The 144179-nt window shown below is 37.8% G+C and overlaps 4 protein-coding genes across 6 annotated transcripts in view; 2 read left to right on the forward strand and 2 right to left on the reverse strand.

The window, feature by feature from the left end:
• Positions 1 to 32838, reverse strand: part of SCAR (wiskott-Aldrich syndrome protein family member 3 SCAR) — a 106309-nt gene extending 73471 nt beyond the window's left edge. For both annotated transcript variants that reach the window (XM_071599103.1, XM_071599102.1), the window contains exon 1: positions 32636 to 32838. The gene's annotated coding sequence lies outside the window, so the exon portion shown is untranslated. The remainder of the gene's footprint in view (positions 1 to 32635) is intronic.
• Positions 32839 to 43735: 10897 nt separating this feature from the next.
• LOC139700563 (U6 snRNA-associated Sm-like protein LSm3) lies at positions 43736 to 45889 on the forward strand. Of its 2 annotated transcripts, none has more exons than XM_071599092.1 (3): positions 43736 to 43847; positions 43971 to 44078; positions 44770 to 45889. In XM_071599092.1, exons 1-3 carry the CDS (start codon positions 43827 to 43829, stop codon positions 45013 to 45015), a joined length of 375 nt encoding a protein of 124 aa, XP_071455193.1. In that variant the 5' UTR covers positions 43736 to 43826; the 3' UTR covers positions 45016 to 45889. The 2 variants fall into 2 exon arrangements, 1 of the variants encoding a protein (XP_071455193.1); XR_011703751.1 differs by lacking the exon at positions 43736 to 43847 and adding an exon at positions 44391 to 44467 and having other exon boundaries at positions 44003 to 44078; positions 44770 to 44851.
• Positions 45890 to 51791: 5902 nt separating this feature from the next.
• LOC139700564 (tudor and KH domain-containing protein homolog) lies at positions 51792 to 74846 on the forward strand. The gene is made up of 11 exons (XM_071599093.1): positions 51792 to 51929; positions 52162 to 52259; positions 52337 to 52484; positions 52560 to 52693; positions 53844 to 53949; positions 54061 to 54254; positions 66834 to 66929; positions 67042 to 67134; positions 67567 to 67799; positions 69959 to 70163; positions 73730 to 74846. The coding sequence occupies exons 2-11, from the start codon at positions 52167 to 52169 to the stop codon at positions 73868 to 73870; spliced, it is 1443 nt and encodes a 480-aa protein (XP_071455194.1). The 5' UTR covers positions 51792 to 51929; positions 52162 to 52166; the 3' UTR covers positions 73871 to 74846.
• A 6953-nt stretch (positions 74847 to 81799) lies between these two features.
• LOC139700574 (TD and POZ domain-containing protein 1-like) lies at positions 81800 to 100558 on the reverse strand. The gene is made up of 4 exons (XM_071599104.1): positions 100218 to 100558; positions 86779 to 86934; positions 85087 to 85183; positions 81800 to 84940 (listed from the first exon to the last, which is right to left on the reverse strand). Exons 3-4 carry the CDS (start codon positions 85159 to 85161, stop codon positions 83780 to 83782), a joined length of 1236 nt encoding a protein of 411 aa, XP_071455205.1. The 5' UTR covers positions 85162 to 85183; positions 86779 to 86934; positions 100218 to 100558; the 3' UTR covers positions 81800 to 83779.
• Between the last annotated feature and the right edge of the window lie 43621 nt (positions 100559 to 144179).

Raw genomic sequence — 144179 nt, forward strand, 5'->3', positions numbered from 1 at the left:
GCATCCATCAGTCCCAAATACGGTATGAAACCTATTCTTTCCATTCCCATGCACAATTGTTCCTTATACTACATTCGAGAAAATAAATCGCAGGGCCAGTATTATTTTTCCTCGATTTATTTTTACCCCCTGGAAGTAGTAACATTGATTAAATCCTCAAATAAAAACCCACACAAAGACCCGGCCAAGTAAAACTAATAGGAACAATTTTCCCAAAAACCTTTAGCCGAATAAAACCCGGGACTAAGTGCTAAAAACCGAAATTAATCGGATAAGTATAGAGGTATAGTATGATCAACCAAACGTCGTTAGGGATACTTCATTATTTTCAAATAAGGAAGAAATGAGAACTAGGAAAAATATAGCTGCGTAAATTCCTCTCGGGTCCTCCACCGGGTCATATCGTCCATCTACGGCATAGGCCGTCCACCTCGGACGAGATGGACGATATAACCCGGTGGAGGACCCGAGAGGAATTTACGCAGCTGATACGCCGGGAAAATACCAAATCAGGAAAAATATAGTTTATTACCGTAGAACTACGATTTTCAATATTTTATGTCTCATAGAACACGTAAACTAATTACTACAATTCGACCGCACATCCAAATGTATATTTTCTCTATGTCCATTTTGCTTTACGTTTCATTCTAAAATAAATATTATCATTTGCATCGTAATTCCTTTTTACCGTGGACTTCATAGTCAAGTTAAATTTCTATTCAATGAGCTTTATTAAATATCTTTCGGAATATCGGTTGAAATTCAATGTCATTGAGTTTTTAAACTTACAAGAGACAGCGCTGTTTCAGAGATAGATGAACTGAGTTGTTTCGGGAGAAGTAGAATGATAGACATAAGTATCGATAAAAATACTTCAATATGTCCCTAGTCCTTCAATACGTCCTTATAAAATCCAAGAGTTGGCGCTCGCAGTACCGGGAAAGGCCAGCTTTTATTTTTTTAAATGGGGACGTCCAGGGGAAGTGACTTCCTCCGAAATGATCGACAAAAACCATGATGAGGTTTACAGTTATCGGCGAATCAAGGCCCGCGAGGCCACACGCATGTCACAAGATACACTGTTTTCATTATTGCACGAAATATTGGGCATGAAAAAATCTCTGAAATATAATCTCTCTCTAATGTAGGGGTGCCGCGATTGCTCAGTGGAGAATAAACACAATCGTGTTGTTGATTCGGAGGCTGGTTTGGCGCTTTTCCGTCCCATTACCGACGAATTTCTTCATCGATACACGATTGTGGACGAGACACGGACACACTGCTACACTCCTGACACAAAGAAATAGTCGAAACATTGGGTTTCTAAAGGTGATTCGGCTTCAAAGGAGGCAATTATGGTGAATTCGACCGACAATGTAATGACCACCGTTTTTTTGGATTGACATGAAATCATCTACATCGATTACTTTCAAAAAGGTCAAACAATAACTGGAGAGTATTGTGCTTCGTTATTGCACAGGTTGAGCAATCAAATCACGTAGAAACGTCCTTATTTGGTAAAGAAAAAAACTCTTCCATTAAGAAAATGCACAGATGCACACCTCCGACAATTATGGAGTAAGAGTTCGACTTATTACTAAATCCTCCGCATTCACCAGATTTGGCCCCTAGTGACCTTATTTTATTTCCGAACTTGAAAAAATTACTCAGCAGATAATGATTCACGTTGAACGAGGAGGTCATCGGCAACACACGCTTTTTGAGGACCTTCAGAATTCCTCCTATTTGGATGGCTCACAAAAAAAAAGAAAACGCTGGGAAAAGTGTATCGAGCTAAACGGAGATAAGGTTAAAAGATTAAAAAATTCACCCAAAATCGTTTTTCCCTTAGGACTTATTGAACAACCCAAGTGCATTAAAATATTTGCGAGTCAGGATAGGGTTGTACGCATGTAGCGCCATGTATTGAGTGTTTCTGAAGCCAATGACATTGTTTTGAAGGAGTAGTTGTTTGTCATCGGTGAATTCAGATAATAACGTCCGCGAAAATCGTTGCCCCCGCCAGTGGTGAAGTGTGTGATGCTTCGATTTTTGTGAGCAAAAGGATCATTAGCTACCCGCATTCATCGGAAGTGGTACCTTGTTTTTGGCGCTACAGTAACGAGTTCAGGAATGGTTAGGACAATGGTGTCGAAACTTATAAATGGCCGCATGATAAAGGGCCGATTGGCAGGCCCAGGATCCAGACCGATGAAATCGTTCAACCAGCGGACCAATAACTGCGATCTGATTGACCTTGACGCTTAGTGCTCCGGCTGATAAGTTTCCTCTTGTTGCACTCACCACTACTTACACGACTATCACGGAAAAGCTCGAGTATCAATAATTGAGTGCAAAGGGGTTACCGAAAATGCTTACCGACCAACACAAAGAGTAAAGCATGTTGAATAGATGAGCGTTTGTGGACCGCTATCGACAACACGGAGATAACTTGACCTCGCACCAAGCGAATTTCCTCTTCTTACACATGAAACAATGTCGAGGTGGAGAACGGTTTGAAGACAACGATGAACACCTGATGTTGAAGGGTTAAAGAAGCTGGTGCAGCACCATGAAAAGTTGTTAGAAGTGAACGGCGATTATGTAAAAAAAAGAAGCAAGTTTGAAGGAAACTAAAACCGTGGATAAAATGTTTTCCTGACAAACATTATTAAAACCAAATGACCCTTACTTTTCCAATACGCATTGTATTTTCTACAAATAAGAATTGCTGAATGTAACGAAATTCTTATTTTATAAGCTCCATACTAAGGCTTTTTAGATCTAGAACACTTCCAAAATAGGTAAAGTAGTCAAATTGCTAACCTTTATGGCCTCCAAATTTCGCTTAAACGAACCATACTTACTTCTTAAGAACCTTTATCTCAGTTTTCTTAAGAATGTGTGTGAAGTGGGTGATTGAGTCATACCTATTACACTGATCCAGCAATGAACTCAGCAATGACCTCTTAGATTAATTGTTACGTATATTATTAGCAGTCAAATATGCAAATTTAGCTCCATGGATTACTTCCCTAATGGCTTTAATTCCTACCTCTAGTCCTTAACATACCTCATACTTGAAATTTCCCCCGCCGAGGTGTTCAAAAGCACGGGTGATAACGGAAAACGCTGTCTTAACTACCCTCCCTACAACAGACATTCTTGATTGATAATCTAACACCCGAACTTGTACAGTCTTGAGGCATTGTCAGGTTTTGGCACAATCTCTCTATTCGTCTAAATTAAAAGGCAAAACGTCTTTGGCATATAATTATTCCACGTGTTATGCCATCTTGCCTGACATTCCTTCACCTCTAACTAATAATTCTCCTCTCTCATGTCTCTCATATGTGTACAGATCTTTATTATTAAATATGTAGGATCAAATTATTTTTTTATTACCTATTTAAATTCTTCCCCGTTCCTATCGAATTTTACTTAAAAACTCAAATCGATATAGAGCTTTAACCACGGCTACTACTTCAGCGATATTCCATACTATGAAACATATTTTCAATTAGTAAATCAAACACCTAAAATCAAAATTAGATCATATAAACAGTGCTAGACAGACTCATGGTGCCACAGAGCACGCGGTAAGCTGCTGTGCAGAAAACACAGGTTTTAATGAACAGAAAGGGCGTTCCCGCTTTTTTGAGTGCCTAACACGAATTAAGCAAAGAGCAGGGCCCGAATAATTCCTAGGCAGTCCTGCGATTCGGAACTTGCACGGAGGAAACCGGAGGCGCAGGCGGCCGACGGTGAAGGCGGGGGGTGGGATTCTGGCGTAAACTTAGATGGAATTCTCACCCTTCGAGCAAACAACTGCAATTTATTATTCCACGCGTGACGCAACGCCACCCAACCAAAACATTTTCAACCCACCAACCAACCCCCTCCGCGGCGTCGTGCCCTGTAAACCTTACTGGGACCCCACCGACACTGCCCTCGAGAGCTGCCTGCCACGTCCGAACGGGAATGATGGGCCGCGCGCGCGGTTGGGGTCGGCGGGAAGCAGGATGCGGCGGCAGTTGGGGAGACCGACAACGGGGCGGGGAGGGTGGGCGGGTGAGAGGAGGAGAGCGCGTCCGCGCCATCCCTCCTTTTCCTCTCTCGCCCTCTTTCCAACAGGGCTCGCTCGCTCACTCACCACGGCCCCCTGCCGCGGGACACGCGGAGGAGGGATAGGGCCTTAACCGTCCACATCCCGTCGTCGTCGACACCCTCCTGGGAACGCCTCCCCCACTGAGAAATCTATGATAACAAATACCTGACCAAAATAAAAGCATGGAAAGGAAAGGGCAGGGGGGGAAGAAGAAGGAACGACGCAGAAGGATAGGGGAAAGTGCGAAGTGTTCTGGCGATGCCCGAGCGGCATATTCAGGCGAGCACCACAAAGGTACAGGAGCCAGAACCCTAGCGTTCGGGGCCACAGCTGTCCCCTGCGCCGCACCACCCTTTTCCGCCCCCACCCCCTCCGTCCCAACGCAGATGCCTGGGGCCGACCGAAAACTTGCCAAGGCTCACTCTGTTCCACTGGCACGAAACTCGAACGAGTGTATGGCGGCCTTGAGGAGCATTTTTATAGGTTGTGGGATTTTTACATTGGTTATGAGGTACTTGGGTGCCAGAGATCGTCACCGTCAGCAGCAACGGAGACGACCCAATGACCAGTACGAAACGGGGATTCGATCTCGCGGACTTCCGCGTGTAGTTCGGTGAGCGCGTGCACGCGGAATTGATGGGAGAGTGCGATCTTCGCCCGAAGTTCCTAACTTCAGCAGTCGCCACGCCGGCCTTTGTCCTCACCAATCAATCACGCGAGAGGCGGGGATGGACCTAAGATTCACACTTTCGCGATGAATCATATTGGCCTCATCGATCCGCCGACATTATGAAATCTCCCAAATCGCTTATGTGGACTCTAGGCTCGTCTACGAAAAGGAGATGGGAGAAGGTCTCAAATCTTGAAATTGTACACTGGACCAGAAGAACGAAGCCTGAACACTACTGACTCAAATATAACGGCGCATTGTAACAAAAAATTCCCTTTCCGGAAAGGAAATGAGGAGTCACCTTATCGTCTCCCATGGTCACGCACGGTCATGACCAATGTTCGATTTTGACGGCTCAACGGCTGCCGACTATCGGGGATCTGAGGGGCCACAGGGTCTGGCTTTGAGTCATACAGGCTGTAGACATGTGAATTACCTTCGGAGTGAAGGATATTCTTTCTGGTAAGCAAACAAGACCGACCGACCGGTTGGTATGTTGACGAACTTTTGTTAAACCCGACAATGAAATTTACTGAAAAAAGAATACCACCCACAAATGCAAATCCTAGCATAGACAAGAGAAAGAAAATAAGGCAATAACAGCATGCACTCCCCAAAATCAAGTTCGAAATTCAATAAATAGAAGTTTCCATTTCGCTCATATGCGGCGGGAAGCCTATGCGCACGGGAATAGTTCCTTACGTAAGCTAAAACGAAAAGTGCACGATGTCCAACCATATCTGCCATCAAGAACAGAAAGAAATATGGGACACCGCGTGATATTGACATAAAGTGACATTGATATCCATATTCTTTTTGTCTTCATATCCTTACGTCTTCGGCTCTAAATAAATTAAATTAGCAACACATCACCATGTACCACAATTACTCATACTTTTTATGAAAGTTGGCTCGACAAAAATGAAAAGAGAAACTTAAACCACGATCTCTTTATTAATTACATTACTACACTAAACACCGAACTAATCAAGAATTCATACGAGTCGAAAATCTTAAAGTTAAGCAAAAAATTACATTTAAATTCTAATGTAATGTTTATTTAACGTAGTCTCTGCGAACCGAGATTTAGCGTAAGGAGTGCGTAGCTTCAGGAAAAAGTAATTATTATAACCTAATAAGACGTTCTGACGTACACGTTGAAACATTGTTTTCATAATTCCCTTGAAAAAAATAACGCCCACATTTGTCATAAGAAATAGTTAAAAAAAGATAACGAACATTACTCGAAATATTATCATTACCCAACGTAATTATTTTTTAACAGTAATGGCAGCATGTATTGTCCAGCTCCTGGAAAAATTACAGCCACCACTAATCTACAGAGGGAGAGTTCAACTAAGATTTGAGAAGCGTTCATATGTTGTACACCAAACCAAAACCATTAAATCTTTCTGAATAGCAAAGATAAGTTGAATGGCCGATCGCCTGTCATCTGTAAGCTGATGAGTAAGAGTCTGCAACTTTTGGAGAGCAAGATTTAATCAAGCATTCCCATTTTCAATTCGATTATTTAAAATTCTAGCGAAATCTTATCGGCGACAGAGAGAAAGAGAACAATTATCACGAAAGTAATGACGTTAACCATTATAAATATTAACTCAACGGCATCCCATGGATACAAATCACGACTGATATTCCTGCGATTGAATGTAAGATTAAATAAAGAACCGAATATATATTTCCATCTTCCGACCAACGAGAGTGGTATGTCTTAGCAATAGTGTCAACAAAAGATGACTCCAACGTGACCGCAAACGGATTCAATGTCCAAAGTACGCGTCCTTTGTCTCATTGACTTCTAGATACATTTTTCCCCTCCTCACTATACGCCACCAGCGTTTTATAGTATTATTAGCTCTTCCGAGATTAAAATCCACAAAATGTAGCCGCATCGCATCCACTATGAAAGTCGAGGGGAGACGAAATTTTCAGTAACACTAACGTTTAAATTTACAATCGTTTTTAATTGTTTGGAAACAAATATGAGGATTACGATCGATGAGAGTTGGGGCAATATCTTTAGAGCTTAGACCAATGGGTATAAGGTTTTTGACATTTCTTTACAAATATGGAAGCGTTCAACACCAACTTGCTGTAGCTTGACATTTATGCAATTTGTTTGAGGTATCTTACAAATTCAGGGCAACGAATATATTTTTTTAGCTAATATACGCCTTTTTCAATGCCATTTTAGGAAATACAAACTTAATTTAAGCTTAACTCGCGGCTTTTCTCGAAATGTAAACGACAGTAAAATTGCGTCAACGTTAATAATGAATGAGTCAACGGAAGGAAAAAATTCACTCGCGGGTTCTAGGCCGAAGTAGCGTCACTAATTCATCACATAGAAAGAAGTTTAACCAGTTCACCCTAGCACGCAGGCAGTATACAGATGATCTTTGTGATGAGCACAAACTTCATCGTAATATGCCAGACAAAAGTTGAACCACGAGATCAAAAATGTAAACGGCAAGTCCATATTCAAAGCAAGTTATATAGCGCGACGCCCTGAATTACTCACCCTCATTAAGAATGGAAGTCTCTTTAAGAAAGCCACTGAATCAAAATTGAAAACTTTACATTTGAAGAAATCTTAGTAGATAATTTAAATTAGTTCACCGAAGTTCACTCTCGTCACAAACCCAACATTAATTTTACTGTTTCAAGACCAATTGCTCATGAAACTTTTATTAGGGTTTATCTGTTCGTTAAAAAAGACGACACAACAACCCTAATATGAATATGTTCGCGGATGCGCAAGTATAATAGCCATTACATAGTTTTTTCGTGGGACACTTAACTTTCCAACGTTGGGGATAAAATAAACGAGTGGCATCGTCAACCCGTACGAAGGATAACAGCTATCCAAAAGAGCCCAGAAATACCACTCCCGAATTGTTGTAGTTATCTTTGCTTTGAAATGAAATTTATTGAATCATTAGAAAATGGGTGTGCGCAACATACGTCAACAAGTTTTGCGCACCTAATTCTCTCACAAAAGGGTAGTTTTTTTCGGGCTTGCTTACCAAACTTTGATTGAGGTTTCGAGTTCAACTGATATTAACGGTTTAAAAACGAATAAATATCGTTTCTATTATAAGAGGAGCAAATGAATGACAGCAATATACACTGGCATACTTAAGATTGCAACTACGACTGCAAATATTTCCAAAATGCGGTTAAGCCTTTCAGGCGTCCACCAATTGCAATTAGTGAGCCACCTGATGCGGAGGAACGCCCGCAAGCCCCAACCATTGTGGATAAACGCCGCGGAAACCTCAGATTTCGTCACAGGATGTTTTCATAAATCTTATTCCAAGAATAATATCCAAAATAAATCCTTTATTTTGAATGAGCACTCAATATTCAATTAAATACATTTTAATTTTTTTTCAAATAAGCATACGATGCATCGAAAAGCGGACTTATTTTAATAACTCAATTCTTGGCCAAAATATATCTAACACAAATTGGATACGCAACAGAAATAATAATGTACACATCAAATACATCTATGATCCTTTTTGTTTTAGTATGCCTAGGAAGTGGAATGCAAACGAGAGCGAGATATTCTAGCATTAAGAAATTCTAAAATGAGAAGAAGGGAATTTGTCGAGTTATCCCGTCACTGCATGAGCACTCTCTTAGTACTTGCACGCAGGCTTTTTAGAAAACCATTTCTAACTTCACTAACCGAGAATAGATGTAAACCTGATACCCAGAACACAATCACAAAACTTGGGTGAAAGCTGATATACACAGTGTTACCAAGGAACGAACTCAGCTCCTCCAACCAGTAGACGGGTTCTCGATCCACTAGGCTACCACGCCCCTATGAATAGAGCTACGACTACGACCATCTGACCCGACAACTTCTTTAAAAAGCACAAGCTGACCATCGACAATGTGCAAGAAATAGTCTGAGTTTGAAATACTTGTAACAATCGATTTCAATTCAAATGTATTAAGTCCACAAAACGGCCAAGCGTTCGCCTGGTACGTTGAATATAAAACGGAGATTACCCGCTGCTGGTAACACGACCACAACTTCAACGGATGTAAACTAAATTTTAGCTCCACCCCAACGAGCGTTAAATGGAATCAATAACAAGTCCCCGTAGAGTGCATGAAGGCGAAGACCCGAGCTCTTTTCGCACATTCATCCCTCCGGTTCTTTCATTCGATCTCACGTATTATTATATCCAAGTCAGCGGCTACAATTAGACAATTTTACTCCACTCTAGTTATCGAGCTCCCGGAATGGAGTGTCGAGGACCAGGCACTATGAAGTAGTCAGCAAAAGAGAACGCAGTGTGTCTCCCGAGCAACCAGAAAAACTGTGGGGATATTGGGGGAGTGAGGGATGTAAGCCCTTGCCGCCATGCATCTTCCTCACTAGCGAGATGTTTTAAAAAACATTTTCAAATTATCAAGACGAATGAAATAAATGTTCCTTCACTTGGTTTCCAGCAAAACATTGAATCTGTAGAAAATAATGTCTGATGCGAGTTCATTTATTATATGAGTTTCCCCGAACGTTATTGACACAGTTTAGAGCAATGAAAGACCACCGAGAATAGGTTAAGGCGAAATATGGACTTTCTACCTGATAGTGCATTGTAACTTCATAGGAAAACGTTTAGGTACAATAATGCGGCGTCACGTAAAACACAGGTGAAGACGAACACGGGTAGCGTCAGTACGCACTGTTCATTATTACTCCACCCATCAAGTCTCGTCTCGGATAAAACTATAAAAAATTACAAAAAATGGCAATGGGAAGTGGGTGTGGCTTTCAATTCCCAAAGAGGCAGGTTTTAACCCAAATAAATATCCAAAGAGTCATTAAATATCACACCATTCATTTATTTACTGTGGGCCACCATTATGTAGCTATTCTCTTTCTTTCCGTTACCTTGACCTCTTGTATGCCATTCTGTACGCTTATATCATCCTTAGATAGAACCTGCGTCATTTTTTAACAGGGCCTGTGATGACGCTCGCAATCTTTTAGAAGTCATCTGAATGGAGACAAACAGGAGAATATAAAATCGATATCTTAGTAGCAAATATTACGTGCACATAATCATTCCTGCGTATAAAATATCTTCGCATTTCAGCTTGCAAATCGTGTACTCTGCCGATTGTACGCCACGCCGTTTGCAACCCTCTTCAGTTACAATATGGGAGCTTGGGCTGGGAGCTTCAGACAAGTTGTGAGCTTTGTGTAGGTGAAGTTGATTTTATTCGAAATAAGGAATAAAACTAGAACTTCACCGGACAAAACAAATCCAAGTTATTGGGGGGCATCTTCGTTAACGATATCTTACACTGATAACCATCCACATTCCCGCACTTATGATCCCCTTAAAAAAAAAAGATGAACAAACAACGAGAGAAAGCTTTTTAAGATACCTTTGCATCCTCAATGCATTTATTAATAGGATAATGCCGAGTAGTATAAAAAACCAACTGATAAACACAAATAATCTCACCCACCGAGTGTTAGTAACCATTTATTAATAAAAATTTACAGCGGGGAATACTCAGAAGATTTAGTTTTCAAACAGGTGGGGATGGCGCTTTTCATTAATCCTCGGTAACACCGCTACCAAGAGGCGTAATTTATCAGGAAACAAGTTTCTAATGCCATTCGCAGTGAGCACTCAATATTTTAATAAAACTAAAATAATTAAGCGCCGCCGTGTTCAGAAAGCCAATTAGATTTTGGCCTCCACACAAAAATCAAAGTTATATCTTTGAGACCAAGGGAAGGGATGTGAGTGACGGTGGCGGTACCACACGAAGTTTTGTGGTCCTGCCAAATAAAAATATCCGCTAGCGTGAAACGCAAATCAAGAAAAGTAGAAGGCGGTCGCCCGTCAATTTAATCTAGATTCTGGCAAGTGCTTCAACGATCTGAAATGAAGGATAAAGGAATGGCGAGTGAAATCAAAATGTCTCATGACAAACCAACGACCCCAAAACCTTCCACCCGAACCACCATTTGTGAGTGATGACCCACACGTTATTATCCACTCGCGTCGAACAACTACCAAAGGCGGTCGTTAAGTGAAAGGAGGCGGCTATACGCGTCTAGAACTGTCATTAGATGGGAGTATCTGATTCTAAGCGTTCTATTTGCAAAAATCGATGACGGAGATAATGTATTTACGTAGACAACACGAGAGGAAACGGAAGTTTCCGTAAAAACATTTTCCCTGTGAATGTATTCCTCAGCCATAAAAATTTTCTGGGATCCTTATATTTTGCGATTCTTCCCTGAGCTCATTCCTAAAATGGGAATAATTGAAGTATTTTCTTCCGCGGTCTACTGCCGAGTAAAGTAGGTACGTCCAATTTCTTGGGTAATGTGACGCTATTCACAATGCAACACAATCAATGCAGGCCCATACGCATAAATTAGAACAAAAAAAATTCCTATAAATCAAATTATACCAAAAATTAAGTATCCTTTGGCTGAAAGCATCTCTAATAACCTTCATTAATGTCGTAATGCCAATTTAGAAAAGATTTTAAGCATGCTCTTAGGTCACGGGATTCACAAATTAGTCCTCTACAATTACATGTCACTTGGTTTTCCTACTAAAAAGGTGGTTAGAGTAACACACTCCAAATGAACATCTGACTGCATTGACTGCAGCACAAGTTCACGCGACTCGCCTGATTTTGTGCGAAGTTCCCATGCAAGAGAAGTAGAGAAATTAGGGCTACCATACTATCAACCATAACAATGATTTTTATCCTTTCACTGTAGGGGGCCTGAAACTTAGCAGCTGCTTAAGACACAGAAGTACCCGATTTTAAAACACCCATTGAAATCAAATGGGCAGCATAATAGCCGGGTGGGTTCGGCCAAAGCATGATATAGCATCATGGGGGTTCCCTTCGGAAATTCCCCGGCACAATACCAAACGTGGATAGTATAGGCTGTCTCGGAACTTCGCAGGATAGCCCAGAGTCAAAGGAGAAGCAAAGTCTCCCTGCCCTGAATGAGGGAATTTTATATCCCAAGGACTTGAGGTTGGGTTATAAAGTGTGCTCTACTCATGCTTATCAAAATGACCTCCAATAATGTAGTTTATTTCAATAAAACAACGCTTGAATCAAATTGGCTGCATAGTCCAATTCTATAACCCTTTACGCCGGCGATCTAAGTACGAAAGAATATGCTATCAAAACATTTTCATTGCCCCTTGGGTTACCACCCGAGGCGACAAGAACACGGGCGACGATATGCCTGCTAAGCGAAAAATAAAAAGACTGCTTTCAAAGGCACAGAAACTACATAAGAAAATGTAGAAGAAAGCTGACCCTCGAAATCATTAGCATCCGCATCGGGAAATAAAACTTCGACCTCCCGCTGAAGTACGAAAAAATTGAGGGTCCATCCCAGGAGCACCAATCCGTATAGAAATATATTTCCAAACTGTCCTGAGCACGTGAAATATTCCAGTTCCTTTCCCTAGTTTCGAGCCGACGCATTTTCATTGTTCAGAGAAGAGAAAAATTTGCCAAGAAAAGCTGAATCAATTTGATTACCAAATTTCAAACCGGAAAATACTGCACAGTAAGAGATTTACTAAACACCATGGAAACGGAATAAAGTCATCACGAACTATTAATTGATGCTATCGTTTTGAAGACAACCAAAGACCGTTCACTACCTCAACGGCCAAAAAAAGGAAGGTTCATAACCCCATGTTTCTCGAGAGGGTCTTTCAATCCCTCCATTCACTGCGACTTCCTCCCCACGAGCAGTCATACAGGAACTCACTCACGCCATAAGCAACACTGAGCGCCTTAGGGAGAGCGGATATAAAAGACGAACGTGACAAAGCCTCCCCCTTACCCATTGAGAAACGCAAAAAACGAGTGAAAAACTTCACTAGGGTTGACCGAAAACTAGCCTTGGGTGCCAACCGACCAGTATAATCACTTAACTGTTATATATAGACAACAAAAAATAGTATATTTTTCGATGGTTAGGATTAGCGTTTTCTAGTTTAAAAAATTAAAAAAACGACATTCGAACCTTAAAGTGATTATTATTAGAGATATATCAAAAATGGCAAGAAATTAGCAAAATATATTTGAGCACACCACATTGCTTACAGCAACAAGCACTTCATGACAAACGTACGTAATTGCCAACCAAACGACTGCAACTCTTCATAGCTCGGTCACGCCAGCGACCACTCATGTTGCGCCATTATGATTCGATGACTCATCGGGGAATTCTCGTGCGTATGACAAAGGTGCCACCAAATTTTTCGAACTTTCCGAATATACAAGGCAACAGTCAAAATTGCAGGTGTAATTTAACTAATAAGAACAGAAAGACAAGGTCATTTCCTCAATCTTTCGTTCCGTTCACCAAGTGAATGTAATTCTCAACACGAAAAGTACACTTTGTAAACCGACTGTACGCTGAAAATGTTTCCTTGAATGAAAAGGAATTTTTCAAAATGTTTGCCCGACATAGCTATCGTAATGCTAATTAATATAACGCCAGTTTTATATTATTTCAGTTAACGTCGTAATTTGCATTCCGTTGCCAAAAACATAGATGGATTCAACTACAAAAATGTGACCATAAGCATCGTCCTCGGTTAAAAATAACTCATTTGTTCATTCCTTGGACCAAAAATCTTCAAAATTAGTCAAAATTAAAACAAATTAACCCTCGCAACCCTTGGAATGAGTGGTGGAAACTTTGAAGCGGGAGGATCAAAGGCTATCTACAAACTAAAGATAAATTTCCGCTCACTTTCTCTGATTACAATCATCGCTACATTTCCTCTGAATAAGAAGTTGACCTCGTTGAAATCGAGGTTCAAGTTACGCCTACAACAGATTGCGAGTCAGTAGACATTCAAGGTAATTCTTAAAGGGTCTTTTGTTTTAGTTCTCAAAAGGAAGCGTCCATTTCCCCGCTACTTTGAAATGACACATACTGAAGCCACATTCCAGTATCGCGGGACGTGAGGCAAAACCAACGGCGAATTCAGTGACAGCGGCCTGTACGTTACGGAATGCGGGGGCGGAAAAACAGAAGAGCGAAAGTTTTGCTTTGGTAATCGAAGCTGCCCACTTTCACCAGCACCCATCTTGGCTCAGGTGCTCCACCTGGACTCACGTTCTTAAGGAGCGAGAACGTGAAGAGCAACTGAAACAGACAACCCTTGATCGAATGGCGGCCACTGTGCGCGGCGCACCGAGAAGCTGGGAAAGCAGAATGACATTTTTTTCTACCTCTACTTAGTGAAACTCCTCCATTATTATAATTACGCTTACACTTCAGCATTATCACAAAAATCTATTGCTTAAAAAATATACATGTACATACATTAATAACCATAATATCTTCGACAAACAACGCTTTTCAGCGACGACATAAATTCATAAACTTTGATTAAAACATTTATACACAGAAACACAGAGAAAGGACACTCGCATATCTAGTTTGGACGTTTCGACGGCACGGCCTAAATATCTTCTTTGGGGGTATGATTTATATATAAAACTATAAACACAGTAACCAACCCGAAGGTCGGTTTGGTGGGTGATGGTTGAGTTCACCCAGCACTAAGCCCGACGGCGTGTGAAATTCACACTTCAGGGGGGCCAGTTCCTTTCCCTGCGCCGGTTATGGTTTCACAAGAAGATCTGATACCCGAAAAATCACATCGCTTGGGTAAAGCTGAGACATTCTTTTAATTTATGAAAGAGATTTAACCTTCGCTCCGTGAGCGAATCCCAACCTAGCTGCTCTAATATTTTGGATACGCTACTAATTTCCCCAAAACGTTTTACAAATTTAGCTCCTTACGCTGCATAGGATTCAAAGTGGCAATCAATGTAACTTAGTCAGGATCCCATATACCAGCAGCAATTTCTCTTATAAAGGATCAATTGTCCATGTCAGTTCACCGAAAAGGCAGAAGTGTGCACGATACAGATCAATAAATAGATGGCGTCCTCATGGGCCCCGCAATGCGGAATAACCCGCAATTCGAAAGGGCCATTACCCGGGGAGGAACCATAAGGGGGCTTATGCACATCTGGCCATAAACCACCTCAAATATTTTGAAGTCACGAAATGCATTCTGAAGACTAACGGTCAGAAGCGGAAATTAAGCCAAGGCGAAAGAGGAAATGCTACCCGCTCAAGAAGAGCAAAAAGACACTAGAGTGAACCATTCCCACTAGATCTTGTTTCTCTTAGCGTGCCAAAATTTTTCATGGGATCTTAGACTTACTAATCGTTTATAGTTTTCAATATGATGCCAATGAAGTCATTCTGACCACCTTGAACCGAGAGTTAATTGATAGCAGGAAGGGCATGGACAAGTGGAGTAATGAAAGCAAGCGTTGGGACATGTCTACCGTAGTTAAACTTCAAAGCACCACGAGTTCCTTGTCGCGCCCTACCAATGGAGATCTCTACTTATATCCATGCGACACACGCACATTAGTGCTTCAACATCCACCGAAATATGAACACCCTAATCCCAAGCGACAGCTCGGCCTGAGGAAAGAGTGAACTGTTAAACGCGACAATACGATCCCAATTAAATATCACATACACGATCAACTATCCAATGCATTTCCCTCGGTAACAACTGTTGGTAATCACTGCCGGATGATAACGCTATAAATCTGAAATTCCGATATTCATTTTTGGTGTTATTCACAATCTATTTCGTTGAATTTTTTTATTACATCTTCCATTGTGCATCTACACTGATTCATTAAATTGTTCATTTATTCCGACGGTATGTGAAGATTTTGGGGACTAGCCCTCACCTCGGGCAAATGCCAGGCGGAAGCTGCTGCCAACGAAAAGATAAAAACTTAAGTCCCCAACCACTCGCACTACATTATCAACTACGGATGGTGATGAGCAAGACACCAAGGGCAATAGCAGAGGAATCATATCTACAGCAGGGCTCCGCACGACACTCCATATAAAATAAACCAAATCAGCTTAGCCTGTGCTGAATGCGGTGCCGTCAAACTTGAGGGTCACGAGTGTAAACCCTAATTCAGGCGGATGTTTTTCCCGCCGAGTTAATACTCTTCAAATGCATTCACGATTAGAAATAACCTCAGCCGTCAGAGGGACACATTCTACTTCAATTGCTGAGATAAAACTAACTATTATGTCCTTGGCCTATACCCCGCCCTGCCCCGCCTGACTTACCTGGACAAAACAGAACGTCACCTCTAAACACCGACTATCTAAACCTCGTATTGCTAGAATTATCGACAAAGTAAAAATAATTAGAAAACAGGGAGAGACTAAGAATTACTATAACGCATATGCTGCAGATGAATTACAAGCAAAGACATCACTTTGTTCAGATGTCAGCTAACGCGTGCGCAACGGCCACGGGAAGTCTTAAAAATTAAAAATAAACATTTCATACCTCGATTAATTTTTAGTAATAATTAAAAGTTTATGATACCCCCTCGTATTACATTCTATATACTCATCATTACCATATCTTACGAAGTGTCAAAATTCAAAACGTACATAGCAGTCGATACACCATACAGCCCCAGTCCGAGTATCCACTTTATGTAATGCCCACGCTTGACTTCGCCATAGATCGTAAATCCGTTTTACCTAGACCTATATGCCTCGGATGCTCGAAATAACACCGAGTTAAGGTTAGACCGCAACCATAGACAGCTTCAAAGAAATTTCAACCGTGGTGACAGACTGTGAATGCCCACATAACTGAAAAAATGTGTCTTCCAAACAACTCGGAACATCCTCTTCAGATACACTCGAGGGTTGTCATCACTCCGGGTTTTGGTAAATTATCTCCAGCCTACAGGTTTACAGTCAGAACGTTCGAGTGAAACTCAACATTCTGAACATAACCTTTATGTTAATCTCCACCACTCGGCCCGAACAATATAAGTACGAGTAATCAACTTGAACCCACCCTCAAGACCCGGTCGGAAAAATAAGCTTATTTGCTCACTCATTCACGCTTCATTTCATAATAATTATTAATAATTCCACGGTGAGACCCATGGCATTATAAATAACTATGCACAGCTTATTTTTTTCTATAAATAACTATGCACAGCTTATTTTTTCTGATTCCTCATAGATTAGAAAAAGGAATAGAAATTGGTTTGAATGACAAAACGCCGACTTAAAAGATAAAGAAAATTTTACCATTCTAAATTAAATTTATTTTTTTACTTGTTCCTTCACACCATTTTCCTCACTAAAAAGTTGCCTAAAAACGCACGAGTACTTTACGTCTTGGTAGAATTGGTTTCACGTTGGTGCTAAAAGAGCTTGAGAATGGTATTACCTTTTGAGAAGTCGCCGATAAAAAGAAAAATTCTCTTTTACAGTCCGTCATTTTGCCACTAAAAAAAATCATTCCTCCACGATCCCATATCATTCTACCCGATCCAAGGTTTTCTCTCATATTGCCAAGGACTTTACTGTCACCAGTTTTCAACAATTCTAGAACTGCGAGCAAACTTTATGGTCGATTTACATCGAGACCCTTGAGTCCATCACCTTAACTTGGAGACCATCGTCTCTAAGTTAAAATCATCAATCGATGTTAGGTTGGAGATTTAATCCTATGAACTAATATTTAAGGAAACAGGGACGGCAAAGTCTCACAGCAAGAACAAATTGGGATCACCACCTCACGACGCACGATCAACCCCATGAACCTTTGATAAGCACGGCTGCTGCTGTCCCCGGCTTTTAATCCGAGCGGACAGATTCTGCGAAGAGCGCATCAGATACATGACTCAAAAGGAAAGACGGGGGATGCGAGGGGGACTGGGGAGGTGAAAAGGACGATTTCCCGCGCAGACGGGTGGGTGGCTTGCTAAGAAGTGCCTTTTCATCGCTCTTATCTCAGATAAGCTCGAGGTCTACGCCAATCTGTTGCGAATAAGAGGGCGGGGAGTTATAACGTATTATTATCAGACGCGCACGTCGACGCATCGCTGCAACATTCACCCTCCTTTCATATCCACCTCCGAATTCGACAAAACGAAGACCCGTTTCTCCACACCCCCAGACAACACATCATTTTCCTCTATGTGACCACCATTTCAGGGGTTACTACAGGTCCGTCCTTATAATTAACACGATATACTGGGCATGAATCAGAATTATTTATTTTACCCACACTTGAGCGAATGAATTCGTCGACTGACTCAACTATGAACTGACAAACTAAAACGCGGGAAAATATACAAGATCTCTAATTAACTCTCTTCGGGATAAATACTCGAAAACACATTCTGTGATCTGTGTGCATCATTGAGCGTAGGAACAGATTCATCCTAATTAAAAAAGCATTGCGTAAAATAATACAAACCATTTAAGCTTAATTAACGTCGAGAAGATATTCCCTTGCAGACGGTGACCCTAACCGCGGGCATCAGCTTGCCGATCCAATGGGAATAGCAGTCCACCTACTCCGTAGGATTTCTAATTTTCAAAAACTATCATTCCTGGATAAAAGCTGGGCGCACAATGAATTGACTAGAAACGTTTGTGTCATGAATTGAAAACGTTTCGTTTCATTGTGTGTCATGGTACATTGAAAGCATGCCTGAGAATGAATTTGGCGCGCACGGGCTCGAACAATCAACAATTACTCGATCGATCTACGAAATAAAGATACACGATCACAAAGAATGATAACTTCAAATGTAAGTGCTCTCCCCAAGGACAATATTCACGAAGAATTAGCCACAGCGTATTCTCGTCAAGGGTTGTATGGCATTCCGTTTCCAGCCTCGACCGATGACATAAAACTAATATCGAGGCGGTGACGATACATTGATACGGATAATGTTCAGATATATGGAATTACAGGTACTATATCGTGCTCGTCTCTAAAGAGGGTTCTAATTTATAACCCCGAGTAGCTAACTGAAGTAACAATATCGTCCATCATAGCATGCCGAAAATATCTTCATTTCGAATATATATTTAATCCCCTATCATGCATCGTTCGTATCATCAAATCGCCGATAATTAACGATTCACAATACAGCTGTTCCTTTAAATTATGGTCGATAAGAAATAAAACGACAGTGTGTCTAAATATCGTCATTAGGCAGAGCCGGGTAAGCTTAGGCTACCGACTGCGAAGCTTGGAGATAAGAATGTGTGAGAAGGCTTTGTCCTATCTTTCAACAGCGAGTTGGCTGAGGGCATTTATATGTTCCATTACACACAGAAGTTTTTGTATTATAAAACGAGAAGAATTTGTTCGATCCAGTGGGCGCCAGGATTTATGTGAACCAAGCAGGGTGCAATGTGATCTAAAATCCATTACAAAAGGATAGCAGACGGCGCGGCGTCGAACATACAGACATTTGTTCAAAACACACTCCCAAACAACCTAATAAGCTTGGAGATAAGAATATGCGCACTTTTTTCTGCCACGGTGGATGTGATACGAGTATAAAGCATTGCACAAAACCAACCACGTGATCTCGATCCAATGGGATTGAATGAACCTATATTGAATAGATATTTTCGCGGAGAATGTTTAACTCACTTCACTCTATGTAGCTAAAAGTATTTTAAACGCACTGACACCACCTAAGAAGAAACAGGTCGGTCACGGAACCAGTGTGAACACACCAAGAGCCCCACAGTTTCACTCACAATTTGTGCAATCGACAGGATCGTTTGATTTGAATGTCGAGGGGAATCCTTAAGATTATCTGAATGCTTTCGAGAATATGTCGCGTCAATCTGAATCTCTTCGAGTTAAATGAAAATTATACCTGATCAGATAAGGACAGAATGCGCAACTCCATAATCTAGAACGAAGCTGGCACATTGCGCCAGTCTCTTTCTCTCCCATAAAATTGACGACCTTCATTCAGTGTAGGCATTTAAATCGCCCTCCTTCACAGCTCAAGTAACTAACGTACAAGGTAGAGCTACTGTATACTGCGCAGTTTTGTAGTTTTAAATCGGGCTAAGAAGTAATGAATTCAAGCGTGAAGGAGAATGAGGGACGGCTACAACTCCTGCATTCCTCCACATAGAGATGTCCGGCTGCTAGGATAGGATAATTTGTTAGGATATCCACACTAAATGGTTTCACGACGCAAAGATGTGAATTGAGCTTATAATGTAGCTTAGGGGAGGTTTTAGCAAGTGACAAGAAAAAAACATGCTACAGAGCCACGCCAGAATTTTCTAACGCCATGTTTCCCATGCTGTTTATCGTGGCTTTTACTCCCGACTTGCCGAGAACTTCAGACATGCTTACATTAGGTGGTAGTTGTATGGAAAAATAAACCTTCCAAAGATTCAGAACCGGATGTGGGACTGGGAAAAAAACAGTAAAAGCATAGGGCCTCACTCAATTCACAAAAATAAATCGTCTCTAAAATTAACAATGTCCATAAAGGACTTGAATTTCTTTTATCCACATAACTCAGGAACCCTGTTTTTAACTGTGCTGACCATTGCATTTACTATTTACAAGCTTTCACTTTTATATCCCCATAATGTTAACTATTTATTTCAAGAGAGAAAGAAATCTTTTATTTTCAACCTTAGAACTAAAGGGAAAAGAAGCCTCAGCCTGCCGCGACCTTTTGGAACTTCTCGAAAGTTGTGTCACAGCCCGAGGATGGGGACCACATAATTTCAAATCCTCACAAAAATACAAACAGGAGTATGCTCAATACTGATTTGAATATTACTGTTGATTCGGTTCAGTTATACGTGTAGTCAACCGAGATAATTTTTCTGTGGTTGAAAATACACATTACACGGCCAAAAAGATCGCCTAAATAACTTAATGACAATGAACAGTATTTATGAGGATTGAACTTTTTCTCGCGTATTACCGTGTTTAGTCGAGGTCGTACGAAGAACACGGAGCATATTCGTAGAGTACTCTAAAAAATGAAGAGAAAGGTTAATTAAGGCGCCCGCCCAGCAACGACTCGCAACCAATCCCCCTAAAAGCATTCGCAAATGCTGGGGTGGATCCATACGCCCATGTGCAGGGGAAGAAACTGAATACAGAAATGACAACACGCGCAAAAAGAAATAACTAACGGTCCGTGAAATAGGGGGACGATTTATAATTTTTACTAACGACACAAAATTGCGATGGCACGGAAATCAAGTAAGAATTTTAAATAATATCCAGAGAATAAGAATAATTCCACGGAATATTTAACGGCACAACACCTTTCGACTATTTACGGTGAATCGCGTGGAACTAATTAATATCTTGTGTACGTTTATGCCCTATTGCAACAGATATTTAAAATTTCCATGGGATTTTCATGGAATGAAGTCTAGTAAAAAACTAAAGGATGGCTGCTCGTCATTTTTGCATTAACTATAGGTGCGTAAAATTTCGATAAACATTTAAACTACGACTTTGGAAACCTTAGGTTGCTTAATAAGTAAACTAAGTATTGGTACGGAAAATTTTCACCGAAAGTACCACGTAGCAGACGACGTTTGCGCCCTTAGAGGATACGTAATTCATTTCTTGGGATCTAACGCGCTTTTTAAAGTGGCTTCTTGAGCCACCATCATCTTCTTGAGCCAATTTTGACGGTGGGTTCTTGAGCCACCGTCAAAATTGAGGAGAGGGAGCCACGGCATATAACGTCTTCTGAAACAGCAAAACTGTTGGAGTGATATCGCTCCGTCAGGAACTGGAGAATATCTTTTAATTAAGTCGCAAAACCTATTTACTTTGGAGAGTCGATAGAAATTTGAGAGGAATATAACAGGTGCGCTTAAGAAACTTCCATTCGGGGATGAACAGGTTTATATTTTTTATAAATGTCAAACAATTTAAGAACGATGTAATGAAACTATTGAACTTCATTGAATTCATGGTAAATTTGTTTTTGTTAAACATGTGTTATTTGGTTTTGCCGATACCTCGGCTGGCAGATGTCATCCTGAGACCCCGAAAAGGCGAATCTAAGGCTAAGGATGCAAGTATGTAACTAAGTACAACCTTTTACTGAATGAATGTTGTGTCTTTGTCACGAAGGGGAGTGTGTAAATTAGGTCCACGGCAGACAGGGACGGTCTTCAGCTCGGGCCTTGTCTGGCCCCTTTGGATCCCGCCACAGTGCCCAGTGAACCTTCTAGCTTCACCATAAGAAGGGATGCTGCATTGGAGGGAAAACGTTCAACAAATTTCTCGAACAAATTCCTGTGCATAAGGAGAATGCCCACAGATCAAGTTCTTTGATGTCCAGACATTAATCGGAAAGCATTAGAGAATTATAAAAACCGGAAAAGTAAACATTTTTTAGTTTAAACCCAATTTTTAGATTAAAATCAGCAGTTTTGTTTATTTTCCGTACAGATTGAACAAATATTCTTTAGCACAAGCATCTAAGTCCTGTCATATTAAATACGGCTTTTAAATTTACTCTAATAGTTAATAAAAGTCTGTTATAAACTTTCACCAATTAAGTTCCAAATTCTCCTTCAAGAGGCAACAGTTTTAAGTATGCTACCAAGTCTCCTTTTTGGCGAAAATAATGAGGGTTGATGCAAGTGATTTTTCATTTATCCATTAATACGTTTTGGTGCAATTTGAGATCTTCACTGGTAATAATGTCACCGGGTGTTGTTTGAGTAGCTTCTGTGACTATTAAATAAACTGCTCCCACTTTACTCACACATTTGTATAGCATTCATGAAAACAATTGTCACCTATGAGATTCGACGATCATTCCAAGAATCACTATCTTCCTGGCACGAGAATATTGAGCAAATTTAACTTCAAAAGAGAATATATCCATCCACTCGCCTAGGTTATTCTCGAGCCCAAGCTTCTCTTTATCCTCCGATTCAGTGCAGACATCTCCGCCAGCCTGGGATGCTTCCTTCATCCGGTTGGTCTTAACGATTAGCCTACCAGGCTTCCCAAACCCGAGGAAACGAGAAAACAGCACTCGTACCGAAAGTGACATTCGAACTAACTAACTTTGATCTACCATGCATTTTATAACACTAAAACTTAACTTAAAATAGTCTCATGGGAGAGATAAAATAACTGTAGATGATAATCGTGTTGAATAAACAAAATAAACCCAAATTACATGGACCTTTCATGAAGAATAAACACATTATGTGGATGACTAAAATTCTATATTAAACACACAGCCACTTACAAAGCCAATAACTAAGGGAGGTTTTTCTTGACAGTTGCTGTGATGCTGCTCTCAGAAGAAGCCACAACATCAGGTCATCTTTCTCAATTTGCACGCTTAAGTCTGCGAATTATAACGTGGGCAAATACAGTACGATAGCTATCATTGATTTAGTAAATAAAGCATGCTCGCATAAGGCTGGAGGTCAACAGTGACTCGTACCATAGGTTACATCACTAAATCATTGTAAGCAACCAGAAGTATACACGAATTTTACGTTACCTATTTGATAATTTTTAGCAGAAAGGTGTGATACAAACAATTTTTACACTTAGCGCAACATGCATGCATATGATTAGTTTGTACGGAAAGATTGTTATTTCATATTAAAATGGATGTTCATTGGCTGAAGGAGCTCAATTTCATAAAAAATAAGTAGCTCTATTTTCACTGCGAACCTTTGCCAAATTTCCACAAAACCGACGATATTTTCCACACAACACACAAGTAGAAAGGATACGACGGCTACAACCAACCTATCTTCTCATTGAAATATGGATTATAGAGAGAAATTTAATTTCAATAGCAAGCCCTTTCTAACATAATACAGGGTACAAATATCTTCATTCGGGCTGCTTAACGCGAACTTTTACCGAAGAAGCAACAAGAAAGAAAAACACGAGGATGAATAGACATAGAAAAACCGGGGTATGGACTCGTAGAAAACCAGACGTTAAAATTTATAAGAGAAAATAATGCAAAACGAGTATATGCAATATTACCCCGAGTTCACATTCAAAACCAATCGATGTAAATAACAACTAGATATTATTTTTTCAAATACTTGAATCAGAGCAAGTATTGGCAGCAGTTCATAACGGCTTTTTGGAATGGGTTTTAAAAGTGTAAATGTGGTAACTTGGATAATAAAAAAAGTTCAATACTTGATTGAGTAAACAATCTGGTCCTAAAGTGTACTGGAAAACATTTCTAACTGAGAATCAGTAGTTCTACTTTTGAAATTTTTAAATAAAAACACGCCCAATAAGTGCATTCTTGATTTCGTACTCCCAATTTGCTGCAGGGAACTATAAATGTTTCATGGGTTTCATTTTCAGGAAATATGTATATGCACAAGATCATGAAATTGATCGTTTTGTAATTCCCGGAAGAAATGACAAGACGTCTGACCCCAGTGGGACGGTCATTAAAAGTGATCATGACTCCTTGTTATAAAACACTATTAAGGAGAGCAACGGGAGTTCACCTAATTGGTCGCTACCTAAGTTTAAATGGCGATACTAATAAGGGAAAAGCTACGAGGGAAGAATTGAGTGAGGATAAGGAGAACTTACAACAGAGTCAGGGTGAATGAGTGCTCTGTACAGGAAGGTGAAAGCTCAGTCCAGAATTTCGAAAGAAACTTCAGTGCGAACTATCAAGGATACAACAAGAAAATGATTAAGGAATCATAACAAATTCAGGCAAGGTGGAAATAATAAACGTAAGAAATGTAAACAGTACAGATAAAAGACGAGTAAATTACGACACAAAGATGAACAGGGTGGGGATGACTTATGTCCAAGCTCACTTGATTGGAAGATAGAAAGTGTATTAAAGGAATTAAGTACAAACAAGAGCGTGTGATTAATCCAGAAACAATTCTGACAATTGTACGCAATTCTTATATTCTCAAATAATTTAACCTCGTGAGAAATTGCGATCCATTTTTGGCAAATTCACACACACACAATTTCACTTGTCGGAGATGATTTGGGGGGGAGGATTAATTTGATCATGTGAGCATCCCAAGTTTTTATAAGAAAATTGAATGTTGTTTATCATTATGTGCAATTTACTTCGAATATACTCGTACTTATGCACTGTAATTACAAGTGAATGATGGCAGTCGTGGTCTTAACTTAAATTGACATGGGTATTTGCAAGCTCACATGTTCAATGAATCAATGGGAATTTATGAAATACAAATTGTCTCGTCAATTTTTTTTAAACGGGATGACGACTAGTTTGCAAAAACTCCCCTCCCCCTAGTGGATTCTTAGCCTAATTCCCAATAACGTGAGAAAGCCAGTGGCGCCAAGCATCCTTGCCCTTCACTCCGTTCGGCCACAAATGCCCATTCCAACCTCCCTCATTTTTTAGGAACTGGCAAACACCCAATCCTTCCAGTCATCACCACACTATGGAGTAACTAACGAGACTGAGCGAACAATTCAACGAGTAACTGCAGAGATCAGTGCGTCATTCGGGAGAGAGATACTAAGGCACCTGATCCAGCAACTGACGGCAATCAGTCCAGCAATGATGGACATGGCACCATTGAAACTAACAACATTGGCAAAACCAAGATGAAAACATAGACCCAGTATTTTTTTCCCCTTTTTCCGTCGGATAAAAAACTCATAAACTGCATAATTTTATACTAACACCACTCTTTCACGCGGCTTTCTTCTGGGGGTAACCGAAGTCAAAAAGCCGGATTAAAAATAATTTCAGGAAACTGACTCCCTTTTACTGAGGCCTTTCACAATGCTCTGTTCTCGCATAGGTACTTCTTTCGTCTGTCACATCCATAGATTCTTTACTGCATGTTTCTCAGGCTTTAAGACATCTAATAGTCCTGCTCGAGGTTATTTTTATACACCAGTTTGATACAAATACACCCATGTTTTATATTTTCGAGCCATCCTTTTCTCTCGACCCATTCATTCTTTTCCCATATATCTTGTCTAATAATTCGATTTTCAATCACCATGACCAATCAGACTTAACACACTCTTCCACTCTTCCCGTTTGTGGCATATCCAAACTACATTCATGACTCACTCATTCCTCACCCTTTCCTTCCTTCCCATTTCACCACAATACATTCCCCAAGGGTCACAAACCCACTGCATTCAGTTAACACGCTCATCCTGACATACCAATGCTCTGCTTCAATAACATAAGGAGGGGAGGAGTACACTTATGCACCGCCATTTTTCCATCATTAGAGAAACATTCATTTTTTTATTTACACCTCATTCTATCGACAAACTTTACCCCGACACTCGAACGATTCTTACTTCTAAATATATCATCATAAAAAAATAATCAATGTTTCTTCTTAACTTATCTTCATATATTTGGCCAACAGATCATTCTGACAATACAATAAAAAAATATACCACTTATTCATACAAGGTTGACTTTACACTACAAATGCAATCATTCTCTTCATCAAACACAACTACCGTTATTTTGGACGCACTTATCAATTTCGTTCTCCCTTATATATCATTAAAGCACTCCGTGACTCACTGCAGAGCAGTTGGACTCTCGTCCCACAATTTTCGTATATATATCATACACGTTTTATGACTCAAATGTTAACTTTAACTTAAATTAACACTGATTGGAAAATGTAATATTTTCAATGTCATTAATTGTTAATATAAATGATACTGGGAGTGGCAATATAAATACATTTTTCTACTAGACACAGTGCGAACATGCATTAAAGATCCGAGTTCAAGTGATTCAAGTAATAATTAATGACTTCGGTATCATACTTGAAATATGCATGCACAATAACTATATTCTGGAATACTCGAATATAAGACAATATCCTGGTTTAAACCAATAGTTATTATAGGTCGGGAAGGAAGGAGCACGATTTTTGACAGCCTTGTTGTAAGCAATAATTTTAAACGATATGTGAGAAACATGAAAAGGCCATTTATTTTTTTCGCAATTTCACGAGGTGCGAATAACCGAATTTCCACGGTCAACAAAGTGGACCGAATAAATTAAAGAACCATTCTTTATACTGAAAATACTGAATACTGAAAATACGCTAATTAATTTACCCACAGCAATTGTGTCTTACACGCGAATTTCGTTCAAAGTGAATTGTACTTAAGCAACATTGTTCAACAAACTTCAATTACGCAATACAATGAAGTAATATTCAAATTAGAAACCTTCATGCATAAGTATCCCATCAACCACTGGCGGAGAATTTTCATGATTGTAAAAAATGTACTGAATTGTTTTGAAGAGAGATATATTAATCTATGAATTTCGAGGATTATTAATTTTTCCGCGAAGATTCGACAAAAAATTCAAACACACTAAATCTCAAGAGTCGAAACAAAGCCTTTTTTTAAAAGTGTGGATTCAACGATAACTTTGATACAAATAGGAAGAAGGGTATAAACTATGGGTGTTCTGTCTATTCAAAAATAATATCAAGACCTAAGGTACACATGTTTAGCACGACGAGAAAAGGTTACAGCAACCAACAAAATATCATGAACCTTTTCGGTTCAGTCATCAGTAACAATATATAATTATAAATGATAAGTTCGCTGAACCAGATAAATTCATAATATTGCGTCAAAGTAAACAGACTTAAAAGCTCTTTTCTTGCAAGATACTCGTGAACTTGGCTAGTAATTTGGACAAATGGAACGAATATACAAATATTAATGAAGATTTGTAGAGACATTTTGATGTAAAGATAATTGGGTAATTCTGGAGGATCCATTTCAAAAATTTGAATACCTCGGCAAATTCAAAATAAATCATGGTAATAGTTCCGCAAAAAAACCAGCTTTACGTCTTCGAGCAGAACCACCGTGTTCCCGGACTCAGCCAACGGTATTTCTAACACACTAATGTTACTTAGGGGTTAGGAACCCGGAAGGGAAAATTCATTTAAATGCTGGAATTAATAGAACGCAAACATTTGGTATATTCTTCGGAATAACGAAAATAAATATTCCAAGGGCACAAATTTCTCAGAAATAACAAACTCACCAACGGCATGCAGCCGAGACCATCACCAGGTCACCGTTCTTCGCCCTCTTTAAATCACAACCTTTATAACGGGAACTGGTTTCAAGACGGTTCCACGATTAAATGACGTAGCGGTTTCAGCATGGATTACCGGTTTTGCTATTCTTAGGGCACTTGTACATTCATCACCTTGGTGTTTCTCCTGTTTATCAATTTATCAGTTGGCGAAGCCCTCTCAGACCATTTTCCCGACTGTTCACGGTCACATTGAAACGAAAAGTATGAAGTATTTTGGCTCCGGATAGATTGATTGAAAGGATATACAGTGAGAGTCGGTAAATTGAAATCAGAACACCACATCTCTATAATCTTTTACTCATATTATTTCAGCATATCCTAAGGTTAGTTCATTTAGTGGAAAGCCCATTGCAATCTTCGTCCATCTGGAAGCAAAACGAGAAATACCAACATTTAAAGACGGTGAAGAGCAAAAAGGTAGACACTTTTGGCAACAGAAGCGTCAACATTACTTTTGCTGTCCATACGTGATTTGAATTGGAGTGTCATCTACTTTATTCTTACAGGATACTAAACCAATCATTATTATTAGCATTGCCCGAAATAAACTTCTAAAACTTAAAAATAGTCCTACATATGTTATTAAAAAGCCGTATCCAAAAGTTACTTCCAAAACTGAGGAAATGTAAAATTCCACCGACAGCCACTCGGAACACACGATCACTAACTTCATAAAAGAGTGCTGTGTTTTCCCAAAATGGGAGCATGCACATCCATAGGCTACCATTACAGAAGATGTAGGAGGAAAAACCTCACTAAACGACCACCACAGATTTGACTTGCGCGATGTCTCCTACTAGTCCGGCAGCTAATTGAGATCTATTAAGCGACATATGCGACCAACCAAAGATGAAACACCCTCCACAACCACCGGAAGCCAGCTTAGTCGCTATCCGTATCTGATAGTGCGTTTTCACAGTAAAAATAAGTGGACTACGGCAATGCCGCAAACTATCGATCAACGCTACAATTCTGGGGGATTGAATTTTCCCTTGCACCCGCGCGGCGACGATGGGTCGAACATTTATCGCGAGTTTTAATCAAAAAAATCACTTCGTAATAATATAGGAAAAAATTAATACGTGCAATATTATAGGCAGATAACATCCATCCACTGATGATTTTATCAGTTGACTTTAAAATAAAATAGTATGGACTCGTAAAAGTCACAACGGTGTTAGCAGTGTCTTACGACGTCACTGACACGCTTGAAGAAATTTAAATATCCGGGGTTAAAATTTAACCTTTGAAAACCATATCCATTCCCAAGTAACTGCAATTCAGCAGCGAATCCAAGAGGAAACGTCTTCTAGGTCAAAATGATCCTTTGGGCACGGTGCTATATTTAATGATGGCCACTATTAAAATCTCATTCATTACAAATAAATTTACGCTGACATTTAAGCAATAAACACCTACATAGGTAAACTGTCCACATTCGCCACCCGCCTCATTAAGAAGTGCTCTAATCCGCCACTGGTTCAACAAAAAACCTACAAACTCTTAACAGAACCCAAGACTCCTTGCGCTTAGTCTTGCTACAGCTAAAGGGCAATTGTGATAAAGTAACACATCCTAAATCAAACCTCCTCTCTACTCTCACTGCTGCAACGCCACTCTCTGGCCGTAACGGCCTATCAGCAACAAACCACGAGGCCACGCATAAAGCCGTCTCTTCAACTCGTGAAGTCCAAGATAAGCAAATAAACACACGCAGAGCCCACGATGAAAGCTCACTCCTCTCACGAACCATCCAGAGCTTTCATAACTTCGATACGAGGGGGGCCATTCTGGCTAAAGAAACAACCCAGTTGTAACTATGTAATACATTTCAATCAGCACTTCGCTAAGACTATGCAAGAGTGCTAGAGTGACCGCAGGCAAGATGACCCGGAATGCGAGCGCATCATAAGGGTTCGTTATCTATTACGACTGTAACATTAAAACAAAATATTAACGAGGGAGATACACTTACTTTCCTTATCATTTTTTATCAGTCATATGAAATGAAGAATTAACTGCGAGGGAATATTTGCAGTGCAAATTATTGCAATTTCTTTAGTCGTTTCACGACACTAATCAGCCATACCCGATACGGCTGGAGAGCGCAAACATTCAAAGGTTCGTGAAGGCTCAATACTAAGAGACGATGGAATTGACGGTGACCTGTCAACAAGACCTGGATACGCTGAAAACGATTCGTTCTTGATCAAACGCAATTTTTTGCACACCAATCAATTAGACATTTTTGCACTATCTGATACTCATCACCCATCTAATATTGCCTTCCTTCGAAATCCTCAACCTCCTCTCGCCAACGGCCTATTGATAGATCTATTTAATAAAAGAGAACGATTAAATATGAAACGGGTTACTGCCGAGAAAGAGTAGGTATACGCGCACCGCCAAGTAAAGCGTCAGCAGGGCGTCCCACGATGGAAGAAAAGATGCTTACAACATCTTGCAGCAACACATAATACAAATCCTTAAATATGAAAATATACGCTCTACATTAGTACAAAGATCATGGTACAATAACCGGCATTTCGTGTTGACACGAGAGTAGACACTTGTTCAGTTAAAAACTTTTATCCGAATCAACGCCATAAAATCGCAAATGCAACAAATGTTTTAACTTTAAAACCAAAGCAGTAAATAGATATAAATTTGATTTATGAACCTTACATTTTTATCTAACTTGCTTCTATGATTGACTATGATGTGCCTTGGTGGATTTTTCAAGGCCCTTAATTTTCACTTAAGTTCATTCCTTGGACAAAATGTTTTCCTCTAAAATGATAATTCAAGGAGGGGCATGAAAACATTTTACGGTTAAGGAAAAAACAAGAACCGGATCGGTAATCATTAAGAAGGGGTAGGTAGCACTAATATCAAGTTAAGCCTTTTCGTCTTTTGACTATATATTCAGAGTAGGTTGATAAATTCCTTTCCCCGTGTCATATTGAGAGGAAGTGAGGAGAATATTGAGAACCCTAGACACAAAGAAAAATACGTGAATTCAGCCCCTATCGACTTCATTTTTTCGAAAATATAAGCGCTTTTGCCCATGTGTGCTCGGCTATTACTCATTAATACTTCTCAGAAAGCAGAATCAATGAATAAGAGGAAAAACACGTTTGACTTTAAACACATCGCAAAAAGCAGGAAAGATAAGGATATAGAATATTAATTTAATTTAGTAATATTTATAATTCACCTATATTTCTTACTCCACGACCGCCCAAAATACCAAGTGATTCGGTGCGTAGAGTTTTTCCGGGTGAAAAAATGTACAAAAAACTAACTTGGCGCAAGTGTAAATGCGCAAGTAAGAATTAAACTATCGGGTGGATGACAAAAAACACACAGGGCGACGACTGATTCTCTATCTCTGTGTGCAAAACCCACCAGAAAACCATTAGTATCATCCCCCTATAATTTACACATCTTTTAACACGGGACAATAGTCGGCTAAGGGAGGGACCAGAAAAAAACCGTTTAATCCCTTATTCATCCCATCCCTTAATCCCCGTAAATTCATGTGGTACTACGCATTACCCGATCTTGGATCTTAAACAATTATTATTAAAATTGTTTTCAGTTCAAGAGTGAAATTATTGACAATTTAGAACCAATAAGAAATTTGCTAAGGTATGAAAACGAAAAAAGGAGCTGAGTTATGGCGTTCTTTAAGGCAAATTATTAATTGACACCGAAAGCGTAAATCTATCTGCCCTCCATAAGAGCGGATCGGGAAATGCTCCAATTTAACTATAAGGGGCTTGGACGTTAGTATCACGCAGATATCAGGATATGACGTCACAACCGCCCACTTCGAACAATTACCGCCTCAGTATCTCGCACAGGAAGTACCACTAAATAGAGAACTTCACCTATTTGTTTACAAAAAACAATCACTCTTCATTTATTGAAAGCAAAAACTGCGAGTACTTACAAAAACGCGAAGATATTTGTCGCCGGCACCAACAATAAAATTTCAATTAATCGATATTAAAATTTGGCATTTCACGTAGAATATTCCTAAATTTCGCTGGAGAAATTTAGGCATCGATTAATACGATAGAGCATCTGATAAGTTAAAATTGGAATATATCAATTAAATTATAAATATACATAGTTCATTCCGCAACGTGAAGATAATCTCGAAATGTGACTACAGTATGTTTTTCTCACACTCCAATACTATTTTCTGAAATGGATTGTATTAACTCTATAAATAACGCACATTTCCGTCGTTATATCTTAATGGCCACCGCCCCCTAAAAATTGTACATAATTAATCACTTAGCCGGGGCAGTAGAGTGACAAATTTGCAGATTAAACGTTTTCGCAGTTTCAGAACATTTTCCTCTAAATTTGACTAACCATTAAACATCGGGATTATAAGGGCGTAAATGTGTCGTCTAGCTGAGGAGAAAAAACGGTATTGAAAGGCGAACGCCTAAAAATGCTAAAAGGAAAATACATTACGTGCTTAGCCAAATAATGAAATCATTAAGACGCTACAACGCTGGAGTCCACGAAATATTACTAAATGGTCATGTATTATATTCCTCTACAAGTATTATATACATAAATTATAATGAATTTAGTGAACCAAATCCAGGTGCTCCAAGCACGTAAAAGGAAATTATTAAATTTCATTTGCGGCATTAGTTATCGCTCCGTAATACGCGCTAGAAAATATATCTAGCAGCATTAAGTGTCACAGCATTGTTTTACGTCACCGCAGATTTGAAACTCACCACTCATTCGAAGATTGCGTCCAGTTTACAGGGCACATCGAAACTTCACTTCCTACCACAGAAAGCTCAACACGTATTAATTGTCACAGTAGCACAGCCAGCTACCTTGAAAAATGGCGTAATCCAAAATTGCACCGGATAGTTCTTCGGCCAACAAACAAAACGCGACAGGGGCAGGGTGTGCGAGGAGACAAAGATCTGAGACTCCGATCCAAGATGACTGACAATCTAGTAACACCCTCTGGTATTAGGTATAAGAAACACATGCATGAGAGCATACCAGCCAAACAGAAGACACTGGAAATATGAGGTTTCAATATAAATACGCTGTTTCAGGTGGCCTTTTTTAAAAATAGGATTAAATCATTTATATTTAAAATTCCGAACCTAATTCACATTTCTTGAACGGAAAAAATAAAATACGGACTGTTTTCCAGTGTCTTCAAAATGTTTTCATGCATTATCAATAGTGAACAAAATGCCTGGTTTTTAGAGAAACCAATTGAGATGAGGGATTATATATACTTATTCACATATTATTTTCTTTATACTAGATACACCGGAATATAAGTGACGTCACACTAGGTTCTCTTCCCGATTCGCTAGCTCTTCTGGAGCTCGTTTTCGTTTTTTTTTTTGCCTTAGGAAAATAAATGAAAAACCAATAGCGATGCATGGACACGTTCGCTTTCCATAAACGTTAATGTCAATTTTCTCAACAATAATGTCTCTCCGTCAAAATATATTCGACCAATGGAATAATTATTGCTTTCCATTTTCCGGCTGTTATATGTAATCAATGAAATTATTGAAAATTCCTTCATCACTAGGGTGTACTGATAACTTCGGAAAGTATAATTACATGGTTAATGAATAGTCCATAATAATGAAATATAGCTAGCAGGTAAAACTTACGGTTGTGTTACTTCGAATTTTTAAATTTAGTGTGGGTGGTGGTTGAAATGAAAGTTTTTGTCCTTTTACTTGGAACAATCCCACGAAATTATCATGATGGTGCTACTTCTATTTAATTTGTCTCTTGCGTGTGGATATCTATCTTTCCTTGAATATTTTAAGACAGTACAGATGTGGTAAATAATTATAATATCCGTGTGATTTTTCTAACCATACCATTCTGTCATGAAGTATTGAGATGTTTTATTTATTTATTATTTCATCTCACTATTTTACAAAGGTAATATAATATATGTGATGAAATACCGACAAATGTGTACATACATGGTTATAATAAAAAATAAATGCCTGATGCTTGTCTTGTCTAGACAGAAATTTCTCAGTCAGTTCATAAAGACAATTCTCGATTAAAAAGATTTCAATCTTGATTTAAACATTTGGTATGAGTAGCTATCATTAATGCCTGCTGGTAAATGATTAAAAATGTTGGTGCTAGGATAAAACCTTTTTGAAACAGAGAAGTGGAATGCTGTATTGCATGCACCTTCTTTCTTCGTCTTGTGGCACAGCAATTGATACTCTCATTTTATAAAAAAAGTCGCATGTTTTCTCGAACAAACACATGCATGATATGTACAAGCATTTTACAGGGAAGATTTCAAGATTGATAAAATGTGGTCTACATCATTCTCTCTTTGGAATTTTGGCTATTTATCTAATAACGTTTTAGCCGTGATGAACACTTGGTTCACGCCTGTAGCAGAGCCCCAAGATACAATTTCATGACACATTCGAGATTGGAAATTACCAATGTAGGCTGTTTTGAAAACTGCTAGATCTGCAATATTTTCTAGGTTTCTTAGGGCATTGGAAAGTGTACTGCATAAGTCCCTAGTATGTTTATTCCAGTTCAAGCTCATAGTTTGTTAAATCATTTATATTAATTGAGAACACCCTGCATCTAGTATATTTCCTCGTGAAACACCAAAGTTAACTGATCCTGTAGCGGATAAATAACTGCTTTGTTTATTGTTGGAGTAGATACCTATAACCTCCACTACCTACTTTCTATTTTTGAGGTAGGATTTAAACCATCTGTTAGCTATTCCCCTTATTCCACAATATTCTAATTTTTCCAGGTGGTCTACAAACTCAAAGGCTTGAGAGAGAACATTCAAGATTCACACAGTGAATTCATTACTATCTAAGTCTGTCACAATTTTTAAGATTTAACAAGCTGAATCTCACCTGGTGCTCCTTCCCTCTTTGAATCCATGTTAGGCTAAATTAAAAACTAAACTTTTTCAAAAAGAGACCAGTTTTTCTGTCGTTAAATGTTAAATATTTTTTTAGAAATTAGGCAGCAGCGATATTGGCCGATACTTCCCAACATTCTCCCTGCCTCCCTTTTTAAACTGAAGCCTAATTTTAGATATTTTTAACAGATCTATAAACTCTCTCTTTGTAAAAAGACTCATTTTTTATATGAAAAAATGGTTTACTAATTACTCTTACACATTTTTTACTAACATGGCTGGAATATCATCAACTCCAGTAGATTGCCTGTTTTTTAGATTATATGCAACATTAAGTAATTCCTTTTCTGTGACTGTGAGAATAGACATAGAGGTGGATGCATGATTTTTACATGGAAAAACAGTATGATTCACAAAAGGCTCAGCCTGTTTGAAGATTTTGGGTGTGCTTATGAAGTAAGCAGTTATAAAGTTAGCTAAACATTCTGGATTGGAAAGTTGGTCACCATTGTAATTTTTAGCAATAAGTTTTCTAAACTTTCCCCCTGTTTCCTTTAGTTTCCCAGTTTATAATATCCCACACAGCTTTTGTTTTATTTTGGAATTTGCAAGAAAATAATTGTAACTAACTTTTATGGAATTCTTAAGAAGATTGCATACTTTTTATTGGCCTTCTTGTAGTCATCATGAAGGATGTGTACCCCCCTCAATCCCTTTATCCTACCTAATTCTTGGAGTTTTTGGCCAGCTACTTTAACTTCATTTGTTACCCAAAATGTTCTAATAGCTCTTTTTGGGAAACAGCGCTCCAATAAAAGTCAAATATTTTCAAGCAAGAATTAGTACTTTTGAAGTACACATATTAAGTTACAAATCAACCCAAGACACGTTTGACAGTAAATCACAAAAATTTTCAATTTTGTTTTTTGTAAAACCTTTTATAAGCATTTAGGTTTGCCATAGTTTGAGCAGTTACTAACACCGATTGAGCATAGTGACCTGAGAGATTTAGATTAATTACAGTAAAATGAATTTGATAGGCCCATTTCTTGTTAGCAATTATATAATAAATATTGGTAGCCGTGGTTTGGGTTTATCATGTAGGCAAGTTTATCAAAGATAATATACCATAAAATTCTAATTGGAAGCTCAGTTTATTTATTATTTTGATTCTGTTTATGTACAGGGACAGTACTCACTCATGAAAAAATCCCATTGCATTAATGCTATTTGTGTGGAGTAGTTTGTAACTATATAATATAAATGTTAAAAGCTCTATGTTTCTGAGACCTACTGAGTGAAATGATATTACAATTACATGTATTCCAATTCGATGTTCCTCAGTTTTTGATAAATTATAAACCAAACATGGGTATCACGCCCATAATTTTTATGGTACTAATAAACTGTTCTTTAATTCCAAATACTTTCTACCTCCCTTCATTTAGTTTAGCATGCCAATTCTTTTCCTCTAGTTATATTGCCTGCCTAAGGCTCTACCCTAAGTCTTTAACAATGTATCCAAATTTAAATGTTTTGCGTCCACTTTTCTGCCTCCTTTGTATTTCTCCTGATAATCCTCGCTCCTTACCCAATAGCATTGGTACTTCTAAGTTTGTTTTCATTTCTGTCCATTTACCAGGAGCAAATTTTAATATCCTTCAATACACCCACTTCTTAAAAGCCTTCAATTCAATTCTATCATCGTGCTTCAATGATCAAGTTTCTGCATCATACCAAATCAAGCTCCATATCAAAGTTTCAGTGAGTCTTTTCCTAACATCCTTACTCAACATTCCTGTCATTAACTCCCTCCTCCTTGTGAAACCCTATTTTATTAATGCATTCTTCTGATGTCCTGACTACTTTGACCATCTTTGTCCAAAGCACTGCTTTCACAGGTAAACTGCTCTAGTATTTTTTGCTCAAATTATTAAAATCACCTTCCTCCTTGAAAACCTTACCTTTTGTTTTGTTTATAAGAATCCTCATCCAATATCTATCACAGTAATTTTCCAATGCACTCAGCAATTATTGTAACATGGCTAACTAGAGCTTGATCATCCCCAAACTGGATTTTATGAATTCCCCTCCAACTGTCATTCATATCTCCAGTTCATCCCATGCCTCTTTTGCCATCTCTTCCATGGTAAAGTGGCATGCGTTTTAATGCACTATCCTGTATTACTCTTCTTATATGAATATCTCTGTCCCTGTCCCTCTTCTTATCTGAATTATCTGCATTACTCTTCTTAGCCGATCCCAATTCTCCAAATGACAAATGCACCTGAACAGTTGGAGTCAAGTACAGGATTTAGATAAGTCACCTGTCTCTGCGATCTACCCCTATCTTCTAGAATGCATGAATTAACTCTAACAATTCATTCTGCTTCTCAAAAGCTTTAAAACAAAGAAATATATTCTTATTGCACTATTATGCTGCTTCCTTTCAATGGCATTATATATATATATATATATATATATATATATATATATATATATATATATATATATATATATATATATATATATATATATATTTATTTATTTTTTTTCTTTTCGGTCTTTCCCTTTTTGGAATAGGAACTATTGCTGATATGAAATCTTCTGCATTTATTTCTCCTTCATAAAAGCTACAAATTAGCCCTTAGAAACTCTTTGTTTTTGCTAAATCTTTAGGAAGTTTAGCAGGGATGTTATGTACACTTATGGACTTATTTGATTTCATTCCCTTTATGCTCTATCTCACAATTAAGTAAGCTTGGACCTATACCGTTCCTATCTCCACTATAGTATTTTTCTTTGTCTAAACTTGCTGGTGTAATATCTTAATTATATAGATCCTATGTATGTAACAAAATTTTATATCATAAAAGGAGGAATATTTCATTAAACAGGGTGAATATCATATTATATAGAAGATAATCAATCCAAGAAATATATCCATTGTCCAGAACTTTTTTAACATAACTGGATTGTTGTTTTCTGTGTCTCTTCTGAAAAAACTATTTTGAGTTAAAACGTAATGTGCAAGTTAAGAAATATAATTGTAGCCTAGAGGAATAACATTTCTTAGATAAAATACATTCCTGCATGAGACTAAAACAAATTTTAGCAGAGCAAGCATAATTGAGGAACATTTCAAGGAATTAATGTGAGAGAATGGGGATTGAAAGATTTTGGATTTAGAAAATCATTTTTGGAATGAATGGACAACATAGAATTGGTGAAAATCTTAATGGAGATGGCATAGTTAAAGTGCAAAACCTATTTAAGCCTTTTAGAGAGTCAGTGAAACTTGATGATAACCTGGTATCTTGCCAAGATAATTCCAGCAATGGAAACTTGAGGTCTTACCCAGCTTGAAAGGGAATTTATATTCTATGAAACAAAAAGAAACTACAAGCTGGCATTATTGCAGGGAATGATTATATCCCTCTTCAGATGAGCATCTAGCTGGCCTAACAAAAGAGTTGGGATGAAGGACTGGATATGGGAAATGTAAAGTCATAGTTATGTACATAAAAGGTTCTCCTAGAATAGTAACTTTTAATCACTCAGTAATGACTGAGGTATGGTCACTTTAATAACTCTTCCACAGTTTAAATGGTGTTGATACTTGTGACAGGAAAGATGACACAGGAAATAAACAACCATACCACATGAAATTAGTACTCCTTGTGGCAGCATTTATTCTGCATATTCCCAAACTTTATGGCTCTCCTTGATGAATTCAAGTATTTTATATATGAATGGAAACCTGTCTTTAACAATAACTGAAGCACATTTAGCAGAATCCATTGATAACTTTGAGGTAGATTTTGCTTCCTATAAACTACCAATAAAGGAAATGAGGAGTGTATGATTATCAATGATTCAATAACAATAACAAGGGAAATAAACATGAAAACTATATCATAAAATGATTGGATTACATTTTTTAAACAAAAGAATGTATGTAAATATTTATGGAATGTTCTCAATGGTCTATCTAATAAGTCTAGTCCAGATGAGATGATTATGTGCATGATGAAGGACAACTACAATGACCTGAGTAATCATCTTGATATATTCCTCACTTGAATCAGGGGTTGTATCTGGCAAATAGAAAGAGACAGCAGCTGTACCACTTAGCAAAGTGCCATGAACTTGCAAAACAGAGAAATTCAGACCCATAAACATGTTAAGTGCTGCAAGTTAAATTATGGAGAAAGTTGTACATTAAAAAATGTTCTAATTTTTTACTAACATAATATTTTAGTTCAATGCCTATCTAGTTTCAGAAATGTTTATGCCTGTGGATCCAGCATTTCAGTTTATAATGTTGTCACAGAAAGGATGGATAGATTGTGCAAAATATTTTCTTTTTTATGAAGTAATTTTCAATAATTGATAAAATATTGAAGTTAATTAGATCTGAAGTATAAGAATGAATAAAGAATACTGGTATCTCTTACCATAAAGTAAAATGCAAGAAGATTTTGTCAGTAAAATTAGAGTTGGAAATGTGGTAGTGAGTTAAATATCCTTTCGGGTCTTCCACTGGGTGTGAGTCTCCATTCTGGCCTACATTTTGATTCTCCACCCTGGCATCATCTTCACTCTTGTTCTGAAGATGATGCCAGAGTGGAACATCAAAACGAAGCCAGAATGTGCTCACACCTGGTGGAAATCTGAGAGGAAATTCTGCACTTGATATGCACTCGATCTTATTTTGCTGTTGTTGTAAATTTCCTACCCTGGAACCTTGAATATTGACGTAAATATGTTTGAAAGTAGGTAATTCTCCTGATTCTCGGATATTCAAAAGGGTCAAAGCAATTGTAATTTAATCCAGATCATCGCTGATGGGCAGTTCGATTATTTTCCATATTTCCTGTAATTATTCAACTCTGCTGCAGTACTCTACTGAAGTGAATATTTAACACAAATGAAGATACAAGCCCAAAACAGAAATGAAGATGGTAAAAAATTAGGTGTGTGATCCAGTCCTCTCAAAAGAAAACAATATATATGTATTTACTTGAGGATTAATAATATTGACATCATTATTGGTGTTGTAATTGAGAGTTAAAGAAAATGAGGGTTTAGTCTGCTTTTGTATGTGTACTTGATAATTTTCTGCACATCATCAATGTGTAAAGAATATTTGTGAGCCATGATAGTGGCATTGTGTTATATTTAATCTGAGCAGTAGTTTTTATGGGAGGCGACTGACAGCTAAGGTAATTTGAGCCATTAGGGATGGTTGGGAAAGGAAGGGTGGAGAGAAACCCGGCATCGGCATGAGCCTACTCCTGCCAAAAGGCACCAAGGGGTCTGCAGTTTAACGTCCCATTCGACAGGCGTCTTACTCACTCAAAGTGCTCTCCACAAAGCACCTTAAGTAGGGATGGGGATACCACTGAAAAATATTTGTTGCCTCCAGCATTTGAACCCGGGCCCTCTCGGTGGGAATATTTAATCTTGTTATGAGTTTAGTGTCCATATTATCTGCTCAATCATCATTCAATTGCTTGAGTATTATTGCTGTGATTTTCCTTTGGAAACACCAGTAAGTTATACTATTTTATGCTGATATTATCAATAAGGTATTTTCTCATAGTAGGCACCTGTAAAATTGAATTCCCCGTCCATGAATATTTCACAATGGGTTTGGTCAGAATTCCATTTTCCCTATGATCATTTCACAATCCTTTTTAGTTAAGTGCTGAATATAAATAACATCATTGATTTAACACACATGGTTAGTATAAAAAGTATTGGGAAAAGTTTCTTAAAACTAGTTATATTTCAGATATTGTTATAATGCCTCAAAATTCTTCAAGGTACATCCCTTGAGCATTAATACACTTTTGCCAGCAACTTTTCAATGGCGGGAATGCTCCCTGATAGGCAGATTCCAGAAAGTCCTTAAAGGTAAGCGTGCAAGCTTCTTCAATGGCACTAAGGGGCCCATGGTGGTGTCATTTGAGACAGTATTTCACTTTTGGTAATAGGAAATAGTCTCCTAGTGCCGAGTTAGGACTGTAAGAGGGTTGGGGAATCATCGTGATACCATTGCAGAAGGTCTTTGCAAACAACACTCGACTGCTTTTGGTCGCCCGTCAAGATCTTCGGGATGTATTTAGCGCAGGTCATTCGCATCACCAAATTTTCAGCAATAATGGTGTGCACCATCATCTTATCAATGCCAATACGATCTGCGATAATAAGCACACTTAAGAGACTGTCTGAATTCAGCACTTCACGGACACGTCAAAGTAGTCCAGGGTTAGATCATTGGACTACTGACCGCAGGACCCAGATTTGATTCCCGGGCAAGCCTCTCTGGGCACCTGCAGCTCCACCCCAGCTTTGTGATTTTTCAGGCACCAGGTCATCCTGGGAAACCATAACCGGCACAGAGAAAGGAACTCGCCACCCTATCCTGATAGACATATATATATATATACATATATATATGTATATATATATATATATATATATATATATATATATATATATATATATATATATATATATATATATATATATATATATATATATATATATATAAACACAGATGTAGATTTTTAAACCATAGAGACAAAATTAATTTATATACATATTGTCTTTCTATGCATATATATACCATAAACACAGTAATCAACCCAAAGGTTGGTTTGGTAGGAGATTGCTGACCGCAGGGGTCCAGGTTCGATTCCATGGGGCAAGGCACTCCGGGCACCTGTAGCTCCACCCAAGCTAAGTGATTTTTCGGGTACCAGATCTTCCTGGGAAACCATAACCGGCACAGGGAAAGAAACTGCCCCCCCTACCCTGATGAGTGAATTTCACACGCCCTCGGGCTTAGTACAGGGTGAACTCTACCATCACCTACCAAACCGACCTTAGGGTTGATTACTCTGTTTATGGTATATATATATGCATTTAAACAATAAATTGAGGCGGGCAACAAATAAAGCAAAAGAAGCATGGTGGAAGACGCAGTGCAAGGATATGGAAAGTCTGCAGAGGAAGGGTGAAATTGGTGCGCTGTACAGCAAAGTTAAATCTTTATCAAGAAGTAAGAAAGGGAGATCTATGCTAACAGTTAGAGATAAGGCGGATAAGATAATAGTTGACGCAGGAAAGATCCAAGAGAGATGGAAGGAATATATAGAAGAACTGTATAGTAAAGAACTTAGACCAACAAAGTTAGACATAGAAAAGGAACATGATGTAGAGGAAGATAGCTTATGTCCAGGCATACTCGACGATGAGATAGAAAGGGCATTAAGGGAGATGAAACTAAATAAGGCCGTGGGGGTGGATAACATTCCCGTGGTACTATTGAAAGGTTTAGGAAAATGTGGGAGGAAGAGGCTATATGGGCTGATTCGTAGTATTTATGAGGAGGGAATCTGGCCGGAAGACTTTGTGAGATCAGTTTTAGTTCCTATTCCGAAAAAGGTAAAGGCTACATTATGTGAGGACTACAGGACAATAAGTTTGATATCCCACGCAGCTAAAGTTGTTCTCAGGATCATAAACAAAAGGATAGAGAGTAGGATAAATGATTACTTACGGGATGATCAGTTTGGGTTTAGGAAGGGGAGAGGTACGCGTGATGCCATTGCAGAAATGAGATTATTAATCCAGAGGAATATAGAACACAACCAGGAGGTATTTGCCTGTTTCGTAGATTTTGAAAAAGCGATTGATAGAGTGAATTGGGAAAAACTTATGAGTACATTGCAGAAAATAGGAATAGATTGGAGGGAAAGGAGGCTAATATGCAACCTGTACATGTCTCAGACTGCTCAGGTGCGGGTGGAGAACGGGGAGTCTGGATGGGCAGTGTTAGGAAGAGGTGTAAGGCAGGGTTTCCATTATCACCATTGCTTTTCTACCTTTATGTAGAGGAAATGTTTAAAGAGGCATGGGAAGAACTTGAGGTAGGAATGAAGGTAGGCAGGGAATTCATAAAATCAGTTAGGTTTGCTGATGACCAAGCTTTAGTTTGTCAGTCAGCCAAGGGGCTGCAAGCATTGCTTAGTGAATTGGAAATTCAGTGCGACAGGTATGGGATGAGAATCAATATTATTAAAACAGAGGTTATGCGATTTTCTAGAAAGAAAAAGGCTAAGCTAAACATTAAAATAGGAGGGAAAAAACTGGAGAGGGTAGAACAGTTTACATATCTCGGTTGTGTTTTGGACCAGCACGGTCAAAGTAGTAGGGACGTATGGAGAAGAATTGCGCTGGGCAAAGAGGCTTTTACAAGGAGGAGTGAGTTGATGAGAGACACGTTGAGTAAGGATATTAAGAAAAGACTCGTAAAAACTTTGATATGGAGCGTAGCTATGTACGGCGCGGAAACGTGGTCATTGAAGCAGGAGGATAGACGTAGACTGGAGGCTTTTGAAATGTCGCTGTGGAGAAGAATGGAGAAGGTGAAATGGACCGCGAAGAAAACAAATGAGGAAGTACTTGGTATGCTGGGCGAAGAGAGAGGTTTGTTGGGAGAAATCCTATGGAGGCAGGAAAACTGGATGAAGGGGGTATGGACCGGCAGTGGGATGTTGAAGACTGTAATATAGGGGAGAATAATAGGCAAACGAGGAAAGGGAAGGAACAGGATAGGGATGTTGGACGGGATGAAGGGAGGAAGAAAGTACTCAGAGCTGAAGAGGGACCTGATGTAGAGTAGGATGTTGTGTTTTTCTAGGGGTCACAAATTATTTAATTAGTAATTATGTCCATCCAATAACCTACTTTAACCGGTAGATTACCTAATAATAATAATAATAATATATACATTTAAAATACGCGCAGTATTTGTTTGTGCTGCTTCCTAACAGCGTTTTTGAGAAACAGAATGTTTGGAGGGAACCCAGATGTCGCAAGTAGTATCGACGTCGCCATTTTTAAATTTTGAATTCAAATTGAATTGTGTATGAGTGGTGCTGTGCCGGGGAATACTCATTGCTGCCATAGTGTTGTTGTTTTGATACTGAAAACATTTATTGAAGAGTATGGCAGACGATTCTGAACAGGTATTTCTTTATTATGTCGCAGACATGCGTGATTTATTCCGCATTGTGCGGTTGGGAACGTAGAAGAAAAATGTCACAGCCAAGTTCTCCGAAAGATTTCTGAAAGTTCCTATTTAAATCTAGGTCACGGCCGTAAGTGTCAAGGAGCCGTTGGACTTAGTTCGGCTGAGTCTAGATGAAAGAATTTTAGTTAAAATGAGGAATGGGAGGCGGTTAAGAGGGCGGTTACATGTGAGTTGTTTACTGTTTACAATGTTACTCCGAATGGAAATTTTTAGATGCTCGTTGCTAATTGTTTATTTGTATAAGGTTTCTCTGGAAAAGCTTTATATTTTAATCCTCTTAACGAAACTTTACTCTGTTAAAACTTATTCACAACATCTCCGACATGTTTAAGTTTATTAGAAAATTCTTTTAGCATATCGTCTACCATCATAGCACATTACTTTTTACTTAAGCGTGGTGCAGATGCTAATGTTGTGTATTGTGTTCATGCTATTCTTGGCATTGGTAATTTTTATATGTATTTTCTACAACAATCAGGCATGATGATCAAAAGTTATCATTGAAGTGGATTTTATGCATCAATTGGGTGATTAATCCTTTAGTACTGTTGCACTGTAAGTAATTTTATGCAAAAAGTATTTCTAACTGGGATTTAATGCACTTTAGTTGAAGTTTAAAGCTTATTTTAAATTCCCATTGCTAATTTATATTTTCTTTAACACCAGTATAAATAAAAGCCCAAACCAGCTAGAAAGTGTGATAGGGGCTGATAGATGGCTATTCAATAATGCAGTTGTTTGAGAATTACTTATATAGATGAGTACTGACATACTAAGTGCTGTACACTTTGGGAGATGGTACATTATAATCTATTTTTGAACATTTTTCAGTTTGATTTCTCTTTTCCAAATTTAAGGCCTTTGACCAGCACTTGAATATGATCATTGGGGATGTAGAAGAAACTGTTACAATAGTTGAAATTGATGAAGAAACATATGAAGAGATTTATAAAGAGAAGAAGCGACATGTACCAATGCTCTTTGTTCGTGGTGATGGTGTGATATTAGTGTCACCCCCCGGGAAGAGTTGGAATCTAAGTATTTCTAAGTCTGATGCTGCTATGATTTTATATCTTTGCACATTTTATTTAAGATTGTCATGAATGGCATTCCTTTCCCTGTCCTGCTGGTGGTTTCCGAGGAAGATCTGGTTCCTGTTAAATCACATCTTGGGTATAGCTGAGGGTGCTCAGAGGCATAAAGCATAATATAATCCCATAATCGAATTCGGAACCTCTGGTCAATAGCTCAGTGCTCTATTTGCTAAACTGTCGCATCCTCTTTTTACTGAGTCTATGGATGTATAACAGTTTATTTGTAAATATTGTTTAAGCTGCTTGTTATTGTCTAATGATCAGATTTTAACTGGAATTTTTTTAAATCAAATGGGTATGCATTTTGCCATTGCCGGCAGTAGTTTTGTTGCCGAGCGCAATTTGACTATATTACGAGAAGTATATATTTGGGGATTCCCTGTATTATTTGTCAAATAATGGGAAACATCCCAATTTCTTGTAATTGTACCTCATGGTTTGTGACTTGACAGAATATTTATTCTGGGATGAAATTCATATGCTTTCATGTTAAGAGGGATCGAGATGGTGCGGTCGCTAGCATACTGGCTTCCCACCCAGTGGGTCCAGGTTCGAATCCCGGCAGCATCAAATATTTTACAGTGGTATCTCGATCGCTACTTGAGGTGATTTCGGGAGGGCACTTTGAGAGTGAGTATGCTGTCCTTCGGATGGGACGTTAAGCTGTGGACCCCTTGGCGCCTTCCAATAAGAGTAGGCTAATGTCGACCACAGGTTTCTCTCTGCCCTTCATCCTTTCCTGTCCCTCCCTAATGGAGCAAATGACCTTAGCCGTCGGTTGCCCCCCTAAATACTACTACTTTAATGCAAAGGGTATTGTGCACAAATTTTATGATGTATCCATTCTTCTTGAATCTTAGTATATTATGTTAATAAAGTTATTGACTTCAACATGTCTTTCAATGATTTTTCTCAATTATTATTATTGTAGAAAATCCACCAGTTAAGGTAGATGTTGGATGAACACAACCACCAAATAACCTTCATGTCTCTCCTTACAAAACACAACCCAACATCCTACTAGTGTTCCTATCCTATTCCTGCATCTTCCTTGTTTGCATAACATTCTCCCCTCTATTACAGTCTTCAGCATACCACTGCCGATCGGTACGCCCTTCATCCATTTTTCCTGCCTCTTTATGATTTCTCCCAACAATCCCCTCTCCTCACCCACATACCTAACACTTCATTTGTTTTCATTTCTCTCTACTTACCCTTCTCCGTCCATTCTCCACACCAACATTTCAAAAACCTCCAATCTATGGCTATCATCCTGCTTCAATTACCATTTTCCGTGCCATACATATCTATGCTCAATATCAAATTTTTGATGAGTCTTTTCTTAACATTCCTATTCAAATTCCCTGTCAAATTCTCTCCTCCTTGTGAAAGCTTCTCTGTCTAATGCAATTAATCTCTGTCTCTCCCTGCTACTTTGAACATTTTGAGCAAATACACTTCAATGCTGTTCATCATAAAAAATCTTAGGATTAATAATTGGGGTGGTCTCTTGTTGCCTTCCTCAATGGTGTTTTTAACATGACTTCATCACTCAATGGCTGCCCCAATGGGGTCAGATGCCTTAGAAGCCACATTTTTAAGGAACAAATGCTTGCGGACTACCTTTCGTGTTGCATGGATGACCCTACCTGGAGTAATTATTGCTCCCGCCAGCACAGTTCAAAGGGTCATTGGATCGCACTAACCCTTCCACCACATCAAGGCTGTAATCCATGGGACTTCTTTGATTGCCATTGAGTGCTTCACTGTTTACAATTGCTTTAGTCTTTGCTAAGGGGGATCGAGATGGTGCGGGGGCTAACGTACTGGCTTCCCACCCAGAGGGCCCGGGTTCAAATCCCGGCGGTGTTGAATATTTTTCAGAGGTATCTCGATCCCTACTTGAGGTGCTTTGTGGAGGGCACTTTGAGTGAGTACGCCGTCCGTCAGATGGGACGTTAAGCTGCGGACCCCTTGGCGCCTTTCGTAAAGAGTAGGCTAATGCCGACGCCGGGTTTCTCTCCACCCTTCATCCTTTCCTATCCATCCCCTATGGCGCAAATGACCTCAGCTGTCGGTCGCCTCCCCTCAAAACTACAGCTACAGTCTTTGCTAAGTTTGTAGCCAGGCACAAACTTCGGCTGTGAACTTGGGCTGTCAATGCATATCAGGGTGAAAACATATCCATATTAGGGTGAAAAAAATATAGTTGTGTAAAATTCGAAAATGCCTTATTATTGTGGTGAAAAATTAAAATATGCAGGAGATGAATTATTGAATGATTGAAAACTGGAGTGTAAGTTACTAAATATAAGAATTTGTGCATCATCAGCTAAAAAGATTGTGGCATTTTAAGTTTCACACAATGGTATTTCAGCTCTTATTTTTGAAGCTTCAGGTGTTAATGAAGTGCCCTTGTCACCAGTCAAAAAACTATTAGTTTTAATTTAACATGTATGGAATGATAAATTAATGCCATGATCGGCCAAGTCAAAATAGGCCTATAATATTATTCACCAAAGCTAGGATACCTCTCTGCTTGTGTGACAAGAAGTCTCAGCAACTTGTTACCTTGTTAGTTTTAACAGAAGGGAAAGGAACTGTGTTCATTAAAGCAATAGGAGGTGAATGTGTCTCCAAGTTATTTTTTTGGTAAAATATATGTTTTTAAAGTTTCTCTTTATTGCATGAATTGCCTTGTGCAATCTCTTATCTGGTGGAGTGAACAATTCTTCTTTTGTATTGGGAAGCAGTTTTATTGCCATATATTTTTAATTCAGGTGCGATGATGCTATTAATAATCAAATACTAATTAAGGCTGCCACAATTGGAGACAAATTTAAGTGTTCAAATTAATGAATTATCAGTTTGAATGTTTTTAAACAAAAAGAGCTACTTTATTATTTAACCAAGAAGGGAAAGCTACTTTCTCCTGTTACGATTATGCACTGATCTCAACCTCAGACTCCTTTAATTAATAAATGCAGATTTCAAATATGTAAAAAATATACTATTTATAAGTACATCCTTTTGGTGAAGTGCTAAATTGTAATGTTTTAAATCAATTTAAAACTATAATATTAAGGTGATTATTATTATGATAGCCCACCGTTTTGGATGAAGGCACAAGATTGACAATCACTTTATTTTTAAGTCTCATTTAACATGGCACTCCACTTAACTATCAACTCTTCTTCAATTTGACATACTTTTTACCCTCTGTCATTCCATGCAATATGCCTATCCTATTTCTGCCTCTTCCTTACTTGCCTTCTGTGCTCTCAATCAAACACAATCTTCAACAAACCCAATGCCAATCAAAATGCACTGCATCCATCTTTCCTGCCTCCTTTGGATTTTCCCCAACAATCCTCTCTCTTCCCCCACCATACCTAGCCCTTCCTTGTTTTCCTTCCTGTCCATTATACCTTTTCCATCCTTCTCCAAACCATAATTTCAAAAATCACCAATCTCCACCCATCATCTTGCTACATCTTCAAGTTTCCATGCCGTACAAAATCACACACCATATCAAAGTTTTAATGAGCCTTTTCTTAACATCAGTACTCAAATGTCCTCAGCAGCAATTCTATTCTACTTGTGGAACCATCTTTGCCTATTGCAATTCTTCTTACGTCCCTACCACTAAAAGCAAACTATTCCACCAGCTCTATTTTGTGGCCTCAAATTTTCATGTTTAACTCAGCCTTCCTATTTCTTGAAAACATTTTAACATTTTTAATGCTTATTCTCATCCCATACCTATCAGACATTTCTAATTATCAGACATTTTCTAATTCATTCAGCAATGCTTATGATTGCTTATGACCCTTAGGCTGTCTGGTTAATTAAAACTTGATCATCCACAACTCTAACTGATTTTATGAATTCACCACTTAATTTCACCCCTGCCGTCAGCTCTTCTCATGACTCTTTTACCATTTCATCCATAATGCACTAAAAATCAAGGGCAATAATGGATAACCATGCCTAAAACTACCCATCGTGACTCCAATGTCCACAGGACATTCTTTAGAAACTTTAAACATGTACAGGTGTTTGTCACCTGTCTAGTTCTATCTACTGAAATACATTCATTTATTCTTTCCAATTTATGTTATTAATTGCCATATCTAAGTCTAAGAGGCAAAAAATACCCTATATCCTTGAATTTAGCCTCCCCTTTTTGCTCATGGTATCGGTAACAGTAGTAAAGAGTTTGTTATACTTGTGCTTAAAATGTAAGCAATCAATGAGTGATAAGATAATTCCTTGGCATGTACATACAATAACTCTATAACTTCTATTCTCCCTGGAGCTATGCTTATATATATTGCAAGGATTTGCAATTTTTTAATGGAACCAACTAACATAGTTTTATTTTTTACTGTGACAGCGTTTTTATAATTTAATGTGAACATGTAACTGAGCATCCAATTGATTTAGGTGATTGTAATTAATGTTACATTTTTATAATTCAATATATATTTATATCATTATATTAGTGTGTTAAATTGGGTATCTCTGAGACATTAATGAAAATGTCAAGTTTTTTTGAAGTTATTTGATATTTCAAGATTATTTTCTGCTGCCATGTTTTTCTCATAGGAAGTTCATTTAAGTATTTCACCCTCTACATTTGTAGATATTCCAAATGTGGTGATTTGTTATGGTGAATAGTTATTTAGGCACTCATATACATCAGATGATTTAGGAACTATTTTTTTCTATACATAAATATCTAGTTACTTTGTTTTAAATCAAATCATTAGAATTTAGTGGTTAATTATTTTCCGTGAACATTACATCTCAAAGGAAATAGTTGTGATTTAAGTCTTAAGGGAGATAATTTTATAAAATGACTAACCCGTTATAATATTAAAATTGTGGTCTGTTGTGAATTTGAAGCGTTTCCCAAAACTGAAGTTTCAGATATAGGAGAGAGGTAACTTTTTCAATAAATATGTTAGATCCTGATGGTATTCTATTTTTCCTTCTTTCAGTGACATTATGGCAGCTTTGGCATTGAACCTACCTCTCACCTTTCGTAAACCAAATTTCATTCTTAAGTAATCATTTAACCCTATTCTCTTTTGCCCTTTTCTTAATCCTGAACTCCATGAAAAATCAAACAAAAATAAACTTACAAAATCAAATAATGAAGCTTTTTCTAATTATACTGGATATGTATCACAGCCTAGGTTTTGACGCTCAAGTGTCATCTTCAGGTCAGACCTGAAGATGACCCTAAGAATGACTAATCACTTGCAAGAACTAGGATGATATAAAAAGCCATTGGAATGAGCCAGAATTATTATCTCTTCTGAGATGGATAATTTCCACTCAGTAAAGCCTGAAACAGCTTCCTCCATTACAAAATCAAACCCATAATCCTTAGATATTTTTGTTGTTTCAAAATGGAAACTAATACTGATCTGAAAAAGTATGATTGCCAATTTCCTCCCTCCTTAATGCTCTGAATTAGCTCAGTAAATATCTACTGGCCATGTTTACCTAAGCAAAGTAATTCCATGGGGAAGTTGTAATCCTCATAGCTTTGTTTTCATTTTCTTTAATGAATTGTATGCATGAATCTCCCCTCCATACTTTCTGACCGTTTGCTCCATTTCCTGTACTGTGCAACATATCAGTACATAGTGATGTTTCTGATTGAGTGGAAAATTAAATAAAGTCAGGATGTACTTGACTGATTTGTAGATTTTGAGAGGGTGAATTTGGTAAATTTAAGAATTTATCACAGAAGGTTGTGGTAGACTGAATGGATAGGTGGCTTATTTAATACATGTTCACCTCAAAATTCTCAGGTTAAAGCAGAGAATGGTGAATCAGGATAGGAAGTCTTAGGTAGGAGGTAAAAGCGGCAGAAAGGAATGAAAGTTAGGAGGGGAGCTTGCAAAGCCAGTAAGATCTAGCTTCAGTTAGCCAGTCATTCAAGGGATTGCAGTTTTTGCTGAGGGCATGACAGAAGCAGTGTGAAATGTTCGAGATAAGCATCAATGAGGGAAAAGCAGGTTTTTTAATAAATATCAAGGCTACGATATACATTAGAATTGGTGAAACTAGATTAGTTACATTTCACCCATTTATGAATTGTTTTAGAAAAAAGGATCAATGTAGTAAGAACTTTAAATTAACAATTGCGCATTTAAAGAAGCTTATGTAAGTAGAAGGGAGAAGTTCTAATGATACTCTGATGGATTCTTGATATCCATGTTTTAGCAGCCTTTTAATATACATCGTGAATCACTCCGTCGTTTAGTTATTAAACGCAAAGAGATACAATATATATGGACCTTTATCAAAAACGTTTCGTTAATACACATTATACTTTTCATCAATAATTACATATTTTGCCATGGAAAAAAACAATCTTTGCTACACGTTTTAATGTGTATTATATTTTTGGTAAAATTGAGTGTCATTCCACCGCTAATCCTGAAGGAATTTACTTTTAATAGGCCAAACCGGGAACTTTCTTGTGAAAGTATCGTATTACATTTTTATATTGTCTCTAATTATCCTTGATATATGATAACGAAAATCTTATGAATGTTTAAGAGAATGTTTATCCTGCCTTACAAAAACTACTTTTTTGTACGTCAGAATTACAGAAGTAGTGCATGATTTAGGGGAAATTCAAACTGTAAGTCGATGGGTATGTGCGATTCAAACAGAGTTGCACGCTTGAAAGATACAGTTCAGAGACACCAGTGGTAAAAACGTCAGTTAATAAATTTGAAGCACGTAAAGCTCATGTGGTTTAATTTAGAATGGAGCTAATTTGGTTGTTGTGATAAATTGCATTGTAAATTTATTTATTAATGAAGATTGAATGTGATTATTTCAATTTTGTTTAAATTATCTTCCCAACTTCCGTTTTCTGGTGTATGGATTCATCGATTGTAAGTATTAAATTGTCATTTTCGAAATGGAAGAATATTTTGTACTCTTAGTGATAAATACAAACTCATGTTATTCTTGATACGGTGAATATGCCCTGAGAGTTAGTTTATGAATAGTTTTTCCCTTCCGGCGCATATGCCAAATGAAGAAGATACTGACACGAGTACAGTGCATTAACATATGCATTAGTTAGAATCTGTACATGACAATATAAAAATTTTCTACATGCAGGTAGAATGGTTTCCAAGGCAGCCCTTGCCATTCCGATTGCGTTAGGCGCAGCAGGTGTATCTTTGTATGCCTATCTCGCGTATCAACAGCGAAACAAAGTAAGAGAGGGTTATTTACTATACGGGAAATGAAATACCAGTGTTATTATTTTTGTTATGTAGTTGCTACTTTTCAGAAGAAAAAAGAGGATGATTTTGATGAGATGAGAGTCAAGGATTGGACTGAGCATAGAATGGTCTTGAATAAAGCGTATGCCCACCTGGTTCTTGGCCAGTTAGACTTTATTAAGCGGACGAGTAACACGTTGATTACTGTTTTACGCAGTGAGTATGATCATGTTTTAATAAATTGTATTTATTCGAGTATTTATGACATTTAAAGAAAATATTTCATTTCAGTTGCCGATGAAGATAACACTTTTTCAATTGTGATGAAGGGGACTCAGGAAAGCGTCCAAGAAGCAGAAAGTATGGTCAACAGACTGATAGAAGCCTCTCCAGAAATTGTAACAAGTATAATGGAAGTTCCTAAGGTGCTTACATCCTAGTTTTCTTCAATTCTTTTTATGCACTAGAGGCTTTTTGGCGGTTCGTTAAAGAATCTCTTTGATTTTTGGCCATTCATGCATTCTCCTTATTGATAAAAAATAGTGCCTTTTAAGCCAAATGTGCTCTGCGCATATGACTTAATTTTTAACAAAAATATAAAAAATATCATCAAAATGCTATTCATGCTCATCATGGCATTCATATGAGTGTCAAGTATTAATATGACAAATTCAAAGTATTGTTATTCTTTGCTTAATGGAAATAATCCAGATATAAGTTTAAAGTTTTGTGATTTGAATTTTGGAAAAATATCACCCCTTTTACCGGCATTTGATTTATATCCCCAAGAACTTTTGCTCTTATATTAATTATCTGGCTGTACACTTGGTTGTTACCATTATGAAAGGAAAGGCATTGCAAAATTGCAGGAGTACATGTATGCTAAAAATCTGTGTACTCAAGCAAAATATGATCGTAAATGTGACTGAGAAGGCTTGGACCCTAGTGAAATTTGACATAGCTCACTGAAAAGGGTGGATCAAGTCCAATTCTTATAAAATAATGATACAGTTGTCAAGCAAACATACAAGTATTATTACTTGTATGCAGAATTATTATATTCTGATACTTCCTAAACTACCAGTTCCTGGTCACTTGTATTGGGTTCAACTCTTTTGTCTCTTTTGCACCTCTTCCTAATGTTGTCATGGTATGTCATTCCCAATAATTTCTCAGTTAGCTTCTTATATTGATTCTTTATCATGGGTTAAGGAATCTTTATCATATAACCAATGCTTTCCCAATAATAAACATGTTTTGGGATATGGAATGCTTTGGTACGCAGAAAATATTATTGGAAAAGTGGAAACCTAAGGTAATATTTTGACAGTTGTAATCCTATTTATATTTGCTATTTTTTGTATTAAGGATTTCAATAATTCTATTTCAATGTATTGGAGGAAGTCAACTCCACCTCTAGGAAACACCAATCAAATAACAATGTAAAAGGAGACATAAATTTCTAAATTTTATAAATTTGTAGTGTATAAACACATTTTGCTTAGTGCTCAAACTAACTCAAACAAAGAAACTCAAGCATTCTACAAATAGTTAATTATATATTTTTTCTTATAGGAGAAAATAAAGCAAGTAGTTGGTGATTTTGGAAATAGTCTCTTAAAAATCAGTAAAGAAACAGGCTCAAAGTTACTCTTGAAGTGTGATCCTGATATTTATGAAGGTAATCATTTTACTCTTGATGTTATTAGTGAAGTGCCACCTTAGATATAAGCAATAGTTGTTTTGTTTTGTGGAAGGTAAAATTAGAGTGTACTTTCTCTACTCCCCACAGCCTCTGTCCTTAATGATCCTGATGTCGTTAGTAAATTATCTAATGACCATTTTGCAGTCTCACCCTTCTATATTGAAATCCAGGGCCCAAGAGAGAAAAATGCTCTTGCGTATGAGTTGGTCATGCAGACATTGGGTAATGACCCATCTGCTGTTCCTTCTCCTTCCACAAATAGGTGGGATGATTTTCCTAAGGTAAGACAGGATATTGGTAGGGGAAGAAGCTCCTATCAGTTCAGGGACATTTTTGGCCTGGGAAAAGCTGGCATCCTGGAATTTTCTAACATGCAATGACATTGTAATAAGTGCAAACATTCTCTGTCTCTGTGGTGGTCACTTTGAATCACTGAATTATTTTATGCTTCATTTATTTTTTGGTTTATCAATGTATTTCTTCATGACATGGGGAATTGTAACTGCTTGACCTCTTTCTGGATTAGTTGGCCATTTGTGACTTGTGAGTGTTGTGAATTATTCAAAGAAATAGTTCTAACACTGCTAATGTATTTACCTTGCTAATCACTCCAACTCATGTACATCATTTGCTTAAGAAATGAGGTTCTTTTATTACTTGTGTAGGGGCATGCTCATCCATTTACTGCATGTTTCACTGTTATGTAGAAGTTTGTGTTCTATGTTCCACTCATGCCCATTCACATAAACTTACCTAAGCCTTTTTCTAGGTGACAGATTTATGCATCTTTGCTGAGGGTGAGGGCTCCTACTCTTTGGAACATGATATGATTGTATGCATGCTGTACTTGTCACTCTCACCATTGAGAAAAAGATGTAGCTCTCAAGGAAAATTGGGGCAGGAAATAATGTGCGAAAAGGTGTAGTGTGTGGAGATAGGTAGTTGGTGAGGGAACAATTGATAATGAACTTTTTTCACTGCCAGTGGTGTTATTGTTTTGAAAATTTGGTTTGGATGATTTTCGAAGGGGAGAGATTTTTCCTATGTGGCATATGATTAGTTTTTCCTATCATGTGAATAGGTTAATTTTGCTTGGATGGAAGAGTACTTAAAGGTCCCAATTGCAAAAAAAGCATCACTTTTCATTGTTTTTATGGCTTCAGGGATGCCAGCAACTTGGAAATATAGGATAAATAAGGAATTATATTTTAAAAGAGCTACCTAAAAATTATATTGAAGTAAATTTTAAATATTTTCCCATTGAAAACAACTAAAACTTTAAAAACGATACTATTTTAGAGAAAATTGCCTTGCTTAGCCTCTAAACATAAATGTACAATCCCCATGAAAGTGAGATGGTATATTTTCACCTTTGGAACACTTTTTATGAGGTACAAGGTGAGAAATCAAAAGTTTTGTTTCTTTAATCAACAAAGTGTTATACTGTATTTAGGAATACCATACTAATAGGTTGTTTCTGTAAGAACTTCAAGTGGTACAGATACAGCAAAAAGAAATACATGCGCTTACTGATTTAAGCAGTTGAATGTTGGAATTGATTTTGTCCTTGCTAGCCACCTGTGGTGTGAGGGCAAAATGGCTTAGTTGAAAGCAGTTGCAATAGACTTGTTAACTCGCATTATTGATCTTTGAGGGATTGTGATATTCCCAAGTTGACTAATTTCCTATTTTCTCAGCATCAAATAAGTGGATATCTGGTCATTTGACTGCTCAAAACAAAAACATAAATTTTGTTAATTATTTTAAGGCAGAAGGTGAAGTGGTAAATTAACCGTTCTTTTATCACCGCAATAGTTAGGTTAGGTATCAGGAATTAGAATTGACCCCATATTTTCCTTTGTGTGTTGGTGTGCAAAAAACTTCACTGGAATGCAATGTTGTATGGTATAGTCAGGTAAAACTGCCTAGGCAAAATAGGTAGAAATAAAATTTTGTATAAAAACTCTATTTAGGTGCCGACTTCATTTCCATACCCTGAATATGGCAGTAGATTTCTACTACTATTCATTAAAACATTTTTGAAAACTGTGGTGATAGTAATTTATATACATGATAAATCATTTTTGAATTCAATATTATAGGGACTTTTCATATAGCCTAATCTGTAATGTCTAACTTTTTAAGTCATTAAGTTTGCCTGAAAGGGTTCTTTTATTATTTCTGTCCTAATTAGTTGTCCCTTGCCTTCCATTCTACCCTGTTCAATACAGTCTTGTTGGAACTTTTCCCTTCTATTATGTTCTTAACTAATCCTTGTAATTGTCTCATCCATTTGCCTTTTCTTTTCCATATAATGCCCCATAATGTCCTTTCCTTTTCTATTCTTTTGTATCATACTTCATCACTTCATCTGTCCATTATATCTTAAATGTATGCCTGTGGCACTAGGCTTCAAAGGCTGCTGTTTGTCTCCAGTTTGCTTTTCTATAATTCCACATCTCTGTTGTCATTGGGTACATCAGTGCCCAATAATGCAATTGAAAATTGTAAACTCTTGTCTCAAAATATTTTTTTTAGCTGCATGAGTAGATGATCCTTAAGCCACATGAACTCTGTTCAAGTTATTTTCAATTTGAGGTCTAAACTATGCCTTGTCCCAGGGAGTGAATAACTTAGGTGACATAAGGAGGAAAACGGAGCCCTGTTGCCACCAGTAATTCACTTTAGTATGGGTTCGTTGGAACATATTCTAGTGTGGAATCTTTTTTCATTAAAAAATTTTATTGCTCTGGGAACAAGATGCCATAAAACTATTTGGAAAAACTTGGACCCTTCCTTGCTTTTCTTTGTTTCCTTTTGTTAACTGGCGCATTATGTAAGCATGCATACATTTTTAATGCTCTGAGTCTATTTGATTTTCTTACAAGTTAATTTAAGTTTTTGCCATTTCGATGCATGGGAACTAGCCAATATATTTCATTATTTCCTTCCATCGCATGCATTCAGGTATGGATTTTTCTTCTCTTACTGCCAGTGTTTTGGCTGGAAGCATTATATTGCTTATACCTATTTCATGACGGTGGTAAATCTGATAGAGACTCAAATCTACTTCATATCTAAATTCCTACCCTACTGGTAAACCTCTTTTTTCCTTTGTACATGCCAACTGGTTATCTCCAGTAATCTTTACTCTCAAACTCAAAATATTTTTTCCAACCTGTCCAACCAACCAGCATCCTTTTCCCAGCAATCAACCAGATTATGTGATTTAAAAAAATCAACATCATTGAATGATTATGCCAGCTGTACTAAGAATTCCAAGAGGGTATGGATGATGGCATTCCTTATTGAAAAGGGCCTGGCCATCACTTTTTGATGCTGTAGAGTGGAAAATATAGTGCAGTGAATGTCTGTGAAATACATGTACAATGATTGAATCCATGGCTGAAGTCTGATGTTTGATTGCTTAAAGTTAACTACTTTACTGCAGCCACAAAAAAGTAATTTATATACAGGTAACTGTGTGGGTGCATATGTGAATAGTTTAGTTGATACCTTAGATTGTATGGAACATTGGCTAATCAGGATTTAAATAATTGAAACTTTATGGATGTTCAATTTAATGATGAGATCATTATTGGAAATGAGTTAAAGTGAAGTTCATCAAAAGTGCCGAGTTGGACAAAAGAGGACCTCTTATGAGTTGGACCTTTTATGGAGGGCTCCTCTGATTAATTGCAGATTTCCCAAAGTACTTTTCATAAGTTAATGTGGGTAAAAGTTACATAATTTACCCACAAATAAATGTAATGGTGTATTGAAATATTCAATATTATCATTGCTGTGTAAATCAGGGGTAAATCCTTAAACACTCTTAGAATAATAATAAGATGAATGAAATATCCTTTCTTGCAGGAGTTCACATTCTTGTTTGGCTCTCGTCTTATTTTCTCTAAAGTCTCTCAGCTTTCTGCATGGTGGAATTATTGAATGCTCTTTTCTTCTACATTTCAATTCTCTTGGCTTCTCTCCTAGTCTCTTTTTGTATTTTAATTTCTTGAATAAATATGTTCAGTTGTTCTTGGTAGTTTCTTCTGTCAGTTATTCTAATTTGTCTTCCCACATTTGTGGTCAAACCATTCAATTTCATGCCTTGTATCCAGCAAGATTGCATTCTTAAGGGATTGCCAATTCATCTTCTGTCATGTTGCTAATATCTTGGTTTTTGTGGATTGTTGCTCAATGCTTGCTGAAAGAAAAATGCTTGACAAAATTATCACCAAGCATGTGGAACTTGCAAATTCAATAGCTTGTGTTGCATTGTACTTACTGTATGCATGAAGACTAGTGTTCATACACTATCCTGATTTATTTGCTCCCATCCAATTTTTGCAGTGAGATCTTCGATCACTAATTTGATGGTATAGTGTCATATACTCTTGTTCTAGCTTGTGGTAAAAGGTTTCTGTGATGAATTCATTTTTGCTCTCGCAACATTTATAATGGAAAGAGTGAAGAATTTTGTTTTTGACTTCAGAAGGAGATTCATTCATTTATTAGTTTAATCTTCAAGATATTTTCCTTCATTCTTTTTTCCACTGCAAAAGTAACTCCTTATTCACATCTTGTATCATCTTTGTCACTGCAGAATATGGTGTGAGTTTTTGTTTGAAATATATCCTTTCCTTTTTGACACTCTTCCAATGACTTAGAATGATATAAGTGTAAACAAAACATGCAACAAATGAATGCCTAATCCAATCAAGACATTAGCAGTTACAGTATACAGCTGATAAGAACCACATTCCTCCCCTGGATAACTCGGGAGTGAGAAACTTCTGCATAAAGTTGACCCCTACAAATGTTTGAGGGGTCTAATCCACCCTCTATGGTATGCAGGACTTCAAAGTCTTCATTCCAACTCCATAAATCCCTGGATGAATTTTGATTGTTATTACACAGTCCAGTATTATTTGGTTTGGTAATTTTGATATTTAATTGATAGCACTCCTGCTTCGGATTTATTTTTTTCATCTGCTTAGCTTTTATAATGTAAGTAAATCTTCCTTGATTAGTAATTATATTAATAATGCATTCATTTAAAGAAACTCAATCTACTCTTTTCTAACCTCTTTTTCTTGCTTTAATCTCTTTTGTTATTCAGTTGTACATGTATCATATGTATAGTGAAGCAGTTTGCAGAGTATTTGGAATTTTCTTTTCAAATGCCAGATAAAATATTGTGCTTCGTACAAAATTCTTATTCGTTTCATTTAGTCCGGCTACCTGCCCACCTTCGTATTATAGCATAAAATTATTTTATAGCCCTCCAGTTGAACCTTCTACTGAAGTGTAGAATATTTGGAATCTCGAAAGTCGTGTACTGGAAAATCTAAAGACTAGGAAATGATGTAAGGTTTACCTTTAGCAAATTGACACGAGGGGATGATCAAACCAATTGCACCCATTTATAATCCTAATATTAACAAACTAATGCAGTTAAGGTTAATAAAATGCAATGCCTTTCATTGAAGTGCTCCCCCAATTTCTCATCATACTCTTTTTCTGTTGGATATCAGGGGTGGATGTTGATAGAATTGGCTTGAGGTCTTGGCAGTAAGATGGAGGTGAATTGCATAGAGAAATATTGACAACAATATATTTTCAAATCGATTGTATTCCTTTTTAAAATTTTACTTTAGAAATGGTTGCTCTTGCATGTTCATTTGTAGCTTAGCAGCATGGTGAACTGCTTACCTATAAAGACATTCCTAATGATAGTAATACATATTTTAACCTTAGTTTATAGTATCAAGGCATAAATGTGGGTGTCATTGGAATACATATACAATATGTTTACTTGCATGAAATTTTGGGAAAAGGTGAATAAAATGAGAGTAAAATTTTTATGGATGTGCACAATCGTAGTGTTTTCAATCCGAGAGCATCTTCACTGAGAACATGGTAAAGTGACTGCGAACCCAGTCGTAAAGTGGGGACCCACTTTTTAGCAACTTACCTCACACGGCCAAGAAAGTACCATAAATATCACAGCAACTTTGTTTTAGTATAATATTTTCACTAATTGGTAACAAATGATTGGGCCAAATATAATTGATTTAACATTTTATTTGGAAAGAGTCAACTTGAATGGAAATCCCTTAGAAAATTGAGTGGTAACAATTAAAAGCAAGATGAGGTGTCAATTACTTATTAATGACTAGCATGCATGATGCACAAATTATTTTTTAAATACCTACAAGTTACTCTCTTCAATCCAATTACTTTTTGAAACCCATGAAATAATGCCAATGTTTAACATGCTATCCCAAAGTAAGGTTGTGAACCATTCTTTAAAATGCCTGCAGCGATTGCATCAAATTATAGTTTTGAGTATGAAGACTCCATAAACAAAGTATAAAATGCATATAGTATTTTCTGGGTTAAATGAAACAAACAATTTAAAATTAGGATGATCTACAAAAATGGTTAGTTGTGTGGGACAGTTCATGACTATTTACTGACAAAACATCTTTTTAGGCCTAATCTTTTGATTGCACAAATAATGGTACCCTACCCTATCATAATTAAAGGTCCCCATAGACTATTCCTTCACTTTTTAAGTGAAAGCTTTCCTAGGTGAAGTCTTAAATGTGTACAGATTTAGTAATTAACCCAAACAGAAGTTTAAAGAGTTCAGGAATCTGAGTCTAGTAAATTTAAAAAGTATATTTTGCTTGATCTAAAACTTTCACACCAGCAGGTAGGGAAAATGAAATATGTGATTTTATTCTGGTGGCAAATTCAATGTTAATGTGGTAGTCTCAGGTGAAATAAACCAAACAATTTTAAAATCAGTTCAATAGCTTCAATAACCTCCATCCAATTCATAATGAACAATCTTAGTCTTTCACTTATGAATGATTTGATCCATACACTTGGGAATCTTAAAAACCCTGTGAGCTAAACTTGAGTGAACTAGTAATGCATAAGGGAATTATGCTTGCTTTGGGTGACATTACCTTCCCAGCATTTGGTTGTTTGGTAAGTGGACACATATGTGCTAGGTTTTGCATGTTTGTGGCAGTTTTGTTCCTGTTGGAGCATTTTCTGGTGATTATGTCAAGATTTAACTGTGGTAACTGGTGCAGTTTTAATCAAGGAAATTTCGAGGTAAGAAAATTCCTTAGATGGCATAGAATTTCACTAAAAAGAGAAGTGGTATTGTATTACTCAAGAGGTATTATTTGATTGTTAAAAGTGAAAAGATAACAGATAAGGGAAAACAGGATCACTCTGCTCTTTCCTTTTTATAACAGTAGCATCTCAGGTAAGCAATTAAATATGCTTTTAATGTTTGTGAATTGATTCACGGAATAAATTGGGAAGACCATGGGAAAAATAATGTAGGTTTGAGGAGTTTTTGATCTTCCAATGACAGGTCATACAGACTGAAATGAAACACATTTTTTTCCCTGAGAGGCACATTTACCCTGCGGGTTTAATATTTAACTAGTGTCCCTGAGGGCCTGTGTGCCTGTGGGTATCATTAGCTTCTTCCAGATTTTGTGGGTTATTTGGGCCCTAGATCTTCTTGGGAAACTACAGGTGGGATAATGAAAGAACCTGGACCCATTACTCTGATGTGCAAATTTCACATATTGTGCAGGGCTTAGTTCTAGGTTTTACCCTTACCTATTAAATCAATTTCCAGTTTGGTTACTGTGGTGGTATATACTGGAAGAAAAATTGCAACTTTGTTAGTTCCACTAAATATTTTAATCTTACGGCATGGGTTTCAATACATATTATCATCTTCAGGTACATTCTCGAGCTTTACATTCAAATACAGGTATATATATTTTTGTCATGGGGCAAAGGTATGAGATATGGGAAAGCATCCCCTGGGTAGCAAGCATCAAAAGGTCTCAGTGGATATCCTCACTTGAAAGACAATGGAAGAAGACTCAATGCAGTAGAGACACCAAAGATCGGCCGGCATTCCTGGAACAACGTTCAATTGGCTAATGAACAACTGCTTCTCTCCCATTCCCATTTTTTCTCCATTCCACTACAACACCTTCATCATTAAATGAATAGTATTCCAAGAAATAGTGATACGAGGATTTCACTGTTGTTTCCTTCCCCCCACTTCCTTGAGCCTCCTTTACTCGGTCCATTCTTAATTTCCTCCTACCACCTTAAGCTTCTCTTCTTAGGATAGCTGTGAATATGCTTTTCTAATTTTACGTGATGTGCAAAACCTATTTCCTCTGGAAACCTCTTCCCCTCACCTGACTCCTGTTCTATCTCAAAATGGCTCTTTTTGTTCCCATATCCTTGCCCCATGACCACAATAAATATATTTGAAGGTAATGCTTGAAAATGTACCCAAAGGTGGTATTAAGTATTAAAACCAGGTTCATGAAACTACGAGGGTCATCCGGAAAGTAGTACCCGTTCGTGAAATAAAGACACAAAAGTAAATATTAACAAACATAAAAAATTTTATTTGAAAGAGGATACTTTAAACTACTTCTCAACATAATCTCCAAGCAAATTAAGGCATTTGTCATAACGTGTGACAAGTTTCTGTATTCCTGCTGCATAGTCCTTCGCCGCCAGCTCATTGAGATACGCGAGGGACCCATCTTGCACAAATTTTTGCATAATGCAGATGGTGTTTAACAATTTCATGAACAATTGTTCGAGAAACATTGGGAAAATGCTCACAGATGTCATCAATTGTGACGCGCCGATCGTTCCTCACGAATTCGTCAACTGAGCTCACCAGTTGGTCTGTAATGACAGACGGTCTCCCCGAACGCTCATCGTCGTGTGTGTTCCCCCTCCCCATGTTGAAGTTGCGACACCACCGCCGAAAAGACGACTCGTCCATTACATTGTCTCCATACACCTCCTTTAATTGGCGATGAATATCACATGGGCGAACGTTTCTTGCATTGAGGAATTTAATCACTGCCCTCACTTCACAACTGGCGGCGTTCTCAATTTTTTTAAACATTGTAAACAATCACAGAAACAACACAGGCAATGCTAGCGTCACGCAACTTGGCTCAGAGAAGGCAGACAAGCCACTGAAGCTATCTGACCTCGTCCAGCGGCTACTCGCGTCGTCAGCACTTCATGCGGCACGAACGGGTACTACTTTCCGGTTGACCCTCGTAAAACATTAAGTGAAATTAACAAAATGGTAATTTTTTTTCTGTAGTGAATAAGTTCCACATAGTCAAGCCTGAAATTACTAATTTCATTGTGGTGATACCCATTCACATTTGTTTCTTTCTTAGCCAGCTACAGTTACACAGTACAAATGTTTTGGAATTGCAATTGGATTATGAAAAAATAAGTTTAAAGGGTGCAAAGTGTTTAATTCCTTACCATAACATTAGGCCCTGAGTGCTGTTGTATAACGAAAATCATCTTCATCATATTGCAAGGAAAGTCTGTACAATCAAGCTTAAAATACTATGTACCTGTCAAGTTTCTGTGGGGGCAGTTTGGGCTCTGATGACAATATATACCAGTAATGTTCCGCCCCTTAGATCCAAAAAGAAGTACATAATGAGTTCCTGTATCTGAGCTAAGAACAAGGCTAGTCTTTTGCTGCTCTTACTCTTCCTTTACCTTAGCTTTTTTCTTCTTGTTAAGTCATCTGAGGTTTGAATGGCTTTGGAAGAGAGAAAAAGAGAACAATGGAGTGCACTATTTGACTACAAATATAGTACTTGAGAGTGTCTAAGATTCACTGGCATATAACATGCACACTCATTTTAGTAGGGCTTACACAAGAAAAAGGTTTTAGCAGTTGACGTGGAAGTGGGATACCATAAGTAATTAAATTATAGTTCCTTTTAGGTCTTACATTTCAGAATAGCCAAATATAACTCTGTAAGAAGGGCACACACTGTTTTGTTATTATTAGTTGTGCAGCCAAGTTCGTCTGATAACTCACTCACACCTCATTCAGCATCTCAGAAGCAAGTAACAATATTCACAACACATAATAGCAATGAGTTTAATAATGACAATCCTAGCTACAATATTCTTCTATTGCATAATAAATATTATGTGTAATTAAATAAAATGGACTCAAAATAGGCAGTACTGACCAGCTGTGGTAAATATGGCTTTCAGGTTTGAACATTAACCCATAGAGTTTGAGCATTCACGTATAAGACTCAGGTGATTTATTGAACCATAATTTTGGAAAAAAAGGTGCATCTTATATGCTCTCAATATATATTCAACAGTTTCAGGTGAGAAATAGTGGAAGTTCGTCATTATTAGAAAAAAATTTGCACTTTTCTCAGTATGGTAATAAGTACTTGCTTAGTGGGGGAGTGTCAGGATAAGGTGTCTAGGTAGCCAAAGTATTCTCTACTCTTTGAAATTAATATGGTATGGAGGATTTTTATGGACATAGTTGGTAATTCCATCCAAGTTTGGGGTGATGTTTAATATCAAGGATACCTGTTTTCCGTGCATGGAGAGGTAAAGTATATATTGCAACATCAAACAAACAATTTTTATCAGCAGTATTAAAGTTTTTGATTATTGTAGTGAGTTTGGTTGTAGTTATCAAAGTTATTTTATGACTAATATGCGAGGGTAATCCCGGAAGTACCTGACCCAACAAAGAAAATACAAAAATTTTGGAAAAGAATGTATTTATTTTTCAGCATAATCTCCTTTCAGTTCTCTGCACTTCCAGGTGATGTTGAATAAGTTTGATACCCTTTTTATAATAAGAACTGTCTTGCTCCTTATATTAGACATTAACTGCCGACATCACTTCTTCACGGTTGGAAAATCTTTGACCACCAAGTCATTTTTTCAAGTTTACGAACAAAATATAATCTGAGGGGACTAAATCTGGTGAATAGGGTGCATGAGGTAGCAATTCAAACTTTAATTCATGAATTTTGGCCATTGCAATAATGGATTTGTGAGCTGGTGTATTGTCTTGATGAAACAATATGGCCGCTTTTGCTTGATTTCTTTGCTCCAGCATTGCAATAAGTTTGCATAATACTCGCTGTTGTATTTTTTCCTTTTTCAAGATAGTCAAAGAAAATTTTCCCATGTGCTTCCCAAAAAACCGACTCCATGACCTTGCTTGCAGATGAAACAGTCTTCGTCTTCTTTGGAGCTGGTTCTCCCTTTTGAATCCATTGTTCTGCTTGTTCTTTTGTCTCGGGTGTGAAGTCATGGACCCATGTTTCATCCATGGTTATGAAACGGTGCAAAAATTCTGCTTTGTTGCTGTGAAACTTTGCTGAGCACTCAATTGAAACATCTTCACGACACTGGGTTTGCTCAAGTGTGAGCAAATGCAGCACCCATCTTGCACACAGCTTTCTCATATACAAATTTTCAGTTAATATGCAATGTACCGCACTTTTTGAAATGCCTACTATGCGATTCCAGTGTCCCTTGGTGGATTTTCTTCTCCATTACTGGAGTCATCGCCTCATTTGGTTGACTAATGGTATGTCTTGACAGCTGGTACGGCCTCATTTTAACTCTGCTACCCAATATTTAACTGTTGTAAACAAAGGAGCGGACTCTCCCTGAGTAGAATCCAGTTCAGCTTTTATATTGGTTGGGCTAAGGCCTTTCAAGTAAAAATAATGTATCACATAACGATGACCAAATTTCTCCATTTTCACAAATTCACTGAAAACGTTTGCTATTGATGGCTGCCAAACAAATATGAAACAACATAGCCTCTTCAAACTTGAAACATATGTCCATTATTGAAATAGAAAGAAAGACTCGTACTTTTCCACAGATTTGTGGAAAAGTACGAGTCTTTCTTTCTATTTCAATAATGGATATCAATTACTTCCACGAAGTGAAGCCTGAAACAATAGAATATATTGAAACATATGCTTTATAGATTGCAGACTTCCTTGTACAGTGATATTTTTTAAACAACTACCGCCATCTCTATGTCAGGCTGGGTACTTTTGGGCCTTCCCATGTATTTTAACCATATCCTCCTATAATGCTGAGATGACCAAAACCTATTATTTGTTGGACTAAAAATTTGTTTTTCTTGGCCAAAAGTGTATTCTAAAGAATGCAACCTAATGATGTAGTTTAATGAGCTTGTCAGATTTTATTTTTATTATAAAAGCTCTCTTTTATTTGAATTAAGTAGTTTTATGCATGCAAATTGCAAACCTTGTATTTATTCATCTGATTAATTATTATCTCTTTTAAATAAAAGTGATGTGAACAATATCGTCATCATTCTAATAAGGCATTGGAATGATTCTGATAAATACATAATGAAATATTTGAACATATCAAATAGCTTGAATGCCTTATAACTAACAAAGTATGCCTATTACACAGTTGGTATTTGCAGATAAAACTATAGTGTTTCTAGTTAACTACTAATTCTTTTTAGTGTCACCAGGGTATCAAAGCTGTAGGTTATGTAGATTTCTGCTAAGCAGCTTAGAGGTTCTCTAGTTTTAAGTCTCAGGATTGTGCAATAGTTTTGCTGAGATCATCAAAGGCCTATTTCTGATTGGTGGCCTACTAATAATAATTACTGGAAAGAGACTTTTACTTTTTGTATTCAGTGATATTTTTAAAGCCTTTAAGGCTCTGATTTCACCCTTTACTTACCAAATAAGACATAAGTTTGGTAAAGATAATTTTATTTCGTTAATTGTGCAAATATTTTTAACAGAGCACACTGCAAGCTTACCTTTCTATTTTAAAAATATATTTGAAGGTACAACTATGAATTACATGTAATGGATCCTTTAATTCCTCTTAAACTATTTGAAGGTGTATTTGTTGATCATGGTAACTGTAAATGTGGTAGAATATTTATAATATTTGGCATTTTGCAATTGTAGGAGTCACCATTAGACATAATAAATGCAAGTCAGCACTCCAAATACGTGGAAGTAACTGTGTCAGCCATCATTCACATCAACAAGTTATATGTCCAGGTATGTTTTTTGCCAAACTCATTTTATGAGCTCTCATTAGGGATTTATTTATTTATTCATTTAGTTATTTTCTATGCTTATCATTGCAATGAATCATTAAATATCTTTTCAGTTGCACAGATTAAGTTCTTCTTTGGAGAAAATGGAAAGAAGTATTGGCGACTATCTTGTTGCTCACTCTGATTTTTCGGGTAAAATTGATAAGGTAAGGGTATTGTCATCACTATCACCTCTCTTCTCCATTTATGTCATTATTTACCGCCATCCTTAAATTAAATTACATTTCAGAGTGTATTTTTATAAATTTTTGTGCTAAATTATAAAGATAAGAATTATGAGTTAAGTGCAAGGATGTGAAAAAGTCTGTTCAATAAGTTGTGTAAGTAATATTGATACTGAAAGCACTCGCCTATATTTCAATTATATGATTTCAAGAGATGTGTGTTAAAAAATAAATTTCTGAAATGATGTTATTTCTATCAAGTGCAAATATGTATGTATTGAGTTTTTTGTAGGCATTTTGCCTGCAAATATTTGTTGGTTATATATCTATGTGGTTGAATGATGTGTTGATTTTAAGGCTGTGTTATGTAACAATATTGACCTATGCTATAATATGCTTCTTTCTTTTATTTAGCCATATTTAGGTAAAATGATAGCTGTTCCAGATAAGAAACAAGGCAAATGGTACCGAGCTATAATTGTTGGTATTGATAAAAAAAATGTGGAAACAAATAGTGTACGGGCTAAGTTTGTAGATTATGGAGACCTCGAAGATGTGAAAGTGGATGAAATTAGAACTCTTCCTTCGGAGTTTTCTAGTTATCCCTACTTTGCTGTGGAATGTAGTCTTGCAGGAGTGAAACCCAAGTAAGTATTATTTTAACTACTTTCTTGTGCCATTTTATTTTAGGCCTATTGTTGACAGAATAACTTGTATTGCATAACTGGTTGATCAACCATAATGTTTTAAAATACAAAGCTTTATTTAGAGGTAATGAAACTGGACATTTTCAGTAGTCAGCTGTCACTTGATATGTACTGTGTACATCCCCCTCTACAACTCCAAGTCCTTCCCACTCTTAGACTTCTACTCCCACCAAATAAATCATTTGAATATTAGTCACTCCCTACAGCCAAAAACACTTTGATAGACAGCTTTGAAATTAAATTATATATATTGTGCTCCTTTTTTCTGAAAGAGTTATTCTGCCTTGTAATGAAATAATTTTTCACTTTCCCGGTATTTCATGCAAAAATAGAACATTGGTGGGTTAAAATTTACTCTTAGTTTTGTTTTTAACCCATCTGAAGGGTAACTTGAGTAAGATTTACAGTAGGCTGCTAGGTATGTGTAAATGTGATGTAATGTTTTGCGTCATGAAATCAATGCAGATTTAGTAAATGTTTGAGCATATAAATATTTAAAAATCAGCACCTTGTCACTCCTCATAGGATTTTCAGTGGGTAATTAGTATAACAGTGCAAAGTAAGGACAAACTAGATCACCCTGACTTTGCAGGTGTACCCTAACACTTTTCCTTCCATTAAATTATGAAGTAAGTCCTTGTATCTCATAGCTTGGCCAATAAGTTTGATTTTTCTTGAAGTGAATTGTTTACAGGAGCATCCTCTATTTTCATTAATCTTCTAAGACTTATTCATTTGTTTTTCTAATGAGCCAAGTTGTTTTTGTTATTATCCTCGAAACACATTTCTGTTGCAAGTAGCATATTTTTTTCTTGTCTACCACTAGCTTTGATGCACAACCATATGAGAGAATGCTCCTTATGAAGGTTTTTTCAGATCTTTTTTTGTGTCAATTGGGAGGAGATTTGCCGACTAATTTCCAGAAGGTTAGGTTTCTTGTGAAACTCTTGTTTGGGCTGTGTTATTTGTCAATTTGTGTTTTTTCAGTACTTATATAATAATTTCCAGTCTACTCTGCTGAATGCTTTTTAAAAGTCAAGAAGCATCACATAAATTCCTGTGTTCACCTCTTAATTGTACTATCTTCTTAGCTTCAAATGGCTTCTCTTGTTCCTATGCCCTTCCAAAACCCAAACTGGTGTTCCCCAACTTATTGGCCTACTTTGGTTTTAATCCTTTTGTTATTAGATTAATCAAGGCTGGATGTGTGGATATGTCTTTAAAATATATGTCCTCATGACCAACTTTAATTTGAAACTAGTTTTAATTTTAGGTTAGGTTTATTGTGGCCTAATTGTTTACAGTATAATTCTAGTACTATTACAACTTTCTTATTGATTCATGTGAAAGAAATAGAAATAATAATCATGAATATTTTCATGTGTAATTATTGTCAGATATTGCTGTTTTTCTCCATGTAATTGGTCCTAAGTGAGGCAATGACATATTTTAAACATTAACAATGGCATTTTTCTATACCATAATTTGAATTTGTCAGAATATCCTTTCAAGGTGGTAATAGTATCGTTATATACACTGTTCCTACTTTATTGTTATTTGTTATTACCACTGCCTTAAATGTAGTATGAGTTTTTGAATGTTAACGTATGAAGAGATACATCACCAGTCTTGGAAAAGTTTTCTTTGATTAAATGTTAGTCCCATTAGATGAATTTATTTGTACACCCCTGACATTTACCTTATCGGATTGCATAAATAGCAATTAAATGGTGGTGTTTCAGAGTATATTTCATATTAGCAGTCATGATATTCAATCAACCTACAAAGTTTATATGCAGGATCTGAAAGTAATTCTCTTTCAAGTTTTCAAGTTTGTCGGTATTGAATGAATGAACCCCTAACATCTGTATCCAATGTGTTGAAAAATAAATCAATACTTCTAATTATAAGCATACATTTTATTAGCGAGAGAGTTTAAAATTAAATCACTCATGTTATTATGAGCAATTCCTGACTCACTGAATATTTCAACATTTCCTCAAAATATTGCATTAGAGCCTCAGTGATTTTTAATGTGTGTATTAACTACAGAACATCAGTTTTCATTTAATGGATACTACTGCTTTTTTCATTTGTAGGATGTTAAATGCTGATGGGAAAGAGGTGTGGAGTGAAGAAGCTTTAGATTTCTTTGAATCCTTAACGTCTGATAAACCTAATAAGGTACTCATGGCAAGGAAATTTGGAGACTATAAAATTGTTAACACGACTCATCATAAAAAAGAGAGACTATCGAAGCGTGAAATTCCAGCCTTGGATATGGTTGATGTCAATACTTCAGAGGTAATGCTAATGCAAGTGTCATGTTACATGTACAGCAAAACTAATTATTTTATCCCATGATAATGATAAAGGTGGGTGGTCTCTGGTGTGAATCTTTACCCCTGGGATAATACAAGAGTCACTCTCAGTAAGTGCCCCACTACATGTCACCTATAAATTTCCCAAAATCCCCTCCGTCTCTCTCTGAGCTTGACCCTCTCCTCAACTCCCAACCAACACTTAAGCACAGTAAATTGTTGTCCAGTTGGTAGAGCGCTGGGCTACTGATTGGAGAGCCCAGATTTCATTTTGGGTGATGCCTTTTACCTCCCTCAATGTCATCCAAATTGTGTGATTTGTTTGTGTATCAACCTTCCAGCAGCACAGAGAAAGGAAGTGGTTCCCCCTAAGTTGATGTGTGTTTCACACACCATTTGGCTTAGTGTGAGGGTAGTTTGAAAGGTTCTCGGAATCACCACCAGATGTCAGCGCCAGCACAGAGTTTCCTGTGTAGTAATAGGTAATTCTTAATGAGTAAACCCGTAAATTGTCAGTGTTCTGGGAAGAGATCTGTGGTGTGGATGCCTCTCTGTGGTTGTTCCCATGTAGTGATTTGTGAAGATGGGAAAAATTGAGATTAAAGCAGTGATTAAATACAAGGATGGGGTGAAAAGTTTCTGGCCTGATAAAGGAAAAACAACTGTTTTTGGTTTTTTTTGCTTTATTTTTCAACATAATCTCATCAAGATAAATACATATTTCGTAACGGTGTTCTAATGCAGTGATACCATTTTTGTAATCCTATTCGTCAAGTGCCTCAAAATACTCCTTTACAGCATCGATGACTTCCTCATTTCTCTAAAAGTTTTTACCTCTGAGCCATTTTTTAAGATTAAGAAACAGATAATAGTCCCTGGGGGCTAAATCTGGTGAATATGGTGGTTGGGGGAGCATTTCAAAGATTTTAGCTTTTGCAACGACCAACAAATGGGCAGATGCATTGTCATGGTGAAACAGAACTTGTTTCTTCTCTAAGTGAGGTAGTTTATTTTTCACTTTGCACTTTAAGCATTGCAATAACTCTGCATAGTATTGACCTTAGATGGTCATTTCTTTTCCAGGTAATCAATAAATATAATTCCTTTTGCATCTCAAAAAACAGTGCCATAACCTAATTCACAGATAAAATTGTTTTTGCCTTCTTCAGGGTTGGTTCACCGGGTTCAATCCATTGCTTCGACTGTTGTTTACTTTCAGGAGTGTAGTGGTGAATCCAAGTTTCATCCCCAGTTTTAAAGCAACGCAAACATTTTCTGTGATTTTGCTTGTTAAGTGCCAAACTTTCAATTGAAACCATTTTCTGGGTCGATTTTTGATTGTGTGTTAGCAAACGTGGTACTCACCTAGCACAGAGCTTCTCCATGCCCAAATGTAGCCCAGGTGAGCTCTGTCCTGATCTATCACACCAACCTTTTGGTTGATCACTGTGGTTATGACATGTTTCAACAGTATAATTGTGCTTTTCATTGTAACTGAAACATAATAAGAGACGTTTCAGGCGTGATATGGTGGAATATCATGATTAATTACAATTTGGCAATTTTCCACAAATTAAAATTTATTACGACCGGTTTCAATATGACTTCATCATCATCAGGTAACAGTCATCACTCAAGAATCCAGTATGTATACTAAAAAGCAAGTAAGGGGAGGGTAGGGAGAAAGAGGGGAAGAGGTAGGAAGGGTGGAAGGCAGCATGGGTAACTATGTGAGTGGGGGAGGGAAGACAAAGTAACTAGGTGCAAAGACCTTCAATGTCCAGAGAGAACATTGTAGCTCGATGGAGAGGGATCTCCTGTTGGGGGTGTGTCTCTCAGTGCAGGGCCATACTCTAAGGGCCGTTGAGAAAGCAGGTGAGGTCGGGGCTTTTCCCCGTGGTCGTTGATTGGGTGCATGGTATCAAAGCACAAAGAAGCACTGTGCAAAACGGGTAAAAACTGGTAATTATGAATTTGGGATCACTAGTAAATTTTGGTTCCAAGGGGCACGCTCTAGCAAGGGTTTGCGGAAGGGTGGAGGAGGGATTTTCCTCACTTTCAAATTGCTGATGAGTAGGGGGTGTCCTGTGGCATAGAACTATCCCTCCTGGTCAGTGAAGAAAGTGGGTGGGGAGTCAGGGCTTCCCACCTTGGTTGGGAAAGCATCGTCTCCATGTGATGATGTAGTTACATTGGTACCGGTCATAATAAATTTTATTTTGTGGAAAATTGCCAATTTTTAATTAATTACCCGAAACTTATTCAGGATCTTTAATGATTTAAAATTATCTGATAATTGCACTTAAAAACTAAATCCATCAAAAGAAACTCAAATGCGTAACTGCCCTCATCTCATTCATAGAGATTGCAAGAAATACGAGTTCCCTTATCAGAAACTTGACATGTCCTACAAATAACTATATGTTCTTAGCTGGAAAACCTTTATGTCAAGAACTGATTATATGAACATGGAATGAAATAAATAGATGGATAGAGGTCTTTATTTGGGTGAAATTTTGACCAAATGATCCCTTCTTCCATTTAACCCATCGTCGTATACTAATTAAAAAGCAATAAAATTTACAATTACATACATACACATAAATACATATAGACTGATAGGCATACATTATGTATTGATTTATGCATAAAAAACATGTTTTTATATATCTCTATACACATACATATATAAATTAAGTATGCACCTACACTTAAACACGTACTCAAAGTGAGTGACAGTGAAGAGAGAGAACAATAAAATAGGGAAAATCTAAGCAAAGAATGAGGTTCGTTGGAAATGAAGGAAGCTATCCTAGACATTGTACTTTTGTGATGCCCTGAATTGCAAAGCTTAAGTATTATGGATATCCATTGGTTCATAGATATAAGGAAATGAATACAGCTATGAATTATCTCTGGAACAAGGTATTCCTTCCCATTAAAAAATGTAAGACCCTGGTATATCCTATTAAAAATTTAAAGAAATCCAGCTTCTACTGGTGCCATTGATGCTTTGCTACTGATGTCATTTACCTTGGATGTAATTAAAATTAAGGAATTTCACTGTGTAAAAATCATTCCCCTTGACCAAGATTCGAACCGTGAACTCCAAATTGGGTTTATCCTGCTATGAAATAATCAACTCTGGGTCGAGGCAAATGATTTTTACGCACTGACACTCCTGCTTCCTAATGCTCATTAATGGATTACCCAGTTAAAATAACTACCGCAACTTCTAAAGTTCTTTGAACTTGGAAGTAATGATTCTATAAATGAAAATTACAATCACTATTGTGATGCTGAGGTTTTCAGATTAGTGGAATACAGCTGAATCACCATCTCACTTGAAAATATTTGAATTCTTAAATTGAGTAAGTTCTGATTTATTGTTAATGTATTAAGGCTTATTGCTATTCATGCAGAAAATTTCAATTTTTTTATTATTTGAAGTTAGCAATTCATTGTGCAGATTAAAAGAAAAAGATGCTCTTGGATTGTTCAATAATTTGTGATTGCTGTTGCATATGGTATTTGTTTATTTTGTTGCAGGATGTTGACCTAGCATTAGAGTTAATTTCAAAGGGCTATGCTTGCCCTGATGGAACTCTGAAAAACCCACCACCAATAAAGGTGATACTACCAGCAGGCGCAGAGGAAGATCTATTAGAAGATGAATTTGATATGCCTTAGAAAGAATAAAAGGAGATGTTTTTTTTTATTCATACTAGCATCTGTCCTTGGACTATGACAGTTTGGAGTATGATTGCTTTTTATGTTTTCATAAGATTTTCTTGTGGTTTATACTCACAGTGGCAATTGTTAAATTGCATTTCTGAGGGAATAACTTAATGTGACTGATCACTGGTATTCATCATCACATTTGCCTAGATGTACTTCTCTGTGATAATGTTAAATTGATTCACAGTGAATTTTCATTATGGTGCACACTGCCATTGCTGTTACAGAATTTATTGCAATATTCAGCTGTAATGTTAAATATATTCATTCCTTTTAAGTGAATCAATTGGGGTTACATGATTGTTAGCCAGTCCATTTTAATAGTGGGATATCCTGTGCACATGGCATAAATAATCCAGCCTAGAGGAAATTGCAAGCAATAATCAAAATTTGTCTGTGAATTGAAGCTTGCCTGCAAAACAATTTCAATTAGTAGCCTTTCAAAAATGAAATATATACCTAGAATAGCTGACATATTTTGAAGTGCAGTTTGTCCATTGTCATTATTTATTTCCTAACAATGCATTTGGTAACCCTAGATTGGCTATTAATTCTTGCAATGAGCACACCTCTTCCCCGTGTTCATTATTTAAATGTCTATCCAATGTTAACTAAAGTTAGGAGTACTATTTTTATACACAGGTCCCTGCATTTTGTGCATGGGTAACTGAGTTTGTACCGAATAAATCATCAAAGTGATAATTCATTCATTTCATCAAGCACAAATCCATTTTGAATTTCAGTGGTAAAAATTTTCAGGATGAAAACTTTTTCAGTTTTTAAAATTAGAGAGATAATCCTTTGGTAGATGAAGTTTAAGGATTATTTCTTTTGCTACACTAGTCAAGTTTTTTAGTTCTGAGTCGTCATTCAACCATGAGAATGGTCAATTTGTTATTTCATGTTCAAATTTGTTATTTCATCCTTTGCTTCCTCTCAATTATTTTCTTTAATTTTAGGTGATTGAGAGATAATTTTTATTTTATCATGAAAGTTGATAATGCTTTGCCCTATCTAAGGCTAGAGAATGTGTTGTATTAGATGTTAATTTTGCTCAGTTCATATTTCCAAAATATTTAACTAAGCAGTGCTTGCTCAGTGAATGTATTCAATGTAACTCCTCTTGCACAAAAGGCGAACGAACACAGTGGAAGCCTAATATAACTAGTATGGCATTTAGCAAGAATCTCTGTATTATGAATAATACCGAAGGTACATTTATTTTCCTATCATCTACATGTACATGAATCATTAATATCAAGACCCTTGCATGACACCCACAGTGGTCGATCAATATTATGAGTGATTCAACATCTGTGTAAACATGGAAATCTTTAAATTGCATCTTTATTTTCTGGCCAAACACACATTTTCCAGTCTGCGGGTGACTTCACGTTTTCCAATCCAATGTGCCTTTCATGGCTCATATGCTTTCTGTGGGATATCATTTCATTCGGCCCATAGCACTAAGATTGCTCATTAAGGGATTTAAATTAAAATTTTCAACATTACAGAATCTGCCAGTTTCAATTGATTTTCTCTGCACAGTAAGCAGCGGCTTAACGCTTTATAAGATACTTAACACACACTATATCATAACACCTTTGTTGTTTTTTTTATTTATAGTTTCGGTTAGAAAAACATTCTATGCATAGATCCTGCTCCCATCCAGGCCCAATAATTTTTGATACTTTAGGGACAATCTACTTCCAGAGATAACTGAAAATTAATATTCATTTAAAAGAAGAGTAATATTTAATGCTAATTCTCCATACTTTTTTAAATGTTTTACCAATTATATAACCATCATATTTTGTCTGTTTTATTTTATTTACTATATACAAGGTTCACTGTAAAAGTAATGCGCATTCTCTGGGACAAATAGATTCATTCATTGTACAAATGCTTACAATTCTTCAAAATATTTTCCCCCTGCATCAATACACTCGTGGAGACATGACTGCCATGTCTGGAAGCCACTCTGAAACTCCTCGACAGGAATGCCTCTCATCATTGTAACATGCTGTTGAATGTTTTCCATGGTCACCCAATGGTTTCCTTTCAACTTTCTCTTCAGTCAGGGAGACAAAAAAAAAGTCTCACGGAGCCAAATCGGGACTGTAAGGGGGCTGGAGGACCACCGGGGTGCTCCAGGCCAGGAAGTTGGTAATGATCATGGACGTGTGGCTGGGGGAATGTGGCATGTGACTGGGTGTTCAATTAGATGGTGTTACAAAGTCGAAAAATGCACTTCACGCGGAGGCACAGACTGCTCAGAGAATACTGGTGACCAGCTGTGTTGGAAGGGCAGACCCCCCCCACCCCGCATTTCCCAACCGGTTTTACCATGCTGCCATGGAGAGTTGCGGCACAATAAAATCATGCGCATTACTTTCACAATGGGCCATGTAAGTTTAAGTATCCCAATTGATTGTTAGCTAAGGAAGGAATCTTCATTTTGAAATAGATACAGTGTTCTAATTAAAAAAACCATATTTATGGTGAATTTTAATTTGCTGTTTTCTTATAAAAAATTCAACATGAAATACTGATGCGAAACTGTTTGTGTATTCATTTGGGTCCCTGAGGTAAGGGACTCAAATTTGTGAATAAAGTCATAAATGATCCCTTTTCCTCCTCCGCATGGTGCCAAGCAATTGAGGCAATCAAGACTATTAAATCATCATGTTAAAATTTGTTGAGCTTTCTTTAGTCATTTTTTTTGGGACATGGTGAATCCCGGTAATCAAAAACGGAAATGTTTCTGCTCTTTCCAAACATAACCATTGGAAAAATTCTTCATCTTTTCAGCAAAACTATGTTCAGCCAAGTCATCAATTCTCAAATTTGAGCATGCATGTTTGATATTGATTTAAAATCTTTTTGCAGGGAAAAATTTGAACTTCTCTGAATACAGAGTGTTTTGTAGCTCTGCATTTCTCCTGTGTTGCAGTAGCTGTCATTAGCAAAACAGATGCTAGCTGTAACACAATACTCAGCTCTTGGCTTTCACTGAGTACTGTATTGCAGCTAGTGTCTACTATGCTCTTGAACACAGCTGCTGCAACCTCTGCCTTAAAATATTCCCCAGCTATCGTTCTTTGAATCCCAGAACTATCTCAATTCATTTACTTAGTTTCAGGGTATCAAATCTCCTAGTGTCTCCAGCTTTTGTGTACATGATATGTATATAGTTCCTTATGAATGCATTAGAGAATGGTGTACAGGAAAGAACTTTGGCAATGGCACATATACTTTCATGCATGGAAAAACATCAATATTCTATTACCTAGTGTTTTAATTACAGTGAAAGAATATACCAACTCACAAAAGTGAAAATTAATTGACTTCGAGCCATTCAATAAAGATGATGTGATGGGACCCATGTCATTTCCATGCCAATTATTATCATTCAACTGTGAATCATGATGTCTATTTAGATAACTGAAATGAATCTTTGCCTTAAAAAAGCTATGATTAACTGAGAATGTGAAAGAAGTGATTGTTTCAAAACATTATCACCATCTATAGTCTTGTCTATCATAACTTTCATTTTGGGGGTTGTGACTTTTGGTCAGTCAGTAATGTGTATCCATCATGGCATATTAACATCTGAAAGTGTCTCCTCCCATCAATGCTGAAGGTGATCACTGATCAGTCTGTGATCATATCCGTGTGGATTTTATCTTTACATTAAATTTTGGTAGTTGCTGATTTACAATGAAAGGCATGGTATCCTATTAGATGGAGTTTGGGGTTTTTGGTGACTGAAGGGAAGGTCACACATTCAAACCAAAGTGGTACCCTTGAAATCAGCATCAATTAAGCTGTGTATGTTCTTTAGGTGCCAGGTCTTCGTGGGAAGTCATGCGTGGTATTGGGAAAAGAACTTACCCCATCAATGTGTAAACTTCAAATGTTATATATTGGGGTTGGTACACATTGAGCTTTGCCTCCTGTGGTTTCCCACGAAGTTCTGGCACCCAAAAAATTACACATCTTCGGTGATGCAGATGTTTTTTTAGTAAATCAGGTTAGTTAGGTTTTATCTAGAGGGCACTTAAGACTACCTGGCTTTAAAGTATTGGAAATCCATTTCCTGTGCAGGGAAGTAATTATCAGCAGTTCTTGAAAACTCTCAGAAATCTTATTTAAATGACACCTAATAAATTATTTGATAGCAGTGAGAATAATTAATGAAAAGTTATTTTCCAAAAATGGACTCAGTTTCATACTTAGTATAAATAGTTTTAAATGATTGCTGATGCCAGATATTCCTTCCATAGTTATCCGTGTATCGCCTTAATTGCCTATAATGATAGACGAACTATTAGTTCAGGTTTATTATTTGCACAATGGAGGCTCAAATGTGCTCTCCAATACTGACAAACATAGGTCTTCTCTGAAACCAGCAGAGTTGGTCTAAAATTGTATGTTTGAAGAATGAAAAATAAATTTCACATACATTTTTATAATTAAGTATATAAGGCCAAATGTTTCAAAACTCATTTATGTTTAGTCAATAATATTGATTGTTATAGCATGGTTTTAAGCTGTGATCTAAGAATTTATTTTCATTTAAACATTGTTGTAAGCCATTTTTGTAACATCTGAGAATGGCATATGGTATAATGAGACCTTAATTTATTTTTTGTGAAGTTATCCAACAAAAAATGTAAAAATTGTAGCAATAATAATCAAACAAACACCTCGAGTGCCAGGATACAATAAAAGGTATAAACTTAATGATTCCAGGCTTCACTTTTTGGAAGTTATACAATTCACTTTGTGGAAGTTGTACTTAGGAAGGAACAATGCATCAATTTAAATTCCAAGGAAAAGTATGTGATTGGATTGATTTTTCTGAGTTAAATGATAACAAGTCTAGTTTTATAATCTTCATATTATTGTAAGTTTTTCTATAGTTTTAATCTTTTTCCTTTCAATGGAATAAAACATTTTGCTACAAAATGGTGGTATTGATTTCATGTCTTTAACTTATTTATTTGTTAAAGATTCACCTCTTCCTATGGACTACTACCTTGATATGGGGAAAGGGCTTGCATGTTCCTATGACCCATAGAACTATGCTGGTGGGAGCAATTGCTTCTAGTGGAGTCCCCATGCCTGGTAGGTTTAAGGGTAGAGAAATTGATAATTGTCTTCATTTGGGGATGAGATTGGGACCAATGGAGTCACTTCTACCACCTAAACCCTCGTCACACATTTACAGAATCAAGTTATGGACAAATTTCACATAGCATACATAAATAGCAATAAAATTAGTAAATAATAGATCTTGGGACTAATATAAAACAACATGGTACATTAGTTGCCTATTTCAATTACTAACTATAACACAACACGGCAATATTCCTGGTTATTACTACAATTACCAATACAAAGTATGATGCTCCTGAGAAATAAATAGGGAGGATCTTGAATTCTAGTTAAAACTGGATAGTTATTTTTTCTTGTTTGTTCTCTGGGAAATTAGTAATCTATGTAGTGCTAGCTTGAATGATGGTAGATAAGGTACATTCGTTATGATGGATGATTACTAAATCCACTGGAAGCATGCTGTGACTGCAATATGTATGTAGTTGCTCCCTGACAAGGGATAACAAGTTTATTATTACCTCTAGTATTATTTACTTTATGCATTCTATCAAGCCTATTCAGGTCATTGGCAAAATACTGTTGAGTTTTATATTTTAGTATTTGACAAGGTAAGGACAACACGGATTTTCCTATGAGATTCCGGAAATAACCAGTTTAGTTTATGTATTATGTTATGAGATCAGCAATTTTCAAACTGTAAATGAAGCATACACATGAACCCTTTGGAGTTTTATTGACAGCTCATTTGAAAGGTCTTGATAGGAACAGAAAACCACATCAATTATTTATCCCAAATGATGAAAGACCTAACATGGGAAGTAGTCCAGGCAACTAAGAGACTCGGCCAACAGGGCTGAGTGTTGTGTCCAGCAGCTGAGGAGGCAAGGCCTATATGGTCATCTTAGCATGAAATTCATCTGTAGCTGAGGGGATAGCAACAGAAAAGGCGAGGGATAAGGTGCAATGCTCCTTTGAAAAAGAGGGGTTGGAAAGTTTGGGCATTTCTGAGGGCGGAAGTTTGGGGTCAAGAGATGGAGAGAGGAAATATAAACATGCTGGACCTTGTGAAATGAGAGTGAAGTGTAATGGGGATTAAGGAGTGATAGTCACAGAGTAATATATTGTGGGGGGGGGGCAAAGAGCCAAAGTGGGATGACCAGAGTACTGAATAGGAAACTGGGGAGAAGGGTAGTGAATGTGAATGATGCAATATTATTATTAGCAGACCTGATCAATCTGATGGTAATCTAGGGGTGCAAACTGACAAGGTATCATAGAGGTAGAAGAAGTATGTACAAAAAGTTATATGGTATGATTGTGAATATACCAGAAAGAAAATCATAGTGATGGAGGACTGAAAAGCGGTGGTACTCATAGGTGAGTACCACCGCTTTTCCGCACCGTGAGGAAGACAAGAGTGAGGATGAAGAATACAGTTTAGAAAGAAGGAATGACTGGAAAGAAAACTATAGAGCTTTGCAGGAGAACTACTAAATTATAACACATGTTTTTTAACAACGCAGTAAGACATAGGTACGCATGGGAAATGGTAAGAGATATCATTCAACTATATTTTGCTAGGGCATACATTTTATAATAAAGTGATCAATTTACATATTCTCCCAGGAGTAGATGTAAATTCAGATTGCAATTTAGTGCTCATTAAATGTAGTAAGTAACTTAAGAGAGTGAGGAAGGAAAGGAGCTAAGAAAGTGGAATGTTTAAGACAACTCTGGTAAGTAGGAAAGACTACCAAGAGGCAGTTGATGAAATTCTGAGCAAAAATTAGGAGATGGGCACCATAGGCAAAAGATGACACTGTCTCAAACAAGAAAAAAAGAATGGAATATACAAAACGATCAGAATGGCAAATGGAAATAGGGTTAGCGAACTACCAAGGAAACAATTAATAAGAAAATGAAAGAGGGAAATTGAACAACATGAGCACAGAATTAGGGAGAACAAAGAATGGAGAGCTAAATAATAAGTGGAGGCGAGATAATACACATAGTACAGTGAAGTACGCATGTACATAACCCTTGGTAGAACCTGAAAATCAACAGTTTTACTTCCCCTCCTCCTGGCTAAGAACTAGCACTCTCCAATATCCAGTCCATGTGACCTAAACTTAAGCATTTGTCCAGTTGATTAATTTCTTCATATGTAGTTGAGAGATGCTTATGTATTTTGGCACTGATTTAAAGATTTTTCTGGGCACAAGTTTTGCTGTAAAAAATATGGTTTGGTTCCACATGGCCAAGTCATAATTTTGCTAATTCTTTTGCCATTTTCTTATTATAGAGATTCATTTGTTGTTACCTTCTGGATTAAAATATATTTTTGAGTTTTTTGAGCACTTTTTGTTTAACATAGCATCCTATCTGCTTAATTATTTGAATGGTTTTGGTCAAAGGAGGGAACTTTTTGCCGAGTTCAGAAATAAAAATTTCTGATACACTTCTGTTGTACACTGAAAGAAGCAATATACTACAGGGGAGATAATGGCCATGTTTATCACCAAATAAAGTTGGCAGCACAGATGGACCAGAACCAAAGTGAATGATGAAAGAAATGTTGCTTAGTCTTTTCCTTTAATTTCCTAAAGCAGTAAGAGTAAGTCATGGTCAAACTTTATAAAATGATAAATGGGCTTTAAGCTGTGTATACCACAGTCTCATCTGAGACATGGATCATGAACTAGATGTGTATATTTGGAAGCCTAGCATGGGAGTAGCTTTCAATAAAGACATCCCAGAAGATACTTGGCAATTTAGTTTATTGACAGATTGTTTATAAATAGTACAAAGTCAGTAGGTACCTTGTTGGTGATAAAGGAATACTTAATAAAAACAAGTTTTGGATTTTCATGACAGATTTAGAATGGGTTAAGGTTATTGATAAATGATTATGTTCATATAATAGGGTTGACAATACTGCCTTAATTAAAATGCTTGAGCATCAGCCCTGGAATGAAAGAGGTAGGTACATACAACTTAGCTTCACCCAAGCCATATAATAAGTAAAAGGTTAAATAAAGCCCATGCCATACAATTGCAACAGCAAACATTTCATGTAATCCACAAAATGCATGTTGCCTAACAATAGAAAATATAAGAGTAAAGATTTTGGTACAATTGTTTTAGGTATATAACAATATGGAATTCGGTTCTTGTGGAAGTATCATGGTCTATGGTAGCAAAATATTATCTACAATAGAAGAGTGCAATGTATTAAGTGCTAAATGGAATGTAAACAATATACTTATTAACCAATATGTGTAAATATGTAAGATAAAATATGATATTATGAGCTATCTGCCTACTCTGTGTATTAGCTAAGCACCTACTTTTAATTCTTAGGAGAGGAATATATGGAAATGGCACCTATGAATTGATTTATATTTTTAAGGGAAAAGTATGAACTCAAGTGCATCAAAGTTTCAATAGATCCTAAACACCTAAAAAAGGATGTCTTCTCTTTCCATTATTGCCCTTTTTGTCTGAATGAAGGTCCCAAGTCTTGATGACAATAGTGGTAGAAAAGTTAAAGAGACTACACTTGCATGCAAACAGTATTTTTTAAAAATTAGCTGCCAAAATTTGCTAAATAGGATAGTGTTTCAATAAACAGGAAACCTACAAGGGTAGGCTGAAAATTAATGCACACATACTAGTTGAGCACAAACTAAATGACCTTAAAAAGCATGCCAGGTGGCACGTGGAGGTAACATCCCCCCTTAATGAACATGCACTCGTTTGAGGTCACTGCGTTCATCCAGTGTATTTCGAGAAGCAGAAGTATGGAGGCGTGTTCTAGTGCTATGTCAATGTGAGTTAAACAGCATGCTGTTATCGAATTTTTAACTGCTGAAAAAGTGACTATTACTGAGATTCATTGTCGTTTAAAGGCTGTTTATGGTGACAATTCGGTTGATAGGTCTACTGTAAATTGATGGGTAGTAAAATTTCAAGTTGCGAGCCTGGAAAAGCCATAGTAGTTGATGAAACATGCAACAGATGTCCGATCACTGCCACAGACGATAAACATCACAAAATCTTTGAAGATTTAATTCAAAATGCCTGGAAATTCACTCAAAAGCATATCGCATACTATATTGGAATATCCAAGGAAGAAGTTTTTCATTTTAAAGGCAGCTTGGTGCCAATAATCTTGCAACATGACAACACTCATCCACACACCTCGCGTGCAACTGGAGAGGCTCTGTGAAACCTAAAATTTGAAAATAATTCCATACCCTCTTTAATCCCCCAATCTTGTGCCTTACTATTTTAATTTTTTTCCTCAACTCAAGAGACACCTCAAGGACAATCATTACACCTTGGACGATGAGGTAAAGGCAGCTGTCAAGTCCTAGATTCGACAAAAGTCAGAAGAGTTTTTAAGTGATGGAATGAAAAAACTTTTTATACATTGGGAGTAATATGTGCCTTAACGGTGACTATGTTGAAAAAAAAATATGATTTTGAAACTTAAGAATTGCACTTAAATGTAATTTTTGCCCGCTCTTGCTATTTACTTTTGTTCATGCTCTACAAGCATGTGTGCATTACTTTTCAGCCTACCCTGATAATTTATTCTTTAATACATTTCCTTCATCCAATGGAGGGAACATATCAGAGCAATGCTCTTACTTCTGAAATTCATGGAATGCTAGCCTGAATGACCTTTAAAAATCTTCTGTGAGTGTGTACCTCATACTTTTTCATCTTCAGCGGTGACTATCCAAGCCTTGGACTTGAGTCACCCAACCCAACTTCACAAGCCTCTTGAAATAGCTTTGGGCTAATCACCTCCATTACTTTCCACGCCAGGTTCTTACATATACGCTTAGCATGTCCCTCACAATAAGATAAAGCCTTCTGTTTAAGTGCATGACAATGGCATCTATCAGCAAGTAAAAGTAAGTTGGCTACATTTCCTGGTTGTATTGTGTTTGCCAAAGATTGAGCACAGAGGGTTTTTAAACCTGGCAGAGCATAGCGTTCAGCAGCAGCCAGTAAAGCATTTGCATGTGCATCCAAACCTTTCACCCGATCAGTGTAAGCATAGTTAACCAGTTGTTGGAGACATTCCTTACTTAAATCATCCATGTCAAACTTATGAACATTCATGAAGTTGGAGGCACCGCGTGGTAAAATTTTGTGGAGTGTGTGTCCATTTGTTCCAACTGGTGATTCAAATAGTTCAGCAAATACTTTTGATCTGCAAGCCATGATATGTCTGTGAACTGGGAAATCCTCACCCTGAGCTGTTAATATCACAATATCAGGCAAGCTGGCATCCACATCCTCTCTTCTAATGGATTGAATTAATTCCATCATTTTTTGCATATCATTGGAAAGAGTGTGTTTCTCTTTCTCCTCATTGGAATGCATTTGCAATTTAACCATAATTATAATATTTCCCTTTGCATCTAGGTGTCTCTTTTTGATGAATACCTCTTGAAATCCAACAGAGATCAAGTCCTGAGATGATTGTGCCGGCAAAGAACAGCTTGTCACTGAGATTGGATCATCCTGACCATTGCTATGGTTAAACAAACCAAACTGAAAGCTAATATGAATCTTTTTATTATGTTGGCTCATGACTGAAGATTCGTTGAAATCATCATCTGATATAATTTGGAATACATTTTTTCGTGAGATCTGGTTTAAGCACAATACAATTGGATTTAGTAAACGATGCCCATCAGTTCCTTTCCAAAATCTGATTGAAAGACCCCATTTGGTGTGCATTCCATTTATGTTAACTTCAAATGGTGGACTATCAAATCCTTCATGTGCTGCAACAAATTTTGAATAATTTTTTACGACCCAAGTATACTTGAAAACAGCATCACTGACTTGATGTACAAAAAGTTCCATTGCAGCTGTTTTTACCTGTGAATAATGAATGGTGTGAGTCAGGGAGCAATTTTTGTTAAAATTCCAAATTCCAATAATGTGGGGATTAAGATAATTGAAAAAGTAAGCTACAAAAAATAAATCAAGGTATTATTTATATTTTAACATGGATGCTTAGTTACCTTTACAGGATTTATGACTTTCTCTCCAATGTGGAGCCAGGTATTCATACAATTGGCCATATGATAATTCATCATTAACCAGGAGAAGTTTTGACTTCTGTAATATAAAAAATAAGTATATTTTAATTAAATATTCTCTAAGGGAAACTTGAAATATGCATTTACTATTTCTATATCATGCTATTTTAAATAATAATATGACTTAATGTAGTGAAATATAATTGTTTAAGTAACTAAATATTTAAAAGAAAAAGGCAATGGAATATACATAATGTAAATTGATATTTTCTTCATGTGTTAATACAAAATATTTTTTATTAGTTTAATAAAAATAAAATTTTAAAAATTACTCCCAAATAGATATGAGTACTTAATTGAAATGAAATCAGTAACTTCGTAATTCCACACACACTTTATATAGGGTATGACCAAGGTTTTGATACTGGATGCCATCATCAGGCGATGATGACGTCCTCGAAACCTAGGTTGTGTTTTAAATAAAGTGTGAGTCGAATCACAAAGTTACTTATTTCATTTCAACTTGTTGTATAGATTCCATAAAGTTACGCCAGAGACAACAAATGAATACTTAATAGGTTGTTATGAGTACTTAATATATTGGATCAATTGTGATCAGAACTATTAAAAATGAACATTATGCGATAACTACTGTTTCTGATATTTAAACAACCAGCATTTAAAGGAATTGCTGTGGAAGGCAAAGCAGTGAATTAAATTAGGGCATTATTTATTCTGTTAATTCAAAATTAATATTTATATAGCATGTTCATTTCGTAGGTTATTTAAATGCAAGTTGGGTTGCGGCAGTCCAGGGGTAGAATGTTCATCTACTAACCGGAGGGTCCAGGTTCTATTCCCGGGCAACTCTCTCTATGCCACCCAAGCCTTGTGATTTTTTGGGGACCAGATCTTCCTGGGAAACCACAATTGGTACAGAGAAAGGAACTGGCTCTCCTACCCTGATGTGTGTGTTTTACACACTGTCTGGCTTAGTACTGGGTGGACTCTATCATCACCTATTAAACCAACCTTCAGGTTGATTTCTGTGTTAATGGTTTTTTTATCAATGAAAGCAACGAGTCACTTGCCTAGCTCAAGGATACTTTTTATCAATATGCAAACTAAGCATGAAAGTAGAAAACCCATGCAAGAAATTATAAATGTTAACTCCAAATGTTTCAATTGCTCAGATTTTGTCCATCCTTTGATAAATTTCATCAATGCTGCTATCTAACACAAAACCTAGGAAGGTACTAATTGAATATAACTGTCAGCAAAATGCTGATAACAGAAGATTAAAGACACAAATATATAAATAAAATGTTATGTACATCTTGCAGCTGATCTCTGTTTATGAGGCATGATAAATAAATATTCAAAGCTGGTTAACAGAATTTTTTCTCCAAGTCAAACTGTACTCATTCATGGGCAAAAATTCAGCAAGTTTTCTTTAGAAGAAGGCTTTAGAATAGATTATTTTCATATCTTTTATATAAATAATATAGACATAACTTCCATAGAAAACTGCACTAATTGGGGTCCAAGCTTTGACGGTCTATCTCTTTATGTATTTCCTCTTATTTTTGCCACTTAGACATCAGAATGTTTTGAATTTCAATTTTTTTTATCTCTCATTGATATGATTGACATCAACCTTAACTGAAGACTTACATATGCTCCTGACACTGCTGGCACTAAGCACTGTGTTCAGTTGCCAATCTCTGCTAACACAATCAATCAAAAAGGGCAGATGTTGTGATGTCCAGTATTCAAATCCAACTCTGTCTCTGAAAAATGACAGTACTGCCGTCCACTAGAAATGAATTCCTACAGAAAACAAACAAGTCATTAAAAGCATTTTTGACATGAAATTATGAATGGCTGGCCAAAATGGTGAGTAATATGAGTGCATGGCCATAAAATGTAACTTTTTAAATGCAATTTTATGATTATCATTTTAATGCAGATGTTCAATCTTTTGTTATTTCAAGCAACCATTTTTGTTGCAATCTGCCCCAGAGTCAAGATTCTTATTGACTTCAAAATAAAATACAGTGAAATTAATTTAACAGCCAAAATGTAATTAAAAAATTTACCTTGGAATATCGTTCAGTTCATTTTATTGACTACAGTATATAATTTCTACTAAGGGATGCATTAAAGTTCTACCTTTGTGAACCTATTAATTCATCAGTTATTACCAAGTGTGAACTTCAAATGCATACGCTCTATTTTATTTCCTCTTTATGTCAGATACGATACAAATATATGCATTTCTTAGCAAATGCATGCAAAATTTGTTTTGGTGCACCAAAAAAAGGGCCACGATGGCCCATAGGTAGAGAAGCACTATCCTAAACTACACTCTTAAATATATAGTAATAGGCAGCCATGGTAATTAAAAGTACTGAGCATATGAACGAAATTCACCATTGAATCAGGACACCCTCATGGATTTAAATCCCTCTCACTTATCTGAAATGATCAGCCTTTCCAAGCACTCGCCTATATGACCCACATTTATGTCTAAACCTATCATTTGCATATATTTCAGCTGTGAGAACACTGATTTCTCCACATTGTCTTCCCTAAAGAGAACCTAACTAGAATACACCACATCAGTCTCCTTGTCACTTTTTTACATCCAGATCCCTTTCTGAATTTGCTTCCAGGCGCTATATGTCCCTTCTATGCCAATAAATTATCTTTTAAGAGGCAAAGCTGGAGAAAATAGGTCGTTCCTGGGTACAGAGAGTCCCCAGTACTCTCGCTACTCCTACATGCACCTATTCGCCGAGTGAGGCCTAGGACTAAGGGGCTTCCCTTACCTACACAAACCCTTATTCATGAAGGCCCTAGAGAACGTATTATATAGCCATAGGGTACCGCAAGAAAAAATAAGTTGGAACTCCACTATTAGAAAAAGATTGAAAACCTAAGTTAATAATTTATAGATAGCGGCTAAATATGCTGACCCGAGAGGCACACATTAGAGCTCCATGAAGTCGCTATATCATGTTTTTACTACCCTATTCACCAAATGTAATTCATAATGCCGTAAAGTGAAATAGGCGCCCCTTCAACAATTTGCTTCCCCTACGCCAGTGCCTTATGTATCTGCCTTATGAAATGGTTCGCGAAGAGCTATGTCAACCTTCGGATTGATGGCCCACATATGGGGAAGCAAGGCTTAAGGTTATTTTGCCAAAAAGGATACCTGCCTCGTTGACTGCCTTCAAATAAAGCGCCGACCCTTATCCGAGCCAGAGCAAGAGAGTTCGTTTCGCGGTAGCTACCCTTTAGCTACGAACATTCCTCGTCTGGCTCTGCCACACCAAGGTGCCCAATCCGTTGAGGGAATTCCCTAGAACTAGGACCCTGGTTTTGCTTCCCAGCAGCTGAGATTTGAATTTTTAGCTGCGCTAACCGAACTATTTACAGTTGCCACGTTTGATAAAAAAGCACAAGAAACATTTAGTCTAATATTCCTTCGTTATTGAGGCCAAACTCTGGCAGGAGTTATGAATATTATCGACGAAATTTTCTTTTCCTTCTTTCGCATGTGCCAACACGCCCAGAGAGTGGACGCCTATACTAGCGAAGAATAATTTAATATTTTCACGTCTTCCATCAAATATTTGTCCTACTCATCTTTGAATGTCATTCTCTTCCTTCCTCTCTATCTTTCCACTCTTCTATCATCAGCGACACACATGATCTCCTATCTACTGTCTATCTATCCACTATCCTATCCCACGTTATCAACTACCCACTTTCATTACATTGCTCCCGGGACGGGAGCGCTTCGGGGTGATCAGGTTGCGGATCACTTAAGGAACTTACTTTCAATACTTCTCCATGGATAAGGTATGCTGAGGAAATATAACGCTATGATAATTGATGAAGCAGCACTATTTCCTGTTATACTACCTTGATCAAAAAGTTCCCGGAATAACCACCGTGTGGCGCTCCCATCGTTCCGATTTGAGTTCTGTTTTTTTTGTTAAATTGGTACATCTGTTGTTGATATTCCCTTTAAATCTTAGTGTCATAACTTGACATTTGCAAAAGTTACGTAGCCAAGAGTACATCTATCTCTGTGTGTGTTGGCGATTTTTTACAATTGCAGAAATGGATTTAAATTTGCAACAACGAACTTGTATTAAATTTTGCGTAAAAAACGGATTTAGTGGCGCACGGACGTTGGAAATGTTGGAAAAGTGTTTCGGCAACGATTCTCTAAAAAAAACGGTCGTTTACCAGTGGCACGAGCGGTTCAGAAGTGGTCGTGAGTCAACCGAAGATGATGAACGCAGTGGCAGACCATCGACATCGAAAGTCGGTGAAAAAATTGATAAAGTAAAAGAAATGTTGGTCAATAACCGCAAATTAACCATCAGAGAAATAGCGGAGGACTTGAACATTGCCTATGGATCCGCCCAAGACATTGTGGTTAATGATTTGGGTTTCCGTCGTGTAGCATGCCAAAAGACCTCAATTTCATGCAAAAAAGAGACCGTGTTGACGTCGCAAAAGACATGATTTGCGAGGCTGAATCCGATCCCACATTCATCAAAAGGATCATTACTGGAGACGAGACGTGGGTTTATGAGTACGACACGCAATCCAGACATCAGGCAAGTGAATGGCGTTCACCAAATGAGCCGAGACCAAAAAAACCACGTCGTTTTCAGTCAAAAAAGAAGGCAATGCTGACGGTTTTCATGGATTACAACGGTGTAGTGCATCATGAATTTTTGCCAGAAGGCCAGACAGTAAACAAAGAGTATTATTTGGGCGTTATGAGACGTTTGCGTGAAGCAATTCGCCGAAAGAGACCAGAAATGTGGGCAGAAAACTCGTGGATTTTGCACCATGATAACGCACCGTCGCACAGTGCTATCATTATTCGTAATTTTTTGACGAAAAATGCAACAAATACCATCCAACAGCCACCGAATTCACCTGATTTGGCTCCCTGTGACTTCTTTCTGTTCAATCGAGTTAAAAAACCATTACGGGGAACGCGTTTTAGCAGCCGAGAGGAAGTAATGGAAAAATCGCAGGAAGCACTGATGGACATACCGAAAACCGACCGTAACTTTTGCAAATGTCAAGTTATGACACTAAGATTTAAAGGGAATATCAACAACAGATGTACCAATTTAACAAAAAAAAAACAGAACTCAAATCGGAACGATGGGAGCGCCACACGGTGGTTATTCCGGGAACTTTTTGATCAAGGTAGTATACGTACAATGTACGTACATGGCTTATTCGGAAAGTAAGAAATATGCGCACAGACCGGCAGAGAAAACGGATGGAGCGTTGTAATGGGCGTCATGTCGCATTTCAATTAGTTACGCTTAACAGATGTATCGAATGCTAGCACGCAGCGGGCAGATACATTAGCGTAAACAAAATTTTGTGCATAGAGAAAGGCAGTGGTTATTAAGATAAGAAGGAAAAGTTAGTATTTGAGAAACAGTAAACCATTTGGCACACAATTGCCAAGGTTCTCCAGTGAGGTAGGCTCGCCTCTTTACGAGCCTCGCCTCGTAGCTCGAATCCGTTCCTCCCTCCCCGTGCTATGCAACTCCCATATTTTAGTAAAAGTACATACAATGGCAAATCGGTGTTTTGTTTATAGAATGCCCTTTTGCCTTTCACTCGCCTTCATTTTATTACTGTAGAGAAAAATTGAAAAAATACTCTTTTTTTACCTTTAGCCAGGAGTAATCTAATGGTGAGAACAACTTGCAAGGTTTATTTGTATGTGCATGCTTCAGAAAGCAAATGAGAATCTTACAAAAATGTTATTTATGTAAAATGTTTGCAAAATATACTGTGGATAGGGAGATATTGAGAGTGAAAACTACAATTCTTGGAAGAATTAGAAATTATAATAATAAAATCGTACAAAATTTACAACTCGTTAAATTAATTAAAAACTTAAACAAAACATATCACATTGCAAATAGTTATATAGTTTAACTATATATAATAAAGGTAATGACAATCCAGTACTTAGATTACTGCGATTTTTGTGACAACTGTGTAAGTAGTGATGTTGGGCAAAGGCGTCTCAAATCACTAGCAGCGCGTAGCCTCAGATTATTTAGACATCATCTAGTGAGGCAGGAAGGGCTGGATTATGGAGGAATCTAGATGAGACTTAAAATGTAGCCGTTCATTCAGCCATTTTACAATAAATGCACTCTTTTCATAAGGATATCATTACAAATTTGTTTGGCACTCTAATATTACCTGGTGCCGTTGTACATATATTCTGCCTGGAGGGGGTGTAGTAGGCTAGTAGGGAAAGCGTTCGTTTCCTGACTGGAGGGTCCAGGTTTGGTTCCCATTGAATTGGGACGCCCCCCAAATAAGTGTAAGCTAGTACGATTTTTCGGGTACCAGATATTCCCGGGCAACCACATAGGGCACCGAAAAAGCTGTGTAAGTAGTGGTGGTGGAAACTGGCGTCTCAAATCACTCGCAGCATTTAGCCAGAAGCAAGGCGCAGCTGATTTTCTTCTGCGATTGACATCGAATTCACGATTCCATTTGTTTGGATTTATGATTTGACATTCCTGAAGCCGTTGTTAAGATACGGATGTAACATTATTTTATAGCGATTTAAAAAATTAGAGCATAATGGTTTTAATGGCGCAATAAATGCTGCATATTGTCACCACCAAATATCGAACCGCTCCTGATTAGTTTTACTACTTCCTATCCAGACGTGTGACTTTCACACGCCAAATAGAGCTTAGTACACGCTGAACTTCAAGCTCACCTTTCACATCGACCTTCAGGTCGATTATTGTAATAGTTAATCATATCTGTTCGATGTGTAGAATCTACATCATTAATATTTAATTTACATGCAATAGGTCAGGTACACTCACGAATAGCAACTGTGATTAAGTTAATATATTTTATGTGAATATTTCCTTTTATAATTTATCCATAAACATATTACCTAGCTTTCATATTAGCACTCAGGCTTGCAGTAAACCTTTAAAAATGAACAAAAAAAGAAAATCAATTCAGATACTGAAAATTGAGCCTAATTTGCAAAATTACCCTCTAAAAAATTTTATTTGCAAGTAAATAACATAACTTGGTGATATGAGCAGCGTTCTGGGTATTAGGGATTAGGAACTTTCAGATAACAGGAAACCTGAAACTGGATATATCAATGCTCTTTTTCAAAGGTCGTTCATTAATTAAGACGTAATATTCTCAGTAACATGCTATTTATATTGCTTTCATAGACAATAGTAATTTCTCCTAAAAAGCACACGATTCGTTGTGATTTCTCATTTCAATGACTCAGAAATGTATGCTTCCACCAGCAATAAGCAAGCACTTCCCACTGTATTTCCATTAATTATTGTTTCTTGAATCACGCTGTAGATATTTAACTTTTCACAACTGGTTAAGATTCATTGCAATATTCTATAATGATAGGTTTTCAAAGAAACGAAACGTTTATCACAAGTAAAAGTGGTATAAAATTTTATTTTCTGCGAAACTTTTATCCACTAAAGTCACTCGTCATGACACCAAGAAAAATATTTCACAGTATCAAATGTCTCAGATAATTTCCCAAACACCAACGACGACGAAAGCTAAGGGAAATTACGTCTGTAATAAAAAGTGCAGAAAATATTGGCAACAATTGCGTTTGATTTCAGTAAAATGTTTTAATTTTAAACAGATAAATTCGATAACATAAAGAACATTACCGTATTTGAAGTGGCCCTATACTGGTGGGTGGATTTTATGAAGTAGTATCCCTTATTCTATTACTTACAATATTTCACTTTACTCTAGTATTCAATATGAATACCGTATGTGGCATTTCGTTTTGATCAAATCATGACCATTCCCTGTATCTATATGTATAATGTGATTTTGTATGCCTGCAACAAAACCCCTTCACTGGTCAGAAATAGGGATGTTCACGAGTACGACTCTAGGGTTAAGGATAATTTTCATATTGACCATTGCAGAGTAGCAGCACTACAAAAACTCCAGAAGTTTCAGGAAGATTGCTGTTTAATCGACTTCGTGAAGAGTTAAAACGAATACTCCCCAAAGAAAATAAATTTTAAAAAAAGTTGAAAAATTTCTTCTTAAATTATGTTTTTTATAACGTCCAAGAGTACATAGAAAGAGCCAATGTAGGGAATTCTGTTTTTTTTAAATCTTTAATACTCATATTTCATGTACATTATTATTCCTATGAATTTGTATATATGTTAATTCACCTATAAATGTAATTGAATCTTAACGAAGCCCATACAATTATGTATTGTTCTGTTGCGAATAAATCTATCTATCTATCTATCACTTGAAGGGTTCTTGAGTCAAATGCCAGCAAAATTCCAATAGCCCATTCAAGAACACGCGCGTATGCAAGCACACATTTCACTAAGAGCCATCAGTACGTCGGCTAAAGCATGTCCAAGGTACCCAAAAATGGTAACCTCTGTTGAAATCCGGAAGCTACTTTTTTACGAATGACTACATTCTCATAAACGTCGCTTGTGGAAGAAATATCAGTAAAAGGTGCAAATAATACTTATTTCATTTTTATTTGTCTTTTAAAAGGATTACCTAACGGAACGTTAACCTAAATAGCTACATAACATTGTATTGATTTATTAGATGAAGCCTTTAATAGAGATATTTACTAGCATCTGCTGACGATGTCGAGCCAACTAAAAAGTTATTGATACTAGCAAATGAAAATATCATTATCGATTATAGCACTAAAATATTCATGGGAATCATTAACCTATAGATATCAAGATCTCAAATTATATTGGTAGAGTGGTCCACCCATTTTATATAAGGTATTACTCCCCATACTGATACATTTAAATATTCGTTTTCCATCCGAAGTTTGTGATCACAAAAAACAAAGTTAACGACACCCTAGGATTTAAGATAAAGTTGCTATTCCCCTCCCTTTTACAATTGCTTCTTAAAAAATTCACATTCTCTACACACCAACTACTAACGATTGTATCCCAACCTGACTCACTTCTGCGTGGCGTCTCACAGCGGTGATTGATAAATGTAATCAGAGTAGTTATGGTTAAATGATTCATCGAGCCCGCTCTCAATTACGTTGAAATTACCACGCATTCTTAGCGATCTGTGCCTCTTCGACGCAGAAACACCCCATTGATTGTTATTTTTACCTAGAGCGGTCCACTTCTATTCTTCCCTTCCACGCCTTCTCATCGGAATGCCTTTCTACGAGCAGTTTGCCGTTATTACGTGCGCATAGCATCATGGCGGAAATAGGCACCCAGGGTGATGAAATGACGCGAGAACTCGCTGGAGGTAACCTCCTTCCTTAAGCCATTGGCCCCACACGTTACGTCAAGCACACCCAATAGAGAAATTCAAATGGCCTGAAAGCGGGATGGGGGGACGAAGTGCGCGGAGGGGAGATTCTATTCCACGGGAGGGAGAGAACCCGCGGCTGATGGAAGTGACTCAGGCACACGGGGAGCATTTAACCTTCTCTCCGGAGTGGGAAGTGCCTCAGAACTCACCAAAGACGTCATATTCGGATTCGCAACAACAGTACAGTTCGATTGGCACGACTGTGTCAAAAATGCTGCAATATTTGGCTAAAATTTCCGATTAACTCTGATCCTGAGTTTAGAAATGATATGATTATAAGAGTTGGGAAAGTTAATTGGGAAACCACGTGTATGCTCAGCTATGCTGTTTCCATTTAATTGATAATTACTATACAGACTGTCCAATCGTACCAAATAACCGGAATACTTGAGATAAACGAAAGGAACGTAAAAGTTAATTGAACATGTATTATAATCTATGTTCATATGTTAGAAGCAGGCCGCCGGATATGGTTTTCTGTGGACCCTAGGACTACAAACCGAAATTTTTCTAAACGCTGACTTACTCGGAAGAAAAGGAGGCTTTTTAATTAATTGAATTTAAACATTTCACATATAAGTTATTTCAACTCAAATTTAGCTCATTAATAGACTTGAAAAATAATATAACCATCACTACCATCATATTTATTGGTCTTAGCCCGAGGAATTTATTACCGACGACAAGTCATTTCTAAAAATTTGGTGACCACGCTGATGGATGGTGTTGCCAATCTGTAGGAGGCGTGCGGCTGCCGGCTTTTTCTCCGCCAATGCCATATATGCGTTCGCTCATCGTAGCTCATTCTTTGTTCAAATTAATGAAGCGTCTGGAAATGGTATTACTTGCGATATTAAATACTACCTCGTCAATATCAGATTTGAAAGTTCCTTCTATGGACAGTCCTTAAATTTCGATGTTTTCAAACGAAAACTATCCAAAATTAATGCATATTGTGAAGGGCCAAATTATGTATTTCGCCTAGAATCGGAAGGGAGGCAATTACAAAAAAAATCAAACATGAATGCACTTCTAATATAAGCACAGTCAAAACAAGTTTGATTTTAGAGTATGACTGGTTGGGTACTCCCTCTTCGAAAATTATTCCACATTACTCTATCCTTGCACATTTCTTTGGCCTCTTTCATATCCATGCATGTTCTTATGCTCCTGAGACACCTTATATGCCTTTTCGGCCACTTATACCTGTCACTTTCCCCTTTCTATCGAAACCAATAATTTTCATCTCTGAAATATCTATTTCGTCATTTCACTCGCATCCCTTCTTTCTAAACAACGAAAACAACAGCACTGCATACTTCTTCCACACTCTTCCACTTTCACCTTGCATCCACCCATTCTGAACTCTTCCAAAAACCATTGGTACCTCTCCGTGAGTCATTAGTTTTAACAATTAAAAAAACTCCCCACATTCATTGCAATTAGTCGACACACAGATATACCCTGGTATACCCCAGTTTCACTTTCATGTTAGATGGTGGCCAGTATTACAGCCAATTTTGTTGCCATAAACAAGCATTTATTTTTTATTTACCCCACTTAGTATCAAGAATATTTGGTGACCACCAACCATATAATCTTCCTCATACAGGAATATTTAATTAATGTTGAGTCATTAGAATACAAATAGCCACCCTGACCGGAGGGCCTGGGTACGATTCCTAGGTAAGCCTCTCTGGGCACCTGCAACACCACCCACTCACCCTAAGTGAATCCTCTGGAAACCGATTTGGAGTAGTTCAAATTAGTGTAATTTTTTCCGAAATCAAAGAGCTTTAAAGACTTTTAATATCTAGATCCTAATTAAAGAGCTTTAAAATAATGCTATGCCAATTTTAGGAGTATTCATGCGTACAAGTATTAAACTTGATTTTAATATTTATTATTATGATTACCTTTCCTTTGAGACATTAGAAGAACAATGTTATATCGAAACACGCTATATTTCTGCGATTGGCATTATTTCAGATTTCACTAATTGAAGTATTTGCAGTCATTACCCCCTCTGTAGTGATGAAAGATAGGATGAAAAAACAATTATTCTGTTTGGATGGCGTTTATTGCACACACGTTAGGGCTAATTAGAATTAAAATTGTCATTTCTTAGGCGTAAAAAAATATTTTTCACATAAAGAACAAAACAATGAAATACTCCGAATACTTTACATTCAAGGAAGAATGTGATGCTTATATTGCTAATATTTTTCGTTTTGCCTTGGGTTGAGCATTAAATTACTATTACCCCTTCAAATACGTTGGCAACCCGAAAAAAATCAATAAATTAGAAGAAAAAGTCTAATCGGTGAGAAGAGATCTTGATAGGCAGATAAAAGCGAATGCATCATGGATGATAGTATGAGCAATAAGTTTAAGGTAGATGCCTAATTACACCGAAAAAAATTCATTTTAAGGACGTGATAAAATGATTTAACAAAGTAAAGGGAAGCCGCTGAAAATTGAACAGAAAAATATTCGAAAAATAAAGGATGGCATTGGCGTACGTTGAGACGGTATTAAGGAAAGTTGGCTTTGAACGGTGTGGTAAACTAGTGGGTAGAGCACTCGGCTACTAATTGGAGAGTCCCCGTTCGAAGCAGGGTTTAACCTTTAAAAAATGGTCCGTTCCTGAGGTATTTATTGGAACCGGTTCTAATCACAAATCACCTCACCGGTTCGGAGGGTGGAGGTAGTCTTGAGAGGGTGAACGAATGGGAGCAACGTATGATATGGAGCGTATGGAGAAAATATGAGACTACATTTTTTGCGCAGATAATTTCCGAAACACTTCTACCAATATAATTACGTGATCGGGCAGGGCACAGAAATATATATGGAAAGGGTTTTTTGCAATATCTTCGCCGAAACGCTATCTTATGAGTTAGGATTCGTGTGTAGCCAAATGTTTTTTACATTTAATGTATGAACGAAGGAAAAAAAATCTTCCATAAGTTTTTTAATGACGCTCTAATTTATAATAATATAATTCATACTTCTGAGAGTATAACCCTTGCACAGAACAAATGGAAGAGATTGCGGACGTAGTAAAACTCAATGAATATTATTAAAGTAATAAAATTTTGGTAACGAATAAATACTTCATTTTTACTACTTAAAAGTCTAAGCTACTACTCTCAAGTAAAAGAGTGTTTTCGATAGAGCTTCCTCGTTTCCGTACTTTGGGATAATGTTGCACTAAATATTTTCTTATCCGTTTCCGTTCTCTATTCTCACAAACTGACACTGCTTTGGTAGCATGAAATCACCCCGACAGTTCCAGGGAGACAATGACCGTTTACTGAGATACAGGAATAGGGGAACATGACGCGTTTGCACGTCCATTTTTTCCGATAGCCGATGATGACCAAGGCCAACCTGAAAAGCGTCTGCCATTGAAATCTTAGGTGCATGCCCCTACTACGATTTTCCGCTCAGCTTTCTTTGATGTTCAACCGCTCCGACTGGGATTGCTTGCGCCATCAATACTTCGAACGGGAGTGTTCGTTCAAAACTCTACGATCGCGAAGAGCATTTTACCGCATAAAACGGTTCCACTTCGGAACGGCGTGAACGAATTGACCCCACTTCTCTCCCGTGCGAGGTTGAGGCCCTCGGGGCCTCAACCTCGCACGGGAGCCAAGTGCCTTTTCAAATTAGTGGTTCTTGGTGCATACATGTACGCTCCGGTTCAAACCCCTTCCCTTCAAAAACCCCTAGGCCATCTCCTCCTAAACTTCGTGCTTTTTCTCCGATCGGTTCCTTCTGGGAATTAGCAGGTGGCACATAAAAGGGATATGGTGCCCTTACTATGAATTTCACGCGCCAGGGACCTCGCCTAAGCAATCAAACATTCATCAGCCAATCAATCGATCATTAGACTCTGCCTTGATAATTGTGGTGGCTATGTTGACTTCTGGTGAGAACATGGAGAAAGCTTGATAGTAGATGATTAATTGACAGGCGAATGGTAAATTACGAAAAAACTTATGAGGTACTTACTTACAGGTACCTATGAGTAACTAGACTAGGAAATACGACACATAATGAGAAACATAAGAAATGGTAGAATGGTAAAAAAGATTAAAATTATGCATGAGAGCATTATGCGTTAGTTCACGATCACATGCAACACGTACTTTGCCAGACGTTAAACAATATTAATCGTATAATATAAGTAAAGAGAAATCCCCAGGGTTTATATTTACGCCCGAGGAATTCGTTCCTCCGTCTTAAAGTGCAAATTGCATTCTCCGCTCACAAAATAATACTTGTGATTAGTAATTTGCGTCCGTTTTATTCTGCTCTTCAATCCGCTTTCATCGTTAACAATCCCGCAATCCTTTATATTTTCATATTTATCCATTGTTGTAATGCTAAATCATCAATTTTTAGGTCGGTCCCAAAGTTAATTCAAGAATCCTTATTTCAGAAAGAATCTGTTTGCTTATTCCTTACCCTACTCCCACAAATAGGCATCAACCGGTGCCCTTAATATATTTTTCTCCGCTGGACAGTAGGTAGAAATAAAATCATAGCACGTTACCTTAAAACCTTACCTTAAAAAATTCGTTGTTTTCTTCCGTTCCCTTCAGCCAAGGATTCAACCAACGTGCCCGAAACTGTTCTCAAAATCATCCCTGAAAATCACCTCCCACGACTATATATCAATTCCTTTATTTTGTATATTTTCACATCCATACTTTCTCCATTACATTTCGCTAATTTCCCATCCCTTACTGGATTATTTTTCAGTCGTATAATCCGTTTAGTTGAACACTTCGTTAATCGTACCCAATATTAAGTACTGGGGTGAAGAGCAGTTTTCATATTGAATATACTCGTTTAACTAACATGTTACTAACGCGATGCCTTGTGTTTTATGGGCATTGAAAAACATTTGATTTTCAAAAGAACATTGAAAAACATTTGATTTTCCCCCAACGCATGGTATTTGCTTGGAAAGATTTTAGTGTCCGATAGCCATGCTCTCGCTAAATGAATAAAATAATGATTCATGTGCTCCGATGAACTCGATGACCCCAAAGAAAATTCACTCTTGCCCGACGAGTGAGCTACTCTTTCACGCCGCCAATGTTTACAATTGATCAGGGTAAAATTTCATCATTGCATGTTTTTCTTAATGCCCTCCAGCACAAACAAATTGGCTCATTCTTTGCCTCAAAGCCTCCCCTAACGGGTCACGATATTAGACCACTGAAAAGAAATCACCCCACACGTTTCACCACATACCTGCATTCAGAGAACATGGGGATGGATTATTTTTACTAAAATGGCAGATATACTGAGGGCAAATTTTCAATAAAATCCCAAAAAGAGTTGCTCATGAACTGTAAAAACATTTTCATGCTTAATTATACTTTGAATTCATTTCCAAAACACTATGTTTAAAAAGATAGACTCACAATTTTCTAAATACCTGTACTCATTGCAAAGGATACTATATGTCGATGACGGATATCGCTTTGCCTCTATGATGCGCTTATAATATCCGTTTCCGTATGCATGTATTAATAAGGCTTAAGTACTATCATAGTTCAAAAAGATAATAAATAAAACCTCACTTGGTAAACAACACCGTAAGAGAAAAAACATGGGATAAATGGAAAAATACATTGAAAGAAATTAATTCATCAAGTGCTTACCTTTCAATTACCGATGTCACTTTTCACAACAATTTTGGAATAACAGCGTCTTTTGAGACGGTCAGTGAACACTTCGGCCGACACGACCGAGTAAAATCTAAAATGGCGCTAAACAAATTCACAGGGGTGTAGTAGCTACGGTGCCTGGCGCGTAATTTCAGCCCTTCTTCGATTTGGAAGGATCCGGCTGCTAGCTCTCTGTCCGCTTCAATCGAGTGTCCACTCCAGACCTCTCTTCGCGTTAAGAGTTCTCGACTACACAACACGGAGGAGTAACACACACGAAAAATCACCAGCCTAGCACCCCTTGTGGAGTGATCAAGACGTTAAGGATTCTCCCCGCTGTGGAGACCTCTCATCCAGTATCTGCCTGATCATCCGCCGGCGTAGGTCTACTTAAAGACTTGTTGGGAGAGAGAGGGGGCGCGGCAGGAGGGGAGGGTAGGGAGACGTCTCTGTTATCACACCATGTCCAATAGACGCGAACGCATGCGGCTGCGACCACCCTCCCCAACCTTCGCAGCCTCTCCGCACCCCCGGCCATCTTCTGCTCGCCAACATTTCTCTCGCCCTCCACCCCTCCCCCCACCTCAACCCCTCGTGGCGGCAATAGGCGCAAGGGGGTGAGTTCGTCGCCAGTCGAATCCCCTCTTGGTGAGCAGAACAATTCCGTTCCGTTGCCTTCCCCTCTGCCTATTGAAGCTTTTCGGATCGACACCAATGCACTGATATTCTGCGACCTAAGTAAGCTTTTAAAATTAACAATAAATACGCTAAACATTTTACGGCGTCGATCCCTCCTGATTTGTTGGGTCTCCACGTATCCGATGAAAGGTTAGGGAAAACTGTGAATTCCTCAATTATAATCTCATCTCCTCTAACTGGTGACATGCGTTAATGAGGACTCCAGCATCATCGCGGGAGCCAATGCACGTGCCCAACTAGCCGAGTGGCTGGTTTCTTCGCCTGCTTGAACCGATACCTTTAGTGTGTAAATTTTTCTATACTTACGTTATTATCGTGCGCTATTTCTTATAGTACTCCATGACTCCATGTCGGTGTTGTGTTAGCGGACGCATTATCATGCGAGAAAGCGTATTCTTGGAAACAATTGGAGATTAAGCTCCTGCTCACTAAGCCTTCCATAATGAGCGTTAGTCCTCATTACCTGTTTCTCCAATTTCAACTTTGCTCTCAGCACATTCCAATTCCACGTGTATGCGGCGTGAGCAAATTCTTTATTGTATGTCCGGAGAATTCTCTCTTGATCGTTCACTCGTATCACAATAGCGATACCTTCAAATCATAAGAACTTCGGGGAGAATTCTTTAGGCCTTAATTTTTTTTTATTTTCTAGAAAAATCGAGGGAATTTATTTCAAAGAATCAAAAGAAATTGTTAATCTCCTATCCACCGAGAAAGTCGCTAGTTCAAGATCACGATCATGGATCAGAATTCTATGTATTGTCGCAGATATGATGAGCAGTTCTATTCTTCACCTTTATTCCTAGCAGTTCTCTACCTTAAAAAAATCTAACGATCAACTTGCAAAACAGCTCCGTCAAATAAAACTTCTTTGGGACGTCACGTGAAAAGCATAGTGGAAATACCGTCCTTGGTAGTCCTAGAAAGAGGCTTTATTTTGTAACCAAATATCACTCTTCCTATCGACTTTCGAAAATAATCGAGGGCGTCAGGGTCATGGATATTCCTTCAATTATTGAAATAAATTCCCAAACATACCGGGGAATATACAAGGGCCTACTGCAAAGTCCCTAGTTCATCTAACCAATTAATAACGTCATTGCGGAAAGAAATGGCGGAAGGAAAGTATTTCCGTTGGAAGAAATTCTCATATTTTCCTTGAGCATCCAAAGAAAGAGCTACCCGGAGTATATCTGAAATATAAGGAAAATGGATAAAATTTATTAGAGGCGATGGCATTTTAACAATGATAAATTAACCCCTGGGCTAAAATAATTGACCTGATTTTCAACAAATGCAGGAACCTGATGCATGCTACCTCTTAATCCTGCCCTTTTTTCGCGGGTCAAAATTATACAATATTTCACACATTTTCTTCTATTCCTAAGATTTAGATAAGTTCCCTTTTGAAAGTCTCTTTGGCCATATTCATCCCACTAAAACCCCTCAGGGATCACATGCCCACTGACGTTCACGCTCATCCTGGCTTATGAAAGTTTTGCTTCCATGCAATAATCTTGGGAGGATAACGCACACACTGCCGTTTTCACTGCTTATTAAAACACTTTTTTTAAGAATGAAAGTGGAGAAGTACACAAAATATTCCTCGCAAATGTTTTCTGGAATGTTATAAAAAAGTATCGGGCTGGTGTGGATGGTTTTAATAGGGCTTCACACCCCGAAAACCCGGGTTTTAATCCCGGCCAAGACAGAATTTTCATAGTTTTCTCGAATCCTATTTGAGGTGCTTCGTGGAGAGTATTTCAAGTGGAGTACGCCGTCCGTCGTATGGGACGTTGAAACTGTGTCACCTCTTGGCGTCTTTCGTTGAGAGCAGGCTACTGCAGACGCCGTGTCCACCCTTCCCACATTCACTGAATATCCCACCTATCTAATAATCTTTCCACCAATCCCTAGTGGCACAAATTAACCCCAGATGTCGGTCGCCCCCTACTATAACCAACACTAATTGTTCAGCTGTAAAATGAAACCAGCAACAAATGGGCTCATGTGAATTTAATATTAAGGACTTCCTTTCATGAGTCATGGCATCATCTTTTCATTTTGTTTATTTCGCCAAGCAGATGTCGAATGGAGTGTAAAGACCTTACTAAAACGACAATTCCCTGCCTCGATAATCTATCGGAGCTGGGCCCCAGGTCATGCCCCGACGCTGCCCCGTGCTCCTAATCATCAGCCATGGTTCTTGAGATAGGAAGTGATTACACCAATGGCGTGTCCCTTTCGACCACCAGCCCCATTTCAAGGGCGTGGCCAGTAAAACATGGGGCGGGGAAGGAACAGATTGTCAGCCGGAAGGTGGCTGGGAAGGAGAGACCCATGACGGCACGGCTGAGAGAGGCAAAAGAAGAAAGAGCATAGCTGTACCAACAATATTACGAGGATATGTTCGCATCATGATACAAGCGAAAACTCTGACTCATAAGTGCTTTCGGAAACTATCTGATGTTTTCACAATCACCCTATTATAATTCTAAATATTCCTAGCACTATTTAGAGGGCGATTTTGATTTTTTTTCCATGAACAACAATAACGCATGCATGCCAGCAAAGATATTATTATTATTACTGGTACTATTTTTTAATTATATAATAGTTAACTTAAAACTTAACTAACGAATGAGGGACATTTAGACACCCATAATATAAAATAGGCATACAAAAAACCGTGAGTTGTGGCCTAACCCTGAATCATTGTAGGAAAGGCCGATCGGTGAGAGCAATGCGATGCCGGTACTACGCGGGCAGGTAGCGCATTTTAGTAAGGTGAACAAAATCAGTACAATGAACCTGGGCTAAACAGATTGGCTGCCCGTCAAGAGATCCCTTAACATCCGGGGCAGCATCAAAATTAAAACGCTTCGCCGTGATTCTCTCAGAAGATACGCGTGATTGATTTTTTTGTTTTGCCCATAGAATATCGGTACACATAAAATAAACAGTTGGCCAGTTCTGGTCATTCTAAGTTTCGATTCGACATTTCCTGGCCATCTCCCAAAATAAAGTGTAGGTTTTCCTCATCTCCTAGTCTCCGACGCACAAATCGTTTCATTGTAGTAGCTACAGGCAGGGGTAATTCTCATTGAGAGAATCATCTTATGCCAGTCCAAGTATTTGGCAGCAACCTTATTAAATATTCTCCCGAAAGACCTTGCGCAATCGACTCGCATGGATCATACAGGGTCCGTGCAATTAGTATCGTTGCTGGTTCGCTGTAGCCTCCCTCGACGGAGCGGTGGATGGGCGTCTGACCGGCCGTCTCGGCAAAGGAGTCCCCCACCACTCAGGCGCAATTTATTTCCGGGCATGCGTTGAGACAGGAGGTGGATTTTTGTGACGTGTGATTGTTTGTGGTGTCGTCGCGCCAGCGCGGAGGACACCGTCGAACAACGTAACGCTGTGAAGTTTTGCGTTAAACTCGGGAAATCCGCGTCGGACCCCCTTGAACTCATTAAACAGGCTTATGGGGATGATGCCTTAAGCAAGAGTTATTAAGTGGCACAAAATGTTTAAAGAAGGCCCGGAGCTCGTCGAAGACGAACACCGCGTCGGACGCCCGACGACCGCTCGAACCGATGCTCAGGTGGCCAAAGTGAAAAACGTTTTGGACTCTGACAGGCGTTTAACCATCGCCCTTATCAGTGAGGAGACCGAATTTTCAGTCGGAACCGTGCACACCATTGTGACAGAGGTTCTTTCGACGAGGAAAATGTGCGCGAAACTGGTGCCGAAAGTCTTGAGCGAGGAACAAAAGCTGTCGCGGGTGGAAATTTCAAAAGAAATTTTGGACTGCGTCCAGGAAGACGAAGATTTTCTCGACAACGTTATAACCTCAAAAGATAGCTCAAACGGAGCTTAAAGAATATCGTTTCGACTCCATCCAGGCGGTTAAAGTATTAAGTAATTGTAATGATAACTGCAATGAATTTGGACTTTTGGAACCATTCCCGATACTTATTGTATGGACCCTGTATATTCTAATATTGCCTGACAAAACCGACTTTGTCGCAGGTTGAGATTTTAAAATGCTTTTACAATAGAAGAGAATACATATATTAAGGGGAGGTATTGTAATTCCAATATACAATTTGACTCTCTGCCGCGCGAACCAAGCACTTTCAACGTCCCATTTGGCACTGTATGTCCCCGCCACTCTTCTAGAACCACGCTGCCACCATCCATTTGTTATATTTGCGTATCTTTACGTAGAACTTTCCTCTTACCAAAATGTTTCTTCATGAGATTACGGGATAAACTTGCCATATCATTCACGTTTGAGAGTTTGTCTTTATGGTAATCGATATCATAATGATTTCTCGAGAGTCTCTAGGCCATTAGCCTTTTCTGTATACTTGCTACAAATTTTCATCGGCACTCTGCATCAACATCTATCGCCTTCATTATTTCCGATTCAATCACATCATGGCCGTCAGTCTTCCCACTTTACGATTCCTTCCTCTCTGGCGTCTTCCATTATATTATGTAACAGTAAATATCCCTTACTATACGCCTCCAGCAGTACCCCGTCCTTATTCCTTCGCTCCGTCGGAAAATTGCATGGAAAAATCTGTAACTTCAGATAATTTTCTAGTAACTTCTCTCATTCAAATGAATCTACGACAGCTCATGAGTGCTGGTTGAGTGAGGAATGCACTTGAAAATCTAAGTGAAGTAAAATAAAATCACGACCAACTATGTGCATTTATTATTATTTTGACGCTAATGTGTTTCTGCACATTCGTTATCATTCGATTATGTACAGGGCTGTATTCTTCTAAACTTAGTTCTTTTTCACCAATCTGTCCTTTCTTGGAATTTGCTGGTGGTACATAGAAAGCATATGGCTATCTTACCCCGAATTGCACCCGACAGGTCCTTGTCTCAGCAGTCAAACTATCATTAAGCAATCAATCAATCATTTTACAAATGAAATATGTATCCGCGACCGAATGATTTTTGCTTGGAAAAATTTCAGCGGTCGGTAACCATGCCCTCACTTTATGATTAAAATAGTGATTTATTGGCTCCGATGAACTCGGTGACCCTTAGAAAATTCATACTTGTCCGACGCGTGAGCTGCTCTTTTTCGCCGTCTATGTTTTGAATTGATCAGCGTCCAATTACGTCATTGCATTTGAAGAAGAATAGAGAATCGGTTTTCATTGATTAGAGAAGCCTTTTGATAGATTAAAATGGGGATACTATTGCCGAGAACAAGAAAATATAAAGCGGGCTAAGTAAAGAGAATGCTGACTAAAGACTTGTCCAGAACAAAAATGTCTATATGAAAGTAAATGACAGAGGACAACCTAATTATCGGGAAAAAGAGAGCTTGTGGTGTTAGGTTTTGTCTTATTTGGCGAGGCTAAAAAATGTGGGCGATTTCAGTCGGTCTACAGGTATATCCAAAACCTGCTTACAATTACATTTAGAAATTTACATTTTAGACGTGATATTAAATGTTTTGTGACGTCAGTCAGGTGTAGGTTAAAAAAATCTTACGATTACAGTGTCAGTTTTGATGATTTATTGGAAATTAAAGTTCTTCGTGAAACAGAAGATACCGCTAAGGGGACTTCCGTCCTTAGAAATGCATCCCTTTCCCCTCAGTGATTTTGTGTTGTGCAAGTGGTGAAGTAGCTCGCGTTTCTCCTGAATCTATTCCTCGATTCCTCATAAGCGACTGATCCTGTTCTATTCGAGGATAGGAAAGGAGATAATAGAAGAGACCCTTATTAAAAGAGTAGTCACACTGTGATTATGTCTGTTGCCGATTCTAGGAGATCCAAATCTGGAGAAATTTGGTAATAGTGTCTTTTGGTGGAGGATTAGGACTTATATATTTAGTATTACAGGCGGGAAGAGGATGGAAGCCAACAGATTCCCCGTCGAATTTCTTATGCAGCTAACAGTGATCAGAAAGTAGTGGAGATACTTAAAGATGTTGACAGCAAATGCAAAGAGCATGGAATGAGAACTAATAAGAATAAGTGAAATTACAGGGTAACAGGGAAAAGAGGTGAGCACTATTTGAAATGGGAGAATTTTGAGCTAGTAGAAAGATTTATATGTTTTAGTAGTGCCATCACTATAGAAAAGCGCTTCTCAATACGGACGATGAAGAGGATAACAATGGAAAGCGAAATTAATGAAAAGGTTATTGTGTGTATGATTTCACAGAAATCAAAGAAAAGGGTCTTCAAAGAATATAGCAACGTACGGCGCTGACGAACAAAATTCACGACGGAGAAATATCGTTGCGAGAGTTGTGAATGGAGGGAAGGGGTGAGATGTGGTTGCAGACCTTGGAAGTTATGTGAAAAAGTGTGGATGAAATGAAATCTCTTGGTGATAAAAGAAGAAAGAAAATAAATTGGATGGGACACTGGATGAGAAGAATATACTTGTTGAAATAGGCAAGTGAGGGAATTATAATTGGGGGATGCCAGATGATAGATGCTATTAAGGTTGGAAGAGATTACCTACGTATAACACCGCCAAGGGATTTAACCCCTTAACACTAGCGTGATCATGGTGAACATTCTAGGATAAATTGCGTTATTTTTCTTACCTCGAGAGCGTATTTTGTAATTGTAATCTCGAAAATTCCTGTTTTTGTACACGAAATATTTATCCGATGCACGAGAAAGTTTTCATTACATGGCCTTTTCAACGAGGTGTACAGCACTAAATTGCCTAGCAAGAACGTTAGACATTACTTTGTCCTTTTGGAAAATTGTTCTTCATTAATACCTCGTCTTTGTATTCTGAAATAAATATGCTCCATGCTAGATGAATAAGTATTCATTATTTCATAATGTTATTGTTTTTTGTTTATAAGAAGAAACGTCTTTGCGTGATCACACTAGGTAGGTGTGTTAGCAATTAAATTCCATGGAGCATGATTAGCTCCAAATCCTATTTACAGCCACAGTAATGTGTTCTCTTTCGAGGGAGACCATAATGATATAACAGTTTATAATTGTAATATATAATTTTTTAGTTATCTTCCTTTCTCCCTATATGACTATCAGTTTGACCTTTCTCAATTCAATCATGGGCACGATATACCTTGCAAGGTATTACGGGTAAACTTTGTTTCACATGGTTTTCATCCATTGCAAAGAATATGAATATCAGACGTGAGCAGTTATTAGATGCCTACCGTGACAAAATTCAGTGCTCCACAAAGCTGAAATTATTGGTGGTGGTCTTGTTTTCCTCAAGCTTTGAAGTTGGAAGTTTCGAAATTTAATTACCATGAATAATTCTTTACATGGTTTTTATGTTTTCCCGCTCAAGAATTCTTTTGGTTATCGTGTACGTTTTATATATTACAACTGTTACTTTACGCAAGAAATATAATTCTTTATACAAATCTAAGTTCTTGCGTTACGCAGAAAATTCACAGCCTAACTTAGGTATCAAAATATGGATAATATTACTTTTGAATAAAACCAGAATGTTCTTTCTATCAACCTGTTTTCCATTTCTCTTAGGTTTTGACGTGCTTATGGTAGAGCATTTTGGACATCACCCGTGAAAACAGTTGTTTTGTGTTGTATTTTGTTGCATAGTACAGGTATAGTCATCAATCACTGATACATATTCACTGAACCTTGATGAATACTAGAGTAATAAAATAAATATAAAATATAAAGAAAATGTAGGGAAATGCGTAAGTCCTCGACTTCAAAGTGCTGGGCAAAAGCCCAACTGAGAAAAAAAATATATACCACACAGAATATATTATAGTTACTTAACCACTGGAGTTTCACTTCACTGATACTCATAAAAAATATTCAGGATATTATTGGACTACTGGAGCAATAACATATGACAGATATCCTAAATATAAGCCAGCAAAATGAATCCGTTTAAGACCACAGAGAATTGGAGAATTAACCGCCAAAGGTTGAATTCTTTCGATCTAATAGGTTGACAAATCCACAAAAGGCGAATAACATGGCTCATAGTCGTTATAAACATGTGGCATAGTGTTCAGTACATAGTCACTGCATCGTGATTTTGCGAGTAAGAAAATAAAAGGATGCATATTCCTCGTCCATTGGTGAAAGCAGAATTGATACATTATAATTCGCTGTTCTTTCTCTCCCTGCAGGGAGAGAAAGAACAACGAGAATCTGTGACAGACAAGTATAAGGATAGTGATAAGAGAGAAAAAATGAGTGTTGTCTACTAACATCATAAAAACTTTTACGCACATCGTATCGTATAAAGCTATGAAATAACTATTGATAATGCGTATAGCATAAAGTATATTTATTACATGAAATATAAATACGAGGTGATGATGAAGGAAAAAATCGCAAAAAAAGACTTAGGTAATGTCTAACACTCTCACTAAGCAATTCAGTAATGCACACTTGTTGAAAAGGCCATGAAATAAAGACGTCCAAGCATATCGATTAAACACTTTGTATGAAAAAAAGAAAACGGACGGGATTTTTATTTTAAAAAGTGCAAAATACGAAGTAAGAAAAAAAACACAATTTATATCCTAGAATGTTCACCATGTTCATTTGCGATCACGCTAGCGTTAATGGGTTAACTCTCCCGGTGATGTTATAGGTAATCTCATTTAACCTTAATAACATCCTCACCTAATATCTCCAATTTATAATTCTCTCAAATTCCGATTTCTGCAGCCATTCTCTTCTCGTCCAGTCTCAGCCAATTCATTTTCTTTCTTCTTTTATTGCCACGCAATTTCCTTTTTTCCCCACTCGTTCTCGGCTTTAATTTACTACGAGATTTAAATGGTAATTTACGTTTTGAGCATTTTCCCAGTGGTGCTTCGGTGAGTTTTTGCGTGCAAGTAATATTTTATGTCGACAAGCACGCAAAACCCATTAATATGAGCGTCACAAAATTTATAATTTATTTTAATTAAAATTAGAAGAGGTTTCTAGACTTAGGAGGAAGAAGGTCTTCAATACGTTAACGTTTGACTAGTTACTTTCGGTCAAAATTAATGATTTTGAACCAAAGAAATTTAATCATTGTAGACACTAAATTTATCGATGAATATCGTAGATAATATTATTTTTTCCTTAAAAATCTAAAAATATTGTCTAGGAAATAAGTTTCTACCTCTGAATTTTGATCAAACTTTTAGTTCAAATTGCGTCATGATTCTATAGGAAACTGATTTAGGAAATAGCATTCTCAACGAATTTCTAGTCAACAAATTTGTAGTTCTGCTTGGGCTGCTTCATCCAAGGCGGTACCTGAGTATTCTCAATTCAGTCTCATGGTGTATAGACCGAAGAAATCACTTTTTACTCCTCGCAAATATATTATAACACCAGTTTGTGTTCCTTGCAAATAACAAAACGCCACTTTATCCAATTGAATTGCTGCATTGCATTGCATGCATTATCCTATTGATTTTTGCACGGTGTAAATATTTCAAATTTCAATAAAATATGCATGGGTTTGCTAGAAAGACCCATTACCAAAATTATCACTTCGGTAGATCAAATAGTATTGCCACCCCGTCGAGGTACTATCTTAAATATTTGCGCTGAAACTCTACTAAATATTCACTAATTTCTCCGTATTATGCTTACATTTTACATAAAGTATTATGAAATAATATTTATGGTAATTATATTCATTTAGTAAGTATATTGGGCTAATGTGGTTTTAACAAAGCAAATGAATAATATACAAGATCAAACGTACGAAAGAAAAAATCTGTGAATCACTGTTTGAAAGTTTATAAAAAATTTTATGAGTGTTTATGTGTATATATTCATGCACACACGCGCGCGCGCACACACACACACACACAGATACACACACACACGTGTGTGTGTGTGCGCGCGCGCTAGTGTGTATATATATACAATTATGTGTGCATAGCAATCAAATAGCCAGCACCATAAAAGCAAAAGTCAAAACTTAAAGCGAACTAGTATACTTATGGTCGTTGACGTTCGTGACTGCTTTATTATTTACGAGACTATTATTATTTACGACAGAATACAATGAAAGATAAATATAAATCAATAAAACCATCTAGCAAGTTCTGAAGTTGTCCATCGTCGAAGAATTCTCCATGAGTTACCATTTCCCTTTTCAATTCTCATCTCATTCCACTACCAGACTAAGCCCACTTCTCGATCATTGGATATTGGCATTACGTTTACTTAATATACATTGATTATTTCAATAGAATATTTCTCTCCATGCGGAGTTTTCGAACTCATAGATATTTAATAACGACTTCTGAGTCGCGGCCCTTCTAGCCCTTCGAACGGTACGGCTCACTTATCGAACCGATCTTCTGTTTGTTGTGTGCAGTTAGTTCATTGTGGATATAAAATATTTTACCCAAAAAGAAGAGATGAGAGAAGCCAAGATATTGATGAAGTTAAAATTATTCACTAATAGTTGAGATTGGGACGCTTTTGAAACTTTCGCGCGGCATAGGGTGTGGGATGGCCTTACGTGTTCGAGTTAGCCACTCCTTCAAAGCCATCGCCTTTCAATTTATCCTGGCATTTCAACAGGTGGTGCAATCCAGGCGTCTGCAACATTACTACATGGAAGACAATGCTGCTTGCGAGTGAGACTTGGGCTACTCGATATGACGAAATCTTTGAAATTTGCCTATATTCAATGTATATGGACTTCGTCGTTTTTGGATTTCTGAATGCACCGATATTGCGAATTCCGATCGATATCATTAATGCTCTGAAGATTATACGATTAGGCCAGTTTTGCCGATGCATAATTATTGGAAAGCTGTGTTTTTTTACGCTTTGAAACCCCTGAAATTCTGAGAAATTTTAATACTGCGTACGGTAATCACCACAAAGAAAATACGCATGCATCAATTTTACTTTAATTAACTCTATACACACTGCCATATATACAAATACATGAACGTTTTCTTTTATGGATCGAGGTTCGAGAAAATATCGCACAATGTTTAGGAAACCCTGGATGTCACTTTCCCTGCATATTCTCTCTTCAAATATAAATGCGGGCTTCTTTAACTCATAATAATCTCGATATAACCTCAATTCTAATTCATTAAATCGATTTTGATTCTACCATGCGATTCATTCATCTAACATTAGTTTGAACGCAGTCGATGAGTCAAAGGTTATCGGGAACGTTGCACAACATTACTTCCGCTCAGATCTGACTTATTTTGCTCATCCCCCGCACGAAATACTCTCGACTGACTTTCATTTCATTTCTTTCAATTTTAGTTATGCAACTCAATCATTCAAAATGGGTTCACCTGCCAAGCACCTCACACTGGTGTGACGTCCAATAATCCTCCGTTTTCACTAGCAACACAAAATGAGAAATTAACTCAATCATGCGCCGATGAAGATGGTGAAGGTTTAAATTTTAATTTCGATTTCATAAGCTGGACGGATATTGGGCTAACAGTTCCCTGCGATTTGAGTAGGAAACACGTTTGACTGCCTACTAACTTGCTCCAAAGGATTCTGTGTCATAATTATCCTCAGATATGTCAGTGGCAACATTATTTCTGTGCGAATGTCTTATAATGGTGCAGATGAGTCATTTGCCGAGGCGTTCGGACAACTTGTACAAGCCCCTGGCAGTGTTAAAAACACGTCTACAAAAGAATCAATCTTAAGACACCAGCCATTAAAGCAGAATATGAGTCCATATGTACATTTGAGTACACATTTTCTCATAAACATGAACACCCACACAAGCATGCATATACAAATAATGCAATAATGTGTGATTTTTACTGAATCATTACATTTGTTTTTAAAATGAAAACTATCAGGGCGATTGGGTTCGGCTTTATTAGGATTGTGTATTATGCGAGGGAAGAAAGAGTACTTGACCCGGTGTCTTTGACTCTTATTTTGTCCCGGTGGTCATATTAACCAATAAATCTTGGGGCCATAATAATTCCCAGATTGTCAAAATTAGAATCGGATTTGCAGCGCCTTTCTAAAAGTCTAAGCACGTCTCCGCGTATCAAGGGACTCCCAGCGTAATCCTTCCAACTTGTCCATTACGCCTATTCTCTTCTCGGAGTAATTTTTCACAAATCAAGCACACTTTCTCTAAAGATTTTCCAATTCCTTAATTCTTAATTTCAATTCTTAATTCTTCTTCCATGGATCTCAAATAATTGGCACATGTTCCGCATGTGGTCTAACTGAAGCAAAGATTAATACTAGTTATTTAAGTAGAGATGGTGGCTGAGTGAGTTTTTGGAACACATGTACTTACGGCAGTCGATTTACACGTGATTATGTTGTTCACATTGTTGTCTTGTTGGTATTACACATGAATGCGAAACTTTTTTTTTAATTATGCATTTCCAGAGAAATATGGCTGGCGAACGTTCATGCAGCCACCTAAGGTTTGCTGAACGTTTTAGTTGGAGTTAAACGTTTGATGTTATTTTCCAGTTTTATAATTCTGGGAAAGAAATTAATGAAAAGAGAATTATTCAAAAAGAAAAACCGATTCCTCCTACATATATTAGAAATTCAGTCAGAAAATTCACTGCGCTACTTAAACAATTGGTGTCATTGAATAATTCTTACCTGCGGGTCCACTTAAAAACAAACCGCATCTAATGTTAGCCTATGCTTGCTATTTTCGTCGGAGAGGATTATAGGTCAAGGGTGGTGAGGAAAATTTATATGTCTCCAATACTGAAAAGATTCTTTGAGGTGTTGACAGTGCATAACAAAAAACCATGGATAATATGATTTGAAAAGAATTTTATTTGAGAAAGTAAGTCTACCGTAGAAAAGCATAATGAACTGGAGAAAAATGACCGATACATTGAAAGAATATTGATAGTATAAGGTGATTTCATTTGGAATTGGAAATACCACTCCGGGAGCATTGAAAACTATAAAACCCTGAAAAATTTAAAAATGTGGAGCTTCTGTAGTTAACCGATGAAAAACTAATACATCATTCAAGAAAACTGTCAGTTTTCATGAGTTTAATAAATATTCAGGTTAACGCTCAAGTAGCCTGCATTCTTGCTTGAATCCGGTTAAGGAGGGGCCCACAGACGTTAGCATCGGTCACTTTTGCGTACTGGCAAAATGCATTTACTCAGGTGGATTGAACATGTTGTTCTATACACACATAAATAGCAAATTTCTTCAAAATATAAAAGCAACGATGCAGAGGGTGACAGAGAGATTGCCAATAATGCGAGAATGTTTGTGTTTATTTTTCCAACCTATTTTCACCCATCACAAAAACGCCAGAATTTTCGTTTGTGACGTTGCATGGAAAGTATCTGATACCGATTTTTATTGCAGTAAAGCTCTTAAGATTTTAAGCTGCCTCGTAGAAGGCAAAAATAAATTTGAATAGACTTGGGGGAAAATGCAATTATTTGAAAATGCTCCTTAAGAGATAAGAATTTAAAGGGAATAAAACGACTATTCAGTTGTCAGTATGGAAAACTAATTGATTTTAACTCTACTTTTTCATATAGATTTTTTGAAAATAAAAAGATTAACTTTTTGCCATTTTTGAAAATCATGTATTTTCAAGATTTTCTAAGGAATTTCATTATACTAGCGCTGTCAAGTCACGAGGAAAATCAGGCCAAACATTTGGTAGGATTATATAGTATTAATGATTGAAATAGTGGTTTACGTAAATACATTCAATGAAATAATATCATGCAAAAAAATGACACGTAAGGAAAAAAAGGATTGGAGTTGCATATCGAGAAATTAAAAAGCTTGCTGAATTGATTCTGACTATTCCAGCCCTATACTTTGTTAACAAAGACAAAAAATTCGAAATAAAAAGGGGTTCCATTTCCCAGCGAAACTATCAATTACCAACAGGAAGAACATTACTTGACATTTGACTGAAGAAACGTTTTTAGTGGGCCTCTTTTAGTATCATTTACCCGATTTCCGTATTCGCAGATTTCCTGAATAATATTCTAACAGATTTCATGCATATTTATAATATTTATTTGCAGTGGTTTACTGGTTACGATGGATTTTTATCGGACCTAGGGTCGAAGCACTACCACTCCTCTAAGCGCCGAATGAAACAACATTACCTCAACCCGTTAGCCCTCATATTGAAATAAACCATTTTTCAACCCAACATAATTTCTACCTCCCTTCATCCTATCCATCATTCAATTTATTGCCCTTACTAACTCGCTAACCCAACTTTCTCTCCTCCATCAAGGATGCTTTACCGTTTCACTCAATGTCTCATTTAGATACGACATATATTCGCGCAAACAAAGGTGCCTTAATATACATTGCGAGAATGAAGAACGACTGCTTTCCTCGGTTCGTTAGAGTGTGCAATTCCTATGATAAATGGGTGCAGCGAACGGTTGCTTTTTTAGAAGAAAGGGGTATTATGCGCAGAGTCTCTTGCGCAATACTCTTTTTACATTGTACTTCATATTGATTGAGATTGTATTACAAATAATTCATTTGGCCCAGCAGATAAGATAGCATAACATAGGAGAAATCAGTATTTATATAAATATTTGCATTGTTGTTTAAATATCTGCGTTATTATTCATAGGGACAACATAAAAAAATTCTCATTTATATATTCCTCTGATTTCCTATTTGAGGAGCGACGGGTAAAGTATTAGTCGAAGAAGAAGTTCCGAAGATATGGAAAGAATTTTAGAGAAACTGTGCGATAAAGATAATACGAGAGAGCGGTGAGAACAGTGAGTTTTTATATAGATACGGGAATATGGTGTCGATATGGATAGTTCAGGGCCAGGAATACTTTACTGTGGATTACTCAAGAGTTTAGGAAAATGGAAAAGAAGAGGTTTTATGAGCTCATTTATATCATTTATGAAGGGGTAATTTTGTTGTCAGACTTTGCTGAATCAGTATTGATACTCATTCAAAAAAAGAAACGCAGCAGCATTGAGGACTAGAGGATTAAATTTGATTGCACACGCGGCAAAGGTATGACTTATCATCATCAACAAAAAGTGCGGAGAAGAGAGAAAATGAGCTCTTAGGAGAAAATGAGTTTGGATTTAGAAAAAGAATGAGGACGCGTGATGCCCTTGCACTAGTGCGTGATGCCCTTGTAACATGAAGAGCATAGCCTGGATGTATTTTATTCTAAGTGGATTTTGAGAAGGAGATCGACTGAGTACACTGGATACAATTAATCAACATTTTGCAGAAGATAGAACCAGGCTGCACAGGAGAGATAGACGACTTATCCGGAACATGTAAATGCCTCAGACTGCAAATGTAAGATTAGCGTAAAGAGAGCCAAGATGGGCAGTGGTAGGCATGGGAGCAGGACAGTGATGTCCATTATCATCTGTTATTATCAATGTACGATGCTGTCCAGAAAGTAACTTACGTTTCGGCCTAGCGTGGCGGTTGGTAGGCCTGGAGCCTTGATGCCTAAACGCCCCTACACTCAGTACGCTTCTTGCTATGGTAATGTGCAGACTGCGATTCTTCCACTTTACTCAATGCGAACTGTTAAAATGTGCGCTGCAATAGAAAATCCTGCAAGATGTTAAGTGCGATCTGTGATTAGGCTTTTACTGGCAAAAAACCAATTGAAATTCATGCGCAATTTTGTGAAAGGTACGGAGACAGAACCATAAGTAAAGGCGAAGTGAGGCAGTGGTACATTCAGTTCAAAAACGGCCGAACCAATTTTCACGATGAGGACCGCAATGGTCGGCCTAGCCTTGGGACACATGAACTGACTGTGATATCAACGAAAAAATTCGTGAAATTGGCCGATTTACGCGATTGCCAATGCTTTACAGCAATGAGGTCGTAGCTTGCAACACAGCGCTTTGACAGTGACGCAGAATTTCATGCTGGTGGAAACAAGTGGTTAAAGAATGTGCCTGTCAAATATTTGTAATAAAAATTTTTCTTGTCACTAGGTTTATATTTTATTTCAAAATATACGTTACTTTCTGGATAGCCCTCATATATTCAGAGGAAATGGCAAAGTAGGCATGGGAAGGGTTGGAGGATGAAGTGAAGTATTTGAGGAATTCTCCAAATCAATTAGATTTATGGATGATCAGACTGCAGCTAGTCAATCACCCAAAGTTTTACAACCATAATTTAACACGTTGCAAAAGCAGTATAAAATGCATGGAATGAGAATTAATCATTAGAAATAAAATTAAATGAGCTTCTCAAGAAATGGACTTAGATACCCGTTAAAATTGGGAAACAAGCTAGAACAGGTAACAAAATGGGTGGGCAAGGTGGGGGTGGCATTCGAAGATGAAATGCGTTACGTAAGGAAGCGTTTAAGAAGGCGGATTTGATGTCTCCCACGAAAAGTACAGAGGTTGAAACAAGTCGGGTTAAAGCATCAATGAGAAGCTTAGCTCTGTATGATTCAGAAACTTGGTCATTGAAGGAAGAGGAAAAGGGTATAATGTAGGGTTTTGAGATGCGGGTATGGAGAAGAATGAAGAAAATAAAATGGCGGGAGAGGCAAACTGACAATGAAGTTCTATGTATGGTAGGGGAAGGGAGAAGTTTGTTGGTAGAAACTAAAAGAAGGTAGGTCAAATGGATGCAGGGCGGAAATAGGATACTGAAGACAGTAATAGAGGGGAATACTGGGAATGTGAGGGAGAGGGAGAAAATGAATAGGCATTTTGGACGGAGTTAACGGAGGTATCAAGTAGACAGGGCTGAAAAACAAGTCATTGCGATGGTGAGAATGAGAAATAAGGATACATTATGTCATATTAGTCAGGGATTAGGAGTATATTAGTGTTTTGTGCCAGCGTCTATTAAAGACTTTGTTTTTGATGAACCTTGACACAACCCAAACACCAAAACCCTGACCCAAAATGAAGATATCGCTGAAATCAATAATCACGTCAACAGACCCTTCGAAGGTTCGAGCAGTCTTTCCATGTTCCTCAATATATACTCAGTCTCTCATTCCATTCCCATAAATTTCTCATTGCTGATCTAACTTCAATTTTGATTTCTACTTTCGTCAAAGCTGCCTCAAAAGTGATCCAGGTTTGCCTCAAAACGTTGTAAGGATGTCTCTCACCACCTTACCCCTATACCCTACTAAAGTAAAAGGTCATCGTTTTCCAGGAGAGAACTTAAAACTTATTGCATCATGTCTTCCCTTGGTGTTTTCCTTCTCCGTTCACCCTCTCCCGTTCTTACGCCAATTTCCTTTTACATGATTAGTAGGCGACCGGCTGCTGAACGCTTGTTCATCAATCCCTCCGTGTAAAATGTTCGCAACTCACCCGTTTTCCATAGTGACTATACCGTACCTACTATGGTTGGCTACTCCATCACCGCGTACAAATTAATAATTATTGAGTGCTAGTATTTACATTAAAAAAAGAGGTGTACTATTGAAAGCGGTGTTAGTAAAAGGAAGAAAGTACAGAGGCTCGGAAAAAATTGAGGGTTTACATAGTGTCCAGTTATTTCCTGGAAAAAAATGTTCATGTCAAGATATCCTATATGAGGGATAGTTATAATGGTGCCTGTGGTGAAAAACCACGATAAACGAGGATACAAACGAAGGAGAAATGAAGTATGCTGATGCAGAGCGAGCAAAGTAACAGAATCTTGTCCTTATTTTACCCAAGAATGCATTTGAAATTGAGGGAGACGTCCCTATGAACTCCTCCCTTTGTTCTGATTTTCTATTCACTAAATTAGTCCGTCAATCCTGCTCTGTGGAAAACAATAAAAATTTGGTCTGGGGAATATCGAAGGGTTACAGGTGCTTAAAATTGTAAAAAAAAAGGATTCAGAGTTCATTAATTCCTTAAAATCTTGGTCATAGAACCACAAAACCAGAAATTGAGTATTGAAATGAAGGAAGTATCTTTTAAATTCCACGCGCGATTTATTTAAAACAAGACCTGGGTTTAGACGTTGGACGTCATCATCGTCATAAAGTAGATGTGGAATTACAAGGTTACTTACTTCATTTCAACATGTAGGGTTAATTCCATTAAGTTACGCCTGAGACAACACATTTCAGATATCGATTGCTGACATGGAACTATTTCTCTCGAAAACTGAGCAATGGCGAGACGATAAATCGCGAGGGATTTATTTAATTCCTGTCAAAAGTCAGCAAATGCATCATATATTTATTTACCTGTACGTAAATTATTTCCAAACTCCACAAATGTATACACTTCCTTTGGATAGATGATTAGAAACAGTGTAGGCTCCCCGAACGGGGGAGAGAAATGGAACTAGGGAAATAATTTCTTAAAAAATAATGCTTTTTAGTTTAAATTCTACGAGTTGTCAAATTTTTAGCATCGTGAGGCCTAGCATTTTGTGAAGAAAATGAAAAAAACGTATTACATATAATTAGAAACGGTAAAAGTCTCCAAGCGAATGTGATCCATTTTTGAAAGAACGCTAGAAAAAAATACTTATGTAAATCAATGTAAATAAAAACCTTATCATCTATTTATGACGTTAATTGATTAATTTATTACATTCATGAAGGTTATGAGGAATTCATGAGGGTTCTGAAATAATTGTCAGAGAGTTGTGGATGCTATGGTAAATCTAGAGCCTATACCAGAATTATGCCATGAGGATCTAATGGAATTTAATGTATATATATATATATATGTATATATATATATATATATATATATATATATATATATATATGTATATATACATATATACACATACATATATATCCCTCCCATGGAATACAACCTTGACGTGGTGGAAGGGCTTGTGCGTTCCGATGACCCCTAGAGCTGAGCTGGCGGGAGCAATGATAACTGCTCCTGGTAGGGTCACTCAAGCCAGAAAGGTCGAAGGTTAGACAAAAGGTAGTCCACGCAGCGTATGTTCCTCAGTGAGGCGGCTGCAAAGGAGTCTGACCTCAGTGGGCCGGCCATTGAGTGATGGTGTCACGCTAAAAACATTACTGAGGAAAGCAACGCGAAACCACCTTAATTATCAGTCCCAAGAACAAAATGATGGATAGAAAATATGAGTCCTGGCAACTACGGGACTCGGCCCAATTAGCCGTGTGTTGTGCCCGGCAACGGGAAAGGCAAGGCCTCCGAGGTCGTCATCTCACGTAACTCTTGCGAAGGAAAAACTACAGCAGAAGGGCAGAAGACGCAGAAGAAGATTACCAAATAAGTTATTATAGGAACTTGGAATGTTAAGACAATGTTGAGGACAAAAAAATTGGAGAATATTTAGTGTGAGATGGGAAAAGTAAATATAGATATTTTAGGTTTATGCGAGGTGAGATGGAAGGATAGCAGGGACTACTGGAGTGATAGCTATAGAATTATATACAGCGGCGGGGATGAGAGCCAACAAGGGTTTGTCACACTCTTTAATAAAGAGGTAGGAACAAGCGTAGTAAGCATAGGACAAGCAACGGATAGAATTTTACTAGTAGAGATAAAAGCAGAACCGACGTACTTGGTTATTATTCAGGTATATATGCCACCGAGCAATCATAAGGAGGAAGACGCCGATTGGATATACGATCAGTTGGAGGACATAATCTCGAGTGTTCCAGCAGGGAAACATATGACAGGGATAGGGGATTGCAATGCGACGGTAGGCGAAGGAAGAGATGGTGATGAGGTGGGGGCCTACGGTTTAAGCACGAGGAATGAACGCGGGGAGAAACCATTGGGGTTCTGCAGGAGACAGGGGTTAGCCATCACCAAAACTTGGTTTAGACACCACAAAATGGGTAAGCATGCATGGAAAATGCCAGGTGACTCAGAAAGGTATCAGCTAGATTATACTGTGGTTAGGCAAAGATTCAGAAGCAGTGTGATTAATTCGCACCGCTTCCTGGGAGCGGATGCGGACTCTGACCACAATTTGGTTGTTATGAAGTGTAGCGCCCGTTACAAAAATATAAGGCAGGGGCCGCGGGCTAGGAAATGGAATGTAGAAGCATTAACTGGATTAACAAGGAAGGTGTATCAGGAGGCTGAAGAGAAAATCACGGATGAGGGAAAATAAGCCGCAAAAGCAACTATAGGAACTGTTAATGTGGAAAGGACAAGGAAACCATGGATCACAAATGAGATGAGTAGAAAGACATACGAGAGAAGGAAATGGATAAAGTTAAACGCAGAGTAAGATAGAAGGAAGTACAAAGAGTTCAATAATAATTTGAGACGAGCAACAAACAAAGCAAAGGATGCATACTGGAAGACCCATTGCGAGGATAAGGAAAGTTTGCAGAGGAAGGGTGAAAGTGGGACGCTATACAAGAAGGTCAAAATACTATCGGGAAGTAAGAAGGGAAAATCTGTGTTAATAGTTAGAGATATGCCAGGCAAAATAATAGTTGAAATAGAGAAGAACCCAGAGAGATGGAAGAATATATAGCAGAACTGTATGGTAAAGAACTAAGGCCAACAAAGTTAGACATAGAAGGAGAACATGACGTAGAGGAAGATAGCTTAGATCCAGGCATACTCGACAATGAGATAGAAAGGGCTTTAAGGGAGATGAAATTAAATAAGGCCGTGGGAGTAGAAAACATGCCTGAGGAACTACTAAAAGGTTTGGAAAATGTGGGAGAAAGAGGCTATATGGGCTGATTCGTAGTATCTACGAAGAAGGAATCTGGCCGGAAAACTTTGTGAAATCAGTTTTAGTTCCTATACCGAAAAATGTAAGGGCTACATCATGTGAGGACTACAGAACAATATGTTTGATATCCCACGCAGCTAAACTTGTTCTCAGGATTATCAACAAAAGGATAGAGAGTAGGGTAAATGATTACTTAGGGGATGATCAGTTTGGGTTCAGGAAGAGAAGAGGTACACGTGATGCCATTGCAGTATTGAGATCACTAATCGAGAGGAATATAGAATACAATCAAGACTTTTTGCCTGTTTCGTAGATTTCGAAAAGGTGTTTGATAAAGTGAAACAATCATTTCCTCCACATATACGTTGAACAGCAACGGTGATAACGGGCAACCCTGCCTTACACATCTTCCTAACACTGCCCATCCGGACTCTCCGTTCCCCATTCGCACCTGAGCAGCCTGAGACATGCACTGGTTACGGATTAGCCTCCTGTCCCTCCAATCTATTCCTATTTTCTGCAATACACTCATTAGTTTTTCTCAATTCACTCTTGTTTCAATTTAGCAACGGTTTCTGGCTCAACGTTGTGGAGATTCGTGTTCATTAAATAAAAAAATATTTGTCTACTGTTCTTTGTTTTGGTACTACTAGTTTAAACGCTTAGGCGTCATCGTCAGGTACCTGATGATGACGCCTAAGCGTTAAATCTAATAATACCAAAATAAATAACAGTGGAAAAATACATTGTGTTCTTCATTAAATGAATATCTGCAATGCTTGAGCGACGACACCGTCAAACTTAAGGGCATCAACATAGCCTCAATTAACAAGCTTGGCATCGATAAAGGGAAATTTAGGGGGGTTATGCAATTGGTTAAATGAAGAGCACTAAAAAATTATTTTAAAATTAGGTTAGACGATTTACACGGGAATCAGACCTCCTTCAACATAAAAAAGCGCCCGAAAATCTCCATCGCAAAAACAATGTCATAAATATTATTTTCGACGCTTAAAAGTATTTTTAACAAATCGCAATTCGAAGCGCCTCCCGAAATATTGAATTATTTATCACTATATATATATAGAATTTGAGTTAGTAAACGAGTTCTAATTTTCGGCCTTACTCAATGGCTTATCTTTCAAGAAAGTGAGGAAAAAGCTTTCGATGGATTGCTCCTATTTCTTTCAACCAAAAGCCCCCTTTATTATTGAATTCATAGAGATTTTTAGATACTTGAAAATAGTTCGAGTTACTATATTGTCGTTGTTAAATGTTTCTTAGAATTTGGTGTAGGTAAGATCAGCAATACACCAAGAGAGCTCATTACTAATAAACAAAGAATGCCAACGGCTTTGGCTTCTATTTAGCGCTTGACCATGACCAGTTATATTAAAACCATGGTAAATAACCCAATGGCTGATTTGATTGGATATGCATCTACTACTTGACTCAATGGCATACGAATTTCACATTTCAGAGTAGGTACAGACAGATCGTATCCCTAAGCCACCTTCAGTTTCCCAAGAAGATCTGGTACCCAAAAAGTCACCATTTAGGTGAAGCTGAGGGTACTCAATGATGTCGCTCGGAATCCAACTCAGATCCTTTGGTCAGTGGCCCAGTGCTCTACCCACTGAATTACCACACCTCTCATTCAAGCTATATAATCATGAGCGTTATCCACCGTAATTCTGTATTACTTTTTGAACTAAGAACAAATTTTCATCCCTTTTCTTATGTTTCTTTTGTTGTTTAGCATTTTTCAATAGTGTGCGGTGGACTTTAATACCTTGAATCAGCAATTATATCGATATGGAACCAATACTGCCTGGAATTGGGGAAAGAGAGCTGACGCTTTCCCCTCAATCCTCTCTCGCCCAAAAAATAGCTTCTCAACCACTAGACCTCCCTTGGAACTCCCTGGAAAACTAAACAAGTGTTACGGGGAGAGGGAATTTGAAGTGAACATTTTTATTAAAAAACAAATTAAATTATTTTTTCTTCTTTCATGATTTCTTTACCGTGGATCATATATAAAAGCTTTGAAATTCTTTTAAATATACACAGGAAAACCTGGTAACATTTGTGCAACGTCTCCATATAAGTTTTAGGTGCATCGTGGTGCCAGAATTAGTTTATATTGCCGCACTGCCAGATACACCCTTCTAGTTTAAATAGTTTCATTTCGGAGCCACATGTTCCTTTGATGGTCGGGTTGGAAAAAGATACAGGTTAAGTCGGTGTTATTATTCGAATTCATGTACACTCGTTCTATTTTTTGTAGCTACTTACTTTTATAATCAGTCGCGCGGTACATGAGTTGTCATAATCATTCAGTTTACGGTCACTTTAATGTTCCTTTACCACCCTCAGAGGCGACGTACCTCACCCCTACAGTCCATTGCATTCAACCATGGAATAGCAACGCCTACTCCTAACTTGCATTTCAACCTCTTGACCCCTCCAATACGCCAGCTTTGGACAGCAGATGGGGTAAACGCCTAAATGTGGTGGCAATCCCACCAATGCGACCTTACCCGCACAGCTGTATGAAAGGAAAGTCGTGCGAGTAGAGTATTAGGTGATGCGAAGCGTAAACGGGAGGGGCCTCAAAAGGATGGGTCAGAGCCCTCCAGTGACCCTTAGGACGGCACTAGATATGGTGTGAACAGTTAGACAGAGACAGTGTGCCTTTCTTTCTCGGCCATTTACTTCACCGAGTATAGACTCAAACATCGTAATTATTATTGACTGGTTGTGTTTACTGCATTTACTGAATATAATAAGACCAGAACAATTGACTTTAAATGCCCTTTTACCTTTTAACTACAGTAATTTATAAGGGTCTAATCTAATTTCTTTTCTTCTTGTAGCAATAACGTTAAATGGAGAAGTAATATAATTTTTAGAATATTTACATACATTATTATCTTTAAACAAGGGGTATTTACCTACTCGTCCACGATACATCACAATCAATATGTGTTTAAGACATTAAATTATTATTTGCGGAACAATTTTCAGTGGTAATTTCATAGTCCACGGAGAGTTCTGAGATATACTACCTTGATCAAAAAGTTCCCGGAATAACCACCGTGTGGCACTCCCATCGTTCCGATTTGAGTTCTGTTTTTTTTGTTAAATTGGTACATCTGTTGTTGATATTCCCTTTAAATCTTAGTGTCATAACTTGACATTTGCAAAAGTTACGTAGCCAAGAGTACATCTATCTCTGTGTGTGTTGGCGATTTTTTACAATTGCAGAAATGGATTTAAATTTGCAACAACGAACTTGTATTAAATTTTGCGTAAAAAACGGATTTAGTGGCGCACGGACGTTGGAAATGTTGGAAAAGTGTTTCGGCAACGATTCTCTAAAAAAAACGGTCGTTTACCAGTGGCACGAGCGGTTCAGAAGTGGTCGTGAGTCAACCGAAGATGATGAACGCAGTGGCAGACCATCGACATCGAAAGTCGGTGAAAAAATTGATAAAGTAAAAGAAATGTTGGTCAATAACCGCAAATTAACCATCAGAGAAATAGCGGAGGACTTGAACATTGCCTATGGATCCGCCCAAGACATTGTGGTTAATGATTTGGGTTTCCGTCGTGTAGCATGCCAAAAGACCTCAATTTCATGCAAAAAAGAGACCGTGTTGACGTCGCAAAAGACATGATTTGCGAGGCTGAATCCGATCCCACATTCATCAAAAGGATCATTACTGGAGACGAGACGTGGGTTTATGAGTACGACACGCAATCCAGACATCAGGCAAGTGAATGGCGTTCACCAAATGAGCCGAGACCAAAAAAACCACGTCGTTTTGAGTCAAAAAAGAAGGCAATGCTGACGGTTTTCATGGATTACAACGGTGTAGTGCATCATGAATTTTTGCCAGAAGGCCAGACAGTAAACAAAGAGTATTATTTGGGCGTTATGAGACGTTTGCGTGAAGCAATTCGCCGAAAGAGACCAGAAATGTGGGCAGAAAACTCGTGGATTTTGCACCATGATAACGCACCGTCGCACAGTGCTATCATTATTCGTAATTTTTTGACGAAAAATGCAACAAATACCATCCAACAGCCACCGAATTCACCTGATTTGGCTCCCTGTGACTTCTTTCTGTTCAATCGAGTTAAAAAACCATTACGGGGAACGCGTTTTAGCAGCCGAGAGGAAGTAATGGAAAAATCGCAGGAAGCACTGATGGACATACCGAAAACCGAATATAAAAAATGTTTCGAGGATTGGATCAAGCGCTGGCATAAGTGTGTTGCAGTCGATGGGGATTACTTTGAAGGGGACAATATAGATTTAGATGAATAAACTTGTATTTTTAATTTCCTGAATATATTCCGGGAAATTTTTGATCAAGGTAGTATAAGGGCCCTTATAAACATTTGACGAGGATTGAAGTCGGTGGCAGGAAGGAGTTGTTAGTCATTTAAAAAAATATTACGTCGCACCACTGCAACAGTGTTATTTGCTTCGTCGGTTCATCATGACCAATATTTCGCGGCTAAGGCGACACAAAGGGATCAAGCACTTAACTTGACCCTTGAGTGTGAGCACAATAAGGAGAAGAACACGCCTCCCAGTCAAATCACTCGACATAAAATACTTTTTCTTGCATTTACAATATCCCTAGCTCCCTCCCTCACCACATCAGCTGGCGCCCACAAATTACATCGCGCGCCTTTTAGCCCCGCTCCAGCCATGTCATAAACTTTCCAAAATATTATGCTTCAAATATTACTGCGTACTGAGCGGGGTCTTCACCTAAATAAAATGAGGCGCAGTATTGACTTTCGGGGGGGAATCAATCAACTGAACATTCCCTCTTCCGCCTCAAAACGATATTGGAATTGAGTTTACCTTTCCCTGCCCTTCCTCTTGCCTACGCTCATTGTGTCGTAACATGTAGAAATACTTACTTGGTCACATTAGTCTGTTGAAGTTCTATAGTGCACGAAATACCGGTTTGCAATAAACATTTATTGTGGAAAAGAAAAGTGCTTTAACTAAGTCAATTTTATATTTACCTGGTGGACTGTGGTTTTCTTTCTGCAAATGGCTATACCCTATCATAGGGTGGCCAGTTCCAATGACAAGATCTATTGCAGACTTATCTTTCCTCAGATGGAGGAGAGATAATGTGTAATAGATTGGATTCATCAATTTTTAACAGACCACGAGTAAACGGTTGTAATAGATGGAGTATCATCCGACACAGTAAGCGTTACGTCGGCAGTTCTACAAGGAAGAGTTGTGGGTCTACTATTGGTCCCCTTATATATTATTGACATCAGTTCTTAGGTATCTAGTAAATTTTGCTTCTTCGATGATGACGCAGTAATACATAGGGACACATCCAATCATGAAGATAAAGAATCATTATCCAATGACCTATATGCGATCGAAAATGGGTGCGAGATATGGGAGTCAGAATTAAATTTTAAGAATTGTGTTTCGATGAACTTTTGAAGGAAAAGCATTTCTCCCGAAAACAATTACAGCACACAGGAAACCATTATAACAGATGTAGAATCGGTAAAATCTTTGTGTATTACGATGACTACTGACATGCCCTGGGGAAAACACATTCGCGAAACTATCGGAATATCAAATAAAAGGATTCAAAAAAAGAATATTTGGGCAATGTAATGAGAGGTCAAAAGAGCTATGTTATATTACCTTAGCTAGGCCACACCTTGCACATGCTGCAAGCGTATGGGATCCTAACCAGGTAGGCTTAGGTATAGAACTAAATCAAGTGCAACAAAGAGCAGCTAGGCTGGTGAAATGTTGTTACGAACAACGTAGCAGAGTCACAACACTATTGAAACAATTTGGATGTGATCCACCAGTTGCTTGTAGGTTGAAACACAGGTCATATTTTCTGCGATCATTTGAGGTAGGCCACTTACTCGATAATGATAAAGGCATATTACAGGCCCCAACCTATGTTCAACTGTGTACTGTGTTCAAGCGCATCATCGAACTAATATCTGTTTAGAGTGGTAATGATTTTTTATGAATGGCTAGTGAATTTTCTCTATCAACAAACACCCCCGCCACACGCCCTTGTGGCGGCTTGCGGTGGATTATTTAGATGTAGAACCTGAATCAAATAAGAGACAAAAGACTACTGAATAAGTTGATAGAGGAGTTTAATTACGCACTCACATGGGCACCCGACTGGTTAGGAAGAACGAGTATCATGGATGATACATTATCTTTGGAACTGAGAAGCTGGTGAATCAATCGCTCTTGCGTCTCTTGTTAACAGACTGGCCAGCCTGTTGTCGGGAGCTGTGATGTTTAAAGTGGAAAACTAACAAAGTTATCATCGTCTCTTCATTTTTCAAGCCACAAAAAATAAATAGGGATTTAGCACAGCCATATAGAATCTATAGTTCCCCAACAATTTATATCATTGAAATTGTGCTACCATTAGTATCCCATGTTTCAGACAAATTAATGGGAACTTTCAAAGCACTTCCACGACTAAGGTACTTTCGTAAAATGAACAGATTCCTGTAGGGTAGTTACGGGATTCATTTTCAGATGTAATTCTTCGAATGGACCCATAATTGTCATCAGTAGTTATTCCGTAAATGAGTCCAGTATCGGTAAACGGCTTCGGATACAACCTATGCAATTTCTAGCGCCATAAAAGCTTACGGGAAGAGTGAATTTTATATCCTATGCATCAGAAGACGTGATGATAGAAGGAAAAAAGAAAAAGGTTTTCTTTCAGCCAATGCCTTTAGTTTAAATCAATAATTTAGTTTCATGCTATTGAAAATCAGCAAGCCCGTATTACTTATGTTCCCTGCTATAAGTCGAATTCATCATATTTTCTCACACGTGTAGGCATTTTTATATCATGGATACCGTGTGGTATATAATGCAGTATGATATAAAAATAGTGAAACAAGAAGTCTTTGCTGCTATTTTTCAAGTCATTATAATTGTCTCTTGAAATCCGCATATACTAATCATGTCAAAAGGCATTAAAGGAATCAAATTTCAATACGGAAGTACGCCAAATAGTACAAAGGAACTAAAAGTAAACTCAAAATTTAGTCATCTTCGTTGTTTTTTCAAACTTATGCCTGGCTTATTGGCACAAGGGAATCATGTCCAACACCTCGCTGTTAGCTATCCTCAGCCATTAATCTTCGCGTGAGGAAAAGTTGTTTTGTGCTAAATTCCATTTTGTTAAATTGGCTAAATTAAAGTGATATTCAAATTCCATTCTGCAAATAAATTATTAACTGGTAACGTTACGGAACTATATTTCGTCAAATATTAATAACCATTTTCCCTCCATTTGTCAAATAATAATCGCATGCAGAGCATAAAATACAGATCATCATGCGCCGTGAGAAAATCTTTATGTAATTAGTCGTAATTAAGTTGCGGATCGGTAAAATTTAATGTATGCTTCAAATAACTGATTTAGCTATAAAATTATGCAGTGCAACGTTGGTAGAGCACTCTAAAACAACAGACATAATCTTCGTCGCATATCTCGAAACGGTTCGATTATTCCCGAAGTCTTCTCTTTTGAATTACTCCAACTCATTTTTTGAACAGCGTATTGCAAGTGGATAAAAATATTAGTCGCATGAACCCCTTAAATTGATGTACCATTTTAAAGTTTAAATTATGTGTTATATAACGATACATCCAAAAGAGGACTGCAGAGCAATGCATTCGTTGATGCTCTTTCATTGATGCCATAATGCAACGGTCACGGTGCATCCAGAAATGGCATAAGCGACTTAAGCGGAATAGCTACTGATGCCATCTCACGAAGCCGATGGCATCCTTAAGCAATATAGAAACGGGCGCCATCGTTCGGAAGTGACCACCCCGGGCTGTCCTTCATGTGACAACAAGCAGCCGACGTCTAGCGAAACATGGTGTTCGAATCTTAAATCTCACAGTCTGTCGGCGATTTCCTGAATCATGATATGCAAACCTATGTTTTACTGTTGCTCAAGAAATAACTCGCTCGTCATGAATCATAAGGAGAGTTGAAACATTGAAGGTATTCCGAATCGGGGTTTAATGAATATTCTAAGGGATATTATGAGCTAAAATCGTAACCAACCGAATTTCAGTACTAATTTTTTCAATCAACAATTTTGAATAAATGCAATGAAAAATTAAGCCGCCAATAATACATACGTTTCTTCTCTTGGCCAGATCAATAGAGCACAAGCAATACCCTTCGCTGGGAACGCTATAGGCGTATTAAGTAAAGCAAAGTTATTTGGTGAGGAGATCACTGAAATTGTAAAGGGAGTCTCTTCAAGAATATAAGCTACATACACAGTTCATTAAGCGATAATCAGCGATGCGAAGACATACACTGTGTTCAGCTATAAGTACCAGCTACTGCGAAATTTTATCATCGGTACCTTCGTTCTTAATATGTAACGAGGAGGGATGGACTAAATTTGGACAAAGTAAGCTCGCTCAGTTTTGTGGGACGTCATACGTTATCGCACTATAAAATCAATTTTTATCGTCTTATTAATCATCTGAAAGTTGTTTTGATACTTGACGGTAGGCTGATTTCGGCATGTGAACTTATATATCGATATCGTTAAGGCATGAGGGTCAGTTCCTTTCCATGTGCCACCAGTGATTTTCCAGAGAGGTCTGATAAATCACAGTTTTCAACCCGAAGATCGGTTTGATAGGTGAGGGTGGAGGTAACCCAGTACTAAGCCCAACGCCGTTGGAAATTCAGGGCAGGGGGCTAGTTCCTTTTCGTACGCAGTCTGCGGTTTTCCAGGAAGATCTGACACTGAAAGATCACATAGGTTAGGTAAATCTGAGGGTGACCAGAGGCGTGCCCGGGAATCGAACCCGGACCCTCCGGTCAGTAGTTAAACGTTTTGCTTGAACTAGTAGATCCACCGAACTTTTAAACACAAAAAATCTGAAGCCTAATAATTACTACAGGTCATCAATTCTAAGATAAATATGGCGCAGCTATCCACTCAATTGCCCTTTTAACTAATTTAACTGACTATTCTAACCTCTTGACGTCTACATACGTATTTATTTTAATTTGAATCTGTCATTACTTGTTCCGCGTACCTAATATTCTTCGTCTTCCTCTCTTGTTCTTTCTGTTTACGTTTCCCATGGCGATTACCTTGAAATGTGTCCGATAAAGCTATTCCTTCTCCTTTTCAGACTTTCCACTCTTCATAATAAGTTACCTGATCTGCCCATTTGACCTTCATCGCTCTCCTGGCTTAATCACTTCCCTTTTGGCAAACTCCCAGATTTGCCCCTCATGGCTGCAGTTTCCATTCTTCAGATGGAAAGACGATAAATACGACAGGGGGCAGAGAAAGGGATTTGGATCATTGAGTTTATCCATCGTGGTTGGAATTCACCTCGTGAGGAGTGGGAGAATTGATAGTAAGACTAAGAGGAAGAGTGGAGGGAAATCCGGCCCAGGAATTTCCCCTCTCGGAGGGCGATCATCCTTGGAAACTTAAAGGGGGATAAAATTGACTAAGTGGGAGGGCGCTGCTAGAGAGATAGACAGACGGCTAGATAGATTTAAGGAATTTATTTTTCCCTCGCAGGATTAGTGACAATAACACCAGCATAACGGATTGTTCGTAAATAAAAAGTTTCTTCCCCATTCACAGATACTTTTCCTGCTACAAGGACAGACTGCTACAAGCTAATCCTGGCGTATAGATATCTACTTAAAACTTGAACCAAGGTGGCAAATTATCTAGTTTATCCCAATAGGATAGATATTAAAGGACTCTTTAATAGGAAATCTTAGAGCCATGGGGGGGGGGGATGGCTCCTGACCAAATCCGTTAGAGGGCGAGTGATCGCACTCGCTCGTGGCGTCTTAGCGGAGGATTGAGGACTGTTTGAAAAGAGGAGTTAGCTGCGACGCTCAGCTGAGAACCAAACCGGCGACACCGCAGACATGCAGAAAGAAGGTACCCTTATCCTGACTCCGCCAGGAAGGTAGAAACCCATTCCGTGAGGCAAAGTCCCCTCCCTTTATCCTTAACCAGCCAATTAGAGGAAGGGCACACATTTATTTCGTTAAGTCCAAAACAATATTTGTCCCACACCTACCTCGGACACCAAGGATCGAGCGGTATCAGGGTATTTATTGTTTCAGGAAACTAACTCGTCCGCGATATTACTTTGAGGGCAAAGGTAGTGGCAAAGGAAACTAAATTTATTCAGAGTTGAGAGTTAGTAAAGGTTCTTTTTATGGCATCGAAAAGGTAAATCTCGCTCTCTAGACTATGTGAGGGAGGGAGATTCCCGTCCCTAGAATCCCCCTTCCTCTGTTTTCTTTGAATGTGTACTTATCGACAGACGATTAATCAGATCGCAGCATTTAATAGATGGCAGAGAAGATGAGAAGGGGTGAGAAGGGAAGGGAAGAAGCATATATAGGACTCAAAGTAATCACCAAAGTTATGGAACGCAGACGACGCGTATTAATTACGAGAGCGCTTGCCAAAACAGTCGTTAGTTTTCAGGAAAACTATACCAATAGATTCAGAATTATAATAAGAAATTCCTAGTTTTATGTCATAAATTTTCACAATAGTTTTAAATTATAACAATCTTAATTTTTAAAAATTAAAAAATATTGGGCATTTTTGAACATAAAATAACTAGCATATGCTTTTCACTGATACCGTACTCCTTCTACTTAGATATATACAAACTCGAGCTTGGAGTAAATGTCATAATTTTACTAAGAATACCTTTTGGTATGCACCTTTTGCCATAAATGAGGTAACTAAATAAATACTAGGAATTTGAAGGCAACGAATTCTTCTTTCACCCAATACAGCGAGTTCTGCCATTTTTTAGCTCCCATCGATCGCTCAATCTTTCAATTTCAACGATTCTGTGTATTTTCGGTGGCAACTAGAACCTAATTGCGAATATATTTCTATGCGAATAAATCACCAGGTATCACAGTCTAAAACGAAGTGATTTACTGAAAGACCATCGACTACGCAGGCGAAAAAACATCTATCTTTAGGACGGTGATAGAACCACTCATTGACTTCCCACAGCACCGACCGTCGGTAATTGGTTTCCCATTACTTTTCTTCCTCCCTCTCTCTCTTCACCTATACCTCTGGATTCCTCAGTCCAATTGACTTCAACCCTGCGCTACAGTGGTTTTTCTCCTTCAGAGCGCTGAGGTGGACCACCTGGTGGTCCACTTCACCAATTTGTACCCGCTTTTCACGCCAATGTGTTTCCCTCAGTATGCTCGTGATATTTTCCCTTCCTCCAACAGCTCCTTTATTTACTATTTGTTTATTTCATTTTGACTGAAGGGCTTAATTACCTATGATATTTGTTTTTGACAACGCCATTATGCCATCAAGTGTCTTGTGCACTTTATCGTCCCTAGTGTTTGTACTACTTTTCTGTAATACCCGAGTGATTGAGAGTGGGTGTGTGTGCGTGTGAATTATTCACCCGAAGTCAGTCCCTGGCGTCTGGATTAATTTCTTCGCAAACTTAGGCGGCTCTTTCTTAGCAAACACGTCGGGCATTAAGGTTACCCTTAGCCGTCGGGAATATCTCCTCGTAAACCACTTAGGGCTAACCAGTTTCACTGAGTTTCTACTTATAGGTTTCCGAATTCGGTTCCCGTCGCCATATCCTTGATGACAATTTCCTCTTCAGGGATTCAAAAGATGCCAGAGGTGGAAAAGAGGATCGGATTGGCGCAGTGTTTATTATAAATACCTCACCCTGAAGACTCAGGTTCAAACCCCGGCGGTGCGGGATTTTTCGTGGCTTTCCGGTCCCAGTTAGCACTGCTGTATGTCGTTCTTTCGGGGAACCTTAAAAATTAAGGGCTAATGGCGCCTTTCGTTCATAGGAGCCTAATTAGCCTCGTTCTCATGCATTCCATCTTTGCGGGGCTAGTCTTGACGCATCTATACGCCGCAGAATTTTCCCATTTCTCAATTCATGTGGAGCCGCATTTACGGTGGCGAGTAAAAACTGACGCTCGTGGCCTGACATCAGGGTAAATGTCATATATTCTCCCCAATGAATGATCTATTGGAGATTAAAATTATTTCCACCGAGTCCGGCTCTCATAATTTGAAAGGCTGTAAAGCTAAACCTATCAGATATCTTTTTTATTTTCATTTTGTCGGTCTGAGTGTATAGTATACTATACACGCAGACACATTTTAAGTAAAATATTATTGTTATATGACGGTAGCGGTAATTGGCCTTTTATTTCTATTCCAAATTGTTGGCTTGATATTTGCTGGATATTTAATTGTTTCATGTGAGCTGCCACTTGATGCGTGTCATTTGTTAATCGCCCATTAAAGCATACATTGCACGAATCATCGCCGTTCTATTTCCATCTGGCACTACCGCAAGCATGAAAACGGGTAATAACGGCGATGCACAGACACAAATACACCGCAAAAATGAATGCCAGAAGACGTAGTATAAAACCGACCCCAGCTTTCTCCCTTCCCCATTTACAAAGAACGCTAACCAACCCCAATATGCTACCCAACGCTCAAGGTGAAAATAATCTCGGCAGCCGGTCGCATCCCAGAGGTCAAGTAACAATATCGCGGATGGTGGGCATTAGGAGCCTCAGCACCCACGCCAGTGATGAAGTATCCAATCCTATCCATTCGTGACGTATGCCTTCTACATTACACAAAGATGGATTGAAATTTATCCAATAAGGAGAGCCAAAATTTGTATTATACAGGTTATGTTAATTTAGCAAAATTGCATGCCTAGGTGGTCATCGATGAAAAAATTATCCGAATAGGATAGGCACTGTGGTATGTCGGGGCGACGTAACGCGAGCGAGGACAAGCGCAACCAGCAACGACCGATACATACTTATACACTCTCGGTAGCCGTGGCACAGGTGTGGCTGCAGAAGAGATAACAGGGCAGGTTGGGTGGTTAGGTGTTAAGAGGAGTAGGGGGTGGAGTTCTAGTACTCTTCAGCCAAGAGCCCTTCGACGATGTCACGGAAATAGATCGGTGGCATTGGACCAAGAAATCGTCAAGAACGTTCACTGAACTAAAATGCTTCACCCGTGCTTGGATAGGAAAAATACCGAAGTGCATAAAATTATATTTTTAGAGTGTTTACTTGAAGCGTAGTTTTGTCCGTGGCCTTGCTGATTCCGCCTCGGGGTGCGTGATAGCACAAAATGCATTGAGTGCAACTCCGCCTAGAGGGTGGGCGATGAATGTCATGCGCGCTACCGGACACGCATTGCCTCAGTTTCCTCGAAATATTATGAATATTTCTAATGATCTAAGATCTCTTTAATCTGATGCAGTTAGGCTTTAATGCTTTCCCGACCCAATAGGCGTTTTTGAGCGACAAGAGCAAATTTTTGGATGCTCGCACATGAAATACGTAATTCGAAAATTACGTATGAGCGCCGTTTAGGCAAACGGTTAAAGAATCGCATCGATCAGAAATAATCAAGAGTTAAGTAAGGTTAATTTTCCATTACTATTGATGCTTTTAACATGTGCGATGAAGAATTTACGATAAATTCATGAGAAGAGCCCGAAGAAATGAAAGTTGAGCAAGAGCTACGATCTCGAATGTAAGTCAGTTATACTTGCGTATGATAAAGTTTTAGTCACATCAATGGATTTACGAGTAAAAAATGGGGCGAAGATTAACCATAAGAAAATAAAAAAGACGTGATTCTCAAAAAGTAGAAACGATATGCTGGATTAATCATCAAGTGGCAGGACGTAAATTGGATCAAGTGGAGCACTTCACATACATGTAAGTATCTGAAAGTACCGACTGGAAAGAGGTACACGGTGGTAAGTAAGATCTTTAAGAGAAAAATGGGCCAGCACAATTAACTTTCAAGGAGTTAGGAATTTCTAACAGGGGCACTAATTGAGATGCAAAGAAAATAATAGCAAGACTATATTTGGCATTGTACGAATCCAAAATCACTGAGAGAGTGAGAGAAATGGGGAAATAAATTCGTTAGATTAGAACATTTAAAATGAAGTGTTATGTGCGATAAAGGAAGAGAGAAATGTTTTGGGTAAAAAATTGATTTATGCAGGAAAAGTGGATGGCTAATATTTATTTAAAAACAGAGAAGTTTTTAACACTGTGAAGGTTGAATGCTGGCAAATCAGAGAAGCGGGAAGAACAATAGATTATAATCAAAATATACACACAGATAGAAATCTGCTATTTTAGACGGCATAGAGGCGTAAAAAAACATCTAGAGATGAAGAAGGAAACCATATGAAGTGACCTATCCACTCCATATCCTAGAAGTGTTTGACTAAATCTTTAAATATGGGTTTTTAAATAAAATATAATCGAGTGATTGGGTTCGATTTTGTTGTGATTTTATATCGTCCGAGGAAAGGTGGAACACTTTAACCTGCTACCAACGATGTCTGCCTTATTTTATCCGGGTGCCTTCAATTAACCAATATAATTTGGGACCGTAATGATTCCCTCGAGGTCACAATCGAATTCGGATGGTCCGTATTTTCCAAAAGTCTTTGCCTTGCCTCTTTCTCTCATGGATCCCAAATACTTGCCAAGTGTGGCAGATCTGGTATAACTTCAGCGAAATAACACTCTTTTACCTTTTCATTTAATTTTTCCTCGTAGTAGTGTATTCAATAACTATATCATTTGATCAATAGAGCGTGTGGGTGAACGCTTAGGAGTCACGTAGAGAACGCAACGGGGTGGAGCGTGTGACGTATTCTATTTTTCGTTTAATCGCCTGATGTGGTTGAATGAAGTGCTTATAAATAGTCACGGTTGACCTATGAGCTGCTTTAAAAACCTATGAGTTTTTTTACTTCTACGGACTCGGTAGTCGGTCGGTCGCGAGATATAGCGCAGTAGATTTCAATTGCGACGGGGTAAGGTCCTCGCCTGACAGCCCAGCGGTCACGAGCTCGACTCCCGTATAGGTTTGGTTTCCCCCGTCTAGGACCTGGATGTTTATAGTTGTCTTTGATATTCCATCTTTTATAGTCCGCCAAAAAAGGCTGAAACTAGGCTATTTTCGAATTGATCCTAAAATGAAAAAAATATATTTGACCGATGCTTACGAAATAGCATTGGTGGACCATTTTTTCGCAGCCATTCATAGAAAATGGCTCAAAATGAGCCATTGACACTGAAAAACGTAACGCACAGGCCAATATTTAAAATTTAGGAATCAAAAACGAAGAGTTAGCAACTAATAACGGGTGACTTTCACAATAAAAATTAACTGCAACGAAGACCATCATGGACAAAAATGTTCTTACGTGCTGAACGTCAAGACTATAAAGGTGAACTGATAACATGCAAAGGAGGAGAACACACGAGTGAATACACAAAATATTCAATGCTTTACTAGGACAGTGGCACTTAAGGATGGTATGAATACACTAAATTCAAGATGCAAATCTCTTTGTAATTCCACGTATTTAAGGAAGGATACGTGGAATATCTACATTCAAATATTAACAGGCATCTATGGACTTATCGTTCTCCTCACTCTATCGTAAAGAAATAAAGGTGTGCAGAAACTTCATCAATCTTACGCACACGGCCTCATACTAATGAGAGTGTTTTCTCGATGCATATTCTTTTAGCAGGCTCGGTCATTCCGTGATGAATAGTGAAACGCTCCTGTCCCACTTATAGGGTGTGCAAGAGACAGAGACAAAGAGAATGAGGATCAATATGTATTATATAAATAAGTAAGTACAAATAAATAACCCATGTGGAATTAAAAAATAATGTGTTTCTAGAATCAACGAGCGGTTCTGCAAGAACACATCGTTACACAAAGAAAAGTTAATTTAAAAAAGAGTTCAGTAGAATATGCAGATTGAATCAATCAAGTGCTATTGCAATCAAAAGAAACTTAGAAATAGCAAAAAAACAACTAGCGATGCTCATTACTTTGTCATATCCAGCCAGGCAATATTGTATGCAAATTGAAATAATCTGCGAGAGATGTGATTACAGTAACTTTTAACGAAATCATGCACTAATGAGCATTGAAATGACACAATGTCAAATCGTAAAAATCATTCACCTTCACCGGAATTCAAAACTGGAACCCTCAGTGCTCCGCCGAGTGCTTTAGCTAGTTAAGCTAAAAACGTTATGCGTCCTCTTCCACTTGGAAAGTTTGGGAGCTTTCAAGGAGCAAGATGTGCCGAAATGTACTTACTCGTATATATAAAATGTCATAGATATTCGTAATCGTGCGCGTTGCGCCACAGTTCACGAGGTTAAAGCCAAACTTCAAACACTAGGTATTTTACCTTTGATAAATCCAAAGAAACTGCGGGATATGCCTCTACAGTCACTTTTAACGGAGTTATCCGCTAATGTACATTACAATGCAACAATTTCAAAAATCATTCGGGATTCAGGGTAAGAGGACGCCTCGATGGCATTACTGGCTAAACCACTCGGTCGGATACCGAAATATCAGGGTTCGAATTCTGGTCAAGAGAATGATTTTTCCACTTTGAAATTGTTGCAATATTGTATATAGCAATCTTCAGTGTGTTAAAATTTAAGAATAATTGTTTGAACCGTTCAATACATCGCCTATAAGCATCTTATTAATAAATAAATGAAATGCGAATTTTTTTAAGGCCATAATATTTTTTTATCAATCATCATTCAATATTTGTCAGGGAATTTGATTGGTACTATGACCTAATATACTAGGAGCCTGCCTATAAAGGAGCTCCTTCAAGCCCAAAGATATTTCAGTGTCCCCATTCATGTTTATTTAGGCACTAATTGTAACGAATTTCATAATGGTATTTCCTTGGAAGAAGAACAGGTCAACTGCAGTACTCCCGTCAATCAGATAAGGTGCTAAGCCGTGGATCCCTTGACAACTTTCCATAAGAAAAAACTAATACTGACGCTTAGTTTCTCTTTATCCTTCTTCCACTCCCGAAAATCCTATGAACTGCCAGATACCCTGTTTTATAGTGTAAATAGCTCTAGCTGTCAATCGTCTCCCACAGCGGATAGTTGTAATTAATCCCTTCCCCAAGAAGTTTCCGCACAAAATTGCAAATCGCCAGTGATTGTACAACAACGTTTCGCCTGAGCTATGGGTGAAGAGCATTTCAAGCACTTCCCATCCAGGCGTGTGATATGACCAACAAGAGACCATTCTTTGAATCTTTAATAAACCCAATATCTAATTCATCATATTTATAGTTATTAATGATGTGAAAGGCGGCTGTTGGCCTTTAAGTCAATCAAAAGAGGAATGCTTCTTTTATATAAAACGATATTTAATTGATACGAGAGTTGCTATTTATATTTTGAGCCTTGACAAAACTAAGTGCTTTAGGCGCCATCTAACGTTTTCACTTGAAAGTTTAACCCTTTTGACGCTAACCTTCTTCAGAGTTTTTTGTCGTTTGACCATAACTTGTGTTGTTTACTGTGACTCGAAAATTTGTCTCAGCGAAAATATGGAGTTTAATCGTGAACACTTTCGTGCGATGATTTTTTACGACTTTCGATGTGGATTATCAAGACGAGTGGATCGATCAACTTACATCCAATTTTGGCGATGAGGCCCCATCCTTTGCCACTCAGAAACGCTGGTATCACTTATTCCATCATAGCCGCCGTTTGCTCAGTGACGAAAGTCGTGAAGGTCGTCCAAAATCAGTTGTAGTGCCAGAAAATATTGATTCTGTGCAAGAACTAGTAAAGGGAGGTCGCCATGTGGCTTATCGTGAGATTGAGGCATCCTTGAAGATTAGTATAACGAGCATCAATAAGATATTGCATGAAAACATTTAACTGTGAACAAAATTTGTTCGCGCTGGATCCCGCATAATTTGACAAAGCTCAAAAAGATGCTCGCGTCAATTGGTGCAAAGAAATGCTCAACAAACAATCTCGGAGCATCAAAAGCTATGCATAACATCTACACAGGTGACGAATCTTGGATCTATGCGTATGAGCCCGACACAAAACAGCAATCCACTGTATGGGTCTTCCAAGACGAGCCAAATCCGACAAAAGTGATTCGTGCACGAAGCACATCGAAGCAAATGATCGCCTGTTTCTTCGGAATAACTGGACATGTGGCAACCGTACCGTTAGAGCAACGTAGAACCGTGAATTTTGAATGGTGCACGAGCATTTTTCTACCAGAAGTCCTTGGTGAAATACGGAAAAAGAAGCGGCATCCTTCATCATGACAATGCAAGCTGACACAGATCGGCTGAAAACACTACTTATTTGACTCGATCAAAATTTGACCAAAATTGGTTCGAGCGCATGCAAAAGTGTATGGATTATCATGGAGAATACTTCAAAAAACAAGAGTCATTTTCAACAATAAATTACTGCCTTTTCATTATTAGGCTGAAAATATAAATAGCAACCCTCGTATGACGATGTGAGATAGCAAATGTTGTCTCTGAAAAGGTATTTGTATCATTTTATTGCCCCTGACTGAGATACTATGAAGAAAACTTGTTGAGTGATTGCATGGAAAAATTATTGATATCCTCCAATGCATGGTTTAAGCATAAATCTATCCGTTTGTATGCATGGCAAAGGGATGATTATAGGACTATTTCTAATTTTAGTCTATATAACGAGAGATTTGAGACTATTGGCGAAGGACACGAAGGAAATGAGGGATGAAAAACACCGCTTTCAAACTATCAACACAGCTTCAAAAGTAAATTGTAGAAAAAATGGGGAGCAAGGAGGATCAGAGCACCAAAGAAGATTTGCGTAAGACCTTTGAGGAAGTCGAAAAGATGAACGACAAAAATTACATGTTAGAGGATAACGTGAACACGAATCAGGCGGAATGGGAGACTACATTTATCGCACAAATTTTATCTAATCTTGAAAGAGTATACAAGAAATGATTGATGAATGCACAAAGAGAGTACGAGTAAAAGGTGTGGTCGGAGGAGTGAAAGATGATGCCTGGTGAAATGTAGAAGCGAACGATCCTGTGACCAAAAAATGCGATGCGCAGAGGATGACGGCAGCTAAGGACCAAGCAACCCGAAATGTACTGTATTATGCTAACGAAGAGGAACAAGAATGGATGGAAACATATTTTCGAAGAAATTAACGAAAGATAACGAACAGAGAAAGTAGAAAAAATGCTGAATGAATTTTAAGGAAATGAGTTTCTTTGGAAACGCGCAGACAAAGCGATTCAATGTCAGGCAATAGGAATGAATGCAATCAAGAACAAGAGTTGCGATATTGTCTCGAAAGAAAGAGGCATTAGAGACGGGTGCGCGGAGTATTTTGAGGATACATATGATACAGGCGTCTATATTGACGGTGAGACATTAGGCCGTGAAAGTGATCACGGGTGATTTGTTCAAAGTTGTTATATGAAGCTGCAACGTCAATGAGAATTTTAAAGAATGTATAAGATGCAGACGTAGATTACGTATAGTCGTCAATTTACGAAATGCTGAAGTTTTGGGCAAGTGACATTTTAATTCTTGGGGTGTGATTTTTTTAAACTTAAGCTGAACCAGATAGATTGGAAGAATACAATATTTGTACAGCAGTATAGGAGTAGAAACGGAGTAAAATGTAATCAATGAATTATGGAAGAATTAGCCTTTTGAGCAAACTGAAGAATGCGTTCGAAACATTAGACCAAATAGATGAAGTGTATCCTATGAATCAACTGCTTACTCTTTACCAAGTACTTGAGAAATACATGGATATATAAAATAGAGTTTACTGTTTATGTATTGATTTATAGCAAGCATATTATAGGGTAAAATTGAGAACATTGGAGGAAGATTTTGAGAGAAAAGGCAGTGAATGATGAGTTATTGAATGCTTTGAGAGCGAGGTATGAAAAAAGTACAGTAGGTATAAGCGTCTCAGAAACCTTGACGGACCAGTTTCAATAAAAGCATGGTGCTGAACAAGGATTCGACATCCCACCATGGTTACCCAAGTTATTAATTGAGAGATGGATGAATGATTAAAGCGGGTATAATAATGGATGTGTAAATAAACCCGTCTTTCTTATATAGACGATGCAATACTGCGGTTTGAGTTCCAAACAGCTCTGTAGGAAACCCTGAATAGATTTGATGCGCAACACAGACATCGAAAACGACAATAGTAATAATACGAGTAATGTAAACTGAACTGGAATAATTTGATACATATAAACAATAAAAACAAAATTTAACATCGAAATATTTTGTATATCTTGATAGAATGATCAGGAAAGATACCTGTAGGCATAGGATAGGCAAAGAGATTAACTGGCGCACGAATACCGGCAGTACGGTTATTGCTGTTGCCAGTAGCACGTACAGTAAAAAAAATGTTGTTCAAGGAGAGCAAGGCTGACGGTTTAAAAAGTGTATTCCTACCCAAATTATTCCACCGAAGCCATATCTAGGTGTGGATGGGATAAGCATGGATGTCGATTAATTGCAGTGGGGATAGAGTTAGTAAAGAGCGTTCCCGTTTCCAATACAGTTAATGATTCGGCTGGTAGGGTTAGACTAAGGAAATCACGGAGATGAACACGGTCGAGGAGACTCTTGGAGGAAGAATATTCGAAGTCTCGAGGAAGGGAAGACCATGTATGGATGTGACAGAGGTAAAAGAAGTATGCAAGGATAGGTGAGTATGGAGGAAATTATTGAGAGGAAGTAAATTTCCTTGAATAACTTAAAAAGCTCTTTCTAACTTCCCTTCGCCAAAAGAGAACGACGTGAAAAATAAGTACAGGAGAAGAAATAAAAATTTAACGAAATAGTTTCATGTTCACCATTTTCCTCAGTTATAATACAGAAATAAACAATTGCCCCGGTCTATTGATCATACTAAATGTAACAAGGCCACGAGTCTCTCCGGACATGATTGTCAATTTTTGACGTTTATTTGATTTAATATATTTGTGCTAGGCACGGTTACTCACATTATTACCGTTCATTCATGGCGCAAACTGCTTCATTAAAATTTTGGAAGGGGTGAGAGAAAAAATCGACCCAAAGTCGTTAAGATATAGGGAAAGTTTAGAGAAAATATAACCGCGTTTACTGATTTGAAATGATTTAACGAGAATTCTTATCACTTATAACGTTTTACATCAGTAAAACAGCGTTAATATCTATTGCTATAATATGCAACAATTTCAGAGTGTAAATAACATTCGCCTTGACTGGTATCCCAGTCAAGGCGAATGATGTTTACACTCTGAAATTGTTGCATTGAAATGCACATTAGCGGATGACTCCGTTAAAAGTTACTGTTGCGGCATCTCCCGCAGTTTCTTGGAAATTGCTATAATAGATTCTCATGTGATAACACTTGATGTACAATACTTCAACAATCAGCTTCATTTATTTTAACGTACAATTTATGTGTTCAAAACATAACGACTCGTATTACCTTACGCGTTATAGGAATGGGGCTAATTTTTGGGGTTTTGGAGCTTAATTTATTGATTAACCGATTACTACATAATGACTTATTAAATTCAGAATCTACAATTCTTCACCTTTTTGCGATTTTCTCGCAAGTTGCCTCCCTCAATCCTCGGTGGTCACTATGTGTGCTGTACGCACCCATATATATACTCTTTTCTGCTCATTACACTGATTATGAATCACTCGATTTTATTCGGAATCTCACCTACCTACGCCTGGACTTGATAGATGAGAGAAGGCTTAAATTGGACAGTAATGTGTTTACCTACCACAGGTTTTGGGGGAAAAATCGCATTTCCTAAAAAAGTACAAATTACAGAAAAGAATTCAATATTAGGAATATCTGAACGATACATATCGTATGATACATTGCCGTGCAAAATGTGAAACATCGTCGACCATATTTAGTGTTTAATCTTTGGCGGTAAACCAAATGAAAAAAAACAAGGAAAGCATGTATAGCTGCACTTTCTATAATACGCACGGTGAACTTTCGGTTCCAGCGTCTTTCGAATTTGGCGACGAAACACGGTACGACGAATGACGCAGTATCACGCCCGGTGGAGGCCCCTCAATTAAAAACAACGAAAGCGAAATTTACAAGGCGCAGCGCTGCAGAGCAACTCAGCACAGCATCGTTTCCGGCGGACGCTGAACCTTGCACCGAGGTCTTCCCTCGAAACTTAACCATTACCTTCATATTCAATAGATAAAGCATTACATTACACAGTTTACAAGGTCAAACTTTTTCTATTGCAAATAAAAATTACTCCAGGCCCCATTTTCATTTTCGTCTCGTTTTGTACCGAGGGGCGTATACTCTGGAATTGATGGATACTAATCAAAAATGCCATCAGCCTTCCGTTTGACGAAGCAATAATTCGTAGAAAAAAATGGAAGCGAAAATCGATCCTGTGACGGAGAAGGAAGCGTTAGAAAAGAGATGCGTTGCCGTTCGAAAAGATGCGTTGCAATTTGGGTCAATGGTCTCAGATTACTCATACCTAACCCTGACGTGATCACGGTAATGTTGCTGCTCACTCAATGGTAGGAAAGAAGAGAGCAAGATGTTGCGCACAGCTGAGCAGAGAT

Source organism: Hetaerina americana, unplaced genomic scaffold (assembly GCF_022747635.1).
Source record: "Hetaerina americana unplaced genomic scaffold, ioHetAmer1.1.p SCAF_105, whole genome shotgun sequence".
Classification (NCBI taxonomy): Eukaryota; Metazoa; Arthropoda; class Insecta; order Odonata; family Calopterygidae; genus Hetaerina; species Hetaerina americana.

What these genes read in the sequence shown, in the direction of transcription:
- LOC139700563 (XM_071599092.1), top strand. Translation starts at nt 43,827, where the DNA reads ATGGCAGACGATTCTGAACAG. An exon ending in TGGCAGACGATTCTGAACAG is followed by an intron (nt 43,848 to 43,970) that starts GTATTTCTTTAT and finishes ATTTAAATCTAG; the next exon opens with GTCACGGCCGTAAGTGTCAA. An exon ending in GGTTAAGAGGGCGGTTACAT is followed by an intron (nt 44,079 to 44,769) that starts GTGAGTTGTTTA and finishes TCCAAATTTAAG; the next exon opens with GCCTTTGACCAGCACTTGAA.
- LOC139700564 (XM_071599093.1), top strand. Translation starts at nt 52,167, where the DNA reads ATGGTTTCCAAGGCAGCCCTTGCCATTCCGATTGCGTTAGGCGCAGCA. An exon ending in CGTATCAACAGCGAAACAAA is followed by an intron (nt 52,260 to 52,336) that starts GTAAGAGAGGGT and finishes GCTACTTTTCAG; the next exon opens with AAGAAAAAAGAGGATGATTT. An exon ending in TTTCGGGTAAAATTGATAAG is followed by an intron (nt 67,135 to 67,566) that starts GTAAGGGTATTG and finishes TCTTTTATTTAG; the next exon opens with CCATATTTAGGTAAAATGAT.
- LOC139700574 (XM_071599104.1), bottom strand. Translation starts at nt 85,161, where the DNA reads ATGATGAATTATCATATGGCCAATTGTATGAATACCTGGCTCCACATT. An exon ending in AAGTCATAAATCCTGTAAAG is followed by an intron (nt 84,941 to 85,086) that starts GTAACTAAGCAT and finishes CATTATTCACAG; the next exon opens with GTAAAAACAGCTGCAATGGA.